The sequence below is a fragment of the Marmota monax genome, unplaced genomic scaffold (genome assembly GCF_021218885.2).
Source record: "Marmota monax isolate L192 unplaced genomic scaffold, Marmota_monax_Labrador192_F-V1.1 WCK01_AAM20220418_F8-fsc00014, whole genome shotgun sequence".
Classification (NCBI taxonomy): domain Eukaryota; kingdom Metazoa; phylum Chordata; class Mammalia; order Rodentia; family Sciuridae; genus Marmota; species Marmota monax.
The window spans coordinates 35,222,521-35,354,150 of NW_026695222.1; the positions used below are offsets into that span (position 1 = coordinate 35,222,521).

General features: G+C 43.5%; 3 protein-coding genes, 1 long non-coding RNA gene and 1 other non-coding gene across 6 annotated transcripts; 3 read left to right on the forward strand and 2 right to left on the reverse strand.

Annotated features, from left to right (window-relative positions):
* The first annotated feature begins 1,026 nt into the window (after nt 1-1,026).
* Tomm34 (translocase of outer mitochondrial membrane 34) lies at nt 1,027-18,743 on the forward strand. 2 transcript variants are annotated; one of them, XM_046434004.2, is made up of 7 exons: nt 1,027-1,270; nt 5,400-5,499; nt 6,592-6,744; nt 9,729-9,889; nt 12,939-13,086; nt 17,388-17,514; nt 18,405-18,743. In XM_046434004.2, the coding sequence occupies exons 1-7, from the start codon at nt 1,144-1,146 to the stop codon at nt 18,417-18,419; spliced, it is 831 nt and encodes a 276-aa protein (XP_046289960.1). In that variant the 5' UTR covers nt 1,027-1,143; the 3' UTR covers nt 18,420-18,743. The 2 variants fall into 2 exon arrangements, with proteins under 2 accessions (XP_046289960.1, XP_046289959.1); XM_046434003.2 differs by having other exon boundaries at nt 1,029-1,270; nt 17,750-18,743.
* A 2,730-nt stretch (nt 18,744-21,473) lies between these two features.
* On the reverse strand, nt 21,474-42,989 carry Pabpc1l (poly(A) binding protein cytoplasmic 1 like). The gene is made up of 14 exons (XM_058575676.1): nt 42,713-42,989; nt 40,515-40,708; nt 37,365-37,480; nt 35,384-35,523; nt 35,137-35,231; nt 32,693-32,830; nt 31,393-31,488; nt 28,028-28,294; nt 27,211-27,301; nt 26,360-26,488; nt 24,739-24,845; nt 23,896-23,989; nt 22,657-22,787; nt 21,474-22,065 (listed from the first exon to the last, which is right to left on the reverse strand). The coding sequence occupies exons 1-14, from the start codon at nt 42,903-42,905 to the stop codon at nt 21,997-21,999; spliced, it is 1,860 nt and encodes a 619-aa protein (XP_058431659.1). The 5' UTR covers nt 42,906-42,989; the 3' UTR covers nt 21,474-21,996.
* A 1,555-nt stretch (nt 42,990-44,544) lies between these two features.
* On the reverse strand, nt 44,545-65,899 carry Ywhab (tyrosine 3-monooxygenase/tryptophan 5-monooxygenase activation protein beta). The gene is made up of 6 exons (XM_046434006.2): nt 65,742-65,899; nt 52,097-52,399; nt 49,910-50,033; nt 48,335-48,498; nt 46,769-46,864; nt 44,545-46,455 (listed from the first exon to the last, which is right to left on the reverse strand). Exons 2-6 carry the CDS (start codon nt 52,394-52,396, stop codon nt 46,399-46,401), a joined length of 741 nt encoding a protein of 246 aa, XP_046289962.1. The 5' UTR covers nt 52,397-52,399; nt 65,742-65,899; the 3' UTR covers nt 44,545-46,398.
* A 15,665-nt stretch (nt 65,900-81,564) lies between these two features.
* Nucleotides 81,565-110,603, forward strand: LOC124085928 (uncharacterized). The gene is made up of 3 exons (XR_006849633.2): nt 81,565-82,010; nt 83,327-83,433; nt 108,721-110,603. It is a non-coding gene; the product is annotated as an uncharacterized LOC124085928 (long non-coding RNA).
* LOC124085986 (U6 spliceosomal RNA) lies at nt 85,726-85,831 on the forward strand. Its single transcript, XR_006849662.1, has one exon. It is a non-coding gene; the product is annotated as a U6 spliceosomal RNA (small nuclear RNA).
* Nucleotides 110,604-131,630: the final 21,027 nt, after the last annotated feature.

The window sequence follows — 131,630 nt, forward strand, 5'->3', positions numbered from 1 at the left end:
GTGGCTCGGAGGCCTCTAAGACACTGATTCTATTCATGATGGCTATGCCTCCACAATCTAATTACTTTCCAAAGGGCCTAATACCTCCTAATACCACCACCCTAGGGGTTAGAGAGGATTTAAATATGTGAATTTTGCCAAGAGACATTCATGCTATGTGCCAGATCCTATTAAATCTTAGACAAAAATGAAGAGGACCTATTCCTGCCTTCAAAGACCTCAGTGTTTGAGGAAAACTATACTGGCACTCAGGGACTGATAAATGATAAAATAAGGATAAACCTAAGGACCAATGGCTGAGGAGTGACATGGGGCAGGGGCAGGAATGGAAGATGATGTTTGAGCTGGAAATTCTAAATTGTTTCAGGATTAGGTAGAAGTGTTTGGAAAGGAATTCCAGAAGGGGATAACAAGGAAAGGCTAGCAGTAAGAGAAAGAACTTAGTGTTGCCGGTAGCAAAGAGATTTTTTTTTTTTTTTTTTTTACAAAAATCAAGTAGGACAGAGAGGGACATCAGATGAGGCTTGAAGTATAAACTTAGGCACTTTCAGTTCCAAGTCTTCACCCCTCAATCTGTGCATTTATTTACTAAATCAGTATCTACAGTGTATGAGGTGTGCGGTTCTTTCTAGCCTTAGGGCTGTTGCACTTGCTCCCCCTTTGGAACAGCATTCCCTTCTCAGGTCTCAACCTAATTATTACTCGCCTAGAGATGCCTTCCCTTGCCCCGCATCTAAAATAGCGCCCACGTGGTCACTTTGTATGGCATTATCCTAAAGAGCACTAATCGCATTATGAAATTAGCGTCTTCACTTGCTCATGATTTAATTGCTTGTCACGCCACTCCAGAACGTAAGTGCCCTGAGAGCAGACATCCTCCTTATTGGCCTCATCCAGAGCGCCCAATTCCCCAGCTGCCAGTTGGGGAATCTCCAGCCACCTCGCGAAGCAGACAGAGGTTCCAAACTGAGCACGCGCAGAGGGCGGGGCGCTACGGGTCTCGGGTTGGCGAAGGCCGCGCCCCCTCGTGGCCGGGTTTGCTACCGGACCTAAATAGTCGCAGCCGGTGCTTCCGCCCGGACGCCGTTTCGCATCACTCAGGGGGAAACCGAGGCGGCCCTCGTGTGCCCGCCCGGCTCCGGGATGGCCCCCAAACTCCCAGACTCTGTGGAGGGGCTCCGCGCCGCCGGCAACCAGAGCTTCCGCAACGGCCAGTACGCCGAGGCCTCCGCGCTCTACTGCCGCGCGCTGCGGTTGCTGCAGGTGCGAGGTATGAACCCGCCCCCCGGTTCCTCCTCCGGGCCCGCTTTCTCCAGTCCCCACCAGCACCCGGCCTCACTGTGTTCAGTGTTTCTGGGGCTGGCTCTCTCCGCGGCGGACCGACCCCCCGGGCCCTCCCGTTAGTTCCCGGTCCCTTCCCGACTTTGGCATTCGACGAGAAACTTCCTTGGCCCTTCCTTTCCACCTGCTCTTGAACTGCCTTCTTGGTTCTCATCTTAAGTTTTCCGGCCTCATTCTGATCCCTGAGGATATAACTGAATCCGCTTACCCCTCAGCTGTTGATTTTTCAGTGAATATTTGTTGAGCATTTGTTATATTAAAGACGGTTATTGAGGTAGGGGGTCTTAAGCTACTAAAGAAATAAACGAGACGTCTGAGATAATGAGGGCTATGAATGAAAGAGAATCTGCCTCCTCCATTGGAAATTGGGAATAGCCTTCACCTGATGAGAGTGGAGGCTGCGGACTCCCATCCAAAGCTGAAAGGCATTAAAGATGATGTCTAGGGGAGACTAACTAAATCTACAAACGTACAGTTCTTGTCTTTTGTCACTTCCCTGTCTTTTCTCCTTTAAAAATTCTGCCCACCTTCAGGATTTTCAGTTCAGTTTGCTCTGTCTTCCTTCGGAGCTGGCTTTGAATACAAACTATTTTCCCAACTGATTGACTCCAAATGTTTCTGAAGCAGTGAGCTTTATGGCCCAGCCTCTTTCCTCCCTGGTGATTTTAGAGCTGCCCAGGAACATAAAGAAGACATGAGGAAATGATGGATAGAGTTGACTGAAGCACTCCTTTGGTTGTCAAGGACAACTCTGAAGAAGAGATACTTGAGGAGATATCTGAATAAGAAGCCCAGTACACAAAGTTTAGGGTGCCGAACATTCCAGGGGGAGGAAAACGGCTATTAGAAAGGCCCGGAGAGAAAATAAGCAAGGTGTGTTCAGAGTTAAAGTATAGTGAGCCTCTGGAGGGAATAAGAAAGACAGGAGGTAGGTAGAACCTTGTTGTAAAGCTGTTTTAATCCTTAGGAGTTTGGGTTTTATTCCCTGCTGGAAAGCTATTGGAGAGTTTTAAACAGAGGAGTAGCATATTCCCTTCTCTCATAGCAACAGACCTTTGCACAAAGTAGCTTCTCCAGAGTATCTTATTCAGGAGTCCCCATTTGTTAAAGCTTTGATTTTTGAGGACAGCCCTGGATGGATTCTCTGTAAATCACTTTTTAGTACCTATTTCCTTTTGCCTGTCTTTTTCTTGTTTTCTCAGCCAGCATTTATTGAATTCTTTACTGTGTGCTAAACATAATAAACATTATCTTATTTATCTTTTTTATGACCCTATGGATAAGACACCCATAGATGAAGAATCCAGAAAAATTAAATTGCTTACCCTAGGGTTACACACTGAGGACATGTCAGAGCCAGGATTTGAATATGAATCTGTCTGATTGCTAAGTCCAAATGTTTAGTCATTTAGCTAGACTTCTTCCAAAATTCCACATTTTGTTGAAACTTTCAACAATTTCAAGTTATTTAACCCCCTTTTTTTTTCTGGAAGCCTTCTCTTTAGGCCCATTTCCTCATGTCAGCCTCACTTGAGGAAGTTGCTAAGGAATCTGAGATATTGATATTTCTGCCTCCCCCCCCCCCACTATAACACCCTAGCTAGCCTGGAGTTTAGACTTAGCGGGTACCAAAGTTTGGTTTTGATCCTGCTACTAATTTTCTAGGTAATTTGTGGATAATTGCCTTCATTTTTCTGATGTTTTCTTGATTCTGAAAGAAGCTCAGGGAGCACCCTAACACAATGAACCCTTGCTGCAAATCTGTAAAGTGATATCTTTATGTGGTAGGTGAGCACACAAGATCTGAGGGGTTGAATGACTTGCACAGGGTCACAGCTGGATTGTGGTTTCTTCTCAGCTGTATGTGTGGGGGAGAAGTGGGGGGAGAGGCTGGGGCCACACATGCTAAGTAAGCTCTCTATCACTCCTCCCAGTCCTGGATTTTAGGTTCTCATGCACTTTCCAGCACACCAAGCTATTTCTGAGTAACTTGAGATGGATTACAGGTTTTAAGTGTTTGTACTTGCTCCTTAAGTACAGGAGGTATTTTACTTATCCTTTGTTTTAGTCAACTTTTTTGCTGTTGTAACTAACAAATCTGACAAGAATAATCTTAGGTAGGAAAGTTTATGTGGGGGCTCATGATTCCAGAGGTTTCAGTCCATAGATGGCCAACTCCATTCCTCAGAGCCTGGGATGAGCTAGAACATCATGGCAGAAGTGTGAGGCAGAGAAAGGCAACTGGGAATATATTACCAGGAAGCAGAGAGAGTTCTATTCCCCATGGACAAAATACAGACCCCAAAGGCATGCCCCCAGGGACCTACCTCCTCCTGCTACACCCTATCTACCTACAGTTACCATCCAGTTAATCCCTACCAGGGGATTAATGCACTGATTGGGTTAGGATTCTCATTACCCACTCATTTCACCCTTAAACCACCTTGCATTGTCTCACCCCATGAGCTTTTAGGGGACATCACATATCTAAACCATAACATTCCTGTACTGTCTGTCTCAGGCCTGCCAAAGTAAAGAAGAAAAAAAATTGGCTATTAATTATGTTTGTTATTGTTGGTATTGAGTGAAAAATTCAGGTACTAACATAGTATCGTGATTCTTAGTGAAAGAAATAAGTTTCAGGAGGATAGGCTATAAAATACCACTTAGGGAATGCTTCAGTGGACACGAAACAATATTGTATCTTAACTATGAAAACATAATAAAAGTAAGTAATGCTTGAAATTTTAGATACCAGCTTCAGAATCGTGCCAGCCTCTGGGGGAGGGAGCACAGGGATGAGGATGAGGATGGGTAGAGCATTAGCCATCTCAAAAATAAAAAGGTTGGAACCATAATTTTGCTAAATAAAGCAGTGGATATGAGTATTTTAAATTATTTTCTGAATGTTTCAAAATTTTTAAAGGAGTCTGTTTTCTCTCCTTCTGGAGGCAACCATTATTTTCACTGTTTTTCTTGGATTTTTGGAGGGGATGAGGGGGACCAGGGATTGAACTCGACCATTGAGCCACATCCCCAGCCCTGTTTTTTGTATTTTATTTAGAGACAGGGTCTCACTGAGTTGCTTAGCACCTCACTTTTGCTGAGGCTGGCTTTGAACTAGAGATCCTCCTGCCTTAGCCTCCCAAGCTGCTGGGATTACAGGCATGCACCACCATGCCCAGCTTGTTTTCTGGGTTTTTGTTGTTGTCTGTTTGTTTAATTATGGCCCACGCTAGTGGGTATGAAGGGGTTGAAAATTATATTTAAATGTGGAAATCATTGTAGCCATGGGAAGGGACATGATCTTCTGTGTGCTTATGGGTAGGACTGCCATTAGAGAAATGACTAGTAATGCTCTCCCTGATGGGTAACTTGAGTCCTCCTGATTGAGTTCTCTGAAGTCCTGGCATTCCCAACTTAGTTTTCACGTACCAGGCAAAGTCCTCTCTGACTTGACCAGGTAAAACTGCTTTCATGTCCCTACAACTTTTTTTTTTTTTTCTTTCTGGATATATATGACAGTAGAGTGTATTTTGACATATTATACATACATAGAGTATAACTTATTCTAATTAGATCCCATTCTTGTGGTTGTACATAATGTGAAGTTTCACTGGTGATATATTCCTTACACTTCTTTGGTTAATCTACTTATCAGGCATTTCTCATATTGTTCTTTTCCTTTTTTCCCCCCTTCTATTGGGTTCACATGCTTTCTATAATAAGATACACATCCTCACGTAGTTACAGCTTTTTTAAAATTATTTTTTGAAGCAGGAACCAGCTGTTTCATATTTATCTTTCACCTAGTATCAAGTTCAGTACTAGAATGAATGAAGGAGGAGCTAGTTGGTTCCCTGTGTATGGCATAAAGCTCTGTGTCCCCACTGTTATGTCAGACATGCTGTTCCATCTGGCAGACAAGCCTGATCAGGTTATAGTCATCTCTGCTGCCTTTCCCAAAGCCTAGAGAGCCCAGGTATGAAATGAGTCCCAGTGTCCAGAGACATCCATTTCTGATGATATTCTTTCTGTTCCTGCCTCCACCTGGGTAGGTTCTTCAGACCCTGAAGAAGAGAGTGTTCTGTACTCCAACCGAGCAGCATGCCACTTAAAGGATGGAAACTGCACAGACTGCATCAAAGACTGTACTTCGTAAGTGGCCCAGGGTAACATTGGGATGCCTGAGGGTTTTGGAACAGGAGATCGGGTGTATCTGGCTTATTTTCTTCTTCAAAAGGATTCCACCAGTCACATCTGTGACAAGTTATTTGGAAGTGTCACTAAGTGACACCCGGCCACTGAGAATGAGAGGCTCCATCCTTGTGGCACCTGACTTGTGTCTTTGGAGTCAGCTCTTCTGCTCAAAAAGAAGTAGGGTGGGCAGCTGGACATAGGCTTTGCAGCCTTTATGAGACTTGATATCTGGGGAGAGGTAAGGTTGTAGACCTATGACTTGCTTGTCCAGGTGATTTTCTGGGATGGGTGTAGGTGAGAGGGAAGAAAAGAAAGAAAGATAGAATACAGGTTAACAGATTGTTTATAAAGAACCAAGGAGAGAGAAGGAAATGGGTCTTTATCAGTGAACAGTTGTAAAAGATATTGAACAATTTTTCGTACCTCTTCCTCTCCAGGCCAGTCTAATATTGCTTTATTTCATCATAGCTACAATAGCACATAGCTAAATGTGTTCTCAGATCTGATATCCTGTGACATTGCCTTAGATTTGTGCAGGGATGGTAGACAGGAGCAGAGACATGAGCATGCTCCTAGGGTCTGTGGTAGGTTTTCCTCCTTGAGTGCTCAGATCACTCTGGTGTTTATCATCCTTCTCAGTCCAGAACTGAGTTGCAGAGAGTTGGAGAAATAGTGATTTGCCTAGGATTACATAGTGGCAGAGGTGGAATCCAAATACCATCCCAGCTGACTGCAGAGCCTTTTGGTATTACCACTAGGCCACAGTCTAGAAACATGTTAGCATGAAAGCTGCAAATCTTGGGGGGAATTGAAGCTATGAAAATTGACATACATGCACACAAATTTCACAGTATTGATTTTTGCCCTCTTCCCCTCCTTACTTCAATCCAGCTTTAAAAGTCTTTATTTACGGTTAAGCATTCTTTGCAGTGTCTCTTGCCCTAGAATTACCTTCAGTATACTGAGTGCTGCAGATGACCCTGACTGAAAGATCTATTCGAGAGCCCTGGTAGTACATCAGGCAGATGATATTTTTGCCTCCTGTTCTAGAGCACTGGCCTTGGTTCCCTTCAGCATGAAGCCTCTGCTGCGGCGAGCATCTGCCTATGAGGCCCTAGAGAAGTATCCTCTGGCCTATGTCGACTACAAGACTGTACTGCAAATTGATAACAGTGTGGCGTCAGCCCTGGAAGGCATCAACAGGTGATTCACATTCATTGTAGGATTTCTCCATGGGAATTTCCTGTCCTCCTTGATTGGCTTTTGGCCATTGCTTCAGTTGTCTTCTGGGCAAGGTCTGTCTATACTTAGAAATTTCCTAAGGAGCATGTGGGTTAAATGAAATGTAGAAAGAGAATCTGCTGTTGTTTTAGCAGGTATTTAAGGAGTCAGAATCATTGAGATTGACTGATTTTTGTCTGGATGTGCAAGTTCATTCACACAGTAACGGTTATTGAACTCTTTAAGGTATTGTGCCAGATTCCATGAGGGGAAGTAAAAAAAGAGATTTGGATCCTATTTGTCCTCAGAGTGCTAACTCTAACTGGGAAAGTAATGCACAAGCATATGCAACCAGGACTCAGCCTGTAGGGATTTTGTTTGTGGATGTAGTTTACAGTATTATATTATGACCCCTCCATGAAGCTCCTCAGGTGAAATGTCTTCCTGGTCTCCTGAGCCATGTTTGGTTTTTATCTCATAAATACCCTCATTTGTATAACTGATTATGTTTCTCCTATGAGGGCTGCTAGAAAACCAAAAAAATAGCAAACCCTTGACCTCCTAGTACACGTTAAGTGTTTTATTTCTTGCTTGACTTTTGTCAGCATCCTGTGTTTTCTGTTTGCCTCCTTTTAATTTCTATCACTCAACAAAATATCAGACCTCACACTAGAACCTGGGCTGCTGACCAAGACTTAACTTTTCCTATCCTCCTAGGGCTGCTGGTCTCAAGAAGACATCAGTAATAGGCACCCTCAGTACATTGTGCTAAGTCACACAGTAGGAGGCAGCACAGAGGGTTCTTAGGACAGAAAGGAGGCCTCTCACCAACTAGGAGGAAGGAAGCCAGAGAAGGCTTTTCAGGGGAGGTGAGCAAAGACTGACAGAAGAGATCTGGAGTAGAGGGTCAGCAAGGCAGAAGGGCAGCATGTACAAGGGTGAGTGAGCCCAACATTTTACAGGAATTGTAAAACGTCCATTCCACATGGTGCGGTAGATGGGAAATTCATCTTGGGATGAATTAGTGAGGCCAGGTCACACAGGGCCTGGTGCATGGGGCTGGGACTTAATCCTGAGTGAGTGAGGCATCTTAAGAAGGTTTTTAGCCATGAAGCAACATGAACAGATTTGTGTTTTGTAGAAAAGCTTATTGTTGAGTGATGACATGAAGGAACAAAGTAGGAAGGGAGCATGCAGCAGTCCAGGAGAAGGGAGAGATAGTAGAGAGAAGAGTGGCACAACAGAGGACACTTAGGATCTTAATAGTCTTAGCAAGTGGGGGTGGTGAGAAGGGAAGAACAGCAGAGAACATCTAGGTTGTTGGCCTGTTGCCATGGAGGTAACTGTGATGTAAGGAAGGCTGTTGGTTTGGAGTAAAAGAGAAAAGTAGGCAAGACATAGAAATTTGAGGGTGATCAACACAGAGGTTGAAGATGTGGGAGGAAAAAAAAAATAACACCACAGCCAGTATGTAGTGGGAAGAAGATGGAACTTTGAAAAACTCCACCATTTGGGGACTTGCGAAGAGAAGTGGAAGAAAATGTGGGGCATTTAGTTGCCACAGTGAAGGAGTATTTTAAGAAGGGATGGAGATGTCATTAATGTCCGGTATTCCAAGAAGCTTAAGTCAGCTAAAGGTATAGTCACTAGTGATGCTGGTGGATGCCATTCAGTGGGGTCAGAAGCCAGATGGCAGAGAGTGCAGAAAATCTGACGTGAAAGAAAGCAGGGGGAGTATAGCTGGGATGGTAGATGGATAGGAGGATTTTATTTAGTGAACAAAGACTTAAAGGGACCTAAATGCAGACAGTTAGAATCAGTAGAGAGAAAGAATGCAGATAAAGGCAAGGGAGATGCTGCTTGAGAGGCAGGAGATGGGGTCCATCCCATCTGGAGGGATAGTCACTGTTGTCTCCGCTATTGTGACAGGAGAGAGAGGAAGGTTTGAGTCCCTGGCAGGTAGGTTTATATTTGGGGTATGAGAAAGTTTGCTTTGAAAAAAGAGAAAGGTTAGAAAACAGCTTAAGAGATTTGATATAGCTAAGTTAATCAGGAAAACAGCTTTGTGACCTCGTTGGAGATCATTAATTTGTAGTAAGATCAGTCTGTGTGATTTTTATCCTTGTAACCCAGGAACATGGCTGTAAGAGCAGAAGTATATGACTATTCATCACATACTTATTAGACCTTAGTGGGTGCCAGGTGATGTGCTAGGTGCTGGAGATCAGTTAACAAAATGGACATGGTCATAGAGTAGCATGTTAAGCTGAGAGCCTAATAAGTAGGACTTAGCTGGACCTAGAAGGTGGGAATGGAAAATGGGAGAAATTGTTCCAGGTAAAGAAAAAATAAACATAAGGATTAGGAGGGAATATGGTACATAATAAAAGTGGAAAAGGGGATGCATGTTAACTTAGGGAAATGGGAACCCTGAGAAGTTTTAAGGTTGGAGAATGACTTAAGATTTGCATTTTAGGGCTGGGGATATAGCTCAGTTGGTAGAGTGCTTGCCTCACATGCATAAATCCCTGGGTTCAATCCCCAGCACCATTAAAAAAAAAAAAAGCATTTTAGAGAAATCTCTGAGCATTATCAGGTGCTTGCATGCCTTTGTACTAGATTCTTTGAGAAAACATAAAACAGAATCTTTCCTTGGGGAGTGTATAATGTTTTGGGGACAGAGCTTAAGTATCCTCAACAAGCAACAGATCACCGCTTTAAAGTTAACATAGTGCGGCCAAGCGCAAGGGAAGGAGTGTCACAGTGGCTGATCTGATAAGGTGTCTGTAGATGGCAGACTCCTGTCCTCTTCGGTGGTGTGTCAGAGGATATAAACAAATGGTTCAGACCAGGAGAGGATCATAACTGGCTTTTCTGAAAGGGCCTACTTCCCTTGGGTGTGCAAAAGGAGGACTATCTTCTTGAACTGGCTGAAAACCTCTCTGCAATCCTGCCTTCCCTTCCAGAATGACCAGAGCTCTCATGGATTCACTTGGGCCTGAGTGGCGCCTGAAGCTACCCTCTATCCCTGTGGTGCCTGTCTCAGCCCAGAAGAGGTGGAATTCCTTGCCTTCAGAAAACAAAGAGTCAACCAAAAACAAATCCAAAGAAACTACAAAGAGCAGAGGTAAGCTGTGACCATCTCCTGTCCAGAGAGTCTTAGACCCTTTCTTTAGAGTAGTTGTATAAAAATTGGCCTTGTTTAGCTGGGTTATAAAAAATAATCTTGTAAACAAAGTTTAAAACAAAACAAAATGAAAAAGTCTTGACTTCTTAAATATCATCTCCTGAGTTGTGCTGTGAGGTGGCAATGCAGCTACCTCATAGCCTTAAGGATGAAACTGTGGGGCGGGCCAGGCTCCAGCCTGGTATATGAGCATATAGTATTGGCTCCCAGTCCTCTGGCAGCATTGAGATGTGTCACTGAGGATGTTTTTGATTACAAGACTATTAAAACAGTGAAATGAATTTATTGGCTCATATAGCTGAAAAGCTCAGGAGAGGTTTGCCACAGCAATTCACTACTTCCTCCACACCCAGTACTAGAGATTAAACCCAGGGGTGCTTTACCACTAGCTACATCCACAGCCCTTCTTATTTTTAATTTTGAGACAGGTTCTTACTGAGTATCTGAGGCTGGACTTAAACTTGCAGACCTTCTGCCTCAGCCTCCCAAGTCATTGGATTACAGGCACCATGCAAGGCCATTACCAGACTCTTTGACTTCAATTCTCAGTACTTCTCTTTGCTCTCTTCTATGTTGTTTTTCAGCTTTGACTTCAGACAGGCTCCCCTCCTAGTGATAAAGTAGCTGTACCAGTTCCTAGCTTTCAGCTATGCACCATGCCTCATGACCTAGAGGAAGAAAGAAAGTCCCTTGTGTCCATAATTCACTAGTAAAAGAACATTTTCCCCAAAATCTCTTGGTCAGGCATTGTCTGTCCGTGTCTGTCTGTGTGTGTTTGTCTCTCTCTCCCCGCCACCCCCTATTCTAATTGATCATAGGCCAGAGGATGAGATTTTTGTGACTAGTTCAGCCCCAAGCTATCTATGCTACTTCCATAACTAGAGGAGGATACACTGTATGAATCTTGGAGAAGGATGAGTAAAAAAACAGAAATCTAGGTAGCCACAAACAGGAGACTTTCCACAGGAAAGCTCTTACAGGAAACCAAAGGAATTAGCCCAGCAAGCTAGGTGCAAAAAGGAGCAAGGCACCTGCTCTATGGTTTTTTCCTCTTCTGAATTTGTATCTAGTGCCTTCTGCTGGGGATGTGACCTTTAGTTATTATGGGAGGGCAGAAATTATTTCTTTTTCCAGGCCATGGGTAGCATTCATTCTGGTTTGTGGGAGCCTGGTAAGTGTTCCCCCACTCTTCTCTGGAGTAAAAATGTAGGGTGCTAATAACTAGATGAATTCAGAGCACCTATGATTTATTTTGTGTTAAGCAATGTGATACAGAAGACAGAGGCAGCCGTGGCTCTCAGGAAGTTCTTGGTCTGTTGAGGACCTGAGACACTTAAGCAGAACATTTTAAAATACAAGTCTTTAGTGTTCAGAAAGTTTGTTTTAAGAGCTGGCTTACGAGTGCTTGCTGGAATCGGGGAAAGGCTCACAGAAGAGATGGTGATGGGGGCGATCGTTTCAGCTGGACCTGGAAAAATGAGGTGAGGTTAGAAGGGAGCAGAATTCTTGGCAGAGACAGTGGAAAGAGTTGGAAAGTAAAAGTGCACAAAGTGAACAGTAGGAATGAGTTATGATTGAAGTAAGGGGTGTGTTGCAGAGCCCAGGAATACCTGGAGCTGTGCGTGTATTGCAGCCCACTGGTTTACTTCTAGAGGAACTCGTGCACACGTAACAAGGACAGAAATGATCATAGCAGAATGAATGTAATAGTTAAAACAAAACTGGAAACATCTCACATCTCTACAGTTAAGAGAATGGACAGATCTGCGTGATATTACACCCATGAAAGTGAATGAACTACACCTTCATGAATCAACACAAATTATCTTAGGAATATAATGCTGAGAGGGGAAAAAGAAAACCAAATCATATACATAGATTTATGAAGTTCAGAGTCAAAGTAAACAACAAATGGTTTATTGTATATAGGTAAACTACACTTTAAAAACAAAACCAGAGAAAGCACAGAATGGGGATAATAGTTTCCTCCAGGAGTGGGTTGAGTTGGGGAAGGACCTACAGGACCTTAAAGATCCTAGTGTGTTCTGTTTCTTAAGCAGGGGCATGAGTTCCAGAATTTATTTGTTCCTATAATCTTGCCCTTGTTACAAATATTGTAGATGGGCACAATACCTTTATTTATTTATTTTTATGTGGTGCTGAGGATTGAACCCCGCACCTCACTCATACAAGGCAAGCACTTTACCACTGAGCTACAACTCCAGCCCATAAATATTGTTTTTTAAAGGCAGTTTTTAAAGATTAAAGAAGCAAGTGATGTAGAACAGATGCCAGAACAATTAACTAGAGCCAAGCAGTAAAGGGCTTGACCACACCAGCATGAGCAGCTTTGAGTTTTAACTTTGTTACCAGATAACAAGGTTGGAGCAGAGATGAACGTGTAAGGTGAGGGAGAATACTCACAGGTTAGATCAAAACAGGAAGTGCCTGGTCTTCACCACTTTTCTGAAAATCCAGAAACTACAGCCTTTTTGCAGTACTGGGGATTGAAGCTAGGGGCACTCTAACACTGAACTACATCACTAGCCCTTTTTTGAAATTTTTAAGACAGATTCTTGCTAAGTTGTTGAGGCTGGCCTTAAACTTTATAGGCTTTCTTCACTAGATGCTTGTTTATTAATACTTATTCTTCTACATGTGTTGGTGAGGAAATTGAAGTCCAAAAGTTCAGTGGTCACACAAGATGGATTCCAAGTACCAAGTGACAGTGCCAAGACTAGAACCTGGGTTGTTTTTTTATCATGTGTGTGTATTAATATGTTTATAACAGGAGGCTCCAACCTTTTCTGAATGAAAAGTGTTAAATTCTCAGAAACCATTAATCAGGAAGGAGGATCTGCAATGGTGTAGGCAGTCTCTGGGGGAGAGAGGATTATAGACAACTTTGAAGAGATGATACTGAAGAGATCTCATTGATCTCATTTGGCACCTGCTCTATGGTTTTTTCCTCTTCTGAATTTGTATCTAGTGCCTTCTGCTGGGGATGTGGAGAGAGCCAGAGTTCTGAAGGAAGAAGGCAATGAGCTTGTAAAGAAGGGCAACCATAAGAAAGCTATTGAGAAGTACAATGAAAGCCTCTTGTTTAGTAACCTGGAATCTACCACGTACAGCAACAGGTATCTTCTACACAGCTGCTGGCCTGGGGGATTTCAGAACATTGAATGATTTGTTCCATAGTCTTCTCTCCAACTGTGGTAGGTTCTTCAGTCCCTAGCGTTTAGTCATATGTTACAACTCAAAACATGTTCATACCAGTTACAGGCACTGTGAGCTAGGCATTGCCAGTGGCATTTGCCCTCTCATAGGGGTAGAAACTAAGGGATACCAAAGAGTAGCCTGGGCTTTGTTAGATCCACTCCCCAAAATTTTCATTAATTACCCCAAGTAAGCATACAGTAAAGTAAAAGCCATGTGCTTACTGAAAACAACTTCAAAATGAGTCTTTGCCTCTCCACCACCCTCCTCTTGTTCCCTTACCCCATGACTTCTCCAAGACCCAAAAATATTGGCAGTTTCTGTCAGAGAACTGGTCCAGAGCCCAGGGAGTAGAATAGTGATTGCCTGGCCTGGGAATAGGAGGGTCACAGTCCAGCCAGAGATATTAGATTTTGTGGGTGGAAGGTTCTTTGGGAGGAGCTGCTATCAGTGACCACTAGCAGTGAAGGCCTTGGAGCCAGAATATCATACCTTTATTATATGAGACTCACTGCTTTACAGTAGTGCTTGGAGGTACAGATACAGGTGATAGGAGGTCTTCCTGTTTTGGAGTTGAGAAAACCAAAGCTCAGAAGGAAGGGCTTTCCTTAGCTCAGGCAGCCCATAAACAGTGATGCCAGAATTGGAGTCTGGCTCCAGTGAGATCTGTTAATATTCTGTCAGAAACTTGACAGTCATCAAGGACTTTATCTCATCCAAATATTGATTATAAAATGTTACAAATCTGTTTCTCCTTTCCTACCAACATGTACTTATCACTCTTGTGTTCACTTATCTTTAATCTGATGCAGGTTTACTATTCCTTATTCAAAACTCTTGGAATAAAATGTGTTTTAGATTTTAGTAAGGTAATACAGTCCATATACTGAATTATGTAAAACCCAGGAGGGAATGGGGCAGCTTACTGAAATTATTAGTTTTTCTTCAGTGAAATATGAAAATTCCATATTCACATGGGATGGCAGAAACTAAGTAGTCTCATATCAGTTCCAGGTCTGGTGATTTTGTTGCCAAAAGAGTTGAAAAGACAAAGCTTGGACTGTGGGATTTTGAACCCTGTGATTTTACTCTCTGGACCAGGGGTGCCTCAATTTGCCAGGCTAACTTAAAAAGGAAGCCTGTAGCCCATTCACTTCACATTTGTGGAAATATCTGGGATAGTACTTTGTTTTGCTTACTGTTTTTTGTTTGTTTGTTATTGGTAATTGGACACCACTGAAGACATCCCCACCTCTTTTTTAATTTTTTGAGACTGGGTCTCACCTTGCTAAATTGCCTCAGCCTTGAACTTGTGGTCTTCCTTCCTAGTTCAGCCTCCCAAGTTACTGGGATTATAGGCATGCACTACTAAGTCTGTCTTAAATACCGTTCTCTAGGCAAATGTATCTGTGCCACATTGTTTTAATTGCTCTTGCTTTTCAATGTCTTGTAAAGCTGATCTTTGCCCCATCATTTTTTTTTTTTTTTTTTTTTTTTGGTAGCTGCAGATGGATAGCATGCCTTTATTTTGTTTATTTATATGTAGTGCCTCACACATGCCAGGCAAGCAATCTTTCACTGAGCTTCAGCCCCAGCCCCTTCCCCATTATTCTTGAGGTATCCCTGGCTGTTCTCCTACACCTGTTATTCCAGCTAAGCATTAGGATCATGTTGACAAATTCCAAAAACTGTTTTGTTGAACAGTTTTTGGTTGTGACTGCATTGAATTTATAAACTTAATTTAGAGGACCAATTACAAAACTGAATTTTCATCCATTGTGACTAAAAGCTTAGCACATCCTGGATGCAGTTGTAATGGCCCACTCATGCATATGCATCTGTGTGGAACAGTGCCTAGTCCTCCGCTTACTCTTTGTGCTAATAAGACTTGAATGCACACCGTCACTTGGTACCCAGCATCTATAACTTGCTATATGGAATGACCCTTCCCTATGAGAATTATTTAGTATTCAAAACAGTAGTTTGGTTTATGGCATAGTCTCATTTTACCCAGATTGGCTAAGAAAGATGAATTAATGAGTATACAGGTAAATAGCTTATACGTGGCAGCACAGGTCTTGTTTTTGGTTTGTTTTTTTGTGTTTTTTTTTTTTTTGCAGTGTTGGGGATAGAACCCAGGACTTTGTGCATATGCTAGCCACACCGCCAGCCGCAAGCCAGATCTTTGTGATCCCAAACTTATGTTCCTTTTTACTCACTCATGTTATATTCCAGACTCCTTTGTAATTTAACCCCTTTTAACTGGATACAAAATCATTCCACTTTCCAAAAATTAAAGGTCTTTGTTTTATAGGCCAAAGTCACTTTTATCATCTTAAATATAATTTTTAGATGTCATATATAATTACATTCATCTTAATATTTATATTCTGAAGTCACTATACAGTACATAATGTTTATATGCTTTGATTCTTCTACTTTCCCAAAACTTGGTTAATTCTTTAAATTGCCAGAGCCCATTGGGAGAAAACCTTAGTTTCCCTAGAATTGCTCTGTGTTCAAAGTTTAAATCAGGGACTACTATTCTAAAACTTAATAATTTATAACAACCCATTTCTTTAGTAGTATGGGGAATTCAGTTGTTCAGATTCACTTGGTTCTCATTTGGGGTCTTTCATTCAGGGTCAGCAAGATGGTAGTTGGGGCTTAGAGTCATTACATGTGTGCCACCCACTGGAATGACATGTGGCTAGGGGACAGAATTGCTACAGCAAGTGCTGGGCATGGTAGTCCATGCCTGTAGTCCCAGCAACTTGGGAGGCTGAGCCTCAGCAACTTAGCAGGGCCTAGCAACACTGACTAGCATGTATAAGGCTCTGAGTTCTATTCCAACATAGTGAGACTGTGTCTCAAAATCAAAAGAGGTAGGCGATACCTCAGTGGCTAAAAAAAAGGATTCCTAGAGCAAGCTGGCACCTTTTTGTCTCTCATGGCGGCTTTTCCCTATTCGCTGGCTTGGCCTACTCATAGCTTGGTGGCCTCAGAGTAGTTAGCTGCTGACATGGCAGCTCAAGTCTTCATGAGTACGTGTTCTCAGAGACCCAAGGCAGAACCAACAAGGCCTTTATGACCTGGCCTTGAAAGTTGCATCATATCCCTTTATCTTCCCTCCTCTTGGTCAGCGCAGTCACAGAACCTGCCTGAATTCAAGGGGAGAGAACAGAGTCACAAACACAGCCTCCTCTCAATAAGAAGAGTGCCAGTAAATTAGTACCTGTATTTATTTATTTTTTATTTTATTTGGTACCAGGAATTGAACCCAGGGGCACCACTGAGCCACATCCTCAGCCCATTTTTTATTTTGAGACAGGGTTTTGCAAAGTTGCTTAGGACCTTGCTAAGCTGCTGAGACTGGCTTTGAACTTGAGATCTGCATGCCTCAGCCTCCTAAGCCACTGGGATTACTAGCATGCACCACCATACCTGGCTTACACCTGTCTTTAAATTGCTACAGGAAGGTTTTTCTTTAATTTTATATATTCTATGAAATCACCAAAATACTAGATTTTTTCCTTTTTCGGGGGGTAGGGTAGGGTTTAGGTTTTTGTTTTTTTGCAATGCTAGGGGTAGACCCAGAGCCTTGTACATGCTAGTCAATCATCCTACTACTAAGCTGTATCCTCAGCCCAAGTTTTTCCTGTTTGGTTGTTCCTGCTTTTTTAATTCATGATGATTCTAGAGTTTGTCAGGGAAAAATACTGAACACCCATATACCTACCATCCATATCCTAAAGTATTTTGTTATATTTGCTTTATTAGCCATTTTGTATTCACCATCTCATTATATTCACCACTTACATGTCAGCTTATTATTGATTAGTATTTATGTGTTTTCTCAAACGGTAAATATTTTTAATCTGTAAAGGGGAAGGTTTCAGGATGACTTGACTTTTTCCTGATTGAGGAGAGTGGAGCAGACACAGTAACAGAACCAGATGGAGTCTGGAGTTGTTCAGATTCACTTGGTTTGAACTGGGTCTGGCCCTTAGTAGCTGTGGCACCTTGGGCAACGCTCTTCACCCCCTCTGAGCCAGCTGTAAAAGCTTTTTGGTTTTTTTTATCTGTAAAAAGGGAGTAGGATTGAAGAAGCTACAGTCAGCACAGAGTAGGTTCAACGATCCAGAGGTCACTCCTCACCTACCTCCTGGCTTGCAGGGACCCACAGAAGTGACTAAACCTCTGCGATGGTCTTTCCCCTCAGAGCACTCTGTCATCTGGTCCTGAATCAGGACAAGGAGGCAGTGAAGGACTGCACAGAAGCCCTCAAGCTGGATGGCAAGAACGTGAAAGCACTGTACAGACGGGCTCAAGCCTACAAGTCACTCAAGGTAACAGGGCCTGCCCAAGGTACCAACATAGCTGCAGGGGTTTATGCCATTATTCATTAAGGGTACAGGTGAGGTAAGCGGGTTCCTGCCAAGTTTCTTCTCCTCCAAGGCCCAGGGTCGCTCAGGGCAGTTAGAGGCTGGGTTTTAAGACACTGTTGCCTCAGCAGCTGTCCCCATCCATTTGAATTTCACCTCATCCAGGTCCCTTCCCCACACTTTTCTTCTTCCCCATTAGGACTATAAATCCAGCCTTGCAGACATCAGTAGCCTCCTACAAATTGAGCCCAGGAATGGCCCTGCACAGAAGTTACGGCAGGAAGTTAACCAGAAACTGAAATAAAACCTTAAAGGGCAGCAAGAACCTTTTGTCTGCCCTTCCCAGAGAAGCCAGGGGTGTCCTCCCCTGTAGCCACCCCCGAAACCTAGCATGCCCCACAGGGAGCTTTGAAATACCCTCCTCAGCCCCTCCGACAGCAGTGGCCTCCACCTTTGAGAGGCTTTGCTTGTTCAAGTTAAGCCAGCATAGTCAAGCACAGACATGGTTTCACCACAAAGGTCCTTGCTAGAGCTGAGTGTGAAGCTAGAGCCCTGTTCCCACCCTGCTGCCTCAGTTAGCATATCAGACAAGCAGTCCTCAACAGCAAAGCACTTGGCTTTGTCCCTGCCCCAAGTGTGCTGCAGATTGAATGCTGCCTTTGTAGCTGCATCAGACTTCACCTCTCTGCAGTTAATCTGAACTGAGCTCCTGGGTAGAGGTGGGGGAGAAGCTAAAATCCCTGGCCCACCTACACCCAGAGCGGCCTGTTGAGCTGGTTCTCCAGTGCTGCAGCTGCTGTCCCCACCTGTCTTGGGCACAGAATTCTGTGTCAGCCCCAGTGCCTTTTTTCCAGGCCCTGCTCTGGTGAGAAGGCAGAGCTGTGTTCCCTAGATGGCTCTGCCCTTGACTCTGTGCTGCTGCCTTCTGCATGGAGGTACCTAAGCTATTGCAAGAGCCCGATGGTTATGGCCACACCTCTTGGGATGGGGAGAGGGGCCTCCTTGAGGTCAGTATCCTTCCATTCTGGGCAGCAATTTGCCTCCCCACCCCCCCTCCCCAAAGTGGTGGCCCCTCCAGGCTTCTTAGTTCGTTGTAATATGTTGAAGTTAATTTGAACTGACTGAATTTGTTGAACTGTGTGTTAAGCTATTGCATTAAAAGGCTTTCTTCTGTACAGAAGTCATACTTTCAATTATGCCTTTTCAGCTTTGCGCCCATGATAGCAGTAACAATAGAAGCTGCTGCTTCTTGTGCTTTCATCTATTTGTTGAACAAATTTACTCAAATGTCTGCATGGGCCAGGTGCTGCATGCAGTGCTGGGGAGGCAACAAAGAATAGACTACCTGCTGTAGGGCTGACAGTCCGGTGGGAAGGCAAGAAGTCATCAGATAATCACCCCCAGTAAAGCCACAGCCTACAGAGCAGCATGGAGTAGTCACCAGCACCTTACCTGCCTCCACAGGGAGGTTCCCACAGTCGAGGGAAAAGGGCCCTTGAGGGGGTAAAGCTTGAACGTGTTTTAAAGTGAGAGGTTAACTGGTGAAGGGGGGAGGGCGTTGAAAGCAGTGTGCAGAGACCCAACAGCCTGTGTAAAAGTCCTAGTGGGGAGGACGTGGTGAGGAAGCACAGGGGCTAAAAAATACCACTCAGGTTCACACAACATGGCCTGGAGTAAGGCTGGAGAACTTTAGAATTTGACAGGAATTAAGGGCTGCCTCCCCTTCCTGGGCTGTGGTCCTAGTTAAATTAGTTTTACTTCAATGCAGAAGTTTTATGATTAAACAAAGGTTTGTTGGCTTATACTTCTCATCACAAAGGTGATAAGGAACATGAGCTGTGAAAAGAGGTCAGGAGCAGCGCTTAAGCACGAGTCTTTTGCTATCTGAATATTCACAGACCTCTAGACTCAAGTTCATGGTAGGAATCAGACACACCCAATAGGCCCCAGGTGTGGTAAGAGGACCTTGTCAGAGTGGGGAGCCACACCTCGTTATTTCTTTTGGGGCTTCACTGATTTGAGGCAGATTTAGTGGCAACACCCATCACAACCCACATAGAGCTATAGAAGGCACATCTAGACTCAATGGAAGCAGGCAGCCAGGCCTTGGCCTTCACAGGCGAAGGGGCCTTTTTTTTTTTTGGTACTTAAATTCCTGATAAACATATAGAATGTCATGGTAAGCTTTGTCATCACCTGTGTTTGAAAGTTATCACCGTCCATCTCCTGAGAGGCTATGAAGATTAAAATTTCTACATGTGATAGGTTAACATTTCTAGGAAAGGGACAGCTATCAATATTACTGTCTTAATAGCCATAAATGAATTCTACCCCCTATCCTAAGACAAGGTCATTACATGGGAATGACAGAGTCTTCTCCCAATTCCTATGTGGGAGCCAGAGGGAGCGAGGACAAAACCTGAGACCCTACACAAACAGTAGGAAGCTACTGAAGGTCTTTCGCAGGGTGAGAGGAAAGATGCGCATCCTGAGGCAAGCTTTCTGATTGAGTGGTAGAGGACATGGGAGAATGGTCATTGCAGATGTAGTGAAGCCACTGAGAGGCTATTGCCAGAGTCCATCTGAGTTTGGACTAGGGTGGGGATAGTGGATTTAGAAGTAGAAAGATGAGAGTGGGGGGGGGGGTAAAAACTAATAGATTTCATGTGGAAGTTGAGGCGGGAAAGTGAAGTGGCACAGGGGGTGGGGGAACCCTCAGATTGGGGCTTTTGCAACAGAATGAGGGTGGGGCCATCTATTAAAACACGGACCACTGGAAGGGAGAGCCACAGAATTGGGGGAGAGGCACATTGAATCATGAGCTTCATTTTAGACAAGTTGGAAGTGTTAATGGTAGATGGCTGGGGATGTGGCTTAGTAGTAGAGTGCTTGCTTAGCATGTAATAGGCCCTGGGTTTAATTCTCAGCACCCAAAAAAAAAAAAAAAAAAGTTGATGGCAGATAAAATGAGACCTGTAACCCAGGAGTCTCCAAGAGTCATCCTAGAGCAGGTGCAAATTGAAGATGCCATTATCAGATACCGAAGAGAAGAGGAGAGGGCCTGAAGAAATTCCAGCATTCAGCATTTGAAGAGAAGATAAAATCTGCACAGGGGATATGGGGCCAGAAGCTTGAGGAGTGGAGAAAGTTTGAAATAGCATTTGTGAGTCAGGTGTGGTGGCATATAGTTTGAGCTATGCAGGAGGCAGAAATGGAAGAATCACAAGTTTGAAGCCAGTATGGGCAAATTAGGTCTCATCTCCCAAAATAGAACATTTATAGAGAACAGAGAGAGGAATTAAGACAGAATATCAGTACAACCTTGAAGACTCAGTTGGATGTATTGCTGGTGAACTTATGGCAGTACTCATGTGCTGGGTTGTGATCCTTGCCCTTATCCTTTGGCTGCCCTGATACAGGGGAGGTCATAAAACTGGGGCCTACATCCCTGATGGGAGGTGAGGACTAATTATCCCAAAGAACCTTCTTCAGAGACTTTTCAGTTTCCTTCAGGGGAAGGAGACCACAATCTGGGAAGGCATCCTAACATTCCTACATTTAATTACACAACTCCTCCAGCAGCCCAGGGCCTGGAAGCAATTTCTTGCTTCTCAGGTGTTTGCCAGCTGTTTGCTCAAGCCAGGGGTCCAGAAATGCCACACATCACTGTAGCTTTTTCCCACTTTCTCAGTCCATTGTATGAGACCCATTTAACCATCCACTGCACTCCTGATGGGCCAGTCATTTCTAATTTGGAGCTATTACAAGTAGCCTAGCTCAGTTCCTGACAGTTCGGTTCTAGTGTATGCACCCTGTGTACATTAGTGCTTTGGGGGGTTCTATTTCTTATGTGAAAGCCCCAGTCAAGTCTGCTTTTTTCTTTGCCCCCAACTCCCTCAGGCTCAAGAAAGCCTCCTAAGAGGCCAGATTTTGCAGCACTTTTAATGCACAAAACAAAAGGGAAATGGCTGGCTTGGTGACAGCCTTCATTCCATGTAGAGGGCTCAAGTAAAGATTCAGTCCAGTTGGGAAATAAGTTATAGTTCACAGGGCCTCAGAGCTGAGAGCAGGAGATGCTGTTTCTCTTGACAGCCACAGGAGTAAGGAATCCATTTTCTGGGAATGAAAGGGAAAAAATTGTTGCTACAGGATAGCAGACATCCAGTATTCAGCTGATGGAGCCAGCCAGTGTCCAGGGGAAGCCCAGACCATTCTGCATGAGGCCAGTAGGGCAGCTGCTATAAGAGCACCTCCCTGACTCTTCACCATTCAGCCACATAGAGCATCATCTCATGTGATGATTTCTCAGCTTCCTCGATGCCTCAAAGCCAACAACATAACACGGCTCTCAGTTTCTGAGAGGCAGCCTGAGGCCCAGTTGTCCACAGCTGCTTCTGAGCTCAGCTGCTGTATCCCTGTCCTCCCAGCACAGCCACCCACCTGATTTCAATGCATGTATGCCTTTGGCTGCTCCATGGCCTGGTGTGCCTGCAGCACTGCCACGGCCTCTTCTATCTGCGAGACACAAGTAGGAGGGGCTTAACACAGCTTCTCAGAAGGATCCCAAAAGGGCCTTGGCCTCCCCCACCTCAGCATGATAAAGAGTCTGTGAACCCCTCATCCACTGCTGCTTGCAAGATCCCTTGCCCCATGGTCACCTTGTCAAGATAGAGGTACACTGCTGGACACTGGAAAAAACCCTTATACCGAGTCAGAATATAGTTCCTTATACCAAAACCTCAAGTAGCACACCCTCAATTAAGGCCCTCTCCCACAGGTGTGGTGATGCATGCCTGAAATCCCAACAGCTTGGGAGGCTGAGGCAGGAGGATTACAAGATCAAAGCCAGCCTTGACAACTTAGTGAGGCCCTAAGCAACTTAGCGAGACACCCTGTCTCTAAATAAAATATAAAGGGCCGGGGATGTGGCTTGGTGGGAAAGCACCCCTGGGTTCAATCCCCAGTACCAAAGTGGGGGGGAAGCACTCTCCCACACCAACATTCAGCAGGCCTTCAAGGAGTGTGAGCAAGAAGATCCACTTCATCTGGCCTCGTGGCTGGGACAGGCCTTGTCTTTGGCTGTCCTGCTGACCAGGCTCTACCAACCTTGGCGTGGAGGGACTCTGGAGACTCCAGCATGAGCAGCAGCTCCGAGTTGTCGATCTCCAGCAGCATGCCTGTGATCTTGCCGGCCAGCTGGTTGTGTACGTTATGGACAAGCGGGTAAAGACGCTCCCCTGTGTGGACAAGCTCTGATGGCTTATGCCACACCTGGCCCATACATAGCCCAGCACCCAAGAGTGGTATCAGGGGTGGAGCAGCGAGGACATCTGGGTTCTTAACCCAGTGCTCCTTCTAGGCTGTGTCACTTACTGGGAACTTCTTTTTTCAGCTGCATAGTGCCTATGGCAAACCCTGCCTTAAAGGACAGTTTGAAGAATCAAATTTGATAATGTATATGAGGTAATTACAGCACAGGGCCTAACACAAAGTCATTTGCTGTTTAAAGACCACTCGTTCATTTTGCAAGAAATAGTTCTAACTAGATACATCGAAATTCTGGACAGAATATGATAATGCTGAACTTCGGAGTTTCTTTGGAGGGTGGAAAACAAATCATAGGGCAAATTCATCTTCCACTATAAGGATTTCTAACAAGAAGTCTTAGTGTTGGCGCCAGGCACATGGAGGGTCCAGCCAGGATTGGGATCTTAAATGGTGGGATAAGGGTCTTCCCATAAGGGAATGTTTACAGAGACCGCCTAAGAAAAACTTCTGCCTTTGTTAAGCACATTCAAAAAAATTTTATAGCAGATGGGATGGGATATGGAATGGCAAAACCCTAATAAATAAACCGAGAGATGAGCGGTGTGGAAGTATCTAAGGCCTTCAGCCGGAAGATCTCGGTGACCATGCAGGGAAGATGCTGCCAATCAGGAACAAGCCTGCTCATTCAGTCACACAGTCTCATGTCATGGACAGAAGTGAACCAGGAATTCAAGAGTCCTTTGCACAGATTTTTTGCACCTCCCTGCAGTGGGCACCAGGACACAGATTAAATTTGGTAACAAACTGTAACACCCCTGGGCCATTTCTCAGCCTCAACTCAAGGTTGTCCGCTTTCTTATGGTGCCTCCTGATCCTGGCCCTCTCTACATCTGGGGTGTCTCTCACCAAGTCAGTCAGAACAGCAGAACTGGAAAAAGCTTGGGCTGACCAGAGTTTTAAGACTAGGGTAGAAGCAGATCGGGTGAGATCGCTGGGCAGCTCTGTGAGGCTCCCAGCAGTCTTATCAGCTCCCAGCCCTCCTTTTGCTGCCCCAATGTAGGGGTGTTAGCCACTCACCAATCATCTGCTTTTGCTCATGCAGGGGCGCTGCAGCCAGCATGGATGCGGTCAGGGGCTCCTGGCCAGGCACGTGCACAGCAGGCTCCTGGACCTATACAGTGCCGGGGACATGTCCCTTAACCACAGGGATGGGAAAGGCCTCCAAATACTATGTGAACACAGGCCTCCAGGAAGGTTCTGGAAGAGGGGAGCCGGGGATAAGGTCTGGACAATCAGGTGGGGCAGAGTCCCTAACAAGAGCACACGGGTTAGAAGACTTAGATGTGCTATGACCCCATATATGCCCCTAATCAGTGTTACCAAATAAAAGTCATGCATCACTAATCACTAAGTGCCAGATAAAGCACCGTATCAGGTAGCTTTATGGACACGTCCCCAGAACACCCTTTCACATGTTGGTAACTTTAAAAAGTGTTTTTGCTATTTAAAGACCACTCTTGTTCAAATGCAAAAGATAGTTCAACTAGGCACATTAGAATTCTAGACAGGATATGATAGTGTTGAATTTGAGGCCTCTTTTTGGTAGGAAAATAAATACACAGTCTTTCATTAAATCATAGTAGATATTTTTAGTCCTATTTTGATACTTAATCACATCCCTTCAATACTCAGTATATTCTTAGAATACCTTTCACTGATGTTCAACAGAAATCCAAATTAATTTTAGTAATAACCTATGCAAAGCAAATCATAATTAGCAAATAAAATATGACCCTGGCCCTCTTTCCCCTTCTGCTGCACACATTAGTTAATGGAACTTTATAAGCCAACACATTAGCCAAGGTTCTGAGCCAGGATTCCCATAGCCCAGAGTAGGGCGGGCAGCTGGGCCAGTCTTACCCCACGGGTACTGTGTACAGTTGAGGGACATTTGTATGGCTGTAGAGGCCGGCCTGGTGTAGAGCATCCTGCCCCACTGGGTCCTATCGTCTGGGTACCAATGTTGGCTGTAAAAAATAAACAGGGTTCAAACAGCTGCTATCCACAATACAAAACCCCAAACAGAAAATAATGTGTTGGTTAGCACAGAGAAATTGAAACACTCGTGCACTCTTGACAGGAGTGCAAAAAACAGCCACCGTGGAAACACATGTTACATGAGTGTTCCTCAAAAAATGAGAATCAGCAAATCACCCAACAGTTCCGCTGTGGGTATGTACCCAAAAGAATGGAAAGCAGGGTCTCGGAGGTTTGTGACTCATGTCCACAGCAGCAGCATGCACAGCGGCCAGCAGGTGGGAGCAGCTCAGGTGTCCCTCACAGATGAGCAACACGTGGCATATGTGTACAATGGAATATTATTTAGCCTTAAAAAGAATGGAGATTCTGGGCTGGGGTTGTAGCTCAGTGGTAGAGTGCTTGCCTTGCATGTGTGAGGCCCTGGGTTCAGTCCTCAGCAGTATATAAAAATAAATAAACAAATATTTTTTTTAAAAGACAGATTCTGACACATGCCACAGCATATGTGAATCCTGAAGATACTGTGCTAAGTGAAATAAGTCACAAAAGGACACATTTATATAATTCTATTTACATGAAATACTTGGTATAGTCAAATTCTCAGAGACAAAGTAGAATGGTGGTTTCCAGGGAATGGAGGGTGGGGGGAAGTGAGGAGTTAGGGTTTAATGGATATATAATTTGTTTTGCAAGGAAAAGTTCTGCAGGTGAATGGTGGCAATGGCTGCAACACTGTGAATGCACTAAATGCCACTGAATTGTACACTTCAAGATGAGTAAGGGAGCTGGGCGTGGTGGCACACGTCTGTAATCCCAGCAACTTGTGAGGCTGAGGCAGAAGGATCGCAAGTTTGAGGCCAGCCTCAGCAACTTAGTGAAACCTTGTTAAAGGACTGGGAGTGTAGCTCAGTGGTAGAATGCTCTGGGTTCAACCACCAGTACCAAAAAAAAAAAAAAAAAAAAAAAGTTAACTGGTAAACTGTTATGTATATTTTACCACAATAAAAAGAAAAAAGCAGGGTGCGAGGGCCTGGCAGTGACCTCAGGCCAAGGACTGAGTCTAGCTTGTTCATACAGAAGCCCCAGATGCCAAGCGCAGGACCAGCACACAGACTCGCATGAGGAGGTTTGCTGAGTGAAGCAATGGCTGTGCTTGCCTTGCAGCCAAAGCCCACACGTGTACACAGCCACTGCAGTCCTAAGATCCAGCTCCTGGCTGTGTGTTCTCAGTCCTCACAAAAGGGACGCGCTATTCTTACACCCATTTTAAAGAACAGGTGATCAGGCACAGTAGTTAGTGAGGACCACAGAGTGAGCAAGTCCCAGGAGCTGGAGGCCAAGCTAACTTCCACATACATGCATGGCCTCCAGAGTCAGCCTGGCTTACCAGGAGGCAAGGTCACCATGGAGACTGGTCTTACTCCCTCCAAGGCCAACCTCAGCACCAAGACTTGCCTACCTTCCTCACACCCACAGTCCTCTTGGCCCTGCGCACACTCACCCACTCTCTGGGCGTGGTGCACCGGGTGGAGCTCCTGAGTGGAGGCCTGACTGACACTGCCAGCGTGGGCCTGGGGGTGCCGAGACATGCCTGTTGGCCGGACCATTGCAGCAGCTGGAGGACAGACGGCTTGCAGCACAGAGAAATGGAGAGAGAAAGTTTATGGGCTATAATCACCATGCTCTGAAAGGTCCGGGGCTGGGAAGGGGAACTACAAATTGACAGCAGAGAGATGAGTGACTCCAACCCAAAACCAGGGAGTAGGAGTACGGAAATCTTCAGTGACAAAGCCAGCTCATGTCTGCCCAAAGCCCCAAGATGCCCAAGTGCTGGGGTCATGCACCTTAGTTCCCCTAAGACAGTTTTAAGTGAACGTGAACTTGGCTCTTAGGAAGGTCATCAGCAGTGTAGCCAGAGGAGTTTCATTTTCTCAGATTTGTTACAAGATTTTTTTTGTTGTTTTTGTTTTTGTACTGGGGATTAAACCCAGGGGCCTTAACCACTGAGCCACATCCCCAGTGCAGGGGGGAGGGGCGCGGGGGGGCCCACTCCACCCCTTTTTCTTTTTTAATTTAAAGACAGGGTCTTGCTGAGTTTGCTTAGGGCCTTAGCCTCCCGATTGTTCAGCTATAAATGAGAGAAGTCTTTGGAGATAAGGACAATGGCCACCCTGCATGTCCTCTACAGCCTTGCTACTGTTCTGGGGGCTTCATGCACACTCATTCAGGCCCACACTGAGAAGAGGAAACTGAGGCTCAAGAGAGGTGAAATGGCTTGACCCTGTGTTACACACTGCTTCTGGGGCCCATGCCCATAGGCTGGGCTGAGGGTATGGGGGCTGGGTCACTCACATGAAGGTCTATGTGGCTGGGCTGTCCACCTGGGGGCAGGCTGGATGGAGGCCATGGAGCCAGAGGCACAGTACGCAGCCTGGGCCGGAGGCTGTGGGGGAGAAGAGGACCTAGGATGAGGGGCTCAGCAATAGAGGGGCCAGGTGAGAAATCTCATCCTTTCAGGGACACTACTGCAGGAACTCTACTGTCCTCTCTAGGGAACAGGTTAGTAAAAGGCTCCTTCCTCTCTCATGAGACCCTTTAGGGAAAGATCTCAGATTTCAATCCCTGCTCCTTATCAGGCCTAGATGAAAAAGGCAATACCTCTTACTCAGATTTGTACCAGCTGAGAGGGCATGTCACCAACCCTGTGGCTTTCAATGGCTTATGTCTTCCTACTTTAAGTCCCATGAGGTCCTTTCCCAAACCAGGTTCCTCAGAACAGCAGCGCAGGGAGGTGTTAACAGGCACCCCACACAAACCACCATGAACTGAGGAATGCTTCCTGCTCTCCCCTCTGTGGGGGCCACCGTGGGGTCAGCGTGTTGGGGCAGGATAGTGGATGTGGTAAAGAAATGGAGGCTCCTTTTGTTTGATACAACATCTCCTCAACTTATCTGACCAAAGAAAGTCTTTCTGCACAAGCGATTCAAGACTCTCTCAGGCGGGGAGATGCTCCTAGGTACTCCACCTTTTACAGGTGAGGTGACAGCTTCAGGGGTTGGGACAGTGCCTAGTGAATTTTCAACAGAAGCTCTCCCTGGAAGCTCCCGCCTTCCTGCTCTACCTGGCTATCAGGGAAAGGGTGTGGCGGGAGCTGCGGGCAAACTGTCACCTGGGGCAGAGCGGGCAGGAAGTAGCTGGAGGGCTGCTGGAAGGAGCCCAAGAGGGGGCGGCCCAGGGCCCGCACCGTGGAGAGGCGCTGCATGTACTGGTTGGTCAAGATGGCCTTCCGCTCCTCTTTGCGCTGGGCCAATGCCACGTACAGAGGCTTGGTGCCCACGATGCGCCCATTCATCTCTGTCACAGCTTTGGTTGCCTCTTCTGGAGAGGAAAAACACACAAAGCCAAACCCCTTGCAGTGGCCACCCTCTGTCATCACCTAAAAGCAAGACAAGACAAGGGTTGCTGGGGATGGAGGAGGAAGACTCCTGAGCTGTGCTCCCCTCCTTCCCCAGGAAGCCCCATGAGAAACCTGTGCTCAGGGGACAAGCTGTGCACCCTGTGTTGACTGAGGCCACTGTGTGCCAGACACTGCGTGCCTTTACATGAGGCTCACGTGCACAGCCTCCCGGTGAGGGAGGTCCTGCAGCTCCCACTTTACGGGAAGAAAGGGACCCAGACACAGCCAGAGGCCTCTGCAAGGCCCTGGACCAAGTTTTTAGGAGTTTGGGGAAGATATTCTCAGCCTTATAAAATGGCCTCATTGTTTTGGAGTAACTTCAGACTTACAGAAAAGGTACAGGAACAGTACCGAGCCCTGGGTCCCTCGCAGCCTCCCTAAGCTAGCAAGGCACATTTGTCCAGACTCCAACCCTGATGCAATGTGATTAACCATGACACTCTCCCCGCCCACTCTACACTTCATTTGGATTTCACTTTTTTAACTAATATTTTTTCTCTTCCAGGATCTCCCCCTGTTTTGTGGGTAAGCTTTCCTGAGGTTGAGACACTGCCCGGGCTCCCACACTCTAAGGGCTAGAGCTCTTTCCAACACCTGCCCTTTCAGAGCCCGTGCTCTGACTTGGTGACTTTCAAACAGCCACCCCACAGTATAGCTGGGAACCCATAGATCCCCCCACCCAGGGAAGTCATTATAGAATTCAGAGGGGCTGTGAACTTAATGGGGAAAAGTGACAGCCTTATTTCTACACTAGCATGTCCTCCCATTATGAATATGGCCAACAAAAGAAAAATATCATGGCAATTTTAACCAGGCCTATGAATATTGCGAAGAAAAATCATGACATAATGTTGCTGATCTCAAACTGTCATTTACTCTGCTACCCTGATAGATCTTAGGTTGATGTGTTAATAAAGAAGTTCTTACTAGGCTGGGGATATAGCTCAGTTGGTAGACTGTTTGCCTTGCGTGCACAAGACCCTGGGTTTAATCCCAAGCACCGCAATAAAAAAACAAGTAGTACTTACTTCTGACATTTTAGTATTTTGATGTCATACTTCAATAAAACTGGTTTTTATAATCCTGTGAATTTTATCATTTAAAAATATTATTAGAAAGGATCCACAGGCTCACCAGACAGAGATGTTGACACAAAAATACTGTTAAGAACTGTTAGTAGGATGCCAGGCACACCTGGAGGCTGAGGCAGGAGAATCCCACAGCCAGCCTCAGCAACTTAGTGAGTCCCTAAAACTCAGTGAGACCCTGTCTCTAAATAAAATATAAAGAAGGACTGGGGATGTGGCTCAGTGGTTAAGCACCCCTGGGTTCGATCCCTGGTAAAAAATATACATATATAAATAAAAATAAAAGGGGCTGGGGATGTAGCTCACTGGTAGAATGCCCTGTGTTCAATCCCCAGTAGCAAAAAAAAAACAAAAAACTGATAGGTAAAAACAATAGTAATGATAATTAATAAACATGCAGAATTTATTATGAACTTGACTGTGGACTAAGTATTTATAGTAGTTAGTTTATACATCAACTCAATTCTCATAATCACTACTTTATATAAAATGGAAAATATATAAAATTATATAAAATCCTCATAACCTGATTGGCCTACTGAAAAGATGATCACCCCAGGTGTCCCTCAACTCCGAGCAATCCAGATTTATATATGTCCTTTGTTCAAGGACTCCTCAATGTCAGTGAATCTCCTTAAATTAAATACAATGTGTGCCCGATGGTCACAGCCACTCCGGCCTGCTGCACATGGACTGCACGTGCTCTGTATGCAGCTCCATGCGCAGCACTCGGGAGCCTCCCGAGGGATGATGTTGCTTCCGTTTCACAGGTGGGTAAACAGAGTCTGAAAGGCACTCACATGCCCAGGTTCTCCAGCTGGGAAATGGTAGGGCTGGGATTTAAGATGTAGGTCTAAGGAACTCGAAGAGCCCAGCTTTCCAGTACAATACCAAGGGTGCTGCACTTCCTAAAAGCAGGACCGGATCCCATAGCTTCCTGTCTCATTTTTCAAAAGGTCTCTACCTCTCCACCCTCCCAAATGAGAATCTTCCCCAGATACCAGGCTCCCTGAAGGGTTTAAGATTGGATTCAATGTCGAGAGAAATTCTAGATCCCTTTCTAAGACCCCAACCATCACATATGCGAAGGTCCCCAGCCCCATCACCCACACTGTTCCGAATTCCCACCCACAGAGCCTGACAAGTCAAACGCTGCTGCCACTGCTACTCCAGGAAGCCTCCCTCCGTCCCACCTAGCTTTGCCTCCAGCATCCCCCGTTCTTATGAGTTCACAGTATTTAAAGGCTGTTAACAGAACATACCAGTCTGTTCCAGAACACACCTGGTATGTTCCTAGATGCTTCCCACAGTGTGGGATGAATAGCCATGGGTCATCTTAAAACCATCTGGGGACTTTTCAAAAGGTGCCCAAGCCCTGCCTCCAGATATCTACATTCAATTTGTCTGATCCAGGTCTGTACTGAATAACTTTCCAGGCAATCCTCAAGAAGCCAGGGCTGAGCACCATGCAGTGAGCCCATGGCTCTAAAGAGATAAGGCTAAGAAGTTAAGACTCCTGGTCAGGGTCAGAGTTACTGAGTAGGAGGACCATTTTCACATCTCAGATGTCTCACAGGGGTGGGCACACAGGCTCAATAAATGGGGAAGAATGTGGAAAACCAATACAACCCAATTCTCTCATTTTTCAGATAGGAAAACGGAGGCCCAGAGGGGTTATGTCATTGGCCAAAGCCAGAAAACAAAGGTCCACAGAAATTTTAAGACATAAATTTCCAGAATCTGGCATACAGCAGGTGCTCAATAAATGTTGTTACAGTGCACCCCAACAAATCCAGTAGTAGTCTATACATCTACTGTCTTTCCCTCCAACCTAGACAAGGCTGCAGATGGATTATGAGCTCCAATATGGTCAGACGGAGCCCTAAAAAGCCCAGCACCAACTCCCCAAATGCCCAGTGAGAGGCTGGTGGGCGTGCGGGATGGGAGGGTGAAGGGGAGGCTGTGCCCTGGACGCGTCCCGGCCCTCACCTTCGCACTGGTAATCACTCCGTAGGGAGAGAACACTTTCCTCAGTCTCTCGTCATCAATGGAGTCATCCAGATTCTTCACATACAGGTTCACGCCCTATAGGAAAGGGCACTGCTTGATTCGCCCTCCCGCCTCAAGCCCCAGATTGCCTCAGGACAACATCGGCTGCCATGGCCACGAGAGTCACTGGGAGCCCTGCCAGCCCAGCCTCCTGTTCTCAGGCTCCCATGGCTCAGCATGCCCATTACCCAGAAGCTGCAGCCCCGGGCAGTTCTCATACACCTGCCTGGGTCCCCACCTCCCCATGGGCTTTACGCACTTTATAGATGGGAGACACAGGGGGACGCAGAGCTCCTCCCAGGCAGGGCCAGCTGCCACTCACGCCTGCTGGCTCAGAACCAAGTAAGTTGACTCTCCCCTGGTGCCAGGCACACCCCTAGGTCCTTCACACATTTTGACATTTAATCCTTAAGAGAAGGAGACTTTAATCCTCATTTCACACACATCAAAACTGAAGCAGAAACAGGTCAAGTGCATCGCTTCTGATCAGATAGCCTGGAAGTGGCAGACAGGACTGACCCCGGTGGTCTAACCTCAGACCCCTGGCTCCTTGGCACTGAATGTCGGCTGCCCCCAGGACCTCAATGTCCTCCTTCCAGACTGCCCAAGCACAAAAGTGTGTGAACACACAACAGAATTGAGACCCCACCATTGTACAGTTGAATATCCTGCTTGCCCATATTGTGTCCTTGGCCTGTACCCAGTAGCTCCCTGCCCCCAAAACACGACCACTGAAAATTCCACACATTGCCAAACGTCCCTAGCGTAGAGAGGAAAAACTGCTCCTCACTGTGCGCTACTGAGGATGGACTGCGCGCGTGGGTGTAGGTATATATGGAGTACACACACCCTTCTCCATGAGGGACCTAGAACTTCTATTAAAAACTTTTGAGGGATTCATTTCCCAAAGAAGGCTTAAATTGTACTGAGCTACAATTTTAATTACATGAATTAACTTAAAACGTTTTTAAAATATTTTTTTATGTTGATAGACCTTTATTTTTTATTTGTTTATACGTGGTGCTGAGAATTGAACCCAGTTCCTCCCACATGCCAGGCAAGCGCACTACCTCTGAGCCACAGCTCGAGCCCCTTACTTAATATAATTTTAATGATTGCACCACATTCCAACCTTTGAATGTGACACATTTGGCCTAATTATTCGTAGCCTGGAGTAGGATTTCCTCTAGGGGATTTGGAATATGTAGAGCCCTTTGTCCACATGAAGGCCTGGGCTCACCTGGTAGCGGTTCTGCCTGTCCTGCTTCATTTGTTCGAACCTGCGCTTCAGCTCATTTTGCCGCTCTGCCCGCTTCTGGGCTCGGCCCACATACAGCAGCAGCCCGCTCACCTCCTTCCCATTCATTTGGTCCACAGCCTGGGGTGGGTGGGGAGCAAACACCTGGTAACCACCCAGACCTGGCCATCTCCTTGGTCTCCAGCCCTGCCTTTGGGCCTAGAGGGAACTCCCTGCAAACCACTCTGGCCTTCCTTGCTCAGGATCATTAGTACCGGATAAAGGTCATTTGAAAAGTTTTGCAAAGTGAATTATAGATCTTTAAAATTTGAGTAGGGCTCTATTTAAAAAAAAAAAAATTGAAGTCTGCAAAGTTTCCCATATTTAAATTAAAAAATATATATATATAAATATATAAATTAGTTGTAGTTGGACACAATACTTGCACATGCTAGGTGAGTGCTCTACCACTGAGCCATATTTAAAATTTAATTATTTTAAATATATTCAAGTATTCCCATATTTTAAACACATATTACTCAGTGAAAGAAGCCAACCTGTAAAAGCTACATGCTATATGATTTCCACTATATGACATTCTGGAAAAGGCAGAACTGTGAGGTAAGTACAAACGGTCAGTGTTGGCCAGTGGCTGGTGGGTAGGGAAGGCTGAAAGAGCACAGTTTCTTAGGGCAGTGAAACGCTGATAGTGAGACAATGAGCACATGTCCTGTGATAACCATGCGCCAGTGCAGGTTCATCAGCTATGATGAGTATGTCACTCTGTTGGGGGATAATGACAATAGGGGAGGCCAGGTATGTGTAGGGATAAAGGGAGTATACCTATACCTGTGCCTTTCACTCAATTTTGCTGTGAACCTAAAACTGCTTTAAAAAGTAAAGTCTGCTAGAAAATATCTGAAATTCAAGTTCTTACTACAACTACATGTGGACAATTTGAACAGAGCAGCAAGCAAATGTCATGATTACTGCTGGGCATGAAGGCACAGCTGTAATCATGTCATGTAATCCCAGCTGCTACCTGGGAGGCTGAGGCAGGAGGATCGAAAGTTTGAGGCCAGTCTGGGCAACTTGGCAAGACCCTGTCTCAAATAAAAAAGGTCCAGGGATGTAGCTCAGAGGTAGAGCATTCCTGGATCAATCTTCAGTCTCTCACACACACACACACACACACACACACACACACACGCACACAAAAGGACAATTATAATCATCACTTCATATCGGAATTTCACAGTACGAAAGAATCCTTTCTGCTAACTGAGGACTGTAAGTTTTTTTTTTTTTTCATTTTTTAGGTGTAGATGTACATAACACAATATCTTTATTTTTTTTATGTGGTGCTGAGGATCGAACCCGGGCCCCGCCCTTGCTAGGCAAGCACTCTACCACTGAGCCACAAACCCAGCCCTGTAATTTTTTTTTTTTTTTAAATAAACATTTGTGTCTTAGCTGGGCATTGCAGCACACGCCTGTAATCCCAGAAACTAGGGAGGCTGAGGCAGGAGAATCAAAAATTCAAGATCAGCCTCAGCAACTTTAGCAAGGTCCTAAGCAACACAGTGAAACCCTGTCTCAAAATAAAAAAATAAAATGGGTTTCGGCTGGGGATGTGGCCCAAGTGGTAGCGCGCTCGCCTGGCATGCATGGGGCGCTGGGTTCGATCCTCAGCACCACATAAAAATAAAGATGTTGTGTCCACCGAAAACTAAAAAATTATATATATGTATATATATATACACACACACATTATGTATATTATATATATATATATATATATATATAAATAAAATTATCTCTCTAAAAAAATTTAAAAAATAAAAAATAAATAAAATGGGCTGGGGGTGTGGCTCAGCAGTGAGGTGCCCCTGGGTTCAATCCCAAGAAAAAAGAAAAAGAAAAGAAAATGTTTGTATCTTAAACTAAGGATTTAGCAGGCTTAGGCCAGTTAACTGCATAAAATTCCCCATCCTCTGCAAGAAGTGCAACTTATCTCTGTTATCTATGGACTTTGAACTTCATTTTCATTAGCTCAACCACAAGAATCAGAAGTCAATGCCAAGCATTTCTTGACTCAGTGGCTAGGATTTTTCATGGGTTTTTTATTTTTTACACTGTGTTAGGAGAAATGTTGCAGGGAACTGTCTTAAGTGGCTGGTACATTAGTAAAGATTTGTGTCTGATGAGGACTTTGGCTTCCCTGCCTCAGTATTCAGTTCTTTGAACTGCAAGGCTTAGAAGTGACCTTGGGGATGGAGCCTTTGCCCCCCAGCCTAGAAGGGCCAGACTCTCCCACCCTCTTGGCCCAAATAGAGGGGAACTTCTTCCCCTCCACAGCGGCTGGAGGCCCATACACCCGATCTCCCTTCCTCCTAGTCCTGGCTCTGCCCCTCCTCCCTGGAACAGAGCCACTGGGCGGCTCCTACCTTCTGGGCTTCCTCATGCTTTTCAAAGTTGACAAAGCCGAAGCCCCGGGAGTGGCCGCTGTTGTCCCTCATCACCTTCACACTCAGCATCTTTCCTGGGAAGGATCAACCTGGCTCAAAGGGGAGGTGGGGAGCCCCAGGATGCTCCCTCCCTGACCTCAGGAAGCCTCAGGAGGGCCCTCCTCATGGCAAACCTGGATGTGACAGAGAGCAATAGGGACCCTCCTCCCTCAGGGAACCCACACACCAAACTGGGAGAAGAGGTCCTGCAGGGCCTGCTCGTCCGTGTCCACGTGCAGGTTCTTCACATAGATGTTGGTGAACTCCAGGGCCCGGGCGCCCAGCTCGGCCTCCCGCTCCCTTCGAGACTTGAAGTGGCCAACAAAGCTGTGGACACACCACCAGGGCAGGCAGCGGCCAGACCTTAGCACCCCTCACCGCACCCCCAAGCCACCCAGCATCATTGGGCCACTTGTGCCAGTCACTGTGCTTCCCAGCCTCCACCTCCCTCACTGGGCAACTGCACAGGGCCATTCCATGTAGATGAACCTGTCCAAGACTCTCCAACAGCCAAGGGGCTATGTTTCAGAGCTTGTCCCTAGCATAAGATTCAGAAGACTTTATTTTGTGACAAACACACACCATATACCAGGCAGCTAAGAGCACAGGAGGCAAGAGCATGAATTTGGGATTTAGACAAGAACTTGAATCCTCAGTCTGCATCTGCCTGACTGTGTAACCCTGGGCAAGTTACTTCACCTCTCTGAGCCTCAGTGCTCATTCCTGTGAAACTGGGATCCAAATCACATCATCAGGCTTTGCTTATTCATTTAATACATACCGAGTGCACTAGAAAAGCAGGACTGAGTCAATCAGACAAGGTCAATGCCAATGTCACTCTGGGGGATGGGTTGAAATCCCTTAAATACAACATTAATTTTAAGTAATTTCCAAGTTCACATAAACACACCTCGGAGAGTACCTTTTTCGTCTTTCCATTTTATTTCTATTTTTAAAAAGAGACAGAGTCTCACTGTTGCTCAGGCTGGTATCAACGCCCAGACTCACACAGTGTGCCTGCCTTAACCTCCCAAGTAGCTGGGCCACCAGACAGCGCCATTATGCCGAGCTGGCATGTCTCCTTAAGGGGAAAAAAAAAAAGCATAGCTATGTGCCGTCACCACGCTTGTAATCTCAGGGACTTGGGAGGGTGAGGCGGGAGGACTGCAAGTTGGAGGACAGCCTTATCAATTTAGCAAGACGTCTCTCAAAACATAAAAGCATAGCTCTGTGGTAGGTGTGAATCTAGGGGCGCTCCAAGAAGAGAGCCAAGCACACGGAGTGCTGGTGCTGATGAAAAACAAACAGCAGAGGGAAATGTGAGTTAATACTTGCTAACAAAGATGATACTTTTTGGGGGGGGGTGTGCCAGGGATTGAACTCAGGGACACTTGACCACCGAGCCACATCCCCAGACCCACTTTGTATTTTATTTAGAGACAGGGTCTCCCTGAGTTGCTTAGCACCTTGCCTTTGCTGAGGCTGGCTTTGAACTCATGATCCTCCTGCCTCAGCCTCCCGAGACGCTGGGATGACAGGCGTGCGCCTCCACTCCAGGCAAGATGACACCTTTTTGAGAATTGGTAAAAGCCCACCTAGGTCAGTGTGACCTGTCAATAGGACCCCTGCCACCAGAGACCCTGACAAAATGCCCCCAGGTACTCTCCCAGCTCAAAGCCGCCTTCACTCCACAGCACTGAGGGCTGGGCCACCAGATGGGCAGAATCCACACTGGGGAGGGCGCAGCCAGAAGCAGGTCCCCCCCAGCATCCGTACCTTCCTATCTGTAAAGCAGGGTTGACCCCGGCCTGGACAGGCTAAGCATGTGCTGCTTTTCCTTCTGTCCCCAAATCCCATGAAACCAACAAGGTTTAAGGAAAATGCACAGCCAGACTGAGAAGACCGAGTCCACGGACCATGTGGCCTTTAGCCGAAATCCTCTCTCAAATTTCGAGATGGTCACTGCATTTCTGACTCGGGACAACCCTTTAACACCCGCATCAGCTCCAGTTTGACATCAGGAGAGGCCCTGAGAGGTCAAGCAACTTGCCTGAGGTCATGCGTCGGGGAGACTGCTGCCCCGCGTCTGGCACCCACCTTTCCTACTTGGTGGGAGCCACGGTCCTGTCCCTCCAGCCTCCGACCCTCCCCCGGGCACAGCCACTCACACTTTGCGGTCATTCAGCAGCATCCCGTTCATGGTGCTGATGGCCTGCTGCGCAGCCTCATGGGTCTCAAAATGCACAAAGCCGAAGCCCCGAGAGCCGTGCTCGTCACATACCACCTGGACCACAGGGAGGAAGGACAGACAGAACATCCAACCCCCAATCGGGGTTCCGGAGAAAAGGATGACAAAGATGATCATGAGTGCCCAGCCCCCGTGTGCTCACTCTGCGCGTGTCAAAGACGGTCCCATGAGGACCGGGGTAGCTCAGTGGGACAGTGCTTGCCTCCCTGGGTTCCATCCCTAGCACCAAAAATAGAAAATAATCCTATGTCACATAACAGCACCATTGTAGAGATGGGAAACTGAAGTTCAAAGAGACCGATCCACTTGCGTAAGATGATCGAGTACTCAGAATGAGCACACTGCGCCACACCACAGACCAGCTCTGCCTTCCTACGCCAGCAGGTCCTCAGACCCCCACTGTGTTTTCTTTTTCAGTAGCACTGGGGATTCAGCCCAGGGGCACTCTACCACTAAGCTGCATCCCCAGCCCTTTTATTTATTTTTTATTTTGAGACAGGGTCTCACTAAATTGCTAAGCCTGGTCTCAAACTTGCCATCCTCCTGCCTCAGCCTCCCAGGTAGCTGGGATTACAGGTGTGCACCACTGTGCCCAGCTTGGGATGCTCTTTCTAAAATGTGGTTCTGACCAGTCTGTCCGAGCTCCAGTGGCTCCTACGCACAAATTTCTCAGCGTCTGAGGCTCTCCAATAGATCTGCACAACTGATCCTGCATCCAAACTCATGCCCAGCACACACCCTCCACCTCCCAGCCCCAGACAGGGCTCTTCCACCCACACTCAGTAACATTGACTGGGACCCCACTGTGGGTCGCACACTTGCAAGAGCATCCTATACTTTTCTTGATATGTTTGCTAGGAGAAACCTCCCAGACAATTCTCAACCTGAGTCGGAGAGGGAAAATGGAAATAAATGACTTGTCCAAGGTCAGCCAGCAGGAAGAGCTTCTTAGTTATTTTACTTGCCATGTGTTGCTGACAGTACTTCAAGTGTCCTTCCATTGGCTCCACATAACTCAGTTTATCCTCATGACAACCTATGAGGTAGGTTCCTCCTACCAAAGTCACCTTTTTAGGCCTAAGGTCATGGAACCAGGAAGTGGAAGAGGCAGGGTTTAAACACAGGACATTTGGCCCCAGACCATGGTCTGACCTTATGTTGCTCCCGACTAAGCAACTGGGCTTGGCACTTAGGTGACCTGATTCAGGTTATGTGCTCTTCCCACAGTGACACAGAAACCTCTCTGACAGCTAAATGGCTCTCTCCTTCCTTATCACCATCACGATCACCATGCTTCTCCCTCAGAGCTGATTTCCAGCTATTCCATCTCCAACTGACCCAAGAGCTCCCAAGGTGAGGGACACACCGTAAGCCTTGTTTCTAAACTGGCCCACAACAGAGCCTCATTAAGTCTGCAAAGACCTGCCTGCATCACACGGAGCTTTCTGTCTACTCCTCAGAGTCCCAGAGGACCTCAAGGCCCGTAGCCGGCAAAGACACACTGATCCCTGTTCAATTTTCTTCAGTGGCAAATCCACTAATTCAAATTCTGATTCTGCCACTAAAAATCAACCCCCAGTGCAACATAACTGTGGACAAGGGACTCCAACTCTCTCAACTTCTCTGTCCTCAAGTGCAACTCAGTGATCCTTTGCATGATTTAAGGGGCTGTGGAGGGAAATTGGATGTGACCATATGTGCAGAAAACCTAGCACTAGAAGGTACTTAGCAAATCTGCCATTGTTACTGAAGAGTCTCTTCCACTGATCCTCAAAGATGGGGAGCAGCCCTGTCTCTCTGTCACAGGGAACTTTAGCATATTACTATACCTCAAGTCTCAGTCTGCTCCTCTGAACCACAGGGAGAGTCCCTCATCCAGAGAGAAGGCATGAAGCCTTAGAACTTAGGGATTGTGCCTGACACAAAGTAGCACTCAGAAAAGTTCCAAGACAGAGATGGCCATAAGCCCAGGAAGGTGGTTGCCCCAGAGGCTGCAGGGTAACTCACCAGCCATCCCCATACAACGCAGGGGCAGAACACCCAGGCTTAAGCCCTCTGGCCAGCACACACCAACCTGCTGTCTGGCCTCTGCTGCTCAACATCTTCATAGACAAAGTGAGAACAATCAGAGACCTTCTCAAATGATAATTCATCCCATCACTCAGCAAATATTTACTGAGCACCTATTATGTGCTCATGGCTAGTTGAGATACTGGGATGCAACAGTGACTAAGTACAGGATCACTACTCGGAGTGAACTTGCATGCCAATGGGAGAAAAATCCTTTTGTTTTGTTTTGGTGCTGGGGATCAAACCTAGGGCCTCATGTATGCTAGGCAAGTGCTTTACCCCTGAGCTCCATTTCCAGCCCCCAAAGAAACCTTAACAACAAGATGTGGCAGGGTCTGGGGGTGCAGCTCAGTGGTTCCACTTGTATTCAGCAGGCACAACAAAAACAAGATGTGGACACTGATGGCCATGATAGCCCCATTCATGGCTTTCCTGTAGCCTTTGTCCTGTAATCTCTAGCCCCCTCACTCTTCACCCTGCCTGTGGGCTGGTCTTGAGTCTTGTCTTGGCTAACAGCATGCAGAAATATTCGTATCCTAGTTCTGAGTTCAAGACTCAGAAGGCCCAGTGAGTTTCTACCTTCTGTCTACGGGGGCCCAAGCTAGGCCGCTGGAGGGTGGGAGGCCACAGGGAGGAAAGCCGAGCTCCCAGCTCCCAGCCAAGCACTGCTTCATACGCCCCAGAGGCCTCCCATCAGGCAGAAGGAGCACAGGAGGGAGGGCAGCCAAGGTCAAACCAAAGTGCCCCACTGGGTTCAGAACAAACCACCAACTGCAGAGCTATGATCTAGATAGACAGTGGTCGCTGATGGCCACCACTTGGGGCTGGTCACACAGAGGGCTGACAGGTAGATTCTGTTAGTTCTGTTGAGACAAACTGAGAAGAACAGCTGTAGTTCAAGTGCTTGCTATACCTGGGGCTGTGCTGAAAGGACCTTCTAAACTGTAAAGGGAAGTGCTGGTTGGCAGCCCTGCACCACACAGGTATTTGGCACACCCACCTTGCAAGAGAGGATGTTCCCAAAGGTGGAGAAGGTATCATATAAAGCCTTGTTGTCAATGGAGTCCTCCAGGTTCTTGATGAAGATGTTGCCCACACCTGATCTGCGGAGTCCTGGGTCTCTCTGTGACCACATGATGCGGATGGGTTGGCCTTTGATCAACTCAAAGTTCATTGTGTCCAGTGCCCGCTCGGCTGGACAGGAGGAAAGAAAGAAGCAGATTAAGGGAATTTCCTGACCTTGACCATCTATGACACTTAATTAGAGCTGGAAAACGGCCATTGTGTGGTTCTCACCTGAGACAGGAGCCTAAAAGCTCAGGAGGGATGGGCTGAGAAATTAATGTGCACAGTGCTACTCCCACCTCCCCAAACCCAGGTGAGCAAGGATTCCCATCTCCATTTTACAGAAGGGAAAACTGAGGCTTAGAAGGGTGAAATGTTAGTGGCAGAGCCAGGTCTATTTTGTCCTCTTAAGCACACTGAGTAGATGAGAATGTAACAGAGGGGTCCAAATGACAAGGGGTGGCAGCAGTTTAACGAAATTAAAGCTCAAAGGTGATGAACAGCAGAGCTGAGAGTCAGTCCCACCCAGGCAGTCCAGCTTTGAGGAAAGTGAACACCACCTGTCTGAGCCCGTTTCCTCACCTGTAAAGTGAGGACAATGACAATACCTCCTTTGCACACCTAGAAAAGAAGTAATGTCACCTACCCCCAACCTGTTGGACAGACTGAAAAGTCAGGCATACAATGTGACACGTTTGCACTTTGCACTGGATGTGCAATAGGAGTCTGGTAGATGGCAGTGTGTCTGAAAACAGCCACTCCTATTCACCCTCCTGCCGCTGCCACTGCCTGTCCCTCCAAGATAATAAATACACTGCCTTTGCTTTGGGGTTCTGCTAGTTTCAGAGACATGGAGGGAGCTGGGAAGTGCAGGGGAGCAAGCCTCAAGGAGTCCCTCATCCAGTCCCAGCATCGGCAGCCAGGGGCAAGACTCCTGCTCCCTGCAGCTCAGTGCCCCCGTTTATGAGCTGGGACCAAAAGGTCAGGTCCCTGGACACTGGCCATGCTTGCAGAGGGGCTGGGAAGCCAGGAACACCATATAGCAGGTGGGGCGGGACAGAGGAAGGGGGAAGCATTCAGTTCAGCCACACAAACCCCAGCTCAGGAGAACTTGCCCATCCTCCCAGGACCCCCGCAGTAAGCCACCTTCTTTCGGACTGAGGCTGGGGCAGGCTTTTTTCCGTCATGTTTCTGGAGGGTTACACCACAGCATTACAGCTATTATTCACTATTTTTCAATCCAGATCTCCTTTCTCTGTGTGGGTGTGGGGGGGTGTTCTGGGGATGGAATTCAGGGCCTCCCCCATGCTAGGCAAGATCTACCCTTGAGTCACATCCCCAGGCACACACAAACCACTTCTTTTTTTTTTTTAAAGACAGAGTCTCCAGCGTGCCCAGGCTGACCTCCACCTTGGCATCCTTCTTGCTCGGCCTTCCAAATTGGACTAGTTGGGATTATACAGTTCTCCATTCTTCCTCTCTTGGGGAGTAAGCCTTAGCCCCATGGATACTGGGGTCGTTTGCCCCAGCTCACCTCACAATGGCAGAGCTCCTATTCTTTTGTCCTCCATTCTCAAAAGAGGTGCAGACCTACTCGTCTAACGAAGTCTAATCAATCCTATCAGCCTTGGGACACGGGCTGGAAGAGAGGGCTTTTCGGGGAAAGTGGAGGCCACAGCGTAGACCTCATGTCAGGCTCCCTGGGAGGCTGGCGCCCAGGTTTCTGCACTCTCGAGCTGAGCTGTGCCGTCTTGGGCGCCTCCCTCCCCAGGTGCTTCCAATCTCATCCTCACAACCACTCCTGAAAGCAGACAGGAGCTGCATTTTGCGGAGAAGCAACTGGGCTCAGAATGGTTGAGTAACCACAACTGTCTATTTGGGGGTCAGGTCAGGTCTGCCCTACCCCAAAGGCTTTAGCTGTTTTCACGTGGTCTTAATCTCTCTTCTGTACAAACGGAGCAAGGCAGTCACTGCAATTCTCGCCTCAGCTACCGAGCCCCTTCCAAGACCCTGCATCTCTGCGCCTCAGTTTCCCTGGCTGCAAAATGGAACACTTAAGCGAGCGGCCAGTCCTGGGGGCGGTCTCTCTGGACTGGGGCTCGTCCCCTCTCGTCCGCCCTCCCGGGGGCTCACCGTCGGCCGGCTGCTGGAAGTTGATGTAGGCGTAGCCCAGCGAGCGCCTGGTGGCCACGTCGCGGCACACGCGGATGGACAGGATGGGGCCGGCGGGCGAGAACGTCTCATAGAGCATGGCCTCGTTCACGTCTGGGTGCAGGTCGCCCACGTAGAGCGAGGCCAGCGGGTAGCCCTGGCCGCCGGCGTTCATGGTGGACCCAGCCGGGTGCGGGGGAGACGAGAAGTGGGTCACCGCGAGGCCCGCGCTGCGCAGGCAGGGACCTACCCTGCGGCGGCCCAGGACTATCCCTCCTGCGCGCCTGGCCGCCCCTTCCCTTTACCGCCCCCACCCCCGGGCCAGCGAGCCAATCGCCGGGGCCCAGCCCCACCCCACCTGGGGGCCCTCAGCCATCTCAAGTCGCAGGTGCGAGACATCTCAGACCCCGCCGCCGAGGAGGGCCTCGGGCGGCCTAGGGTGCTGCGGACGCCGGTGGGCAGCTCAGGAAGGGCGGGCTACGGACGGAGTTCTAATCCAGTCACGCTGCGCCTTTCTGGACCCATTTTCCTTCTCTGTAAAATGAACGGGGTCTCCCTCTTGTCAAGGATTAGAAACTGCTTTTTGCGCTTTGCACTTGCAGAGGGGAAAATTCTGAGCCAGACACGCTGTTTCAACTTGGGTACAGATTGTTATCCTGCCTACGGAAATGTTTTTCTGAAGCAGCTCGACCCAGTCCCACCCTAATGTGCCGGAATGGTAAACCTCAGTGACTGGGGGCTAAAGGCTGCTTCAGAACTGGGGATCCCTGTCCTTCAGGCCTCCCTTGCAACTGGCTGTCCCACCGCCAAGACCTCTTGGTGAGACATCACCTGCCACCTGTGGAGGAGGTCTTCCACCTGCATCCATCCCATCAGGGGTTTACTTGCATGGGAACAATAGGGACCCAAGAGCAGAAAAGGGCCAAGGAAGTGGCCCTACAATAAGCAATGAGGCTGTTTGCAGCCCCAATGTAGGGCCATTTTGTTTAAATTCCTGTCCATTGTAGACAGATGCTTTATAGTGGTTCTTCCAGGGCCTCAGCTTCCCCTGACCTTGGATTGGGCATGGCTTCCACAGGTGTGACAGTTCCTGAACGGGGGCCGCAGCTGGTCTGCCTGTCTAGCCTCACACTACAGGTACCAGTTCTCATCTTAAAAAATACCCCTCTGTGGAGACTTCTCTCCTACAGGAGTGTGGATGGTTTTAGAAGGGGTGTAAACCCTATGAAGAAAGTGCTGCCAGTTATCATGAACAGCAGTACCAAGACTCAAGCAACCCTAAAGTTGGTTTCATCTCATTGACTAGGTTGTATGTTAGGATTTAAAAAAAAGTCAGGGTTTGGGAAGTGCTGCAAAATAACTGTGCATACCAAATCTTACAAGCCACAAAAAGGACCTTAACATCTGGTTTACTGTAGATGTTGGAGAGGTCTCAAGTAGAGAGTGTTTAATTAATGGTAATTTCTTTATCACACCTTTGATTTCGGTTCTGAAGGATGAAATAAAGCTATTTTCCTATTTTTCTTTTGTTATGGTACTGGGGATTAAACCCGAGCCTTGCACATACTAGGCAAGTGCTGTACCACTGAGCAACAAAGTTTTTTTTGAAACAGGTAGGGCTAGGTTGCCCATTTGGCCTTGAACTTGTGATCCTCCTGCAACAGCCTCCCAAGTAGCTGGGATTACAGGAGTGTACCCATCTCCCACCTGTTTTATCCATTTTTCAAGAAAACAGAAGTAAAAATAGGTGATCAGAGTACCTAGCTAGTTCTGCATCAATAGAGATAGTGGTGGCACATCAATTCACAAGCAACTAACTGATAAAATTTTTTATTTCACTTTTGAGTTTTTACACTTTTTCCTGATTATTCCGTGTAAGGTGAAACTAGAACTGTTTAAAAGACATACACAAATCTAGTACATCAATAACCGGGAATTTTTCTTTTTTGCTATACTATTTTCACAACCACAGGTGTGCTTGCTAGGCAATATAACCATCACAGAAGCAAACATTAGGCAGAATACTGGTAAGGAAAACTAAGCAGAGAGCTACCAGATATACAGACAGCTTGGTTCCACATTCACTACTGCATTTTCAAGCGCCAAGTATTAACTGCACATTTTTGTTCAGCTAGAAAGAAAAGGATTTTTTTTTTTTTAGTTTTTTTTTTTGTTTGTTTGTTTTAAATCAGTGCATGAATTTTTCTTTTCTCATTTCAGCAGATGGACAAACAAATGAACTCTATAGCTTTATGGAATGTTAAGGGTAAGGGGTGATACTGTGAGACTGACAGGCCTGGCTATTCTTGATTCTCTCCTTTGCAGTGCCCATGCAACTTCCCTGCATTATAGGGTCTTGTGTAGACATGTCTGAGAACTGAGCTGGATGAGTACACTTTGGAGATCTGGTGATAGGCACTAACAAGCATTATCAGGGTTGGTTGCAATAAAGGGAGAACTCATAGAGATTTAAAAATACTTTTTGATTCAGACTGTGGTATGACTGAAGAGCAACAATTGTGCTGAGAACTGGAGGAAGACTGGGATGTGGTGTGAGAAGCTCTTCTCAACTCTGAAGCAAGCCTTACTCACCAAAATGCTCACCACTGTCTTGCACCCTCTGCCCACACGGCATAAAAAGTAAACAAAAGATACAGATTTCCAAAGGAAGAAAATGTAAGGAAGCAGAAGGACATACATTTTTAAGAGGGAAGAGAAAAACAAAGTCAATAGTTCAAAAGAACATGGGGGAAGGAATGTTTGGATTTTAAAATTTAATGCCCCAAGTTAGGAATATCTTGAGTACTCCTCCAGTGAGAGGCAATTTGTACAGAACATTGTTCTTAAATGACTTACCCAGGAAACAGATAAGGTGGTTCATAAGATATATAGCTTGTTTTTCTTTAGCTAAGTAGTAACAAGGAAAACAGATCCGATTGTTTTGAAAAGTTGCAAATCAGTAACATATTGCTGTAGGAAAGGGGGCTTAGTCACTCTTGTTATAATGAGCACTGAACCTTTTTGCAGTGTCATAACCCAGCTATCTGCCACAAAGAATCTCAATTTCAGGATCCGAGTTTCCTCAGAGGAAGACACTGTAGACTTTTGTGGTCATGAACTTTTGAGTGGCAACAGCCCAAACTGGTCAAATGTCTACAAGCCCTGAACCACAGGCAGAATTACTGTGAATTACCATTAAACTTGGATGCCAAATGATGTGTCTCACTCCAGTCCCAGCACCACAATATAGTCTCTATAACTTTCTGTACAACTTTACAACAGAATTGTATTTCAGTGACTATTTTGATATCAGATTAAACTTTCCAAAAAGTTACACATAATTCAGGTCTATTTTTTCTACCAGTAAGAGTTCTGCTAAGTTACAAAACCCCATAATCACAGTGTTCAGTTTAAAAAAATTAAGCACACAGTAATTCTGTCAATATTAATGAAATCAAAACTTCAGAATGCCGTGGCATTTATGTGACCAATCCGAGTTTAGATACAAATACCAGCTGTTTATACCATGGACCATTTTTGCTAGGCTGAGGCTGTGAAAAATCGAAGTCAACGTACAAATTTTTGTTTGTTTGTTTGTTTTATCGCACAAAGGGATAAATGTGGAGGGTACAGAGTGACACTGAACAGATCACAAAGCATGATAGACATTAGTTCTCTCCCTCCCCAGCATCTCCTTCATCTCCCTGGTTTTCGGATGTCCACAGCTGCAAGAGAAAAAAAAAAAAAAGGTATTATCAAAGTAGGGCTACTCAAATTTATGTGGGAGTGGTTCAATCTATATCTTATTTCAATCAACTGTTTAAAATTCCTTCTGTATTATTGCATACACTGATGACTATACACATCACAATTTTAGCACAGACACTGATGACTATACACATCACAATTTTAGCAGTCATCTATAACTAACTGAATTATGTTTAATGGAGTATAAATCCTCTCTTGAATCTTGGATAACAGTGAATTATTTAGCAGGTGAATAGGAAAGGCCATAAACCATCCAAAAGTAGTACTTACAGTGAGATTGTCCCTAAGTAACTGCATGATCAGAGTGCTGTCTTTGTAAGACTCTTCATTCAGTGTATCCAATTCAGCAATCGCTTCATCAAATGCCTAAAACACAGAGCCTTCAGCAAAGAATCTACATGTTCTTAGAATTGTTAGTTGAGTTTTTTTTTTTTCCTTCTAATAAGTGACTATAATTTTTCTTCTTCTACAGTACTTTGGGGGAGCCTTGTGTTTATAAAACTTCATAATGTGATTATAAAGCACCAATCAGCAATGATAAAATTTCCTAGACAATATAAATTATGATTTTCTAATAAACTTGGCTTTATCTAATAAGTAACTAGTATTATTGTTAAGCCTAGCACATCTGTTCTAGGTAAATTCACACAAATTTTTATTTACCAAAAACTCTTCTAGAAAATCTCTTAAATTTTTTTTAAACTTAGATACAAAAAAATGTACAAGAGTGAAACTCACTTCACTAAACCTGATTTAATTAACCTGCTAAGTCCCAAATTTTCAATTCTGCAAATAGTTCAACAAAACTGACACAGGTATATTAAAATAGGCTGGAAATGATAACCTAGCACTTATATATCTTTATGAAAATACATATATCAGTGTCTACCATTCAATAAAACATTTGCTAAATGTTGTAATCATTCAGTTATTTTCTCAAAGAACAGAACTTTAAAAACACAATATTTATTTCCAGTTATCATAAGCGTCATAACTGTTTCTCCATTTAAGTCTTTACAGATGTCCCACATCTGGGACAATGAGACTCAATAGGTTAAGAGCAGCAATTTAAGGGGTTCATTTCAGGACCTTTTCCAAACTTTAAAAAAAAAAAAAAGAAAGAAAGAAAAGAAACAAACAACAACAACAAAAAAAAAACTGTGCGCATGTTTACAAATACATATAAAGAAAAGGCCAAAAAAAGACAGGAGGAAATATAGCACACAAAGAAAATGTGGTCCAGCTGGGAGTGGGGGTGCACACCTGTAATCCCAGCTACTCAGAAGGCTGAAGCAGAGGATCACAAGTTTGAGGACAACCTGGGCAACTTAGTGAGATTGTGTCTCAAAAATAAAATTAAAAGAGGGTAGGTATTGGGGATGTAGCTCAGTGGTAGAGCACTTGCCTAATATGCACAAGGACTGAAGGTTCCATTCCCAGTACAGAAAGGAAGGGAAGAAGAGAGGGAATGTGGTCTGATTTCTTTCATTTACACAGCCATAACCTACTATATTGGAAGGAGGATGATGATGTAAAACCAAGGCCCAAAGCTTGATGAAAAACAATAAACCACCTTTACCTGGAATGTTCTGCAACCACCCCTCAAAAATAGTAGTAGTAGTAGTAGTAGTAATAATAATAATAATAAATCAGCAGGAGTGTTGAGAAGGAATCACAAAATAATAGGCCTGTATTTCTTTCATAAAAGACATAATCCTACCCTTAAAAAAAAAAAAAATCTTCTAAAAAGTCCAAGACCATGAGGATGTCCCACAATAAAAGTTACTAGGAAGCTCAAAAGTCTATTAGGATTAGAAACCGGAGGATCCTTCTCACCGTTTTTGCCAGGCTGCAGGCCTTTTCAGGAGAGTTTAGAATCTCATAGTAAAAGACTGAGAAATTTAGAGCCAGGCCAAGTCGAATTGGGTGTGTAGGCTGCATTTCTTTCTTACTAATTTCAAATGCTTCCTGGTAAGCCTGCTGGGAGTTCGACACGGTGGCTGTAAGAAAGAGGAAAAGTATTAAAGGCTGCTTCTCCCACATGGTGCATCATAAACTGGATTCACAATCACAGTATTTTGACAAAGTGGGCTGATGTAAATGATCCATCAAAATGAGATGTCAGTGTCTCTACCATTCAATCAAACATTTGCTAAATGTTTATTCTAAGTCAAGTACTATATTAAGTGCTCCAGGGGAAACAATGACGAATATAACAAAGTCTATTAAACCAATCAAGAAACATAATCTTTAACAAGATGGAACATAGAAAAATAAGGGGTTTCGGAGTTGATAGACCCAAACTGAATTCCCAACTTTTAATTCACTAAGTACACAGCTGAGAATAACTCTCTATCCCTGGTTTCCTTTATTAGAAAAATGGGGCTGGGGATATAACTCAGTGGGTAGAGTGCATGCCTCACATGCACAAGGTCTGGGTTCAATCTCCAGCACAATAAAAACAAAAACAAAAAACGAATAGACTCCCATCTAAACTCAAAGTTGTGAGAGAATAAACAAGACTTTAAAGTACTTGGCACACAGCAGGGACACACAGCTGTTAACACTATCACAGCACCACTATCACAATATCCTTGTGACAAAAGAAATGCGTCACTATATGTCTCCCTTATCTGCAGAGTGTATGTTCCAAGATCCCCAGTGAATGTATAGTATTGAACCTAATTTAACTGTTTTCCTTGTATGTACATCTATAGTTTAATTTATAAATTAGGCACAGTAGGAGATTAACAACAATCATAAAATAGAACAATTATAATATACTGTAATAGGAGTTTGTGCTTTGTCATTAAGTACAATAAGGGTTATCTTAACACAAACATGGCCATACTATGACAGTCAATCTGATAAGTAAGATGACAATTAAAAGACCAATAGGCAGGGAACATATATACAAGGTGCATATGCCAAAGGGATGATTCACATCCCGAGGAGGATGATATAACACTTCATCCCATTACTCAGAACAGGGTGAAATCTAAAACTTATGAACTGTTTATTTCTGGAATTTTCCATTTAATGTTTTCAGGCCTTAGTTGGCCTTAAGAAACTGAAACTGGAGAAAACAAAACTGTACATAAAAGTAGACTACTATACTTTAAAGTTCTGTTTCTAAAAAGACAGCTATCAAATAATTTCCAAGAAAAAGAGCTCTTCAAATGCACTCACTACACATCAGACTTTTTAACGCCCTCCACATTTACTCTTTAGACACATTCTGATTTGTCAACCCCCACAACCTCATTCCTCACAGCACAATGGTCTTTTACATTTTGATTACTGTGACATCATCTAATGTCTATGATGCACAGACAAAAGCAAAAATTGTTGAAGTCCTTACAAAAGGAGACTAGCTCCACTATTGGTCAAATTTGTTTAAATGTTACTTACTTTGTTTATTATCTCCAGATGCCACCTCAGAAAGATACCTAAAATAATCTCCTTTCATTTTCAAGTAGAACACCTTACTTTCTGGTTGGGTAGCATTGGGAATTAGATATTTGTCCAACAGCTCCTAAAAAATGATTCACATTATTAAGAACTTTGAATTATTTACATGATTCTAAAATTATATTTGAGATTCAAGATACAAACTACCACTACCAATTTTTTTGAAAATTAAAAATAACTTTTTTTTTAAAAAAATCCAAGACTAAATGTTGTTTAGGTCATAACAGCAGATGCCCATATTCTTCAGTTAAAAGTCACTTTGACCATCCATAAGGGGTTCATTAAAACACAGCTATTACAATGCAATGCTATGCAAAAATGATGTAGAACTACACTGATAACATGGAAATGCTCTCAAAAGAAATCTGAGTGAAAAAGCAGAATAAAAACACAAAAGCCATATTTGATATTAAAATATCTATGTGTACAGGCACACAAATACATAGGGGAAAAACCTGGAAGGATTATGTTCACAATGGTCCTCTAGGTGATAAGATCAGAGTGATTTTACTTTGCCCTAACTTAGGGGAAAAATATTTTTCCATTCTGGGAGAAAAAAAGTGATAATAGAACAAAACTGCCAAGAACTAAGTTCAGAATCAATCTGACCTGGGAAGAAACCCCTTTTCTGCCTGCTGTCTCTATCACCCTGGACCGACTGCCTTCTCACCCAAGCCTCAGTTTGCTTGGCTGTACAATGGGGGATCACAATGGCCACCTTCTAGGGTAAACTTGAGGACAAGTGAGCTAATGTACATAAAGTGCTTAACACGATGGCTGGCACGCAGTAAGCACTCAAAAGAGTCTAATACTATTATTAATAATAAATTCCTTTAAACATTTATGCTTACAACAAAAGTAGTTCTGAAGGAGTCCAAGCTTCGTATACAGAGCAATATTTTCGAAGAGTTGTTTTAGAATGTGGCATCCTGAAAAACTGGTTAAGAGGCAGTAAGTACCATGCTCTTCTTCACATTCTTTCAGATGCTCTTAAAAGCTGGTCTACATTTCAGGAATTATGGAACTTTCTTGCCCTTGGAATGCATGCCATACTTCATCTGAATACCAGATGTACCTAACATTCAGGAATTAGTGCACCATTAACAAACCCCCAAATGACCAACAGGCAACAAGTTTAGCCATGATACTGTTTATCTTACACCATGAATCTAATAAAAAGAGAAGCTCAATGCAAAGCTTAATTATAAGGGGATTTAAGAAGACGCAGGGGCAGTAGTCATTTTAATATTCTTTGCAGACAGAGTGTAACTCCTTATGGGTTAGGGATGAGAAGTACTGCCTGATGACTGACAAGCTTTGTACTGGTTTTTCAAAAGAAAGGTGTCATGGGCAGTAATTCGGAGAGGCAGCCAGCAGGGGAGGAGGTAGGTCAACAAGTGTGAATTCCTTTTCCCTTCAAAGCATCCCTCACCGTTCATTTTTACCTGATTTCACCTGGAAGAAAAAAAAAGTTCCCAGTGGGCTCAGGATGTGAGGGAAAGACAATATGATCATGATTTGCTCTAGGATATGCACCCCTCCCATCCAACCCCAAACTGTGGTCACAGAGAGTCAACAATCTCCCTCTAGCTTATATAAAACACCGGAGAGGAGAATCCCCAAACCACCTTCGATTTGGCTTTGGAACGCATACTGAACTTGAGGAATATGTGCCTAATTTTCAGACAAAATCAGGACTCTCCACTGTGAAGGCAAGGCTGGGGAGAGGATGAAAGGCAGCTCAGCTTTTTAATCCTGCCTCCCCTACAGGAGATGACATCACTACTCAGATGACTATAGAGAATAGCCTATCTGTGGCTGCATCTAAAATCCTGTCTATCTGGCCTCAATTTCTAAAGAAAAGATGTTGACTAAATCCTCCTGTTTTTCACAAGCTTTTCTGATAAGGGAGGAAAATAGCCCAGAAGTGATGAACAACCTCTGATCAAGCAAAAAAGGGGGGAGGGAGGGGAATCATATCATGTGCATAAAAGTGGGTTGTAAATGGTTTTTCAGCTTTCCAGTATACTCAGACACTCTTTCTCATAAGCTGTTTGAGAGTTTGCATTTGGACAGTGTTAATACTATTTAGAAGTCACTCTTTAAAGAGAAGCACTGGCCCCTTACCAGAACATCATTGCAGATATCCTGCAGCTCCGCCTCTATCTTCTCACGGTACTCTTTGCCCATCTGCTGCTTCTTCTCATTCCTCTCTGTTTTCTGTTCAATGCTGGAGATGACGCGCCAGGAAGAACGGCGAGCACCTACCACATTCTTGTAGGCGACAGAGAGCAGATTTCTCTCTTCATTGGAGAGTTCGTGCCCCTGTTCAGTGACTGCCTTCATGGCTGCAGCCATGTCATCATAGCGCTCGGCCTGCTCAGCGAGTTTGGCTTTCTGTACCAGCTCACTTTTGTCCATGGTCATTCCCTAGAACAAGAGCAAGAGAAAAAGAAAAGCAGATGTCAGGCTTCAGGGCCCAGGAAATACATGTGTGAATCTTCTTACAACCCCTCTGGAAAGCCTACCCAAAAGTGAAACATCTAGCTCCAAATGCCATCGACATTACAGATCACGCACTAAGCATCTATACTGTCAGGTACTTTGCTAAGGCCTTTATTTGGGTCAATTAATTTTCCAACACACACCAAAGAGAAGAATCATGAATCAAGGTGGATGGACTTGGGCTCTACTGATCACTAGCTCTCCTACTCAGAGGGCAATGATCTTGGTTAGATCACTTAACCTGAGAGCTCTAGTTTCCTTATTGGAAAGCAAGAACACTACCAACTCTCTCAAAGAGGCTCTTACAAGGACAAGTGACCTAATATACATGAAGTACTATGAAAAGTTTAAAGCATTATATACAAATACCAGGTACTAATTTTGTTTAGGTATAGGTTGCAAAAAATAAAAAGTATACAGGATGTATAGAAACAGAAGTTAAATAAATTTATTTGAACCACAGAAGTTCATTTAGATTTTCTCAAAACAAAAATCTCAGTGTTTTCAGTTTATTATTTTATCGAACCCTTTATACAGACCAATCAGTGAACGCCTCTTAATCACCTCACCTTAAGTTAGTTCTCCACTACAATAATCTTAGAAAGTGCAATGATTTTTTTTGAAAAAAGCAATTAAAAATGATTTACTATTAAAAGTTAGTTTACATACTGTTAGCTTAAATTTACATATATCCCTCTATGCCATAGAGTAAAAATATGCTTATCCATTTATTGATTTTTGTGGTATTAAGGACTGAATCCAGGGGTGCTTTACCACTGAACTACATCTTCAGCCCCTCTTACTTTTTATTTTGGGACAGGTTATTAAACTGCTCAGGCTGACCTCAAACCTGTGGTCCTCCTGCCTCAACCTTGAATCTCTGGAATCAGAAATGTTCACCACCTCACCCAGCATACCCATCCTCTTTCAGGCACCAGGGACTGAACCTAGGGACGCTTAACCACTGGGCCACATCCCCTGCCCTTTTTATATTTTATTTAGAGAAGGGTCTCACTAAGTTGCTTGGGGCCTCACTAAGTTTCTGAGGCTGGCTTTGAACTTGTGATTCTCTTGTCTCAGCCTCCTGAGCTTTTGAGAATACAGGCACATACCACCATGCCTGGCTCCAGCTCATTTTTTAATTTTAAAGAGAGAAATTCTAAACATGAGGCCCAAGCACACAAAAATGCATTATCAAATGAAGCACAAAGATATCCAGGCAATTTAGAAAGAGTTGATTCTCTAGTTCAGAACTATGAATTTTCTTCCTACTGCTTATTATCTAAATCATATTCAGAGTTACCTCCTATATACAACTTGCTAATTGTAAGGTTACATTTAGTGAAGTAAGTCTTGCCTAGATCTATGACATCTTCACTCACAACACTAGAATGTAACTACAGCAGATAGTAATCCTCAGGAAAGACTCCATTTGCTGCTTCCCTACACATCCCAGCACATCCCCAGCAGTTAGGAGTCAGCAGCTCTGTCCAATCAACACAGGCAGAAATGATGCTGCTTCCAGGCTCAAACTGTGAAAATCCTGCATGTAGTTCCCCAAGCTTTCTTCTCTTACAGCATCCACCTAAAATGTGTTCTAGATGATGCACTCATAAAAGCACGGACTGTCAGCCCAAGTCCCTGGGTAACTATCCAGTATAGAGTGTTACTAAGAGATAACCTAGTCTACTTTAATACAAGAAAGAAATATCCTATCATCCCAAAATTACATGTTTTCAGTATACCTAATTTTCTTGACCATAAAGTTTTTGGGATCAGGATAATTCCTATATATTATTAAATAATCGTACAATTGTTATTCCTGAAAGTACCAAGCACAGCAGGAGGAAACCAACTTTCAATGACTCAATTTACAGTCTGCAGTTATAAGTCACTAGAGGTCCATCTCAAAGTTCATACAACAGTACTGATGCAATTCGACCGATGAAAGATTCCAAATAATAAATTTCTGGGCAAAAGCCAACTCAAAGCTAAGCTATCCCATACCGTATAATAATAGAAATATGAGGGACGGACCTTGCTGAAGGATGCCACAAAGCTCTTTGACCTAACTAAGCCCAAATTAAGTACCCCCTTCAACCCCCTTTTCTCTCCTTCTTCAAGCATTTAAAATTTAACTCACACTTTGAAGAATTTTGAGTACTCTTTGAGACCTCCCAAATGTCCTCACCCTATTTCCTAAAATAAAACATGGCCTTTCTGATTTGAGGCCAACTATTTCAAGCTTCTCTGGGATCATCATAAGAGTTCCTAGAGATTGAAAATCATCATGTTACCGTGCGACTAAATGCATATTAAAAAACAAAAAACAACAAAAAAAAAACTATTCATGTATCTACCCATTTCAAAAAATTTTAATTCTACATATACACAGAAACAATTTAAAACAAACAAAATCCATAGCCAAATGTCCTGATGTCTACTGCTTACATAACTTTTGACTTATATAACATGGATTTTTGAAGCAGCTAGACCAATTTCAACAGGAAATGGGTTACACAACACCCAGCAGTTTGGAGCAAGGCAGTAGACAAGGGAGAAATGAAACCATTCCTCTTTCTACATCTCCAATAAATCTCCCATCCATCATCTTTCCCTATACCCACTGGTTTCAGTCTCTATCTCCAGCCCCCTTCACATCTTCGCTACGAGACCATCTTTTTTGTGGTACTAGGGATTGAACCCAGGGCCTCACATGCTACACAAATGTTCTACCACTGAGTAACTTCCCTACCAGCCCCATCTTCTTAAAAGCCCAGATCAAGTCACTTTCTGCTCAAAATTATTATTTTCTGCTGGAGAACAGAATCAGATCTCAATGCCCACCCTATCAGTGAATGCTTGCCAACCTATCTTCTCAGATTTTTCCCATAAAATGCCTGCCACACAATATGTGTTTCACACTTACATACAAAGTGTGATTTTCTATCTTGACTCACTAAAGTCAATCCCTCTATCTGGAATGGCCTTCCCCACTCACTTGGAATATAAAGTTCTTCAGAGCATGGCTCAAAGGCCACCTCCTCCAAGAAACCTTTCTTAAGCCCAAGCTGTGTAATACCAGAACCACATGTGGCTATTCACTTGAAATGTGACTAGTGTCACCCACTGAAATCATAATATTTTGGTTATTGTACAGAAATTAATAAAATTTTTAATTTCACTTGGGTTTTTGTTTTTGTAATACTAGGTACTAAACCCAGAGCCTTGCACAGGTTAGGCAAGGGCTCTACTACTGAGCTATACCCTCAGTCCTCTTTAAAGAAAAATTCAGATTACATATAGTTCACATTCTGTTTCTACTGAATGATACTGCTCTAAGATAAAATGACTCTCACAAACCACTTGATCTATACCTGTCATGTCTTATCACATTTCTTCAGTATTAAAATTATTTGTATATACCTCAAGTCCCTTCCTATACAAGCTCCTTTTGGGAATATCTCCCACAACATCCTGCACATAATCAGTAAGAACAAATAGCTATCCAATGAATGGATAAACCCTAAAAAGAATAAAACTACAAATTTGGTAGCCTTCTCTTTTCTAAAGAAATTCAAAGCTTCTATTCCTCAAGCATATTGAAAACTCGTATTTGCACCTCACTTTGTGTTTCCGGCCCTACTTCAAAATCACTCTTCCTAAACTACTTCTTTAGCTCTGCCTGTACTTTCACTCAATAACTTTCAGCACTTTTGGTCACTCCACCAAGTCCACATTCCACCTGGCTTTCAGGGTCCTCATAACTTGGCTCTTCCTGGTCAACCAGGCTTTCTCACCCACTGTTCTCCATGTACCCTTCTCTCAGGCTGGACATCACCACATGACCTATAAAATGCCATGCTCAAACATACTAAAAAACTGCTTTTGTTGTTCTCTTCATGTAGAATGCTCTTCTATACTCTTTAATTCCTGCCTATGCAAACCCTGGCCAACCATCCAGGGCCAGAAAGCACACATTGGTCTACCATGCCTATACCTCAAATACATATGGAGAGTTTCTTTATGATAGTCTATGGTACAGATGATGAAAACCAAACCATTTACAGTTTCACATGTTTCCTCCAAGGAAAACTGCATATTTATTTCACACTTAGTGTCAAAAACTGTGCTCAGTACAAGACTCATACTCAAATATGTATCCGGTAAATTTTTCAACACTCATTACTGGGATAGCAAAGAACACAGCCTGCCTATGAATGCTGGTACAGCAGAAAGGCAACAGGGCTGTATCACAGCACAATCTGCCACTACACAGCCTTAAGACCTTGTTACATCCTAGTCTTCCAGTCTAAAAAACAAAGACAAGAGCATCTCCCTTAAGAGAGTTGCTGTGAATATGACAGATAGGGAATTAAAGAACATTAGATGTGCAAACTCTTCTTAAGTAATACACAGTGCATGGGAATGGGGTTGTGGCTCAGTGGTAGAGTGCTTTGTCTAGCAAGTGTGAGGCACTGGGTTCAATCTTCAGTACCACCACATAAAAATAAACAAATAAAGGTTCATCCACAACTCAAAAAAAAAAAAAAAAAAAAAAAAAAATAAAAATATATATATATATATATATATATGAATGAAAAGCATAGTGTACAAATGTTTTGAGGTATTATTATTATGGTAACATCACTGCTTAAACCCACAAAATGCTGTGAGGTTGGATTTTTTTTTTAAATCTGTTTATCCATCTATCCATCCATCCATTCTGGAGACTGAACCCAGGATCACTCTACCACTGAGCAAGCAAGTGGGTGAACTATCAATCAGTACTGCGAATCAAACCCAGGGACATTCTATCACAGAGCTACATCCTCAACCCATTTTATTTTTTATTTTGAGACAGGGTCTCACTACATTACCAAAGCTGGCCTTGAACTTGCAATCCTCCTGTCTCAACCTCTGGAGTAGCTGAGATTACTGGTGTGCACCACCATGCCCAGCTGGATTTGTTTTTAAATATACAAGCCCATGAGTAGAAAAAGCAAGTCTAAATTATTCTTGCACAGGAAACAACCCCTCAATGAAATAAAAATGGGAATACATGTTAACTGACCCTTATATTTATAAGTTCCTAATCAAATTTTCTAGAGATGACAACTAGTGATGGTTTATCATCAGGATATAATTTTTCTTCTGAGCTTTATAAAGGACTATAGACTGGTCATCAAGCCCAGTACCACTCTCAGAGAGTCAAAGATACCACAGTAGACAAACTCATTGCAGGACAAAGTTGGGGGTGGGGTGGGGGGTTGCAGGGAGAGTGTCCTAGCTCTGCAGTGAGCTAAGAGAGTTTTCCTGTGCCTGGCATATTTCAAGAAGATAACGACATGCTTGAGAATAAAGTTACCAAGCACTCTCATATGGTAGTGACAGGTGTCAATCTGTCCGAAGTAACCTGATGCAGCAAGTCAGAGGACTAGGAAGCATTTGCTAATAAATATAGCAATTGCATAGTGAAAAACATTTAAATATACAACAATAGGGAAATGATTTTAAAAAAGAGAAAGTAAGATGGCACAAGACTACATGACCATCTATGAGTCATAAAAGAACACAGCCTGTGATAAGCACCAGGAGTACAAAATAATTTGTTTTATAAGAAAAACTTTTTAAAAAACAGAAGTTAGAGGTTTAGAGAAACAGAAAGCTATGAAAAATAATTCTAAAGGTGTCAACAAAATAACTATTTCCTTCAAAGAAACGAAACCCTAGCCCAGATAACAAATGCTGGAACAAGAGTATCTAATAACCAACATAGCCCCACCATCTCAATTCTTTGCCTAAGTTTTTCTAATCAGGGTCAAAATTCTGAGAAGTTATTTCCCAGTGTCCAAAGGCGATACCCAAGGATAAGGACAAAAAAAATGACTATAATCAATCTTTCTCACTATATATATGCTTGTGCGTGCTATGTGTGTATACATATATTTTAAAGGGCACTGCAAAGGAAGAAAGAATTTGAAAATGAGCCGGACTCAATGGCGCAAGCCTACAATCCCAGCGGCTTGGGAGGCTAAGGCAGGAGGTTTGCAAATTCAAAGCCAGCCTCAAAAACTTGGCAAGGTCCCAGGCAACTCAGTGAGACCCTGTCTCTAAATAAAATACAAAAATGGGCTGGGGATGTGAGTTAGTGCTTGAGTTTATCCCCAGTATCCTCCACCCCAAAAAAACAGATTGAAAATGATGGCCGTGGCCATCATTAACTTTCAACTATATTTTATTTTTGAGGAAAACAAAGCACTCAATTCTAAAATAACATTGAGTTAGAAATTTAAAATGAGGATTCGATCATCTCTTATATATCTGGAATTACCCAAGTTTTATATAAAACATACTGGTGGAATCTGTTTCAGGAAAGCCCTACATACAACAAATCCGGGCTTCTATAGAGAAATTAAGCGACCCCCCCCCCATATTTCCATATTATAACGTCTCTGCATCTCAGTTTCCTCACTGTTAAAAGTAGATATTAACAGCTACCAAATAAAATAATGCACATAAAATGCCTATCTGGTGCTAGTCAAAATAAAAGCTTAGTCATAAACTACTTCACAAAAATGTAGTGCATATAATCAATGTGTGTTGAAAGAACTGCAAAAGGAAAAAAAAAAATAGATTATTTCCAAGAACTCTGGATTAGTCACTGAGAGTAGTTCAAAAGAAATGAAAGCTGTATGACCTTCCCTTCCAGAACATAAACTTGAATAGTTGGAACATAAGAAAATGTCATACCTTTGTGGGTTACAATGCTTCTCCTCAGAAAAGCTACCTGCTAGAATTAGAGGAAAGTGGTTTACTTCAAAAGTATATAGGTCCCAAATTCCTTTTATGGGATGAAGAGCTGTGGTTAAGAGAGAGAAAGGAAACTCCAGGTGGTGACAGGAAAACAGATGTATGCATAAAGTACAGTATGTTTTTCTAAATGACAGAAAGCAAAGGCCAAAGTGGAAAAAGGAATGAGAACAATTATTAATCCAGAGAGGAAACTGACAGGTGCCATGGATGCAGACACTTTTAGGTCCTGATGCCCCAGGGCACTGACCAATTATTGCCTTCAGTCTGGCATGACTGCCAGGTGGCAGTAACTTGGGCGTTACCCCAGCTCAGATAACAAGGCGTGGCTCCAGGTGCAGGCCTCACCTGCAGGGGTTGAGCTACACTCCCGTTCCTTTGTAATCCTACCCCTTTGCCCTTTTTGGGATAGAATGTTCCATGGAACCACCCCTTGTATGTTCCCTATATAAGAATAAAAAATTCCAGCGGCTCTCTCTCTTTCCATGGACCCTTAAGGTTGCAGAGTCGTCTCCAGAATATTGAAAAGGTAATTCTGTGTGGTTGCGTGCTTTCTTTGTCATTTTCTTGAGTTATTGGAATAGTCAGACTTTGTGAACCCAGCATTAGGTCGCCAGCTAGCATAGATGGCAATAGACAGGAGCATCTTGAAAACCTAGGCTCAAAGTCTCAGTGGGGTAAAGAACTGACTGCAAATTCTGAACAGCAGTTGGATGTATCATTCCAGATAGAGCAACCACAGAACCATGAAGTAGAAGTTACAGCTCTGGAGTCACTCTGCTGAAGGGAAAACCTGCCAAGCTCCAGCAGGAGGGACTGAGAAAGTCAGCAGGACCAGCTGGCTAGTGGGTGTTATCCAGAAAAAGTCAAGTACTCCTGGCTCTCAAAGAAAACTACTCACTGAAAAACACCTACTCTAAAAATGTCTGTGTGCCTTTCTACACACAAAGTAGAGTCCTGTAATAAATTTCATTTCATTCAAACATTTGCAGGTTCTTCGTTAGAAACATGTTATCTGAAATACAAAATCATTAACTTTATGTCTGGTGAACACTGAATGGTGAGAGGAAACTGTACCTGTATTTCAGAATTCCTTCTTTCACATCAATTTTGAATACCATTGTTAATTATGTCCAATTAGCCATGATTAAATTTAAGCACCCAAATAAATGGCAGCCAAAGTATACCCTACACAAAGGTTAAAAAATAAATGGTCAATGAGTGAAGGGGCATTTACTATGTATCTTATTTCTTTCAATTCTAAATTGCTTTCTTTGAAGATTTTTTTTTTTTAAAAAGAAAGACACATGTTAATTAACCTACGCCTATTTCTAAAATGGGTACACATTGATTTATTGTAAATGTCTTTGTTGACTCCACAGTGGATTATCAGCTTAAGCTAGGAATCCAGACTCTTGTATTTGGATACTCAACATAGAGCTCAATGCCTACCACACTGAACAGCAAATCACTTAATCAAATGACACATTTTTGTAACGAAGTGAACAAGTTATTATTGCCCATGTGGACAGGGGCAGGTAGATGACATCTAATCTATAAAATACACTGAACATATAGTCTATCTTAGACTACTGTTTGAAGAGTCAGCTCTAATCAGGAGACAACAATATGCCTTTTGACTAATATTTTTCGGTACCTATCACCATATTTATAGATTCAAATGGAGTTTCAACAAATCTTTGAAATACCATCTATCTTTTCCATTCAGAAATCCAATCAGTTAGCTATTGGGCTTAATAAAAATATCCATTGTTTATGGTCTGTTCAAATGGACAAAGCACTTAGGGATTTATAGCAACTCATTTAATCCTAAGTATTCTTATGAAGTAGGTGACACTGTTCCCTTTTATAAAGAGTAACTCACTTAGAGTCACACAGCTATAGCTAAACCAACATTAATTTTAAAACTAATGTTCTTTGCTCAATGTCTTCTAAAGATCAATTATTATTCCCAGGAAAAAACAGACATCAGTTTTTTGAAGAATCATGCAAAGTTGGTATATATTTTAAAAACTCATCAAACAAGCTTTAAGGTGAAGTTCTCAATGAAGGGCAAAAAATAATAATGGATAGGGTTCACATCTAATTTATTTTGCCCTTTAATAAGTTTGTCCTGGTCAAGGCCATTCAGAAATAACTCTTCTTGGGTTGCCTACAGAAAACAATGAAATAAACAACTAGGACAGGAAAAAAAATATCACAAAATAAAGAACTGCTGGAATAACTTGTCTCTGCACAGCCATCATTCATTTTCATCTCATTACAAGTATTTGAAACATGTGACCATGCCTCTTTTAGAAGATCTTTGGTAGAGAAAGCATTATCATGATTCACTTTGAGCACACATATCATGAAATAAAGCACTGTATTCTATTCATCCTTTTTAAGCATTCCCCTTAGAAAACTCCCCTCAGTACCTAGCTCCAGCTGTTAGTTTCTCCATCCTGATGTGCAGAAGACTATGAGGATCCTATATTCTTGCAGCAATTAAAATGCTTCTAAAACTTAAAAGTTGCTATTACATAAGTGTGATTTCCTGCCCCCTAATGTGTGAACTGTCATCTCTCCCTAGAGGAGTGTAGAAACCAAGCAACTTAAAAGTCCCTCTACAATGAAATTTTAGTTCATTCTCTAAGGTATCCTCATTTACGGGAAAAGTACTTTGTTACCACATGAGCAGGCAGCATAACAAGATGTAATAATTTAAAATTTTCTCTCTACTTATGTAGATCTTTCCCTCATTTACTCTACCCCGACAATATATAGAAAACCTAAAAATCAACCAAAAAAAAAAAAAAAAGTAGTATGATGAACAGTATATAACGATGACCATGATCAAATTCTATTAGATAAAGAACCTGGAACTGTGTGCGACAAAGGTAGCTGATGAACCTTCTCCCTGGTCTGAAGCAAGTACCAGAAAAACTGGATTTTGCAGAAGTTTGTTTCCTGATGCACACCAAAAGTATCATTCCCACAGGCCAGAAAAGGTATACCCCCCAATAAATCACAGTATACCTGTCTTTAAAATTAGCTATAGCTTCAGTTTAAATACATTTACTTTAATAGGATATATGTAAAGAAAAATGAAGGACTAAATGGTATTCACCATAAAATATAGACGTTATTCCATAAGTAGAAATCTATCATTCCCTAGAGCCAAACCACCTGGGTTTGATTCCCAATTCCAGTACTTACCTTGTGTTGGTATCCTTAGGAAAAATTACTCTTCTGTGCCTCAGTTTCCTCATCTACAAAATGAGGCTAACAGTACTTACTTCTTATTGGCTGTTACAAAGACTGAGTTAATATATATGTGCTTAATGCACAGTTTATGCTACAAATGCTAGCTATTATAATTATACCTAATGCTACTTCATCAGTTGGTGAACATTACAAATAAGTGGATTCTATGTTATATAGCACATATGCTATAACTAAATACGTGTACGTTCATGCATATGGTCAAAAACTATTAAAAATATATACTACAGAAAGGTTGATCAATGGGTATTTTTTTTTTGAGAATTTTAATATTTATTTTTTGGTTATCAGCGGACACAACATCTTTGTTTGTATGTGGTGCTGAGGATCGAACCCGGGCTGCACGCATGCCAGGCGAGCGCACTACCGCTTGAGCCACATCCCCAGCCCTGATCAATGGGTATTAAGTTACAAGTTTGATAGGAGTAAGAAGTTCTGTTCAGTAGGGTGGGTGACTATAGATAACAATTATATACTATATATCTCAAAAACCTGGAAGAACTTTGTTTAATCTGATTTAAATATTATAGGATACATACATGTACTGAAATATCACATAGAACATCATTTATATGTAGAGTTTTTATGTTACCAATTTAAAAGGGGCTGGGGATGAAGTTCAGTGATACTGCTTGTCCGTTAGCTTGTGTGTGACCCTGTGTTCAACTGCCAACATGGCAAAAAAAATGAATAAACAAATTTAACCTAATATTTTTAAAAATTTATATTCCAGGTGCTTATTTTGAGTATGTCATAATGTATCAAAGACTGCATTACCATTTGCACTGTACAGATGAGAAAATGATTCAGAAAGGCTGGATTTGTACATGTAAAAGAAGTTCTATAATGATATATCATTTTTTTCAAAGCAACATGTACAAAAGCAGGGTTGGGTCTTCACAGAATGTAACTAGAGAAAAAAAGAAAAGTGAACTCTGTGATTAAAAAACAACAAAATTAAGAGCTTATATTTAACAACTTAGTTTGTAAAAAGGCCTCATGAAAACTCCAAAGTTAGGAAAGCTAAAAACCAGAATGATTAACATGCTTAAGATTACACAGCTAGAAAATACTGCAGGCAAGAACTATATCAAATTTATTTAACTTCAACTTCAGCACTCTTTCTGTTTCTGTATCAACAGTCAAGTGGGGAAAATGCACTTTTTGCCACAGCCCAGATCTCTTAGAGACTCTGCCTGGGGAACTAGCATCAAGGGAATTTGTTCAGCCTGGTTTACAGAGGCTGCCTCCCAGATCTATAGAGCTCCAATTCTAAAATGGCTTCAACATAACACAAGCACTGCATGATGGGAAATGTTCAGAAGATTATAGGGTAGAAGCCATAGGAGCCATACTCCAGAGGCTGATGGTCCATAAATATTTGCTACTGACAAAAGAGAATATTCAATTTGCAAATAGATATGTGGTTTAGGCCAAATCACCTCATTTTTGGTAAAGTCTTCATCTGTAAGATGGGTGAATGGTTTCTTATCTCACTGAAGGCAGAGGCCAGGAAAATAATTCTGCAGTTGCTACCATTTAGAAAGCCATGCTTAAGATTTTAAATTAGGGGATGGGGTTGTGCTCAGTGGTAGAGGGCTTGCCTAGCATGTGTTAGGCCCTGGGTTCGATCCTCAGCACCATATAAAAAGACATTGTGTCCATCTACAACTAAATATATATATATATATATATATATATATATATATATATATATATATTATTATTTTTTTTTTTTCCATTAAAAAAAAAAAAAGATTTTAACTTAGACCCAACAAAATTGACAGGTTTCACACTCACCATTCTGTGTGCAGCTAAGGACAAGGATCCTAGAAAAACAGGTTCAGACAACTGAGACAGCCCTAAGAAATTCGGTGCACTGGAGGCAGTCAAGAAGAAATTCACCACCAAGAACAAATAATACTTATAAATTTTCAATAGGAAAATGCGAAAAGCTGAGTAACCATGTGTTCAGTTCTATAAACTGCATATGTATGTGGTTTCATATGAACAACCGAGACAATGAGAAGTGCAGACAACTCTCATATTTTTGTAAATGCTTCTTCACCTTTCTGTTTTGGCTCCTGTGACCGGCTGATTTTATATATTCATAACATCACCTTGCCAAATTCCATCTCCCACACAGGGCAAGTAAAATCAGAGCCTGATGCTATCTAGCCTTACCAAAGAGAAATGCAGTGAAGGTAAGGACAAGAGACATGCATTTTTAAAGAAAGGTTGGCAAATTGTCTTACTAATGCTGCCACCTTTGAAACCCCATTACATGCAAGTTCTCCATTTGCAATAGACAAAGATGTACTCATCTGATGAAAAAGAATCCACATCACGCCCACCCATTCCCCACCCGGGAGGCCATCAGGCAAATTTCAGACAGAAAAATGGATGGGGGAATTTGGAGCAAGGACACAAAAGATTCTGGCATTAAATGTCACTAAATAACATGGGGCGGTATTCCACTACTCAGCCTGTGGTATTTTTTTCTTCCTGGGGATCCCGCCTGACTCAGTACCCGGTTCCAGTGAATCCATTTTTGATTCAAACCTCAACCCTGCTTTTCCCAGGGAATCTCCGTCCTACCAAGCTCCCAAACCATTGAAAGATGATGAAACGGCTTTACTGCAAAGTGGGAGGGGGTTTTCCCCTGCAGTCGGCCAAGGTTAAACCCTTTACTCCTCCGGGGGAGTCCAGCAGGGGTGCTGGGGCTCGGAAACTCGCCCGCGTGGTGAGATTTCAATTTCTGGAAGCAGAATGCACGGAGCAGTCGTGACAGGGATGAAGGAGACGGTTCGCGCCCACCGAATCCCAGGGAGAGAGGGGGGCTCGGTAGGGTGTGCAAGGGGGGCGTTTCCGGGGCCCACGCCCGACCGTCCCTTTCAGCGCAGTACGGAGCCGCACCCGCCCGCCGGGCAGGGCTGCGGGCGGCGAGGGAGGCCCGGGCTTCTCCCAGAGGCGGAGGGCCCGGCCCCGGAAACAGGGAGGGGCCGCGGCAAGGCCGAGCCCGCGCCGCAAGCGGCCGCGCGGGGCCGAGGGGGCTGCCCGCCGCTACCCGCGCAGGTCCCCCGCGGGGCCGCGGTGGCTGTCGCGCAGCCCGAGAGGGGCTTCTAGCTTGGGCCCCTGGGGGCCCCGGGGGGGGCCCGGCTGCACTCACCGTGGCAGCGCTGCAGGGGCCTAAAGTGCTTCCGACGAAGCTCTAAGAATGGCAACCGCTTCCTTCCCAAGCCCACTCCTGAGGCGGCGGCAGCGGTGGCTGCAGTGGCTGCAGTTGCGGCGGCGACGGCGGCAGCTACCCCGGCTCCGGAATCGGCGGCGGCGGTGGCGGCAGCTCCACTTCCGCTCCGGCCACCACTTCCGCTCCCGCCCAAGTCCCGCCCCACCTTATGCTGTCTCCTCATTGGGCAAACGAGGCACGGGGTTGCCCTGGCCTCCCAAGAGGGGCGCTGACGGAAGGGAGGAGGAAGAAGAGCGGAGGGCAGGGATGTAGCGGACCGGGGAGGGTGTCGGTCTCTGGGTGGGAGAGAGGAGGGGGCGGGCGAAGGGGAAGGAAATGGGGCGGGGGAGCAGGAAGAGGAGGTGGGAGGAGAGAGGGCGGAGCTGGGGGTGGTGGTCAAGTAATCGGATGTGTGGGAACGAGGAGGACTGGGAGAGAGGTTTGGAGAGGGGCTGCCCTTTTTGCTTTGGGTAGGAACTCACAGGGCCCCGAGAATTCGAGGGTCATCGGCCCCCACCCCATGAAAGTGATCCTCTCGGGATCGGAGGCCGAGGGCAATCCCGTTTTCTTTGTGCATTGGGAATACTGGTCCTAGAGCAGAGAAATGTGCATTCCTATATTTTTTAGTTAATCCAGCTTTTAGTCCTTTAAGCTAATTCTTCCCTTTGTGGACTGAAAAGGCCACAGGAAGTGCCAGGAACCAAACACACCAAGGACTTTTAAAAAACAAACAAAAAAACCCCCAAAACCTGTGTACATTATTTATTCATTGAGAATACCCCCTCCCCAAGGCTCCTAAGGGAAGCTTCAGCAGGGGAAAGAGGTCTCCTTGTCTCCCCACTCTCTTGGCTGCTGTCATCATTATCAACATTTACAAGGTAGTTGACTCTTAAACCCAGTCCTTCAAAATGCCTCCGCCTTCATTCCCTTTCCTCCATTCTTTCAACAAACATTAAGCAAGCTTTCTGCTTAGTCCGGGAGACACAGAACAAGACAGACTGGCGCCCTGCTGGCTTAGAGTTTACAGACTGGTAGGAGAAAGAACAAAGTAAATAGGCCTTTGTCATCTCTCCTTTACCCTTACTTAGCTTAATGATAGACTTCTAATTCACCACCCTCCTCTCATCCCTGCCCCCATCAACTGCCAAATGATCTTTTTAAAAATGCAGTTGTAATCGTGTCCCCTTTCTTGCCTAAATCCTTTGATGATCACTTAGACCCAAAAGTGAGACAATCAAGGTTCTCAAGAAGCTGCCCTTACCCTTCAGCCATCACCTGCTATTTTTCTCCCTTTCTAAACACCCCAATCGTTTGCATGACATGACTCCTTATCCTTCTAATAGGGCGTTCCAGCATTGCTAAACAGGTTGAGTAAGTTGCCAACATTTTAAAAAAACAGATTGCTGTGTGGACAAAAACCTGCATTCCTCCCTTGTCTGGCAACAGTGTGCCCATTTTCTGTATGGTAACAGTTGGTTGAGGCAGAGAAATGGCTGCCCATTTCTCTGGACATGGACTTTCCAAAGGCCAGGGAGTGGTCACAACCTGAGTTTCCCTTTCTCATTATGTTATCTGACCTATAGCCCATCACCACTGGACCACACCACATGGCCTTAACCTAATACTACATTACCTTTTAACTTGAACAAGATTAAGAGAGTGTTGTGTAATGTAAAAAGCATGGATTTTAAGCAGAATCACTGGATTTGAATCCTGGAGAGATTTCCTAGTACAAACTTCCCCATGGGAATCTGCCTTTGGCTGACCAAAGGCCAGTAATCTAGAGACTGCTCAGACTGCAGTAAACTTTAATGTGACATGACTGTGTCTTATGCCCCTATCCAGAAAATAGCCTATTGGGTCAGAAGACTCATAATGATTACACCACAAATTACATCATGAGTGTGCTGAGTGAACAGCACTGCCCTTTGTCAGGCCTTTCTGAGTGCCTACTAACAAGTTGCATGGATTCTCCTTTCGCCATCTCTGCATTCTAGGTCAGGGGTCAGCAAACCACAGCTGTTAACTGACAGACACAAAGATATTAAAATATATTGTGGTAGATGCAACCATAGGACTATCAATACGTGTGGGGTATTATGGGGGGTATTATGGTATTATGGAGAGAAGGGCATCTAGCCCATCTTGGGAGTAGTTGGAGAGCAGGAAAGACTGCCTAGAAAAGATGGTACTTGATCCTTAGATACTACAATAGATTTTTTTAAAAATAAAGAATAGGGGCTGGGGATGTGGCTCAAGCGGTAGCGCGCTCGCCTGGCATGCGTGCGGCCAGGGTTCGATCCTCAGCACCACATACAAACAAAGATGTTGTGTCCGCCAATAACCGAAAAATAAATGTTAAAGTTCTCTCTCTCTCCCTAAAAAAAATAATAATAAAAATAAAAATAAAGAATAGTTTTAGATTTATAGAAAAATTGACCAGATAGCGCACAGAGTTCCAATATTCCCCTTTCCCTCAATATACAGTTCCCCTGTTACTAACATATTGTATTCATTTTGGTACATGTGTTATGATTGATGAGCCAATATTGATACATCGTCATTAACTGATGTTCATCGTTTGTATTAGAGTTCAATCTTTATGTTGTTCAGTCCTAGAGGTTTTAATAAACATAGGATTTGATGCACCCGTCATCCTTAAGAAGAATTTCATTGCCCTAAAAATCCTGTTTCAATCATTCACACCTCCCTCCCTCCCCTACTTTCAACCTTTGGCAATCACTAACCTTTTACACTCTTTAGAGTTGTGCCTTTTCCAGAATGCCTTAGAGTTGAATTATATAATATGTAGCCTTTTCCATTTGAATTCTTTCATGAAGCAATAGGATTTAATGTTACTTTATATCTTTTTATGGCTTGATAGCTCCTTCTTTTTATCACTGAATAATATTCCACTGTATGAACAGTTTGTTTATTCTTTAACCTATATTTAGATTGGCCTGTATCTTCCAAAAAAGATATATTGAAGTCCTAAATCTTGATATCTGTGAACATGATCTTAGTTGGAAAAGGGTCTTTGCAGATTTAGTCAAATTAAGATAAGATCACTAGAGTGGGCCCTGATCTGACATGACCAGTGTCCTTAAGAAGGAAAAAAAGAGACACATGGAGAATGAGAGAGGCAGAGACTGGAGCAATGCAGCTGCAAGCCAGGGAGCACCAAGGATCAATAGCCACCACCAGAAACCAGAAAGAAGCTTGGAAAGATTCTACCCAGAGGCTCCGAGGAAACATGCTCTTAGACACATTGATTGCAGACTTCCAGCCTCTAGAACTGTGAGCGAATTCACCTCTGTGACTTTAAGCCACAGGCTTCAGTACTTTGGTATTTTATTATGCCAGTCCCAGGAAACTACTAGACTCATTGAGGTATCTCTTGATTCAGTTTTTGATGATTATGAATAAAACCACTACTATGAATAAAACATCTGCATGCAGGTTTTTGTGGTGACATGAGTAAACACGGACAAGGATGACTGCTAGATCATACATTAAAACTATGTCTAACTTTGTAAGAAACTATCAAGTTGTCTTCCAAAGTGGCCGTACCATTTCTCATTCCTTTCAGTAACACAAGAAAGTTCCCATTGCACCACACGCCTGATGACATCTGGTTAGTCCATTTTATTTGTTCTTCATGCCTATTTGTTTTCTGTTATTCTGGATTTTAGCCATTCGAATTGGTAGCACGTAATGGTAACTCATTATTGTTTTCATTTCCAATCCCCTGACGACATATTAAACATCTTTCCATATGCTTATTTGCCATCTGTGTATCTTCCTTGATGAGATGTCTGTTCTAATTTTTTGCCCATTTTTAAACTGGGTTGTTTGTTTTCTTATTATTGGATTTTAAAATTTCTTCATATGTTTTGCATATCAGTCCTTTATCAGATATGTGCTTGGAAAGTATTTTCCTCCAACCCATATCCTATCTTTCACTCTCTTTAACAGTGACTTTCCAGACCAGAAATTTTTAATTTTCTTATTTTTTCTTTCTTTTTTTTTTTTTTGCAGTTCTAAGGATTGAACCCCAAACCTCACACATGCTTGGCAAGCACTCTGCATCCCCAAGAGGACTTTTTAATTTCAGTGAAGTCTAACCTGCTGATTTTTCCTTCCTGGATCACATTTTTTGGTATCTAAAAACTTGTTGCCAAACACAGGATCACCTAGATTTTTATTTCTTATGTTATCTTTTAGAAGTTTCATAGTTTTGTATTTTACATTTAGGTCTGTGATCTGTTTGGGGTTAATTTTTGGTGAAAAGTTAAAGGTCTGTGTCTAGATTCAGTTTTTCTTTGTGTGTGGATGTTCGATTGTACCTGCACTCTTAAAAAGACTTTCCTTTCTCCATTGAATTTCCTTTGTTCCTTGGCATAAATCAATTGACTATATTTAGTGGGTCTCTTTTCAGTTTCTCTATTGGGTTCCATTAACCTGTCATTTTTTTTTTTTTTTTTTTTTGCAGTGGATGGGGGGATGATATCAGGGTTTGAACCCAGAGGCTCTTTACCATTGAGCTAGGTCCCCAGCCCTTTTATTGTTTTGTTTTAAGGCAGGGTCTCACTAAGTTGCTGAAGCTGGCTTCAAACTTGTGACCCTCCTGCTTCTACCTCTATTTGTCTGTTCTTTTGCCAATACCACCTTGTCTTGATCACTGTAGTCTTTTTTGGTTTTGTTTTTATTTTTTTTAAAAAATTTGTTTTTTGTTGTTTATTTGTTTTTGTTTATGTTTCTAAATTTTTTTCTTTGCTTTCTGAGGTCTTCCAGTAAGTCTTGAAGTCAAGTAGTATCATGGATCACATCACACTACCAACTTTGTTTTTCAGCTCTGTGTCTGCTGCTCTGATTGTTTTGCCTTTCCATATAAATTTCACAATCAATTTGTTGACATCCTAAAATAACTTTAAATTTTGGTTGAGATCATGTTGAATCTATAGACGAAATGGAGAAGAACAATATCTTAACAATATTGAATCTTTCTAATGTGAAAGTGCAATATCCATGTATTTAAATTTCTTTTAACTTCTTTCATCAGAGTTTTATGGTTGTCCTTACATGTACATATTTTATTGCATTTAAAACCCATTTTGTGCTAATATAAATGATACTGTCTTTTAATTTTAAAAGTTCACGAGTTCATTGCTATATAGAATAGCAACTGACTTTGTATATTACTAACCTTATATTCTGCAACCTTCTTTTTTAAAAATTTTTATTAGTTATTGATGGACCTTTATTTATGTATTTGTTTATATGCGGTGCTGAGAATCGAACCCAGTGCCTCACACATGCTAGGCAAGTGGTCTACCACTGAGCCACAACCCCAGCCCCTCCTATTTTTGATTATTAGTTACAGGAGTTTTTTTGTTTGTTTGATTGGTTGGTTTTGTTAACCAGTTCTTTAGAATTTTTCACATTGATAATCTTGTCTTTTGTGAACAGAGACAGTTTTCTTTTTTCTTTTCTTTTTCTATTAAATTAGCCAGGACTTCCTATAATATGTTGAATACGAGTGTTGAGAGGGGTCATCCTTGCCTTGTTCCAGATCTTAGGGAGAAAACATTTAGTTTCTCATCATTAACTATGTTGCACATCACAGAGTTCTTGGAGATATTCCTATCAAGTTTCAGAAATTCTTTTTCTATTCTTAGTTTTCTGAGAGTTTTTATAGTGAATTTGTATTGGGTTTTGTCAAATGCTTTTTCTGCAATTGTTGATAAGATCACATGATTTTCCCCCCCTTTAGCCCGCTGTTGTAATAGATTAGATTCATTAGTTTTTAAATTTTGAACCAGACCTGTATGCCTGGAATAAATTCTACTTGGCATGGTGTATGACTCATTTTATATATTGTCAGATTTGATTTGTTAACAAATTGTCGAAGTTTTTGCATGTATTTTAATAAAAGAAATTGGTCTGTAGGTTTCCCTTATACAATGTCTTTGTAGTGTTAGGGTAATTCTGGCCTCATAGTATGAGTTAGAGAGTATTTACTATGCTTTTACCTTAGGGATGAGATTGTAGAGACATAGTATCATTCATTCCTTAAATATTTGGTAGAATTGACCAATGTAATTATCTTGGTCTGACATTTTCTTTTTTGGAAGTATATTAATTTTTGGTTCAATTTCTTTAATAAATATAGGCCTATTCAGATTGTTCTTTTCTCATTTTGTGAGTTTTGGTACTTGTGTCTTTCATGGAATTGAACCAGATTATCTGTTACATTAAATTTATAATCATAATAATATACTTTTTAAAAAAAATATATTTTTAGTTGTAGTTGGACACAATACCTTTATTTTATTTATTTTTATGTGGTGCTGAAGATAGAACCCAGCGTCTCGCACATGCTAGGCAAGTGCTGTATGGCTGAGCCACAACCCCAGCCCCTCATAATATGCTTTTTGTTTTAAAAAAAAAAATGTATTTTTTTAGTTGTTGATGGACCTTTATTTAATTTATTTATATGTGGTGCTGAGAATCAAACCCAGTACCTCACACATGCTAGACAAGTGCTCTACCACTGAGCTACAACCCCAGCCCCATAATAGGCTTTTATTATCCCTTTAATGTCCATGAGATCAATAGTTATAGCCCTAATTTCATTTATGATTTTAATTTCTATCTTTGTTCATCTGCCCTGAGGCTTATCAATTTCACTGATCTTTTTGAAGAAACAGTTTGTGCTCTCATCAATTTTCTCAGCTGTTTTCTTGCTTCTAATTTCATTGATTTCTGCTCTAATTTTTATTATTCTGTTTTTACTCCTATTTGCTTCAGGTTTATATTACTCTTTTTTCTTGAATTACCTCAGGTGTAAGCTTAGATTAATGATGTTAACATGCATTCAATGCTACAAACTTCACTCTAAAAACTATATTTCCTGCACCTCTCAAATTTTGATTTTCATTTAATTAAAGATATTTTAAATTTTCTCTTGAGACTTCTTCTGTGACCTATGAGTTACTTACAAGTGTTCATTTCTAAAATGGGGAGATTTTCCAATCATCTTTCTGTACCTAATGTCTAGTTCAATTCCATTATGTTATATTTTAAAGGAATTCTCATCTTTTAAACGTTTTAAGGTATGTCTTATGGCCCAGAATATAATCTATCTTGTTAATGTTCCATGTGGGCTCGAGAATAATGTGTTTGCTGCTGTTTGGAGATTATATATTCTTTTGGATTCAGTTGGGTCCAGTTGGTTGATGGTGCTGTTTAATTCACCTCTGTTTTTACTGATTTTTCTGCCTGCTGGGTCTGTCCATGGGTGACAGAGCTGTGATGAAGGGTTCAACTGTAACAGTACATTCACCTATTTCTCTCTGCAGTCTTTGCCTCACTTTTTTGGTGGTCTTTTGACAAAAGATGTGTACACATTAAGGACTGCTGTGTCTTTTTGGAGAACTTATCCCTTTATCATTATGTAATGTCCATCTTTATCCCGCACATTTTCCTTATTCTGAAGTCTGCTTTGGCCCAAATTAATATGGTCACTCCCGCTTTCTTTTGATTAGCGCTAGCATTGGGGATATATCTTTCTTCCTCCCTTTACCTTTAATCTGTCTTTATATTTAAAGTGGGTGGTTTGTTTGTTTGTTTATGTACCAGGGATTGAACCCTGGGGTGCTCTAACCACTTAGCCACATCCTCAGCCCTTTTTATTTTTTATTTGAACATTAAGTTGCTGAGGCTGGCCTTCAACTTGTGATCCTTCTGCCTCAGCCTCCAAGATCACTGTGATTACAGATGTGTACCATGCCTGACTTTAAAGTGGATATTTTATAGAAAACATATAATTGAGTCTTGTTTTTGTGTTTTTATTCTCTTAGTCCCCTTTAACTGATGTATCTAGGCCATTCCATTTATTGTGATTACTGATAGAATTATATTAATATCTGCTATATTTGTAACTGTTTCTATTCCTTGTACTTTCTTTGCTCCTTTTAAACATTCCCTTCTTTTTCTATCTTCTCTGGTTTAAGTTGAGCCATTTATATGATTCCATTTTCTCTTTTTTTTTAACTTTTTTTTTTTAGAGAGAGAGAGAGAGAGAGATAATTTTTTAATATATATTTTTTTCTTTTTAGTTTTCGGCGGACACAACATCTTTGTTTGTATGTGGTACTGAGGATCGAACCCGGGCCGCACACATGCCAGGGGAGCGCTCTACCGCTTGAGCCACATCCCCAGCCCTCCATTTTCTCTTTTAATGTATCAAATGTGCTTTTTTTTTCCCACACAATATCTTTATTTTATTTATTTATTTTTATGTGGTACTAGGGATCCAACCGAGGGCCTCACATGTGCTAGGCGAGCTCTCTACCATTGAGCCACAACCCCAGCCCCTCAAATGTGCTTTTTTTTTTAAAAAAAATTATTTTAATGATTGTCTTACAGTTTATAATAGACACTTACAAGTAACCTAAGTCAACTTTCAAATAACATAAACACACAACTTTCAAATAACTATACAGTTTACAGGTAGTAGAGGTAACTTACAACAAAATAAGTTCTTATAATATTGCTGTCATCCATTTCACTTATCCATAAGCTCTAATCACTCGATATTTACTGTGTAATTATTATTTCTTTTAAATATTGTTTTAGTTGTAGATGGACCTAATATCTTTATTTTATTAATTTTTTTATGTGGTGCTGAGGATCAAACCCAGAGCCTCACGCATGAGAGGCAAGCACTCTACCACTTCGCTACAAACCCAGTCTTGCTGTATTATTATTATTTTGAACAGAAGTCCATTAGGTAAAATAAGAATAAGAAAAAAAAAAGGTTTTATTTTCCTTAATTTATTCCTAACACTTTTGGCGTGGGTGGGAGTTAGTATCATGGATTGGAAGCAGGGGCACTTGACCACTGAACCACACCCCCAGTCCTATTTTGTATTTTTATTTAGAGACAGGGTCTCACTGAGTTGCTTAGCACCTCTCTTTTGCTGAGGCTGGCTTTGAACTCATGATCCTCCTGCCTCAGCCTCCTGAGCCACTGGGATTACAGGCATGCACCACCGTGCCCAGCCTGACACTTTTTATGTAGATCTAAGTTTCTGGTTTTTATCATTTTCTCTTTCTGAAAAACTTCTTTTAACATTTCTTACAAGACAGGTCTGCTAGAGACAAATCTCGGTTTCTGTTTGTCTGAAAAATCTTTATTTTTTCTCTTTAGAAAGATAATTTCACTGGATACAGAATACTAGATTGGTAGGGTTTGTTTATTTGCATGTTTTTTTTTTCTCTTTCAACACTTTAATTATTTTGCTTCTTGCTTGCATGGTTTTTGAACAGAGTTTCAATGTGATACTTATCCTTGTTCCCTTACGCAAGATGTTTTTTTCCCCCCAAGACTCCTTTCAAGATTGTCTCTTTGTCTTTGGTTTTCTACAGTTTGAATATATTCCTAGATGTTAGTGTTTTAGTATTTATTTTTCTTGGAGGTCTCTGAGCTTCCGGAATCTGTGATTGGTGGTGTCTGCACTTTTTCTTTTCTTTTCTAGTACTATCGATGGAGCCCAGAGGTGCTCCACCACCGAGCCGCTTCCCCAGCCCTTTTTAGTTTTCATTTTCCTTGCTACGCTGCCCAGACTATCTATCCTCGAACTTGAACTTGCTTCGGCTTCCCAGCTAGCTGGGTGGTACCTACATTCTTGCATGCTGCCATTTTTTCCACTGCAGTCCTTAGCACACTAATCTCAATAATTTAAAGTTCCTGGTTTAGTAATTCCAAATCTCTGTCATATTTGAATCTGGTTCTGATTCTTGCTTTGTTTCTGCAGACTGTGGTTTCTCTGGCTTTTGGCATCCCTTATAATTGTCTGATAGTCAGACATGGTGTAGGTGTGATAGGAACTGAGGTGAATAGGCCTGCCGTGGTCCTGTTTATCTGGCCGCGTTAGGCTGTACCTGCTGTTTGCTGAAGCTGTGTCAAAGGCTTCAGTTTTCTCTAGCATCCTTGTTTTTGTCTCTCCTGTTGTCTTTGAGTTTCCTTGGAAACTCCTTCTGAATTAAAGTCTGTATCTTGCAGCATTCTCAGTTGTAATTCAATGTTTTTATTCTGGAGCCAGGTTGGTGTGATGGTGAGATACTGAGGAGGGGAGTCTTCTATAATCTTAGGATTGAATATTTGGGGGAGCAGGGGGATAGTGGAGCAGAGCTGTAACCTTCAGTATAATTTCCTAGCCTTTTCCTTCCTCCCCTATGTGAGACCAGAGAGCTAAGGGCAGCTGTAGGTGTCTAATTACCCTCACTCTAGGCATGATAAGGGTCTGGTAAAGTAGTTTCCTTTGAGGACAAACTCTTGTTACAGAGCAGAGTGCTCTGGGCTCATTTCCAGATAGGTTCTTTTCTCCTCCTCTTGTCAAAAATTTGAGAGGATTTTCTTTAGATCTTTACAGTGAAGAACTGGAGGGACCCTGTGTGGGGTACCCCAAGAATGGGCCTCTGGACTTTTTGAACTATCAGGGTAGTCTACCCTCGGCCTGCGGTAATTCATAAATACTGTTTAAAATGTTCTATAAATTCCTATGACCAACAGTTTTTGCCCCTGGTAAGCTGGGATTCTGTGTATTCTCCCGTCTCTCTGGTTTTTAGAGCAGCAATTTGCCCTATAACCTCAGTCCTCTAAGGGATGTTAGAAGAATTGTTGGTTTTCAGTGTGTTCAGTGATGACTTCCAAGCTCTTTATAGTTCTTTACCCAAGGACAGAATAAGGACAATATTTTGCATAAAGGTGAAGATTGTTTTTCTTTAAACGTTTATTTTTTAGTTGTAGTTGGACACAATACCTTTATTTTATTTATTTACTTTTATGTGGTGCTGAGGGTCAAACCCAGGTCCTCACCTGTGCTAGGTGAGCACTCTACTGCTGAGCCACAACCCCAGCATGTGCGTGCGTGTGTGCGTGTGTGCGTGTGTGTGTGTGTGTGTGTGTTTTGCTGGGGATCCAACCCAAGGTCTTGCACATACTAGACAAGTGCTGTGCTCCTGATCTACACCCCCAGCTTCAGTTCCCATCTCTCTTTTTTTTTAATTTTTAATTTTTTAGACGTTGATGGACCTTTATTTTCATTTATTTATACGTGGTGTGAGAATGAAACCCAGTGCCTCTCACATGCTAGGCAAGTGCTCTGCCACTGAGCCGCAGCCCCGCTCCCCTTTCTTAGGCCGCAGTTCCATGTGAGTCAAGAGTGGGTCACTGGATCCTCTGCTTAGAGTCTCACCAGGCTGAAGTCCAGGTGTCCACTGGCCAGCGTTCCTTTCTGGAGGTTCGAGAGTTGAATCCACTTCCAGGTTCCTGGAGGTTGTTGACTGAATTCCAGTCTCACAGCAGCTTTCCTTCTGTCAATCACCAGGGCACTTACCTTCTCCCCTGGGCGGCCTGGGACCCGGCTCATGCTTTCTCTGTGTTCTTTCCCGCTTTAGCCGTGCAGCCAGGAATCGCCTTCCCCTTCTACATCTTCTGTCCTGCTGCTTCTTCCATCACGTCTTTCCACCCCAGAAAGTTCTGTTTTCAAGGGGTCGTGTGATCAGTTTATTCATGGGATTAGGTTGAGTTTACCCAGATCATCCAGAATATTCCCCCTGTTTTAAGATCTGCAAAGTCCCTTTTGACATGTCAATGACATCTGCAAAGTCCCTTTTGACATGAAACATAGCATCTTCATAGGTTCCAGGAGTGGGACATGAACATCTTTGGGGGCTGTTCTGCATACCACATATTGTCTCCCTGTCACATGTTAACTCATTAATTGATTCCACAAATATTTGTTTACAAGCCCCTTCTATGTGTGGTGCTGTTCTAGAACTTGGGGTTACAGAACTTGACAAGACAGACAAAAATCCTTATCTCAAGTACTTACAGGCTAGCAAAATGCTCTCTAAGTCTCTTCTCCATGTGCTCAAATTCATTAGATTTTCTGTCAGTTTCAATTTGTTGAAGAAATCTTTCTGGGGTTGTCTGACCTGCTCCAGTTCCACCTGATTGCCCTCTAAGCCTTGGCTGTCACTTTGGAGTCCTTCATTATCATCCTGTGGTGGATCATCCTTCTTCTCTTAGTTTGGATGACTTGTTTACTGGGTCCTGTATGTTTGATTATTGATTTATTTCATTATTTTTGGAGGCATTCTGAGGAAAAAAAGTTGAGATAAACTTTTTTTTTTTTTTTTGGATACTGGGAATTGAGCTCAGGGACACTCGACCACTGAGCCACATCCCCAGCCCTATTTTTTTAATTATTATTATTAGTTGTTCAAAACATTACATAGCTCTTGACATATCATATTTCATACATTTGATTCAAGTGGGTATTTTATAATTTATTTAGAGACAGGTCTCACTGAGTTGCTTAGTGCCTTGCTTTTGCTGAGGCTGGCTTTGAACTCCCCATCCTCCTGCCTCAGCCTCCTGAGCTGCTGGGATTGCAGGTGTGCGCCACCAAGCCCGGCTTGATAAATGTTCTTGAAACCTTACCAATCTCAAGGCATTTTTATTCCACCCTCACGTATCATCGATACTTAGCCTAGACACAAGGTTCTAGGCTGCAGGTCACTTTTTCATAATTGTGCAGACTGTTCTCATGCTCCTCTAGCATCTGCATTGCTATCACAAAACCCGATACCTTTCTGATTCTCGATCTTTTGTAAAGCTCTGTTTTGTCCCTCCTCCAGCTGCCTTTTGTTCTGATATTCTGAAATCTCAGCTTTAATGACTTTGGGACACTCACTGCTGTCCCTCCTTCCTTCCTGGGCCTCCTTCCCTCCCTCCTTTATTGCTTTCTTCTTTCACTTTTTGTTATGATAATTTAAAAACAATCAGAAAGTATAATACAATAAACCACTTTGTATCCATCACCTAGTTTTTATTTCACTATTCTATCCCTTTTGCAGCATTTTACAGCAAATTCCAGATATCATATCACATTGTAAATATGTTGGTATGGAGCTCTAAGCTTTTAAAAAATGTAACTATAATTCCATCATCTCACTAAAGGAAATTAGCAATAATTTCTTACTTAGTCCAGGTTCAATTTTATCTGATTATCTCAAAAATAAATTTTTATTGACTTATTTATATCAGTATCTGAAGGCCATGTGTGGTGGCGCACACAGGTAATCCCAACCACTCAGGAGCTGAGGCAGGAGGATTGCAAATTCGAGGCCAGCCTCAGCCTCTTAATGAGGCTCTAAACAACTTAGTAAGACACTGTCTCAAAATAAAAAATTAAAAAGAAAATAAATAAATCAGGATCTGAACAAGTTCTCTGCACTACATTTATATTTACTTATGTCTTTTGATCTGTACCAGCCCCTGCTATTCCTTTCCTTATGCAATTTATTGGTTAAAGTTTCATGGCCTCATGATGTTGTTTAGAATGTTACACTATCTCTGAAATGTTCTATGAACTGGTAGTTACATCTGGAGACCCGATTAGAGGACAATTCAGTCCTCAGCAAGAGTATCACATAGGTGGGAGCCTATATTTGCTATCACATCATCTCAGGAGGTACCTGAGGTCTAATTGTTCCGTAGTGATCCCTCCCAATCTGAAAAGTCCATTTTCTTCAGTTCCAGGTTATTTTTGTGAATTGTTTCTTTGAATATTTCCTTCCTTCCTCTCCTTATTTTCTATATCTCCACTTTCTAGAACTCAAACTATTCACATATTTGACCTTGTGGGATGGTTTTCTAATTTTACCGGGTTTTTCTTTCTATCTCCTATTTTCATCCATGAGTGCACTGTCTGAATATTACCTTCCTACCTGTTCTCAGCTGGGGTCATGTGTAGAGGCCAGAAAAAGAAACCACTCTAGGCGTTCTAGGCAGAAAGGTATTGAATATAGGGAATTAGGTACTGGCAAACTCATGACAAGAGCTGGTCTTGAAGATATCAGGGGGCGGGGGCAGTTTTGTTTCAAAGTCACCGTAACAGTGATTGAAAGTCAGGGCTTCTATTGCTACTTCTGAAGCTGTCACCATAACTGCCTGACACACAGGAAGCTGAATACTGAGCAATGGATCAGGGAGTCTGGCTCCTTTGATTTTGCCCAAAAGTAAAGTTCAGAGACAAGAAGGCTGTTATTTGGCTTGAATGAGAAATTGAAATTGCAAGGCTGTCTATGACATATCAACTTGCATGAGGCCTTTGATATCCATCCAACCAATATTGGCTTTTTAGTTTAATGCAATAAAGTCTGACTCAGAGAGGTCTATGGGTGTAATCAGAAACAGAGCTCCGATATCTCTTACTAACTTTTCTAGGTAAGGGTTGGCTGTGTCAAGGAGAATAGAGTTTTCCTAGAATATCTGAATTGAATTTTGGTCATATAATTACTCTTGTTCTCATATAAATGAGGTCACTGGAAAGGTAGACGTTATTCATATTTTTTTAAAAAAAGGGTTTCCGAAGCTGTGTTTCAATTTTATGATATCTGGACTAGAAATAAATTTCACAGTGTGTCTAGGCTCTGCAGATTTCTACCTGCAGAGAAGGTGGCAAGACATTGTCACGCTCCAGTACTTCCTCTTGCTTTGGAAAGTTCACAGAGCTCTCCGCCTCCAGTCTCCTTCAGAGTGCCAGCTGGGCAGAAAGAACCATTATTTTATTGGGTGTTTATGTGTTTATTTTAAGAATGATTTTTTTTTAGCATTTAATTTTAAGTAAGGAAACACCTGCTGTATTCATTTTAAATACTGTATTTTTATTGCACAGTGATGCATGAATATATTTTTGTTGTAAGAAAATTAAAATATTAAATATAAAGTCTCCTGGGATCATCACTCCCAGCATCATTTCTCTTCCCTAGAAGTAACTGGATCAATTATACAGCAGTATATATTAGTCATGGTAGGTTAGGTTGTGCTGCAATAACAAACATCTTGAAAATTTCAGCTATTTATAACAATAAAGATTTATATCTTGATCCTTCACTTGTTTGTTATAGGTTGACTTCAGCTGTATCTCTGGACACAGTTTAAAGGGGCAGCAGAGACCTGCTGACCTCGTGGCAGAAGAAAAAGAAAGAATAGTGGAGCCTCTTAAAGCTTCTGGCTAGAAGTCACATGTCACTTTCACTTACAGGCCCTTGGCTGAAGCAAATCATATGGCCATGCCTATCTTCAGTGGGGTGGGATGGTATAATCCCTCTACAGGGAGAGGCAGTGAAAAGTTCCCCACATTTTTTTTTTATACCAGGGATTGAACCCAGGGGTTTTCTAACACTGAGCCACATCCTCAGCATTTTTTATTCTTTATTTTGAGACAGGAACTCAATAAGTTAGTAGGATCTTGCTAAATTGCTGAAACTGGCCTTGAACTTGCAATCCTCCTATCTCAACCTCATAAGCCTCTGGGATTACAAGTGTACTCAGTTTCCTACACTTTTATGAAATACATAATACTATGGAAATAGGTATCATTTTTATGCTATTTATTATGGCTCTGATCTTCCTTCAAGCAAAAATATATTTTAGATGTTTATGCTACAAATAGATGCCTCCTTTAAAAATAACTACATACCACACCATACAATGGATGTACTATAGTTGATTCAACTATTTCCCTAGTTGAAGGCAATTAAATTATTTCTAACTTTTTATTATGGCAAACAAGGGTGTTGCAAGTACCCATGTGCTTGCCCTTTGTACATGTATGCAAGTGAGTCTCTGGGGTAGATACAGAGAAGTGAAATTGCTGATGAGTACTTCTCCAAAGGAGTGTGCCCATTTTCTCTCGTATCCTCATGTGGCACACTCTCTAGGAGAGTTTCAAGGTGAATTTAATGGGGGACTGTATGCAAAAAGTAGTGCAGTACTTGGGACTAGTAAGAGGGGCTATTACTACCCCTGAAGGTTGGAAGGATGTGGGAGAGAGGGCTCTTAGTGGAAGGAAGAGTCCCGTGGAGAGGGACTGTGGGAGTGGCTCCACAAGGAAGGAGCCAGGGAATGAAGGCCTTGAAACACCCTGTCCCCTCTGTCTCCTACTGGGCTGACCTCCACCTTCACCAGATGGCAGAAGGAATCTGTTGATGCAGCCTGACTCCTGGGGCACAGAGGAGGTAGAAAAGGGCAGAGAGCAAAACTGAAGAGACAAATAGGAGATATCCACCCGCTCTCCCACCCACACTGAAAGAAATGACTTTGTCATTTGGCAATAATGGCAAAACATGGTAAGGGTTTGTGTGTGTGTGTGTGTGTGTGTGGTACTGAGGATTGAGCCCAGGAATACTGTATCTCTGAGCTACATCCTAAGCTCTTTTAAAATTGATTTTTGAGACAGGGTCTCACTAAGTTACTCAGGCTGGCCTTAAGCTTATGAACCCCCTGCCTCAGATTCCCAAGTAGCTGGAATTATTGGCATGTGTGTCACCATGCTTGGTATTTTTAATTGGCATTTCCTTCATTTTTAGTGAAACTAAGCATTTTTACATATTTTATTGGCAATTTATATTTTCCATTTTTACAAACTTCCTTTAAAAAACTAATTTGTCTTGCCAGGCACAGTGGCACATGCCTCTAGTACCAGCAACTCGGGAGGATGAGGCAGGAGGATCCCTTGAGCCCAGGAGTTAAAGGATGGCTTGGGCAACATAGTAAGACCCTGTCTCAAACAAACAAACAAACAACAACAAAAAAAAACCCCAACAAATTCTGTCTCTTATTTTTCAGTACTGGGGATTGTACCCAGGGGTGTTCTACCATTGAGCTATATCCCCTGTCCTATATTTTGATCCTTTTTAATTTTGGATGGGGACTGGCCTTCTGCTTGCAATCCTCCTGCCTCAGCTTCCTGAGTTGCTGGGATTACAGATGTGCACCACCACACCTGGTTTAGGATTTTTAATGTTATATTTGGTTCTGAGATTTATATTTGAAAATGGGATGAGGTATAATCAAATCAATTTGTTTTCCCAAATGGATATCCAGTTGTCATAGTGACATTTATCGAATGTCCCACTATTTTCCCATTATCTGGAATAACATTTTCATATATAATAAATCCCTATAAGTTCATTTCTGGATTCTTGTTTTGTACATGTATTTGTAAATTCCAGTACTGTTTTAGTTACTGAAGATGTTGTGTCCTTTGTTACTCTTCTATTTCTTTCCAAAGTTCCCTTTGTCATACTGCACAATTATTCTTCCAAATAAGTCTTAGAGTCAGCTTATCGACCCTTATGAAAAATTCTTGTAGTATTTTATGGGCATGGAGCTGTGTTTATATATTCACTTTGAGCTCCTTGATTTGTTTTTGGTATTATGTCTTTCACATCCAGGAAGGTAATATATACAGTATTTCCATTGTGTCTCATTGTAAAAGTTTATAGTTTTCTTAGTAGACATCTGGCACATTTTTAATAGACTAGTCCATAGATATTTTACCATTTTCGTTTGGTATATTTTTTTCTATTATTAGTTCAATAATAGATTGGTTGTTGGAGATTTCAAGAATTTTTATTGTGTTCACTCACTCATCCCTACACAGCAAGAAGGTGGCTGGTAGAAGACAGGAAGAGAGCCCTCGTTGGAGCTGCCTGTGCCAGCCCCCACCCGAGCCAGCACCCTGGTCTTTGACTTCCAGCTTCCAGAACCGTGAGACAATGATTTCTATTGTTCAGTACCAAAAATATTTTAGTAACAGTTTTAACCTTTCCTTTCTGTGTTTCTTAATCTTTTACCTTCCCAAGATAATTTTGAAAAGCAAAGCGTTTGCCAGACTCTTTCAGTTAAGGTTCAAGATGTATCTGTATCTGATATATTCACTCAAGACACGGATGGAGAAGTGAGCAATGTCAGGAAGAAGCAATCTGTGTGAGAAGGATTTTTTCTGACAACCACAGTGGTGGAAGAGTACTTTAGGAGCAGAAGTGCTGTCATCCTGTCCTGTCATTATCCACTGCAGGAGTGGAGGGGAGCCACGGTGTTTTTCCTTGGTCTGCTCGGATCATGGAGCTGCTCCTGACTGTGAGGTTCTTTTTCTACTAAAAGCAACAACAACATCAAAGAAAGACCTCTTCTCTTCTAATAAACATGGGGACTATGGATTGTCAACAGTTGGAAGCGTTCATCTGTGAATAACAGAGATGCTAAAATATCAAGGACTTTAGCCACTTAGAAGTTGTTTCCCTTCTCTTGCAAAAATTGGAGGTAGGAAGTTTGGTGGTTTGTGCCATGAAATCTTGTACCATGAGAACTTTAATCTTTTTTACTTCGTTCTGCATAAACTACCATTTCCAAGCTCACATCATGGTCCAAAGGGCTGTCCCAACTCCTGACATCCTGCATCCAAGTCAGAAAGAAGGAAGAAGCCACCAGGGGAACAAGTGGAAGGTACTGGGCGAAATCCTCCTGTCTCTTAAGAAGGGTCCTAGACTCTGCTATGTGGTTATTTGGCATCTTATTGGACAGAACCCAATTTCATGGCCAGACATGACTGTAAGGGAGGTTGGGACCACTGGCATTTTTTGGGGGGGTGGGGATAGGGGGCGGACCGTGTACCTAGGTACAAGGGAGATGACCTCGGAATCTTATTTGACACCCTTCTCTGGCAGTTGAGTCTCTGGCTTTCTAGGGGGAGTGCTTCTGCTCTGTGAGTTCCAGGACACCTGGCTCTCAGGGAGGCTCATCTCTGCCCAGTATCCTGATGACAGACATTAGAGTTTCACCCTTTAAAGGGGCTTCACAGGTTTTATATAGTCCTGTGTCTGGGGTTTGGGGACCCTGAATGTCTCATGGCTTTGTAAAAGTAAGGGAGGCATTTATTAGGAGACACTTTGTGGTATCTATCATATAAAAGTACATGAGTCAACATCTTATGAGAGATTAAGGTCTAAAGACAGCTCTTAAGGAAAAGTCATAGTCAAAATTACTCTTTACACAGTCGTACATCATCCTCTACAACCTTGTAAATGTGTATCAGTTGGCTATTATCACATAACTGGCCACCCCAAAATTCAGTGGCATAAAATAACAATCATTTATTCTCACACTTCTGCAAGTTGGCTGATTGCGGCTGACTCAGCGAGGCTTGTGGGGCTTGGCTGTAAGCTGCAGGCTGGTCAAGTCCTGCTCTGCGTGTCACTCATCTTCTTTAGATTAGTGAGCTAGCCAGGACATGTTCTGTCGGATGGCAGAAGAACCACAGTGCGAAGTCAGCCGGGCAAGCACATTTCAAGCCTCAGCTTGTGTTACAACTGCTCAGATCCCATTGAGCAAAGCAAGTCACAGCCAAGCCTAATGTCAGGGGATGAGGAAGTCACACTGTTCTGCACTGGGCTAAGAAGACATGAGACCAAGCCCGATGTCCCTCAAAATTCACCCCCCCCCCTTGAGGGGAAATACAGTAAGGACTTAGCCTCTTCACTTTTGTCTGCAAATGTTTGATAGGTGACTAAATGCAGGCTTCAAGACTTGGCATTTCTGCCTCCATTTTGCATCTGTCTCCTTTGCTCTGAGTCACCTTAAATTCCAGGAACCACCGGGTTGAATAATAAACATCTTGAGATGAGTGGAAGCTACCTCCAGACAACAGCAACTTCCTTATCCTGGGCAAAGCCCTGCCTGAACAATCCTGAGTTAATGATGGACCAGGCCAAGCCAACCCAAGATTACCTGTTTTGCAGCTATGAAAGACTTCTGGCTTTGGAAGCCCCAAACCCTCACACTCGTTCCCCTGTCTATCAAACCTCAAAGTCATTGTCAATTCCTGGAAGGAAGGGTTGAGGACTTGGGCCCCCTTGTCTTCCTAGTGTAGCCACACTGATTAAAGTTCCTTTCATATTTTTTTTCACCATTAAACTCTTATGGAAGTAGCATGAGATGAGTAAAATATTTTTATTAAACAATTTAATTTGCCACAGAATTATGTTTTTAAAATGAGTTCTCGGGCTCACTTTGGCAGCACATATACTAAAGTTGGAACCATACAGAGAATATTAGCAGGTCCCTATGCAAGGATGATACACAAATTGGAGAAGCGATCCGTATTTTTTCAGAGAGAACTATAATAAAAACCTAAAAGGTTAAAAAAAATCAGTTTTCACGTATTAATCAATTGTGACCCTCAATTCTTTCATTTTTAATTTGAATATGTCGAGCAATTCATCACCATGCATTTGCCTGGTCAGCTGATGATTTTGCATTTTACTTCTTTATTAAGGGTTTGGAACTCATAAAATAATTCATATTTCTGTATGAATAGACCAAAGTTCATTGGTTATTGCAGCAGGATGGCAGGCATGGCCTGGGTCAGAGGTTCTCCGGGTAGATGGCAGGCAGAACCATTCTTATTCTTTAAATCCTTCCTTCCACAATTCATAACACTGACTTTGTCTACCTACCAAGCCTCCCCATTGCACTGAGGAATGCGCTGAGCAGTCAGGTGTGCTGGACGGGCACAGGGGCTCTTAGGGGATACTGTGGTATGCAGCCCAGACCCCGCCTCCCCCATCCAACTTCACGGCTGAAGCATTTATTCCCCCAGTGACTGGGAACTTTGGTTGCCAACAGCTTTCAGCTGAGTCTCTCTTGGGGCCTTGCCTTTGGCTGAAGAGAGCAGCCTGGTTCAAGTTCATACCCCTTTCCTGGGACAGACTGCATCCAATGACTGTGAGGGACGGGGCGCCTCCTTGCCATTCTGGGTCCATGTGCCCCTGGCATCAACTGAGGCCTCTGTTGAGGCTGCACTTTCAACCTTTCCCTCCCACAGACGACCTGGACAGCACTCTGCAATACACTTCCCACAGCAAATCTCCACCCTGGAGTCTGATTTCTGGGGAGCTCCACCCGCAACAGTCTCCGAAGTCGGGCAGAACAGTTTGAGTCTTATTTAGTCACTGACTAGCTGAGTTCCTTAGATATAATAAGTCTACTATAAGCCTTTGAGAGCCTCAGGTATTTAATATCTAAAGATGCAACAATAATGGTAATCCGTCTCTTGCAGTTACTATGAGAATGAAGATACATCTAAAGCATTTAGCACATTTAGGTTCACTTGAAACCAGCACTAATATGTCATAGTCATGTTTTATTAAAAATAATAATGTTAGTACAATAACTTGGAGGTCCAGTGCAGAGGAGACTGGGGTAGGGGATTTTGTTGAAATTGATTCTCTTCTTTTCTCTTTTTAGGGGCTTGGTGAAGAGGGGTACCAGAGATTGAACCCAGGTGTGCTTAACCACTGAGCCACATCCCAACCCTTTTTAAATTTTTTATTTTAAGATAGGGTCTCTCTATGTTGCTGAGGCTGGCTTTGAGCTTGGGATCCTCCTGCCTCAGCCTTCTACTTGCTGGGATCTCTTCCTTTTGACTCAGTTCCTGGTCTGCATTTTCAGAAGCCCTTAGGCTGGAGCTGCAGAAACGGACCTGTTATTCTAACTTGTTTCCAGAAGGTGGCGCCAGTGGACAACACTGCAGTTCTGCCTCTGCTCAGTAACAATTTTTGGTCAGTTTCAGGCGCATTAACCATTCGCCAAGCGCTGACTATTCCATCATTTTACTCTTCTATCCCTTCCTCAACAAATACTTTACTAAGCACTTAACTCCAGCCACAGAGCAGCTTCAAATCCCTTCTAAAATGTGATGGTGACCAAGGAACAAAAGTAGGGAGCAAACAAACAAACAAAAAATTCCAAGTTCCTGCTGGGGAGCTGGACTTTTGAGAGATGAATAAGAGGTTTTAGCCACCGATTTATTCTGGTTCTGGATTGGTGCCAGCTCACGCTCTCAAAAGCGAAAGGGGCTTAATTTGAGTGAAACTGAGTCAGGAAGAAAATGGTCTGTCTGCAGGAGCCGCTGAAGTGCATCCCAGAGGCCACCCGCAGCCCTCTCCAGGGCTATTGATCTGAGAGCAGGCAACTGGTTCCTAGACTGGTTAAAATTCCCGAGCAGGAGGAAGAAGAAGAAAAAAATCCATAAAAGGAAATGGGAGAAGGTGTTGAAGGGCTGGGGGGGAGGGGTGAGCTGGCCTGAATTAGGAGCTCCAGTCAGAGGTGACTTTGCAGGCCCTTGGGCATCACACACAGGCCAGCAAGCAAACCTGGACATCAGGAGACCAGGGCCTGGCAGTCTATATCTATTACTAGGATAGAGTGTCCCCCCTCAGCCTTCTTACACCCGCCCCAGAACTGTGGGGGATGAGCCCACCTGAAGGTGACCTCAGCAAAGCAATTTTAGGGGTGTCAAGAAGGGCTCCTTAGGCTGGAGATAGAGCTCAGTGGGTAGAGTGCTTGCCTTGCATGCACAAGGCCCTGGGTTCAATCCTCAGCAGCACACACACAAAAAAAAAAGGCGGGGGGGGGGCTCCTTCTATGAATAAGATCTCTTGACAATCACTCTTTGGGACCCCAAATTAGTGTCCTTTAAAATACTTATTATGAAGCTGGGCAAGGTGGTGCATGCCTGCAATACTAGGAGCTTGCGAGGCTGAGGCAGGAGGATTGCAAGTTCAAAGTCAGCCTCAGCCACTTAGTGAGGCCTTATGCAACTTAGTGAGGCCTTGTCTCAAAATAAAAAATAAAAAGGGCTGGGGGGTGGCTCAGTGGTTGAAAGCCCTGGGTTCAATCCTGGTATTAAAAACAACGATGCATATTACATCAGTGAACGGAAAATGACATCAGAGTTAAAGGAGATTTAAAAAAAATTGTAAGAAGTAAGAGCAGAATTTCTCTATGGTGTGTGTGTGTGTGTGTGTGTGTGTGTGTGTGTGTGTGTGTGTGTGTGATTGTATTGGCTTGGAGAAAAGTCTTCAAAAACACACTCAGTTGTTAACTGGATTATTTGAGCCAGAAGGTGAGGAGTATGTGAGGGAGGTTCGTGGAGGGTGGCAAAGGATAATGAAAGGGCCAAGGGGAAAAAATCACATTAGGAAAGGGCATCTGTGATTGAAAGATGTTACTGTGTGTTTTGATTTATGTAAATGTTGCTTCTGTTGCCCATGTGCATAGACATGCATGAAAGATGCCCACGAAATGTTAACCAACAGCACTCGTCATATGGTGATGAGATTTCAAAGGATTTTTCTTTTTCCTTATAACTCTATAAATTTTAAATTCTTTCATAGCATTTAAATCAGGGAAGTAGGGGAAGAAAATAAAATCTAGAAAAATTTTGCAAACCAAATGGGAAAAGCAATAAGAAAGCTGAGCTATCCGCGTCTGAGGGCCTTCAAATTCTAACTTCTCATTCCCTAACTGTGTGACCCTGAGCAGATTACCCAGCCTCTCTGAGCCTGATTTGCCTCCTCTTTAGAAGTAGGATGTAGGAGATACCTTTTGTTTTTGCCTGCCCGGTATTTCCTTCTGATTTCCTGTGGAGAACTGCTCCATCCCTTTGCACGAGACCCCACCTTGAGTACCATGTGGATCTGTGACTGAGGCCTAGCCAATTCATTGAGTCCACTGCACAGATGTCCATAATTTGACCTGGGTCAGCAGGAGTTAAGTCTAAGACTTTTCCTGAAACTATATGGTAAGAGCAGTGTCTTTCTCTGTGAGGGTTCAGAGCTGCTGCATATATAAGCCTGGAGCTTCTGGTGGTCATCTTGCCTATATGAGCAAGGAGTGTGGCTAAAAGTGGAGCCAGTACACAGGAGAGGAGAGATGAGGAAAATGGAGCAGCCCACTGACGTCACTTAAGGACCTAGATCCAACTGTGCCTGAAGCTGGAGAACACTTCCAGGGGGAACATAGCATACTGGTTGAAATGTAAATGCTAGGAGACAGACTGGTCAGGTTGAAATCCCAAGTTTGCCACAGCAATCAATAAACACAGAAACACAACTGAAAGAGTAGGGCAGAAAGGAATTTGTTTAAAGGATGTGGAATAGACAGGCTGAGCAGTCAGAAATGGTGTCCAGAGCTGGGCGTGGTGGTGCACACCTGTCTTCAGCAACTTAGTGAGGCCCTAAGCAACTTAGCAAGACTCTGTCTCAAAAATAAAAAAATAAAAAGGGGATGTGTCTCAGTGGTTAGGTGCCCCTGGATTCAACCCCTGGTACCAAAACAAACACACACACAAAAACAAAACAAAACAAAATCCCAAAAAACTTAGAAAAAAAAGAATGAAATGGTCCACATTTCCATGAACGCAGCTGAATCGGCTTGGGAACATTGCTGACCCCAATTCCAGATACGCAGTGCTGCCTGTCACCCCACTGCCACTGTTGTCACCGGAAGTTGGCCGTGCTGGCCCACCAAGCCTGCCAGAGAACATTCCCCCGTTAGTTTTCAATCCCAGCCCGAGGCAGATGCGCCCAGTGGGCAGAGCTGAGTCACATGCTCACGTCCTGGCTGCGGGAGGCTGGGGGCGAACCTGTGGGGCATTGTCCTCCTCCCCTGTGGGCATGGCTCTCCAGGAAGTCTCAGGAAGGAGATCATTCCCTTCAACGCAGGGAGTGGGTGCAGAAGCTGGGAAGTAAGAGAGAGAGATGGCTTCGCTGATGATCACAGTAAAATGGTGGAAATCTCAGGACTCGAATGTCCCCAGCAGCAAAATGGAAATTATTAGTTCTTTCCTCAAAATATCATCTAGAGGACTGAAGGAGTTCATACAGGTAAAATTCTTAGAACTACGTGGCTACCGAATGGTTTAATGAATGCTAGATCTGACTTTTCAGTTAGCGAATTTTGCCTGGAGTCACTTAAAAATCAGCTGCTGTGCTGTTTTGGTTTATCCTGTATGCCTTCGGATGGACAGTCCTGCCTTCAGTGAGGACTGCCAATACTCCATGGGGTGGCTGTAAAGCTTGAACACATAAATAACATAAAGTTCCTGGCACGGGGACACCCTTGATCAATGATAACTACTTATTTCTAATATTAATACCAATACCACCAATAAACAGGTCTTCACTATCTTTTGTAAACGCTAAGAGCAAGGTTTGGTCAGAACTTGAAATCACATCCAGGGAGTGGTTTGATGGAGGGCTACACTGAGGATGAAAAATGGGTACAAAGTTGGTAAAAATAAAAAAAAAAAAGTTTTGAGCTGCTGGAGATCAAACCCCAGGCTTCACATAGGCTGGGCAAGTGCTATATCTCTGAGCTAAGCCCAGTAGCACTTGTTGAGTGGACATTTCTTCTCCTTTATCTATAGGAGATGAAAGATTTGTAAAGAGCTCATTTTGCAGTAAGAAGAGTTGCGCTCATTCTCCCAACAGGCCTGGTGCTGGCTGTGGAGCCACAGAGGTGAACAAGGTGCTCCATACCTGTCTTCAGGTGTTCCCGGCCTGGGGGAGGGTGAAAGCTCAGGTGGAGTCTGGGAATGTAAAGGAGGGAAATACACAGGTGTGAGGGAGGAGCATGGGTAGAAGAAATATTCCACCTTCTTCTTTGATCCACTCGAAGAAAAATGATACTGCAAGGGCGCTGGCAAATGGCTCCCTCTGGCCTTCAAAAAGCACCGGAGGACTATGGATAAATGGAGACGGAATCCTCTATCGGAAGGGGACTGCGGCTCTGAGGGAGGAGAAGTGGATCCAGGTTACCTGGTTTCCGGTGTGTCAAGAGAAGCCAGAAATCATGATTTCTTGATTTTTAGTTGACAGTGATGAATGCAAATATTTCAAAAGACCGCATGCGCCTAAATGGTACAGGCCAAGAAAAGCACTATTTGGTCCGAATTCCAGACCTGAGGCTGAGGGTCCAGGACATGACCTCCAGTCCACTAGGAGAGACAGGTAGGCAGGGGCGATTTTGACACCTTGATAAGTGCAGAGGCGGAAAGACGTGGTGGCTGCAGGGCAGGAGTCCTAGGGGAGGACTGAAGCAGGTCAGCAAGGGAGCAGCGGGTGGGGGGACCAGCCGGCAAAGCTCAGGTGGGTGAGAGGAAGGAGGAGCTGAGGCTGGAGAGAGGACAGGGCTGGACAGACAGTGGCCTGGGCCACATTGTCAGTCTGTTCAATGACTTCTTAATTTTCCTGATTATAATTTCCGCTGGTTTTGATAGAAAAACAGAGTTGGTTTCTGTGCCCCCCCCCAAACAACCACTTCCTGTAATAAAAAGGAGCCCTTTCAGATATCAAAGTCGGCCAAGCTCCTTCCGGCTCCCTCTCCCTCACCTGCACCCTCAGCTGGGTCACATTCTCTCCCCCAGGATATCACAGAAAGCACATGCTCCTGACCTCTGTCTGAACACCCTGGACTTGCCAGCACAGAGAGAAACCATTTGCACAGGAGGGAACGTTTCAGTTCTTCCCGGCCCACTCTCTTTTCACTCTGTCCCGAGCCAAAAGCAGTTGATGATTCAGAGAGCGCAGGGGTGGCCAGCAGGGCCCTGGGCGGCAACCAGGAGCCAGTTCCAGTCCTGGTCTTGCAGATGGATTCCTCCTGTAGCCCAGGACCAGACTGGGCCACACAGGCTCAGCTGTGGCATAAGCACTAGGTCAGATGGTCTCTGAGAATCTAAGGTCGCTGCCTCTCCATCAGGACTCTCAGGGCCCAAATCTGTCGCACACAGAGTGGACCTGACATCGGCTTGGGTGTCGTCCATCTAGCCAGCGTGTGCCTTGTGCCAGGCGCTCTGCCAGGCTCCCGCCATATGGGAGGGAGGTGGACAGTTCACCCACTTGGTGGACGAGGAAACTGAAGCTCAGGTAATTGAAGTGATGACCACTTGCCCAGAGTGGCCAGGCTTGCAGGTGGGACCTCAAAGGATACATTAGTTGAAACAATGGTTAAACATTTCACTAAAGTAGCACACAAACATCATAACATATAAAACAGCACAGAGGGGTTTACCAGGAAAAACCAACTCCCCAGATTCCTCAAGTCACCTCCCTTAATAATTTTGATTATTTTTTTCTTTGATAGGAACAATAGTGCCAATAGTGTGAAAGTCTGTGCCCCTCACGTTCATATGTTGAAATCCCCCAAGGCCATGGTGTTTAGGGGACGGGCCCTTTGGGAAGTGATTGGGCCATGAAAGTGGAGCCCTTGTTGTAGCAGGAAATGAGGGTGAGGACACCCAGATCTGGAAGCAACACTTTATTGGAGGTGCCACAACCCAGAGGGATAATTCCCAAAATCTGAGCCCCGAACACAGCAGAGCTTTTGCTTTTATACATAAGTGAGTTTTGGGCACATCGAGGCAAGGGAGTTGGTGCAATTCTATTAAGGGGGTACATTCTACATCCCTTACGTGGGTGCAAGCTTGTCAAGAGCCTAGGGACTCTTAGCTCATACAGCTTAGGGGCTAAGCCTAAAGGGGATTGTTCTGTCCCTGGCTTTGTCTCCTTCTTCTGCTACTGTGGTCATCTCCTATGGTACCTGTGAGTCGCCGTAAGCCTCTAGGGTTAAATGTCAACCAGCAGAGCTGCTGTGTGTCGGCATGCAAAAACACAGCCTGTCAGCTCTTAAACCGCTAAAGTTCCCATTTTGCGCTAACCCATTGTGAGTGGGATCAGGCCCTTCAGGGCCTTCAGAGATCAGGGGCTCTTGCCCTTGATCGCCTTGCCCTTCCACCACGTGAGGATACAGGCAAAGGTGGCATCTATGTACTAGAAAGTGGGCCTTCACCAGACACCAGCTCTGCTGGCACCCTGATCTGGGACTTTCCGTCTCCAGAACTGTAAGAAACACATTTCTGTTGTTTATACCCAGCTTGTGGTATTTTGTTACAGCAGCCTGAACAGACTAAGACAAACAGCTGGGCACTCTGACTACCTGCTGTGACATTTACTTACACTCTTTGCTTCCTCCATCTCCAACTGTTTAGTATTTACATACTTATTTGTTGTTCCCTTGATCTCATAAATTCAGTAAACATAAACTCTAATTTCTTATGCTACTGCATGGGCAATGTCTGCGGACATCTCATTTTCTAAGATGTGGGTATGCATAGTGTTACTTTTCTCTCCATCTTTTCTACCCTCTTCTATTCTCTACCTTTCAACAGCCTCACTTATATATTTTTTAATTGTCATTTTTTTTAAGAATGTGGTAAATATTTCAATGCTTCCCTCCTGTTTAATTTTCCTCTCCTTTTGGATGAATGGAGGATTGCATTTCCCTACCTTTTTAAACTGAGGATAGCCATGTGTCTAATTCTGGCCAATGGACATGGAGGAAGGGATCTGTGTGACTTCTGGGCTGTAGCATTTAATGGCAGGTGTGAGCCCCATACACTCATACAGTACCTGCAAGCATCGCATATGGTGGCACCTCTGTCAGCCTGGGTCCCAGAACAGCAGAGCCCCCACCAATGTTCCTCAACATGTAGTAAGTGGGAGACGTACATCTTTGTGGTCTGAAGACTCTGAGAGTTTGAGTTACTTATCACGGCAGCCAATTATATTCTGATGGATGCATTTCCCATTATACGCTGTCCTGCAACTACAACTAATACTTTCATGTGTTGTCCTTACTTTAAAATAAAATCAACAGATTATTTTAAAAGACATCCTTCCTCTGTCCTGGGAACTCTGCAAATGTCTTTATTTTACCTTCACCCTTATATTTGTCTGGGAATAGAATTGTAGGATAAAAATCTCTTTCAGAGCTTTCAAAATAGTGCACTAATGGTGTCTGACTTTTGTCTTCTGATGAGAAACCTGATGCTGATCTGATTCTTTTTCCTTTATAAATGAATCTTTTTTAAATCTATGGAAAATGACATCAAAGTCTCCTAACTCGTTTTCTTTTGTTTTATCTCTTTGTTTTTTTCCACTTTCTTTTTGTTCTGTATTGGGAGGACTTTTTTCAACTTTTCAGCCATTTCTTAAAGTTTGCATTTTATCAGTATCTCTTATTTGGAGAATTTTAATGCATATTCTATGTAAAGTATAGTAGAGAGAAATGCATGAGTCACAAGCACACAAAGGGGTGAATTATCGCAAAGTGAACACACACAGATCACCTCCCGCCAAGTGAAGAAGTCCTTTACTATCAGGATCCAGTCGCCCTGGGCTCCCTTCTGTTCACTTCCCATCCTTTCTCCCAAAGGTTACTCTTATTCTGTTCGAACACTGCCAATTAGCTCCACGTTTCTTTAAAACTTGGCATAAATGGAATCCTAGAGCAAGTCATGTATGCTCTTGAGGGCCCAGTTTCTTCAGCTGACGATTGGCAGTAAAAATATAACAGAGTTCATGGCAGATTGTAGGTGCTCAGTGCATGTTTGTTAAATCTGTTCAGCTCATAGTACCTTCAAACAGCTTTCATCATTTTTCTTAACCTTTGGTGGATTGATGGCATAAAAACGGGCACTAGAGTACTTAACCAGAGAACCTATAATTGTAGGAACTGATGTGGGGCAGACTGGAAGGTGGAAAGTCGTGAAGTAGGAGGGGACACATTCGTTGTCTTAGTTCAAGTGGCAGTGACAAAATTCTGTGTTTTTTTGTGGCTTAACAGCTTTTCACAGTTCTGAAGGCTGAAGTCTAAGATTAGGGGCCAGGATGGTTGCTTCTTGCCATCTTTTGTCTGCTTCCTCACAGAGCAAGGAGAGAAAAAGAATCTGTCGTCTGCCTCTTCCTACAAGGGCATCAATCCCATCACGAGGGCTCCATTCTTGTAATTTAATTACCTCTAGAGGTCCCATCTCCATCACACTGGGACTTGGGGCTTCCAGAGATGAATTTGGAGGGGGGCAGAATTCAACCCGTAGCACCAGACACTGTGTAAGTTTTGTGCTGTGGGGTGCTGGATTCTGTTGTGTTCTTTTACACAGCATTGGCTTGGTTGGGTACATAGTTAAATTACTTGGGATCATCTGGGCCTGCTTCAGGATTTCTTTTAAGTTTTTTAAAGGCAGATTCAGAATAGCCTTTAATCTAAGCCTAATTTAGCTTCATTACTAAGGCAAGACCCCTTACGGGGACGTTCCTTGATGCCTACTGTACTAAGAAGGGTTTCCATTTTGCCCTGATGGAATCGTAGACTTTCCTTGATCCTGAATGAGCTCTAGAATTTTCTAGCCTATTCCTTCCCAGAAGTCTCCCCCTTGGCCTTGAGTGGTTTGTTTGTTTGTTTTTCTCAGGTTGTGCAGATCATGACTCAGCCACAGACTCCCCAGGACCCCTAGGAGGTCTTTGAAGTTGAGAACTCCCAACCCTCCCCTCCAGTACTCCTTTGGTAAATTTCAGCCACCCTGGCTTCCCTGGGCTCTGTTTGGGTTTCCCTTTCCTGAGCTACATCCTGAAAATCGTCTCCATGCACTAAGGGGTCATCATAAGGCTTATATTGCTGTTTCCTTTCTCTCAAGGACCATAATTCTGCATTGCCTATTGTCCAATACAGTCCCGTGAGGCTTAATGACAGGAACAGGTTCTGAGGATGTATCATTTGGCAATTTTGTTGTGACAACATCATAGAATACACTTAAGCACAACTAAGATGGCTACAACGTCACTAGGTGACATAATCTCATGGGACCGCTGTTGTATATGTGGCCCATTGTTAGCTGAAACCTTCTGCAGCCTATGATTGCACTTGAAAATCCTTATTTTATATAATTTCGCCTATTTTCCTAATTGTCTAAGAAAGGTTAAATCCAGCCTCTATTAGTCTGACGTGACTGGAAGAAAAAGTCTTTGCCCAACACTTTGAAAAAAGAATTACCCATATGGAAAATCTGAAAGCCTGGAAACCACCGTTCTGGACGTAACTTTCTTTAAAACGGCACCAAAACCAATTTATAATGGGTGATCTGACCAATCCAGATCAAAACTGTCGAATTTATCCTCAAAACTGGAGTAAAGATGGGGCCGGGGCCGGGAGGAGAAAGAGGAGAAATGAGATACAAGAGACTTTGTTCTTGCTGTGGTTAGAGTGGATGTGTCCCCTCAAAGTCCATGTTGGGACCTAGGACCCAACATGGCAGAACTAAGAGGCTGGCCCTTTTAGGAGGGTTAAGCACAGCCCCTGGGAATGGGATTAGTACATTGAAAAAAGGGCCTGAGGAAACTTCCATTTCTTATGCTAAATGGGGACACAGTGTTTATCCTTTTGGTCACCTCACCACCAGCCTCAGCAAGAAGGTGCCATCTGGAAACAGAGCAGCCCTCACCAGACACCAAATCTGTTAGCACCTTGATCTTGAACTCCTCATCTCCAGAACTGTGAGAAAATAAATATTTCTGTTCTTTAAAAATTGCCTTGTCTTGGGCATTTTGTTATAGCAGTGCAAAGGAACTAAGACATTCCCCAACAAGAAATGCATCCACCCTGACTTGGAGGCAGCACACTGTTGAGGGCACAGGTTCAGGAGCTGACTGCCTGGGTTTGAGTCCCAGCCCTGCCACTTACAAGCTCACCTTGAGCTGGCTGCTTAATTGCTCTGTGCCTCAGTTTCCTCATCTGTAGGCTGAGTTAGTGACAATATTCTCATCTACCTTATAGAGTTGGTTGTTAATGAAGGTGAAATAAATTAATGTTCCTAAAATACTAAGGATGGTCAATGATACATTGTATTTTGTAAGTGTCTGAACTCGTTTTTCTTATTAAAGAAGTAATGCACAGGGCTGGGGTTGTGGGCTCAGCAGCAGAGCACTCACTTAGCATGTGCGAGGCCCTGGGTTCAATCCTCAGCACCACATAAAATAAATAAATAAAATAAAGGTAATGTGTCCAACTACAACTAAAAGATATATATATATATACCGCAGTCTGGCTGGGCACAAATGCCGCAGTCTGGCTGGGCACACAATCACGAGCCACCACACAGCTTGTAGATTCAAACAGCAACTCTTTATTCCCGAACTCACACCAGCCGTCTACAAACACGTTCTGGGGAAATCCACGTTCTCTTCCCAAATCCACGTTCTCTGCCCAAATCCACCTCCACTGGGCTTCTATCTCCAAAATATATTGTCTGAATCCCGTGAGAACTCAAGGGGAACTCAGGCAGCAGGATACGCCCTATTCCCAGCAGGAATAATCTTAAACCTTAAACCTGGAACCTAAACTGGGAACGCCCTAAACAGGATTATCTTAAAACCGGGAACACCCTAATCTGCCTTGGTCCTTGAGCAAGGTCACGTACATTCAATGTCACTGCAACATGGGGTACGCTGGCAAGGAAATTGTCATACCTACTTGGCTAATGGCTCCCAGTATATATATATATTTTTTTTTTTTTTTTTTAAAGAAGTAATGCACATTTACTGTAGATAGAGACGTTCACCAGGGTAGAGGGGTGAGGCCTGCTAGGGCCGCCTGATTGTTTCCCACCCTTCAGGTTGGACTTCCTTACTACAGTGTACTTCCTCACTACAGTGTACTTCCTCAAGCCCCGCTCTAGTCCTGCAGGCATGGGAGAAACAAAGCTTGCAGATCTGGTTGGGTCAGATCTACCAAAGACAGCTTACACCTTGAAGTACCAACCACTGTGAGGTCCCCTCATGACTGTGTATTCAGAAATGCTCTCAGCCCAGAGGAAAATTTGCACATTATTGGACAAAAATAACAACACAAAACTGGTTAGTCTCTGCTTTTTTACAACTTAAATGAAAAATTTTCTTTAACAAACATATTTTATAATTTAAACTGTTACAAGTCTTATGCTTTAAAGATGACATATACATATGTATAAAACCTGTGTAGTCTCATAGTTATATCTCTTAGAAAGCCAAATGTCTTCTCATTACATGTTATTAAACATGGGGAAGGCATCACTAGTTATAATAATCAGGAAAAAAATATGCATTTTTTTGTTTCTTATTTTTGAAAAGTTATCATCAAATACACATAGATTTTAACCGTCTTCGCTGATCTTATTTTTTTATTTCTTAGATTCATTTATTTATTTTGGTATTGGGGATTAAACCCAGGAGCACTTGACCACTGAGCCTCATCCCCAGCTCTTTTTAATATTTTATTTAGAGACAGAGTCTCACTGAGTTGCTTAAGGCCTGTTAAGTTGCTGAGGCTGGCTCTGAACTCTCTATCCTCCTCCTCAGCCTCGTGAGCTGCTGGGATTACAGGCCTGCGCCACAGCGCCTGGCCATCTTTGTTTTTAAATGAAAAGTTCAATGGTGTTGAGTACTTTCAAACTGTTGTCCTACCATCATCACCATTCACTCAAAGACCTGTTTTCTTGTGAAACTGAAATCCTCTTCCTATTAGATAATCCCTGCCTGTCGCCCCTCTTCCCATGTGACTCTTCTATGTACCCCACATACATGGAGTCTTGAGGCCTTGGTCTGCTTGCGAGCAGCTTATCTCACTCAGCGTGGTGTCCTCGGGCTCACTCCTGCTGTGCCACTGTAAAGTTTCTGCCCTTCTAAAGGCTGAGTGGGGTTCCACAGTGGGTACAGGTCTCTCTCTTCATTCATTCACCCCTCCACGGACACTTGGGCTGCTTCCACTTTGGGCTATTGTGACTAATGCTGCTGGGAACTCAGATACACACATCTCTCTTCAAAACTCTGTTTGTAATTCTTTTGAGAAACAGACCCAGAAGTGGAATGGCTGGATTACATGGTAATTCTACCTTTAAATTTTCGAGGAGCTGCCACTCTGTTTTCCACAGGGGCTGGATCATTTTACATTTCCAACACAGTGCCCCAGGGCTCCAACTTTTCTGTATTCTCGGCCACACGTTATTTATTTATTTAGGTTTTTGTAATGGTTATCCTAATAAGTGTGAGTTGAGAGCTCATTGTGCTTTTGATTTGCATTTCTTTAATAAACTGGCCTCTTTTTCTGAGTTAAGAAATAGCTTTACATGGCAAAGTGCCATATCTTGTAACTACATCTAAATGAAACTGTTCACATGTGTGTACCTGTGATTCTACGGCCAGATCAGGCTAAGAAGTATTCCCAGTACCCCAAGAGCTTTCTCATACCCCTTCCAAGTCAGTGACACCCCCCCCCCCAGGTAACCACTCCTCAGGACATGGATAGTTTTAATCTCCTCTCTGGCTTTTGCTCCATCAGACCAGTCCTCAACAATGCTCTTGTCGTATTGTCCTTTGACGGTCATGGCAATGTTGACATTCTGCATAACCTTCTCCTCCTTATCTTGCTGAGGGTGATTTCAACACAGCATTCAAAATTCTCCAAGTATTGATATCCTTTGCATCACTTCCCCTCTCTTCACAAGAATTCTTATCAAATTCAGTTGTGACTTACACTTCTGTCACCAAGATTTGTTTGATTCTACACAGACTTAGAAGCTGATGTCTTCTCTCAGAGGTGGGATCACATTTATCAAAATGTGATCCTGGGACAAAAATGGAAAGTCAGAATGTCAATGTGTTCGATGATAACAAAATATATATATGATTGTTAAGTAAACTGGAATAGCCTCATCTGCATGAGCTGCACATTCTTTCCTGAAAGCAGATCTAAACGAAAAGTCGATTTTACATTGAAGGTGGCTTGGTGAGCACTTGCTCTCCCAGCGCTGTCCGCTAAGTCTAGTAGTTGTCAAGGATTGTGCTGGGTGCTCAGTGGAGAAGGGTGAAGAGGAAAGATGGGACTCTATGCCCATAGATTCTAAAGTGCAGAGGGGAAGCCAGGCCCTGAACAGATGATCAGACTTCCAGCTTAGAAAAAAACATCTAAAATGCACATCTTAGCCTCTGCTTTCTTTCTGCACTTACTAAAATAACATACAGAAAATACAGCTACTTTTTTTTTGAGGGGGTACCAGGGACTGAACCCAGGGGCACTCTACCACTCTACACACCCCCAGCCCTATTTTGTATTTTATTTAGAGACAGGGTCTCAGTGAGTTGCTTATCACCTCGCCACTGCTGAGGCTGGCTTTGAAATTGCGGTCCTCCTGTTTCGGACTCCTGAGCCGCTGGGATTACAGGTGTGTAACACCGCGCCTGGCTCAGGGATTCCTTAAAATGGCAATTCACCAAGACAGGGGTCAGCAAACTACGGTCTATAGACTCGATTAAGTCTATTGCCTATTTACATGCAGTCTATAAGCTAAGGACAGTCTTATACTCTTAAATGGCTGTAAAAAAATTCAAAAGGAGAATATTTTATGATGTGAAAATTTCTATGTACATAAATAAACTTTTATTGGAACATGGCCACATATTCCAACTTGTGTTCCTGAATTCCATGCTACAGTGACAGAGTTGAGTAGATGTGGTGCAGACCATCTAGCATGAAAAGCCCCCCAAAATTGACTCTGTCCCTTCACGGAAAATAATTTGCCAATCCCTGCTCTAGAAAGTCCAATAGGACTTTCTGCAATGATGAAAATACAGCAGCCAGCCTCAGCTGACGGGTGGCCATTGAGCACTGGAAATGTGACTAGTGCAACTGAGGAGCCCAAAGCTTATTCTATTTAAATTTCAGCAGCTACATGTAGGTGGAGGCTGCCATATTGATAGCCTACAGAGCAACTGACAGAAGGGGCGTAAAGGCAGCGCATGCTGCAGAAGGAGGGGGGAAGGCTCACAGGTGGAGGCTGAGAGGTCCCCGCAGCCTCATCCTCTCAGGCTCTTTTCCAGCCTACATTCCAAACGCTGGCCCTGGAAGGTCCCTGAATGTTAGAGTCTGTAAACAAGTCTGGATGGCGCCTGGCAAAATGCCAGAGGGAGTGGTTTGTGAAGTAATGCCAGCGAGCCATTAAGTGTGGAGATTCCTTATTGGTTGACTGATGTATCTAGTTTATGCTAATTAGATAATCTGTGTGGAATGTATAAATACTGCTCCTGTCCTGCAATAAACGGCTCCTACTCCTGCTGTATCAACGTACACAAGTCGTTCGTCACCCCCCGGTTATTTTGCTGCAGCCGGACTGCGGCACCTGAACAGATACTGAGACTTCTGGGGAGGGAGAGAGCGACTGCATAGGGTTATACTTTCCCAGGGAGGATTATGCTCTCCTAAAAAGGGTACAGAGAGAGCTGGGCTTGTGGCTCAGTGATAGAACATTTGCCTAGCACATGTGAGGCCCTGGATTTGATCCTCAGCAACACATAAAAATAATAAAATAATAAAGGAATTGTGTCCATCTTCAACTAAAAAAAAATGTCCAGAGAGTCTTCTGGAGAATTTAACCAGATCAGAAGGAAGACTTAAAGATCCTGGTACTGGGAGTTCCTAATGCATAGGCACCCAAAGTTCATGATCAATAAGCCCTCCGCATATGCTCCAAGAGCATTGGTCTACATGCCGTCCTTCAGTATGAACAGGTAAACAAGATTCATCATACACCTGGGGAAATCCTGGAATAAGTGAGGAAAAAAACCAAACAGATAAATAGACTTAGGCAAAGATCCATGGAAACACATATTAAATTAAGAGGTTCATGAAGCTGGGTGGGAAATACAGTCTTTATTTTCAGAAAGTAGCATTTCCTTTGTAGCATTTCCTTTGATCATGAGTAATAGAAGTAATTAAGTACCTGCAACTTCATCACCAATAGAAATCACGTGTTTTTCTATCACATTGCTTTTGTGGAATTTATTTCAAGATATGACATTTATGCTCTTTATGACTCTGAAATTATGATTCTTAACAAAAATGCTGCTAAATCTTATAATATAGAAGCATTGGGGCTGGAATATGTTACTCTATGACAGATTTCTTAAATATTTTGATAACTGCATTTCAGTATACACAGATTCCTCAACTTACAATGGGGTTCTATCAAAGTAGACCAATTGTAAGTTGAAATTATCGTAAGTCAAAAATTCATAGTAGAGTGCTTACCTAGCATATGTGAGGTACTGGGTTCAACTCTCAGCACCACATAAAAATGAATAAATAAAATAAAAGGTATTGTGTCCATCTACAACTAAATTTTTTTTTAAAAAATGCATTTAATGCACCTAACCTATTGAACATCATAGCTTAGCGACGCAGTACACTGCAGAAGGACAGATGCTTTCCCTTCTGATCGGCTGGCTGCCTAAGAGCTGCAGTTTGTTGCTCTTGCCTAGCATAGAGCGAGAATATCATGCCACATAACACTAACCTGGGAAAAGATTATAATTCCAATTATGGCTTTTATTGAATGCTTATTGTTTTCATACCATCATAAAGTTAAAAAATTTACATAATTTGGGGAATATCTATAAATTTTTATAACCCTATATATGGAGCTTTCTTCATTTAAAAATATCATGGTGGTGCATACCTATGATACCAGTGACTTGGGAGGCTGAGGCAGGAGAGATCACAAGTTCAAGGCCAGCCTCAGCAATTTAGCGAGGCCCTAAGTAACACAGTGAGATCCTGTCTCAAAATAAAAAATCAAAAGGGCTGGGGACTTAGCTCAGTGGTAAAGTACTTTTGGGTTCAATCCCAAGAATCATTCAATCAATCATCAATAAACAATATTCTGAGAGCTGAGGGTGTGGCTCAATGGTAGAGGGCTTGCTTAGCATGTGCAAGGCCCTGGGTTCAATCCCCAGCACCACACACAAAAGAAGTGCTGAAAAAGGAGTTCTTAGGCTCTACAAGATTGCAAAGGAGTCCATGGCTCAAGACAAGTTAAAAACATCTGTAATAATACTCTTTTTTGGAGTTAGAAGTGGGTAGGGAATGCAGACAATAATAAGCACTATGTGCCAGATTTCAAACCTCATGATTCTAAGAGGTAGCTATTATTTTGATAGCTTTAATTAGATTTTTGAAATGCTTGTTTTGTCCTGTCAGTAGGATATTTGGAAAGGGAAAAGATGAATAGATGCACTTGATAAGCCCTCTTGACCCCAAAGTCCAGCTTTCTTTTGCAGAAATGGTACATGGACATTAGAAACCAGTTAGGAAGATGCAAAAGGGACAATAAAAATGGCCCTCAAACTTGTTACCTCTCTGGTCAACATCATTCTGGCCGCTCTCTACGCACACCTCCAGAAATTGACACACATAAACTCAGACATAGATAAATCGATGTATAAAGATATGTAGATAATTTTAAACAAAACAGGATCAAATCACACATTTGTTAAGATTTTTAAGACTTTGTCATTAAACAATTCATTGTGTTTATCTTCCATATCAAAAATGGGAATCAAGGGCAGTTATCATTCTCACGTACAAGTGAGGAAACCGAGAATCAAATAATTAAAACCTGTTTATGATCATACATGGTGAGAGGAGAAGAAACCTCTTGGTCATCCCAGAGCTACTTACTCTTCCAGTTCATGGTCTCTGTGAGGGGCAAACCCGGGAGTTTAGTTGTACCAGATATTTACCTGCAAGCTTGTAGCCTTGAAGGGTTGAAGACTTCAGGGGATTTTAGCTCAAGTGGGGGGAAGACTCTATGCCAGGTGCCAACAGAGATTTACAGCTAAAAATCTTCCACTGAACTGTTAAACTCAGGGGCAGGAATCTGGTGCCTCCTGGATTCCTTGCTTTATTTCTGTTTTGATTCCTTTGTAAAGCAAAGGGGAGCCATAAACTCATTCCTCTGGTTAACCTCAAATAAAACAACTCCACACCTGTAATCTCAGCCACTTGGGAGGCTGAGGCAGGAGGATCACAAGTTCAAAGCCAGCCTCAGCAATTTAGTGAGTCCCTAAGCTACTTAGTGAGACCCTGTCTTAAAATAAAAAATAAAAAACTAATTTTAAAAGTGGTGGTGGTGGGGGGCGGGCTGGGGAAATGGCTCAGTGGTTAAGCACCCCTGGGTTTAATCTTTGGTACTTAAAACAAAAACACCACTAGGTGTCTCCATGGAACCCATCACAGAGATGCAGAGCCATTCACTCGAGGTTGACCTTCCTCATCCAGCTCAGCTCCCAGGAGCTGGAGGAAGTTGAGAGAGAGAATTCAAACGCAAGTCCAGGGAAGGTGGACTCAGTGTGGTCAGACCCCGGGTTTGGTCAATCTGCAGTTTCTCAAAATCAGATTGGCTACAGCAGAATCACTTGAGGCTCTTGTTGAAAGGAGTGATGCCAAGGTTTCACTCCAGAGCAGCAGGTGTCAACCTTTGCTTCACGTGAGAGTCCAGGGAAACTCGGCGCGGGGCTGGGGGTGTAGCTGAGCAGCAGAGCGCTGGCCTAGCATGTGTGAGGCACTAGGTTGGATCCTCAGAACCACATAAAAATAAGTAAATAAATAAAATAAAGGTATTATGTTCATCTACAACTAAGAACTATTTTTTTTTTTAAAGTTCAATGACTCCAGGAACAAAATGACAAGTAGGCTTTTCAGGTTCCTCCACAAGAAACATTAGAAACTGTCAGAACAAACTGTGTCAGAACTCTGGAAAACCATCAAAGGTTTTAGCAACCAAGTGGATTCTGAATCAAGAAAAAGCAGGGCTGGGGTTATATCCAGTTGGTAGAGTACCTTCCTAGCATGCACAAGAGGCCCTGGGTTCAATCCCCAGCACCAAAAAAATAAAATAAAATAAAAAAGCAACTTAAAAGCAGCTCTGTGGGAAATGAAGGCTAAGGTAGAGCTGTAAATCAGCCCGGCCTCGTGTTGAAAGAGGACCTCAGCACAGAGCCAGTCTGCAAAGACTGAGGGAGGTGTGTTTGATTTTGTCATCTTTCATTTGTTTTCAAGGAAATCCCTATCAAAATACTAATCAAACATAAACTAAAGGAACAGAGATTCAGTGACCACATTTGACAAGGAATACAGTCTTTTCCTAAAATAGTTTATAAGAGTCATTAAGAAACAGAGGACTCGCTGGGCATGGTGGTGCATACCTGTAATCCCAGTGGCTTGGAAGACCGAGGCGGTGGATCACAGGTTTGAAGACAGTCTCAGCAACTTAGTGAAGCTATAAGCAATGTAGTGAGATCCTGCCTCAAAATACAAAATTTAAAAAGGGCTGGGGATATAGCTTAGTGGTTAAGTGCTCTTGGGTCAATCCCTGGTACCAAAAACTAAAACTAAAACAGATCATTACAACCTTCAATAATCAAATTCAACAAACCCTGGAGAAGGGAGAGACTCTGATCTTCAAAATTATCACATTATAATATACAAATGTTCAATTTTCAGGTCTGGGAGTATAAGATTACCAACTATACAAACAAACAAACCAACCAACCACACACACACACACACACACACACACACAAAGAGAAAAGTGTGTTCCATGCATGCCTGTAATCCCAGTGATAGACCCAACCTGATCTTTTCTTAAAATTGGGCATCTCCCCACAAAACCATGAAAAGATAATTTCGGCTTTACTATAAATTACTGCAAATTCTGAACCTGCTTGGAATGCCTGCCCGTGCCTTGAACTCACCCATGCCTGGCTCTCTGACCAGGTAGCAGCCCTCTCTGAAAGTTAGTGACACCTCATAAATATTGGCCTTCCCTGGCCAGACAACAACCCTTTCTGAGGCTCTAATGGTCCTCATAAATTCTGATGTTGGGGCCAGCAAAAAATGTAAACTACCATTAGTATGATGCTTGTCAGAGTTCTGTTATCTGTAACCCCCCTTTGTGTAACTTTCTGGGCTATAAAGCTGGGCTTCAGGAAAGCTGGGGTGCTGTCTTGTTCCCACCGTTTTGGGAGGGAGAGGCAGCCCGGCCGGTTGAAATAATAAGCTTGCTTTAATTTGACTTTAATTGGAGTCAGTGGTCTTTTCTTGTGTCCTGGTCTAACACCAGCGGCTTGGGAGGCCGAGGCAAGAGGATCGAGAGTTCAAAGCTAGCCTCAGCACCTTAGCGAGACCCTTTCTCAAAATAAAAAATAAAATGGGCTGGGGATGTGGCTCAGTGGTTAAGCACCCCTGGGATCAATCCCTAGTACCAAAAAAAGAAAAGTGTGTTTCTGAAGCTGAGAGGTATAATAACTGAAATGAAAATCTAACGTCCAGCCTTGTCCTAGTCTAATCACATTAAAATGTCTGGAGTGGGGGCTCCAGCATTAGTTTCTCAAAACTCTGTGAACATGGAGAACCTCTGTCCCAGAAGTTTTGATTTAGCCTGCAGAAGCTGTGAGTCTACAGAAGAGGCACATTATCATCACGTGAAGAACTCTAGAAATACTGACTTCTGGATTCCTCCCCAAATCATTTGAAAAGGAAGCTTTGGGGGTAAACACTGGGAATTGGCCTTTTGAACACATTTCCTTAATAATTCTGATGACCACACAATTCCATGAATTCCATCTTCCATATCGGAAAGACTTTTCTTCATCAGGATACCAACAGCCCCACTATCTAGTGCACATGTGTTAATAGCATTTGTTAATAGTCCCTTGATGAGGCTGAGTTCGCTGAATGATTCACTGACTCATTTCAGACTAACCTCGTGTCTTGAGGGCCCTGGGAATGCAGCAGTGCACTGAGGAGACGTATCCCTGCCCTCATGAAGCATTCTTTCCAGCACAGGAGCCAAATAGATCACATGATTATGACTGTTGACGAGGAAATTAAAGTGAGACAAGGGGTTAGAGAGGGAGGGGAGTGGGCAGGGTGTCACCGGTAGCTGACATTGAAGAAGGGACAGTGAAGGGGGAGCCTACTGTTGAGGGACATCTAGGAAGAGAGCCTGCTGATTGAATAAAAACACCTGAAATCTCGGCTTAAAAGGAAGACAACTTGCACCTTCCAGTGTCTCCCTTTTGTTTTGGATCATCTCTCATCTGGGGCCAAATGGCCTTGCTCTGGGGCCTTCGACCAGTATGGGTGTGAATTTTGAGCTGGCCACACCATCCCAAAGAGTCACAATGTCTTCAACTGTAAAATGCCTTAATAGTCACCAGGATTCCTCTCTGACGGTAGGATTGCCATCGCGGGTACCTGGCATAGGGAGGTAGAGTGCAAGGGTTAAGTCATGAGTGCTGCAGCCAATGGCTTCCATCCAGAGCCTGGCTCTGCCATTTTCTTACCATAAAACTCCAAGCAAATCATTTCGCCTTTCTGAGTCTTTGGCTTACGTGCTAGAAACAAAAATGTCATGTCCTACTTCTGATCCTGGGACCATGTTAGGTTACTTGATCAGAGGGAATCAAGGTTGCAGATGAGATTAAGACTGCTAGTCAGCTGACTTCTTCTTTTTTAGTCGTAGACAGACACAATGCCTTTTAAAAGAATTTTTAGATGTTGATGGACCTTTATTTTATTCATTTATTTATGTGTGGTGCTGAGAATCGAGCCCAGGGCCTTATACATGCCAGGCAAGTGCTCTACCACTGAGCCCCAGCCCTAGCCCAACACAATGCCTTTTTTATTTTATTTTATTTATTTTTATATAGTGCTAAGGATCCACCCAGTGCCTCACACTTGCTAGCCAAGCACTGTACCACTGAGCTACAACTCCAGCCCCTCGTCAGCTGACTTTAAGACCAGGAGATCATCCTGTGCTATCCAGCTGGGGTCCTTACCCGTGGAGCAGGGGGCAGAAGAATGGTCACAGTGACGTGATGTCAGGATGGGGCCCAGGGTTGCTGGTTTGTACACGAAGGAGACTCTAGTCAAGGAATGCCAGTGGTCCCTGGGGAAAAATTCAGGCTACTCTGCTGGTACTGAACTTTGGCCCACAGAGGCCTGTGTAGGACTTGCAACCTACAGAACTGGAGATGGTGAGTTTGTATTGCTGAAGCCACCCACCATGCTAGTGGCAATTAGCAGCAATAAGAAACGAATAAAATCTATCATTTGAAAATGGACAACATCATAGTATCCGCCTCACTGGCTGTTCTGGAGGGTTCTCTGAGCCCCCCTCAGTGCTAGGTCCCCAGTAAGTGCTCTGGCAGATAAAACAAAGATGTCCATACCGTAGTCTCCAGGACCTGGGAGTGTTACCCTACTTGCCAAAAGGGACTTCCCAGATGTGATTAAAGATTTTGAGTCAGATTATCCTGGTGGGCTCAATGTGGTCAGAGATCCTTACAAGCAAAGGGAGGGAGGCAGGAAGGCCAGAATCCTGGAAGGAGACGTGAGGACAGAAGCCAGATGAAGGTAGGGAGAATAAGGGAAGGGAGAGAGAGGGGAGGGAGGCCCGGAGTCGGGGAGAGAGAGTGCTAATGATTTTTTTTTCTTTTTCTTTTCCAGTGCTGGGGATAGAACCTAGGGCCTTGCACATGCTGGACCAATGCTCTTCCACCGATCTGCACTCCCAGCTGGACACACAGGGAGAGATTTGAAGATGCCATGCTGTGGGTTTTGAAGATAGAGAAAGGGATCGGGATCCAAGGAATGTGCAAGATCTCTGGAAGCTGGAAAAGTAAGAAACACCTTTGTAGAAGATCGTAGAGGATCTCGGACCTGCTGACACCTAGTTCTGGGACTCCTGGCTTCCAGCACCGTAAAAGAACACATTTGTGCAGTCTCAGGGAGGAGGCAATCAGTTCCAGCAGCCACGGGAAACAACACAGTGCTCAATAAACGCTGAGTATTGCCATTAGGTGGACCTCCAGCCTTAGGTCAGGTACAGGGTGCTCAGAAGTACTAATCACAATAGCAGTGATGGTGCCTGGAATCCACCAGGGGCACACCAAGATGCCACCTCCAGTTTTTTCTGCTTAATTTTTGGCCTCCAAAGCATCTAAAAGCATTTTGCTCACAATTTTTTGTTTGTTTTTAAAAATTAAATTCAAAACCAGGAACTTCCTCCCACCAGGCAGGTCTCTGCCATGTGCTAGCGAAAGCTAATAGCTTTGTCTTAGAAGAGGCAGTGGGGATAGGCAATACACCCAGGGTAGAAAAGGGTGCCCAGCCCCGGTCCTGGCACTGCTTGGCCGGTGACTTGGGTCATCTTGCTTCTCTTCTCTGAGCTTCATTTTCACCCATTAGAAAACAAAGGGATTAAAGCGTCGACAATTCCCATTGGTTAGGCACCTTTGATGTATGTCACAGTTTGGATCTGAAATGTCCCCTGAAGGTTCAAGTGTTAAAAATGGGGTCCCCAATGCAGCAGTGTTCAGAGTGGGGCTTTGGGAAGTGACTGGATCATGAGAACTCTGAATTAATCCTTCCATTGGTTCATGATAGAATGGGCTTTGGGGACGGGGTGGGAACTGCAGAAGGTGGGGCCTAGTTGGAAGAAGTAGGTCACCGGGGGTGTGCCTCAGAAGGGTGTGTCTTGGCCTTGGCCGCTTCTTCTCTTTCTGCTCCACCTTTAAGGAAGGTGGCTTTGTTCCACCATGTGCTCCCCACCAGGATGTTCAGCCTCGCCTCAGGCCCAAGGGGATGGGGCCTAGCAATGGATTGAACCCTCTAAACTGTGAGCCAAGACCAATCTTTCATCTCTTGTTTTCCTCAGGCATTTTGTCACAGTAATGGAAAGCTGACACAATGTCCAAGGTGTGTGTATACTCTTATTTGAGCCCAGTGAAGCCAATGCAAGGAATCATTTCCATTTTATAACCCAGAACACTGAGAGGCCCACAGAGGTTAAGTGACTTACTCAAGTCACAGAGTTGGCAGAGCTGGGATTTAAGCCAGGACCACTTGACTCCTTTATGACGTGCCCCTCCACCTTTAACATGTTATTGCCCTCTCTGAGGACAATGACATGTTTAAAGGACATATTTACATATCTGCTCTGGTGTTATTGTTTGGACATGAGGTCTCCCCCCATGCCCAAACGTTCCTGTGTTAATTCAGAAATATTCAGAGGTAAAATCCTCAGATTATGCGAGCCCGTCAGTCCGTCCTATTTTGAAGGGACTCACTAACTGGGTGTAACTACCTGTAGGCTGGGGTGTGTGGCTGGGGAGGTGGGTCACTGGGAGGTGCCCTGGGAGGGTTCAGCTCCCTGCGGCCCTGCCTTTCTCCTCCTTCTCTCTGCTTCCTGGCAACCATAAACAGAGCAGCCTTCCTCCCCCAGGCCCCTCCGCCATGGTGTTCTGCCTCTCCTGGGCCCAGAGCTACGGAGTCGGCCCACAGGGTCTAATCTCTTAAACTGTGAGCCAAAATAAACTTTTCCTCCTCTACATTGTTCCCACCATGTATTTTGGTCACAGATGAAAAGCTGGCGAACCCATCTGGTGTCTCTGGGAGTCACAGAGAGGACAGGGAGGAGCTATGAGCAGCCCCACAGTGGGTCACCTTCTAACTTACACACGCGCATCCTGGAAGTGGTCGCTCCCTCAGAGCCTCTGACCCAGCTCCTCAGAGGCTTTCCTCAGGAAGACCCATCCCACCTCACCTGTTGTGACAGACACCACAGTTGCAAAACCAGTGTATATTCTCCCCTTCTGACTTAGTAACAGAATCCCCGTTTTCTTTGAATGACAATGGGCCCAGTTAAAAATACCTCCTTGCATTCCCTCCCCTGGAGCTAATGTGATCAATCCTCAGACTCAGTTTTTTATTTATTTTTAGTTGGACCCGATACCTTCATTTTATTTATTTTTATGTGGTGCTGAGGATCGAACCCAGGGCCTTGCATGTGCTAGGCGAGCGCTCTACCCCTGAGCCACAACCCCAACCCTCTGGTCCAGTTTTGATCAATGAGATATAAATAGAAATTTGGATGGGGCTCCCTGGGAATTTCTTGTCTTCCTCATACAAAAAGGCTGAGGAACTCAACAGGCGCATGCCTTTTTCTCTTTGCCTTTGCCATTATTCCTGCCTGGAATGTAGGTGAGATTACTGGAAGTAGGGCAATCATCTTATGACTATGAGGAAAGAACCCCTTGCTAAAGATAGCCGAGGAGGAAGGCAGAAGGAGCTTCTGTCCTTAAGGATTTCTTTGAGACTCTTTACTAAGCTGGACTGCCTACCTCTGGACATCTTCCTGAGGAGATAAAAATGAAAGCTTTATTAAGTCAGATTTCTGTTTCATACAACTCAGTGTAATCCTGACTGATAAGTTCTCCAAGAAAGGTCTATTTCTGGCCCCAAGCCCTGATGTGCTGCATTAATAAGCACGTGTGATGACCTGAAAATAGACCTCGGAGGAAGAGGCATGGCTGTGGCTATGACTGTGAGCTTGCTGAGCTATCCCCTGTCCTGTCCGTTCTCTAGATAAAGTGAGGTTCATTCCCACTGTCTTCAGTCAGAGCACAGCGGCCTAATGCACGTGTTTCAGGAAAGCTCAAATATAGCTCCAAGTCTGCTGCTTTTGCTGAGTGAGCAGCACCTGCGTGTCTTGCAGTCCCGGTGCAGGAGTTGGGGGTGTCTCTAGGAAGGTGGGGTCTCAGAAGGGTCTAGAAACCAGGGGTGCGGGCAAAGCCTGGTTCAAGCAGACAAGCTCTCCTTCTTTTGGTTTCCTGTGACATGGGTTAGCATATGACAAAACTTGCTTGAGGTGCAAACTGGGACTCAGAGGGTGAAGTGACAGTGTCAACCCAGTTGCTTGGTTGCGTGCAATAGAAGTGGGCTCCGTAGAACTGGAGGGGAAAATTGTTTGCCAGACGAATACAGGATGGCTCCCAGAATCAGTGGCAGGTTTGGACACACTGACCTGGGGCTTTAGTTGCAGGAAGTCTAGGTAGCAGAGACCAGCGTCCGAACGACAGCGTGGTCATGAGCTCGGTCCTCAGCTGAAGGAAGGCAGGTGCTGGGAGGAGCCCTTCCACACGGTCTGGGGAAGAGGTTTGCTGGAAGCAACCAAGGAACTTAGCACCAAAAAAAAAAAAAAAAAAAAAGGTAGTAAAAGCCAAAAAAGAGAAAGAAACCATATTAGTATAGAATTAGCCCAGGGCTTGTGTTTTGGGATCAGCTGACTTCAGTTACAGTCTTAGCTCTGCCCGCTCCTGTCTGTCTTTGATGATGAAGTCAATGAACTTCATTAGGCCTCAGTTTCCTCAACTGATAAGAAAGAGCCAGGATGGGGCTGGGCTGTGGCTCCGTGGCAGAGCACATGCCTAGTATGTGTGAGGCCCTGGGTTCGATGCTCAGCCCTGCATAGAAATAAATAAAATAAAGATCCATTGACAACTAAAAAATATTTTTAAAAAAGATTGAGCCATGAACATAAGCTCCAGGAGGGCAGGGATTTTGTCTTTCCCCACCATGTGCTTGTCCCAGCGCCTAGAGCCTAGATTAGTGCCTGGAAATCATGGATGCTCAGTATCTACTCAGAGAATGAATGAATGCGCCTCTTGTTGGTCCCAGCAACCTCTTAGGTAGAGAGTTATTGTGTTGCAAATGCACTGTGTAAGGTACCTGGCCTGGTGGGGAGGGTTCCTGCCTCACCACCTACCCTGGGGACGGGGAGGAGAGACCCCCCCCACCCCAGACACTCGGGGAGAGAAGCAGCTGCCTGGGCGCTGGGCCTGACTCGCCCTGGGGGGGGAGGACCTGTTGACCCACGTGCACAAGCCACCAAGCCTCACGCTCAGGAGCAGAGCCCTGTAGCTGGCAGCAGCAACCCCACGTTGTGCGTTGTGCGTGGGACAGAGCCACTCTGGCAGCCTCTGGGACTTCCTGGCACAAGGAGTGGGTGTGTTAAACCCTGCTCCCACCTTTGACGTGTTAAGGAGTCGGAAGTCACCACACCCCTACGCTTCACAGAGGACCTTGACATATTGTGGTGAATGGAATCAGGTACAGCCCCCGGGGGAATGTGCACAGCGTTTAAAAAATAAAAATAAAAAGATACACACAGCAGGCCTTCACTGGAGGAGGGAATGCAGTTCTACTCAGTCGTGGTTTCATTCTCTGGTCTTGACAAGAGGAAATTCTAAACCGTTTCAATCCCCAAGGCCACTGCAGAAACACAAAACATAACAGGAAGAGACAAACCTGGACAAAGTAAGGATTTTGGCATTTGTCATCTTCCTCCCACCAATAACCAGCATCTATGCTGGATTCACCGTCACCCTTATCAGCACCGCCACCCCCGTGCCACCCATTGCTTCACGGCCACCTCCACCCACCCAGTCAACCCTCGGTGGCCAGCAGCACCACCTTCGCCACGTTTGTCCCTATCAAATGATCGCCAGGATGTTGACACCAGAGAACCAACCCTACCGGGTCCCAGCCAGGTGCCCTTTCCCAGGCTGGCCCTCGTTCCCCAGCAGTTGGTTGCCCACAGGTCACAGCTGCTCCCTTCTCCTGAGAATTCCCTTTAGCCAACAGGAAATGCCTGAGAAGTCACCCCTGCTCTCTAAGTGGGGTGTACAAACGCCCAGTCTCCTGGCTCGCGCTGGGACACTCTGGGGTAGTGGATCCATGCTACAGCGCCCTCTGTGGGACTGGAACTGAGTCTGGCTTTCCCTGAACCCATACTTCAGCCCGACTTTCTCTCCTGTCCTCTTCTGCTTCCCTCACCCCCTAACAGGTTTCCCCTGCGAAGTCTCTCAATAGAGCACTGTAAGAATCGTACTTCAGGTTGGATACGGTGGCACACCCCTACGATCCCAGCAGCTCGGGAGGCTGAGGCAGGAGGATCGTGAGTTCAAAGCCAGCCTCAGCAATGGGGAGGTGGTAAGCAACTCAGTGAGACCCTGTCTCTAAATAAAGTACAAAATAGGGCTGGGGATGTGGCTCAGTGGTTCAGTGTCCCTGAGTTCAATCCTCAGTACCAAAAAGAGTCCTACTTAAGTCTCTGCTTCCAGAGAACCCGACTCAGACGTGCCCACCACTCATGGCTGTGCTAGTGGATGCATTTTGGAATGCTTCCCTGCCCTTCTCACCTTCTTGGGGGATTTTGCCTGGACTGGCGGTGGCCTGATGGAGCTGACCAGCTCCATCTGTGAGAGTCAGTTGAGCATGTTCTTCCCAACTCTGAGTTCGGCATGAGATCAGCTATGGTGGGAACATTTACACCATGGAAATTGGCAAAAACAAACAAACAAAAAATCCAAACAAAAACTGCTATAAATAAATAAATAAATCCTGGCGATCTAGTTGTTAAATACTTACCAGCATGCCACAGGGCACAGGCCTAACCGTTTTAATCCTTTGATTTCCAGTAAAGTGACTGACATAGACTCCTTCCTTTGGGAAGACTTATTCATGGATTGCTAGAGGCATATGAATTATGTGGCCTGGCAAGAAAAGAAATGGTTCGGGCCGGAAGCTGTCTCATGGAATTGGGAAGCCAATAAATTGTAGCCATTTGGCGAGGAAAGTTGAATAATAATAATCTTAGCTACCATATATTGAATGCTAAGCCAGATTTGTGCCTTGCTAAGCACTTTGCATGTATTATTGTGTCTAATTCTTTTTTTGTGTGGGGGTACTGGGGCACTTGACCACTGAGCCGCATCCCCAGCCCTATTTTTGTATTGTATTTAGAGACAGGGTCTCACTGAGTTGCTTACGCCTTGCCATTGCTGAGGTTGGCTTTGAACTCGCCATCCTCCTGTCTCAGCCTCCTGAGCTGCTGGGATTACAGGTGTGTGCCACGGCTCCTGGCCCTGTCTAATTCTTATAACACCTTTTGCAGTCGTATTATCATCCCCCTTTATTGGATTGAACAACCTTAAGGAGAGAAAGTCCTTTGCCCAAGACCACATGGCTTGTTGGTGGAGAAAAAGGGATTCAATCCCTGGTCTTTCTGACTCCTGAGCTTACGTTCAGAACCTTTCATGAAAGAGGCCTAGGGGTCCAGACTGGCACAACCCGCAGGTATGGTGACATTATGGGGAAACTAGGGTAAGTGCAAAGTGTGCAGGATACATTGGTTTTAAGTTATGGGAACCAAATTTGAACTAGCTTCAATAGAAAAGCCTTCTTTGGGCCACATCCATCCCTAAGGGGCCAAACAGGAGCCAGGCTGAGGGGTAACTGGAAGCAAGAATCCCAAACCTAGCAGTTATCTTTCCCCATTCTTTTGCCCTCTTCCTACTTTTTTTTTTTTTATTTTATTTCTCCCTGCCATTCCAAGATGGTGCCAGGGAAGGTTTATCTACCCCAGCTACCTGCACTCTTGGCCCATCTAATTGGAGAAGGTAGTGGCTTAAGTCATGTAGAGGATAGCGGGGTCCTGACCTGAGGATTCATGCCAGGTGGTTCTTGATCCACCAGGAGACTACAGAATATGGAAAACCTAAATGCTGGGGGACAGATGCCCGAACTCATGATCTTTGTCCAGGACTGGGATTCCTGCACTTGCTCACAGAAAGCACAAGGTTGAGGTGGAAGGGAAACAGCATGGGTTTGAAGTCACAGAGCTCTAGAGGGACCGGTAACCTTCCTGTCCTACATGACCTGGGAGGTGTCTGATGGCCAGCAAGCAGTTACTTCTCTGGATCTCAGTTTCCTCACACAATGGAGAGATGATCCCCACGGTTGGCTAGCAGAACTGTGAGGAGTCAGTGGATGAGACAAAGCACCTGGAATATGGAGGACCCTTCGTCCACGTTGGTTCCAGACCCACTGCTTTCCCAGCTCAATCAGTTCTTGATTCCACTGCTTCTGACTAGGTGGGTGGGGTGGCCAGGGCCGCAGGCTAAAAGGAAATATATTATATTAAAAATATCTGGACGAGGCCCTAATCCTCTGCTCTGCTGGCGGTTACATAAATCTCAAAGTCATCTTGGTCTTTCTGTGGCACCCTGGCCAGCCTCCAGACCAATTAAACATTGATATTGCCGCTATACTTACCTTCTCATCCCCTTTCTGCCAAGCCCTGGACATTAATTCTCTCTTTCAGATAAAAAATTTAAACTCTCACATTTGTGGAGTTCTTCAGTTTATGAAACATTTCCAAACTTACTATTTTCAGACACTCATTATGAGGAATTAAAGCAATATGGAAAAGTACAAAAACCAAAGGGATTAAGGTCGGATCACCAGGGAGAGGTCAGGTAGGCGTCATTCCCTCCAGTATAGTGGGGTGAGGTACGTCCATTACTTCTCTCCCAGCCTCCATTGAATCATGGGAAAATCATCAGACAAGCCAAATTATAGACATTCTACAAAATGACCACTACTCTTCAAAAGGATCAAGGCGGAGAAAGACAAGATGAGACTGAGAAACTGTCATCAGTCAGAGGAGACTAAGGACACCCCACATTTGTGTGCAAAGAGGTATTCCGGTGTGGAAACCAGATCAGGAAAAGAACATGGGTGGAAAGTCTGCACGAAACATGGAGAGTAGTTGGTAATATCACACCAATCACTAAGTTCACTGCTAAGTGTTCACAAAGGTACCATGGGTCAGTGGGAACTTTTGGTCCTGTCTTTGCAATTTTTCTTGTAAATCTACAATCATTTCCAAATTCAAGGCTTAAAAGCAAAAGCAGACAGAAAAGCCTGAGGTGAGTGGAATTCAAATGACATGGACATCATCCAAACACCTGCCAGTATATAGATAGGTAATTAGAAATGATTTCATTAAAAATGTTTCATATTAGGCTATTCTTTATTTTCCCAAGGATTTTAAATTTGTTCTTAGTTATACATGACAGTAGACTGTATTCTGACATATTATACACACATGGCCATAGTAGGGTATTTTTCTTAAGTATTGAAGGATATTTTTAGGGGGATTTAATGGAACTACAAGAGTGAAAGCAAAGAAAAAAACGTGTGGACTTTATTTACATTGCTATTTTTCCATTGAAAAAGATGTGAGTTCCCCTGGGAGACTGTAGCTGTCATTTTAACCAGTTATTTCCACTTAAGGTGGTACCTACCTTCAAGAAGCACTGCCGTTTACACATGCTGCCATTGCTTCTGCTCAAACTTTGCATTTTGTATCGGTGACATTATGATTTTTACATTGTTGGGTGAACCAGTGGAGGATGGCTTTGACCACGAGTTATAGACAACCTGAGCAGCCACTGATTTAAATAACAATTAAGGAAGAGTCAGGCAGTCACCACCACTGCTACAGTGCACTGGAGGTCAAGGTTAGGTTCTCTGCTGTTCCGGAGGGGGGCTGTTCTCATAATTTCAAAGTAGCTGCAGTAGCTGTGGCCATTGCATTCTTGTCCTCTCAGAGACAAGAAAATTACTACATCAGAAAGGGAAAGTTTTTCATAAACTGCTTGTCTGTGACTCACTGGCCATAACTGTTTTATGCTATCTCAGCTGCAACAGAAGCTAGGAAATCTGGGAATTTTTTTTTTTTTTTTACTATTTATCTTTTAGTTTCAGGTGGACACAATATCTTTATTTTACATTTATGTGTTGCTGAGGATTGAGCCCAGTGCCTCGTGCATGCTAAGTGAGTGCTCTACCACTGAGCCACAGCCCAGCCCCAAGATCTGGGATTTTTATTGTTGTTGTTAGACACAGTCAATGGCTTTGATAAAATTGTTATTTTTTAGTAAGAAGATGGAAAGAACTGCTGCTAATTCTCACAGTTATTTTTGCTCATTTTATATTTAAATGTAGTTTATATTTACCAGAAACCTCATGTACCAAAGATTTTTTTTTAATACTGAAATTATTTTTATCTACCTCTTAGTTGGCAAATTTTAGTGTCATGAGCAAGCTGAGGCTGGGATCACAGGAATCACCCACAGAAATCTGCCTTTTACCTTCCTTATTCCTCCATTGCCCTAGAACTGCTCTCGAAATGCATAGAAAGTGTCAAAGTGGCCCAAACCCAGCTCTCTTACCCGAGCTGACACTGTCTCTTTAAAAGAGAGAGGAGGCAGAAATGGCTGACTGCCTTGAAAAGGCTCTTGACTGACAGCCAACATGCTCCCTGGAGGCCTGATGTCATCACCAGTGAACAACAAGGCGGCCAACTGGCAGCTGAACAATGAGTTGTCACTGTGACCAGGAGGGCTCTGTGCATCACCTGCCCAGCAGGATTTTAAAGTTGGAGGAATCTGAGGGCGCTGTAGTCCATCCAAGGCTCCTTAGGGCCTGGCGGTCAGTTTGCCTTCCAAGTGGGTTGGGGCTGGGCTTCTCCCTCTGTTCTGTCCTTGGACCATGGTATCCTGTTTGCAAACCAGGCCCAGGTGGGTGCCCAGCATTAAAGACTAAACAGGTCTCCCACCTCCAGGGGTCTAGGACTGGACTTGAACCTGGCTCTCATGTGCATATCCCCCTCCCCCATGACCTTGGCGTTATTTTTTTTTCTTCTAATTCTAAAGGTAATACAAGCTCTTTGTTAAAAAAAAAGGAAACTCAGAATAGTATAAAAAATTAAAATTATACAGTACGTAGCAACAATCACTACTAACATTTTTGTTCTTTTTCTCCAGGATTTTTCTATGCATCTATTCATTTATTTTAGTGACATATAAATTATATAGACCTATATAAAGCACACACATTTTAACTATACAACTGGATTAATTTTTATGTGTGAATATGCCCATGTGACCATAAGCCAGCTCAAGATTCAGGGCTTTTTAAGCACCTGGCGGACTTCCCGATGGACAGCCCCTCCTCCCCCAACCTTGGCTACCAGACTGGCTTCCCTATTTTTGAACTTGATGAAAATGGCATATATGCACTTTTAAAATTAAAACGGGACATAAGTGTTTCACATGGCTTTTTCATTGAATGTGTCATGAATATTTCCTCGTCCTTATTCTTTCAAAACTTTGTGTGTATGCAAATCAAAACTACACTAAGATCTCATCTCTCTCCAGGCAGAATGGCGATGATCAGGAATATGAACAACAATAAATACTGCTGAGGTTGGGGGAGAAAGGATCACTTGTGCATTGTTGGTGGGACTGCAGACAAGTAAAACCCCTCAGAAAAGTGGGATGGAGATTGCTCCAGAAACTAGAGATGGACAATATGACCCAGCTATCCCACTCCTTGGTATTTTCTCAAAAGATCTAAAATCAGCACACGACACAATGTTTATAGCAGCACAATTCACAAGAGCAAAATCAGGGAATCCACCCAGATGCCCATCAATTGATGAATGGATTAAGAAATCATGGTATATATACACAACGGAGCTCTGCTTAACCATAAAAAAGAATGAAATTATGGGATTTGTGGGTGAATGGATGGAACTGGAGAATCTCAAGTGAAATAAGTCAAAATCTTAAGTGAAATAAGTCAAAATCAGAAACGCAAAGGTTGGATGTTTTTTCTTATATCTAGAAGCTAGAGGAAAATAAAGGGAAGGGGAGGAAGGACAGGATGACATCAAGACAAAAGGAAAGTCGGTAATGTAGAAGGAGATTAAGGGAGGGGTAAGGGGAGGCAATCAGAATAAATTCTTAAAAAGTCATGTTCTGTGCATGCGTAAATCCACCCCAGGACCTTCACTTTAATGCATAAATAGAAAGAACCAACCAAATAGAAATAAATAGATGAACAAAAGGAAGGACAATGGGAGTGTGTGTGTGTGTGTGTGTGCGGGGGGGGGACAGGAGGGAAAGGGGGAAGGGAAAGGGGGGATCATGAACTGAAATCGAGTTCCATGCATGTATGAGTTTGTCGGTTGTGTGTTTGCTGTTTGTGCCAGGGGATAACTATACAGCTCTAAAGCAACAACAAAACTCTCTCTGTGTGTGACATAAAAGTGTGTGTGTGTGTGTGTGTGTGTGTGTGTGGTGCCAGAGATGGAACCTAGGGCCTCACACATGCTAGGCCAGTGCTCTACCACCAAGAAATACTCCCAGCCCCTCTAAAGTTATTTTCCAGGAGTATGTATTTTATCATACGATTCTACATGATTTATTTAATCATTCTTCAGTTTTTGCACATTTATCATATTTCTGAATTTTTGCTACTTTAAACAATACCATGTAGACCCCTCCCCCTCTGCCCACCCCAGTACTGGAGATCAAACCCAGGGCCTCATGCACACCAGGTGACTACTCTACCACTGAGCCACATCCCCAGCATAGCGTTCCAAGGAGAGAAGTTAACAAGCTGGTTCCTTGCATGAAGATCTTGGTTTGGGAGTTTAAGAGACTGGTGTTTGAGCCCCAGCCTGTCACCAGCTACTTGGACTTAGCAACTTACAACACCTCTTGGAGTCTCCATTTCCCCACCAGAAATGAAGCCAATAATCGTCTCACGATACCCTGCTGTAAGGCGAAATGCGTTAATAGTAAAGTGCTCAGAGTATCGCCTGGCATGGAATGAACACCCAGTAAATGTTAAGCTGCTATTATTCATCTTTGTGTTCACTTCTAATTATTTCCTTAGGAAAAATTCCTAGAAGTAGGATTGCTGGATCAAAAAAAGTGTTTGTCCTCAGGGTTTTTTTTTTTTTTTAAATAAAATCAGCCAAATTGCCCTCTGGAGAAGCTGTGCCAATTCACAGAACTAATATGTGTGTGTGTGTGTGTTTAAAGAAGAAAAGAAATTACCTAGAAATTAACAAACTTAAGCATGTTAGAGAAAGCCTTTCAAATAAGACAGAAGGACGGGGCAAAGGAGAATATATAATAGGTTCGCAGATGGAATGGCATTGTGATGGTGTCACTCATGAAATTCTCCCCAGTATTATGGGGTGAGGAATTAGATAAGCTGGTTCTAAATTTTATCTGGAAGAACAAAATTCCATGAGTAGCTAAGACAGCTATCCTGAAAAATAAGAGCAAGAGTGAGGATATTATAAACTGAGATAAATTTTTCAAAGTACGCTATTAATGGGATGGGAGAGATGAACCAACCCAGAAGCAGACCATGGATACTTGGTATATGATAAAAGCGGTGACAGGAATCAGAAGGAGAAATGGATTATGTTAATGGTGTTGGGGAAACTGACTTACTGTGTGGAAAAACAATTTAAGATGATATAAAAATTTAAAGGCAAATCTTTGTAATATGGGATTTGGAAAACACCCCTCAAATAAGATGCAAAAATCCAAACCATAAAGAAAATGATTGATGGTTTTCTGTTCAACAAATGATACCACAAAGTTAATAAACGTTAACAGACTGGGAAAAGATCACAGTATCCTTTAGGGATCAAAAGATTAAGATATAAGAAACTCAGCAGTAAAACATCAATAAAAAAGTCTGACTGCTTAATAAGGAAAGAAACAGTCAGTCTCTGAAAAACTCAAGTAGTAAATGAACAAATGAAGAGAAACCAACTTATAGGTAACCAAGAAAGACAAATTAAAGCAAAAATGGCATACTGCTTTTCCCTTAGACCAGAAAAAGAAAAAGGATAAAATCAGGTGCTGTTCTCGTGACAGAGGCAAATGAGAACCTAATGTCAGAAATGAGCATATTCACCCTGATAATCAGTAATTTCAAAGTAGTGAGTGAAACTAGGTATATTTTAATCCATAGTTTTTCCAATTGTGGAACATGATCTATTAATGTATTGTAAAATCAATTTAGTGATTTGTGATTAACATTTGAAAAATAAAGTTGAATTAAATGGAATAAAAACACATCAGGATATCTTCTTGTAATAAGAATAGAGGTTATTTCATGGGAATTTGTTTTATGTGTGTGTGAAGGGAGCCTTACCAGATGATGTAAAATGTATTTCTTTTCTTTCTTTTTTTTTTGTTTTTTTACCAGAGATTGAATCCAGGGGCATTATCAGACCACTGAGCCACATCTCCAGCCCTTTTTATTTGTTAGGGTCTTGCTAAGTTGCTTAGGGCCTCACCAAGTTGCTGAGGCTGGCCTTGAACTTAAAATCCTCCCGCTTCAGCCTGCCAAACTGCTGGGGTTACAGGTGTGAACAACATGCCTGGCTTTGCAAAATGTGTTTCTTGCTTTCTTTCTTTTTTTTAAAGAGAGAGAATTTTTTAATATTTATTTTTTAGTTTTTGGCGGACACAACATCTTTGTTTGTATGTGGTGCTGAGGATCGAACCCGGGCCGCACGCATGCGAGCGTGCCACCACTTGAGCCACATCCCCAGCCCCTAAAATGTGTTTCTTAATGTGGATCACAGTAAAAAAGAAAGTGAAAACTGCTGCTAACCTTACTATCCACAATCCCACGTCTGCAAGGAAACACCAGAAAAGTTAAAGACATGAAGATGTCCATCAGAGCATTTTTTATAGTAGTAAAGTGAAAGCATTAATCTACATCAGTTTGAAAATGAATTTTGAAAATGGAGACAAAAATTAAATTGTGGTTAAAATGAATAAAGTAGAGTTACACAAATTAATACAGTTCTCAAAAGCAATATTCTTTTTTGAGAATTTTAATATTTATTTTTTAGTTTTCGGCGGACACAACATCTTTGTTTGTATGTGGTGCTGAGGATCGAACCCGGGCCGCACGCATGCCAGGGGAGCGCGCTACCGCTTGAGCCACATCCCCAGCCCAAAAACAATATTTTTAATAATTTATTTATTTTACAGTAGAATGCATTTTGACATGCTGTACACAGATGGAGCACAACTTCTCGTTCCTCTGATTGTACATGGTGCAGTCACTCCAGTAGTGTGATCATACGTATATATAGGGTAATAATGATTGTCTCATTCTACTGTCCTTCCCATCCCCACAGCCCCACCACTCCCTTCATTCCCCTCTACACAAACCAAAGTTTCTTCATTCCTCCCTACCCCCAACTCCGCTCCCCTGTGGATCAACAGCCACTTATCAGAGAAAACGTTTGGCTTTTGGTTTTTTGGGATTGGCTTATTTTACTTAGCATGATATTCTCTAGTTCTATCCATTTACCTGCAGATGCCATAATTTCATTATTCTTAAAGGCTGAGCAATATTCCATTGTGTATAGGTACCATATTTTCTTTATCCATTCATCTGTTGAAGGGCATCTAGGTTTAGCTATTGTGAATTGAGCTGCTATAATCATTGATGTGGCTGCATCACTAGTATGCTAATTTTAAGTCCTTTGGGTATAAACCAAGGAGTGGGCTAGCTGGGTCAAATGGTGGATCCATTCCAAGTTTTCTGAGGACTCTCCATACTGCTTTCCATAGTGGTTACACCAATTTGCAGGCTCACCAGCAATCTATGAGTGCACCTTTTTCCTCACATCCTCACCAACACTTATTATTGCTTGTATTCTTGATAATTGACATTCTGACTGGAGTGAGATGAAATCTTAGAATTGTTTTGATTTGCATTTCTCTAATTGTCAAAAGCAGTATTGATTGAATAAAAAGGGACAGTAGAATAAAATATTTGGGCTGGGGATGTGGCTCAAGCGGTAGCGCGCTCGCCTGGCATGCGTGCGGCCCGGGTTCGATCCTCAGCACCACATACAAACAAAGATGTTGTGTCTGCCGAGAACTAAAAAATAAATATTAAAAAATTCTCTCTCTCTCTCTCTCTCTCTCTCTATATATATATATATATATATATATATATATATATATATATATATATATATCTTGATAGCATTTACGTTTTTTCCCAATACTGGGAGTTGAACCCATGGGTGCTATGCTACTGAGCCAAATCCCCAGCCCTAGTTTTTATTTTGAGACAGGGTCTCACTAAATTGCCCAGACCAGCCTTGAGCTTGTGATCCTCCTGCCTCTGCCTCCTGAGTTGTTGGGATTACAGGAGTGCGTCTCTGTGCCCAACTTACATGGAGTTTTTTAAATGCTTGATCCCAAACAACATTATATTATTGTTTGTGGATACCCATAGATGTAAATAAAGATTTTGGAGGTAGACTGTCTAAGTTCACAGATTTGATAGATCAGAATGGATGTCTTTGGTGGTAGGGAGCAGGAGATGGGAAATTCTGAGATCACCAATGGCAAAGAAAAAAAAAATCACAAAGAAAATATCTGGCTCTAGAGAATGGGGCTGGGGTTTAACGACGTTTGCTCTTGGAGAGTGACAGCTGGTTCACAGTGTTAGGGGAAGTTTAGCGTCACTTAATAAGAGCCTTGAAAACACGCATCCTCTTGACACTGCAGTTGCTCTGCTAGTGCAGCTATCATGGATGTGTTCAGCCATCTAATCGCTACGAGAATATTTCTTTAAATGTTAATAACGTGAGACCCCAAAACTGGAAATAACCTCTATGTCCAGTAAAAGAGATTAGTTAAATCATACAGAATGTTATTCAATAATTTAAAATAGTGACATGGAGTTATACTTATTGCCATGGGAAAATGTTTACGAGGACAGTAAGTGAAAAAATTACCCCCACAAGCCCTGAAACCATGTACAGCACAATACCATTGAAAAAGCACTTAGATGATATATGGTCAAAGAGGACCAAAAAAAAAAAAAACCAGAGAAAACGCATCAAGTTTAGAAGTGACTTTCTGGGTGGGGTGGGTGGGTGCTGGTGATGGAATCGGTTTTCGGTTTTCTTCAGCACAGATGCTGCTTCAGCCAAGCGAGCAGGTGAGAAGGCGATGGAGTGTGGGAATGTGGACGTCACCGTCTCATGCAGAATCCATTCATAGATGCCATAGTCTGCCTATTTTGCCATATTTTTTTGGTTAGAAGTAAGTGGTGGGTGCTTCCCACCCTTGGGGGGAGGGGATTACACAAGGGCACCGACACCAAGAGCAAAGGGTCTTCTGAGTGGGCCCTCCACCTGGGCAGCCCAGGGATTGGCAAGACGGAGCCTGGAGTCTTAGGCTACAGCGTGGCGGGGACTGCTGGGGGGAAGGATGACCAGCTGACCCAGTTTGTCCAGGGCTGTCCCAATTATGTCATTGAAAGTCTATCCTGCGAAACCCTGGGAAACAGGAACAGTAAGTCACGCTGCCTAGCGGGATGCAAGGTGACTTTGGTAATATGACACTACATAGCATCACGGGGCAAGTCTTCATTTGGTGCAAGTATGTCTTGTCACTTCTCTATGGCTATCAGGAGTGGCAAGCCCCCTGCAGGCCTCAGTGTTACTCGGCACCTACACATTGTTCCGAGGTGCTCATTAATTCCGATATCTTTTATTCGTGGAAGTGATGTTGGCTCTTCATTCATGATGGTGATGTAAAATTTTCATTTCAAATGTATCTAAACAAAAGCAAGCCAATTTAGGGAACAGTAACAAAACAATTACCCTCATAGCATATGGAATTGTGCAAATCAAGGACTGCACCACGGCCTCCCCCTTCCACCATTACCTCCGGATGTCACGCGTTGCCACGTCCCCTCGTCCATCTCTGCCCACTGCTCTGGCCTCCTTTCCGTTTCCCCAACGCGCCAGGCCTGCACGTCTCAGAGCCCTTGCTCCTGCCACTCGGTCTGCCTGGAACACTCTTCCTCCAGGTGTCTGCATGAGTCATCCCTTTCAGGTCTTTACTTAAATGTCACCTCCTCACGGTGCCTTCCCTGGCCCTGCTGTGTCACATTATGATCCCCTCTGCAGATCCTCCCCCTCCTCCCTACCCGCATTAGGGAATTTCTCCAGCAGAACTGACTCTAAAAGGCTGTTGTTTTTACGCATTTCTCTACTTTATTATGTAGAATGTTAGCTTCCTGAGGGCAGAGATTTCTGTCTGTTTGAGCATAGTCTTCTGCAGTCCCCAGATGCTCAGTAAAAACTTCCTACTCTCCAGGTTCTGGGGCGCCCTTGAGTGATGCACCCTGTTAGAGGCACTAGGCAGGGGAAGTGCTACCACTGCTCACCCCCCCGCTGCACCTGCTTCCACATTGCTGGCCCAGGCCTGTACCACGCTTCTTCTTCCAGCTCCCTGAATCAGAAACGGAGACACCAACCATTGAAAGCTATTCTTGGTGGTGACTTGAAGAAGCTCTGTTTGAACCTGGAGTTACTTGGTTTTAAGTAACAAAATAAGGAGGGGGATTTATTGAAGGGATGAAGAGAATGTCAGAGTGTAAGGGTCCTGCGAACGTCGGAGGAAGAGACCACCAAGAGACCGTGGCTCATGCAATAGCAAAAGGGGTTTATTGAGGATCCAATCCAGCGCGCTGGGGCTCCGTGCTCACTCAAGAAGGGAGAGCAGCCCAGAGCCCAGAGCAGGGGTTGAGCAATGCTTAAGTACACTTTTTGGGGAGGGCGGGACTTTACATACATCACAGTCTCCTTTAACAAATCATCATACACCGCGGGAAAATCAAACAACAATTCTTAGACATGATTAGTTCATTCATTGGCAGGAACAGGTTGGGCGGGAGTGATAGGTGAGTTCTAAGGGGGGAGGTACATTCAAACTGATTGGTTTAGGCCCTGCGATGCCTGCGTGCAAGGCCACACAGGGTCCTAGGTTATTTATCTACTGGACAGTCCCGGGAATTGTTTTAACAGCTACAGGAATCTCAGGTTTTGTGGTGTAGCATAGGAACTTAACAATACCTGGTCCTTTACTTTTTAACTCAGGCCTTGCAGCTTAGAAACTTTACAATGCCCGGTCTTTTATACTTTAACGTTTACACTTTAACTTCAATTTCTTTTACCCTTACAAGAGAAGTCATTGGCAGGGAATGAAGTCACATGGGTATTTCCTTTAGGATGCTTTGATGACCCCAAAAACATAAAGCAAAAAACCCAAACACAACGTATTACACAGTGATGAAATCATAAGCTAACAACGACACCAAGCTACTAAGGTCCGATAATGCCGTGGCTCAGTGACATCACATAAGGATTCTGGGTCTTTTTTGATCTGCCTTGCCAACCAGGGCTGTGACTGTGTCACTTAGCTGCCCTCTTGATTGTCATGGGAAGGGAAATGTCTCCCTCCGTGTGTCAATGGTGAGGGAATCTTGCCAGCTCCCCCCTTGTCCCCACACACTTTACTCACATGGCATAGTCAAACCGAGTCATATGCATAAACAAATGCTGCCAGAGGAGCATAAAACCCAGGGCAGGAAGATGGAGCCGGGCAGGCAACCCACCCCCTGTGCTTAGGTGACCTCGTGAAGGAACAGAACTGGGATCTGAAATCACACACCACGGTTGCCCCCCACCACGTCTCCAGCTTATTTTCTCTGTTTCTCTCTGTCGAGTTCTTCATTCTCCTGCCTTTCCTGGCCACTGGGCTCAGACAAAGCTCCTTTGGCCCTTGTGTCATTTTTCCTCCAGTTCAAGTACCTGGTAGTGAACATTTCGGCTGGGGGAGGCTAACAACAGCTGTCAATCACGACTTTTAATGAAGTTTCACTTCCTGTTCACATCACCATTTAATTTGGGTCAGTGTGTGTGTGTGTGTGTGTGTGTGTGTCTGTGTATGTGCACGTGCACAGACACACACACACATGCATGGACACAAAGGCTCTGCTCCATGTAGTCATTTAGCCACACCCTCAACTTCTATTTTGTGGCTCTGGTCTTCCTCAAGGTCACGGGGCCTTCTCCATTCAGCTGAGAGGTGAAGAAAGGTCCCCACGTGAGCACACGGCTATGGATCTCAAGGCAGACGGTCATAGAAGTGTGGAAGAAGAAAACCAAACCAAATCAGACTCCATAAGCTGTCAGAGCCGGGGGCCTTCGGCAATCATCCTCCCCACCCACTTTACATGTGGGGAAGCTGAGGAAGAGGAGGGAGAGAAGGGCTTCCCCAGGCTCCCACCACAAGCTCATGGGTCCCTGGGCTTCTTGGGATGACCCTAGCCATCTCTCTCTTTTGGTCTGGGTGCTCTAAGGGCCAGGTTCAGAAGTCAGGGGTGCCTGTGGGATGAGGAATATAGGGGAAAAGTTCCCGCTGCTGAAAAGAATGGTCCGGTTTCTCCAGCAGCCAGGGCCTCTCTTGGCTCAGGAGGGGAAGTGCTGACCTGGGCAATAGCAGGTGAGCATTTTTGGCCACCGAACCTGCTTGAACATTTCCAGGATATGAGGCAGCAAAGTGGGTTCCTGTCCTGAGGGTGGTCCCAAGGAGTGGTGTCTACTGCATCGGTCTGTCACCAACTCCTATGACTCTGAACTTAATCCATGCTGCTGAAGTCACAGGTCACAGGAACTTAGTGTGTACCCTGGTCCAAGCAATGCATCACATGGATGCCTTAGTTGTTGTTGTTTTTTTTAGTTTTATTTTTTAGTTTTGGGTGAAAACAATATCTTTATTTTACTTTTATGTGGTGTTGAGGATCGAACCCAGTGCCCCGCGCATGCCAGGCGAGTGCGCCACCACTTGAGCCACATCCCCAGCTTGATGCCTTAGTTTTGATCACCAAACATTGATTCTGACCCCTTTTTAGGTAAAGAATTTACTTAAGATTATTTAATTCAAAACAGCACATGCTCATGATTAAAATTTAAAAAATCCTAGAGAAGGGCATGAAGCCAAAGATAGACTCCCACCCAAAAATTTTCAGTCTTATTTTCCTGAGAAAATCACCATTAATAGCTTGCTATGTGTCACTTCTGAAATTTGTGTGCCTATTCAAAGATACTTACTTAAATACATATATATCTTTTGGGGACACAGATGGGATCATACTATACATGCTGCTCAACCTTGCTTTTTATTTAGTCATATATCTAGGACATCAACATATCTGGATCTACTTTTAATCTCTTTAATGACTACAGAATTCTCCAGCGTGAATACATCATGGTTTATCTGATGGACATTTAGCTTGTTTACAATCTCTTTCTATTACAATTTTATTTAAAAAAATCCTTGTATATACTATCTTTGTGCATGTGCAAATATATCTTAGAATGTAGAATAAATTCCTGGAAGTGGAATTGTGTTAACTGGTGAGTTGCTGAGCTAAATGGTTTGTGGGTTTGAATATTTTGAAAGATACTAACAAATTAATCTCCAAAGTTTCCATCAATCAGTCCATATCCCCACCAGCACTGTGTGACTCTATGCCCCACTCCCTTCTCCTTTACAGTTGGCTTTTAAGCAGTTTCTTCTTAGTTAGGCTGACAGGTTGAAAATAATCCTCACTTTTGTTTTAACTGACATTCCATTGTGAGAAGTGCTGCGTGACTTTTTATTACTTACAAGTCACTTGTATGTCTTTTTCCTATGAATTGCCTATTAATGTCTTCTATTTTCTATAGTAGTTGGGCCTTTTTTTTTAATAATTCAAATAGTTTAATAGTGAACTCCATGAGACCACCTACATTCTTTACTCCAGTGGAATTGTGCGATATTAACTTATATTTACAATAAGTCAACCAATTTTAGAAAGTATTTTCAACGATGGTGTTTGTCATAATGGCATTGTATCTGGAGCCATGTCTGGTTCTTAGTCAAATCATGAACTTGGTAAAGTTTGAATCTCTTTTCTTCATTTTCTTTCTTCTTTAAGTTTTCTCTACTGCTCCAAAGCTCTTGCCATCATTTTAATAAATTCCCAGTGTTGGACAAACTCCCTCTTTAACAATGTAAAAAAAAAACAAACCAACCAACCAAACAAACAAAAACCCCTGATCTTCAAAAAGATTCTAAAAGGATGCATTTTGGTCTAATTAATCAATAACTAATAAGAAGCAGTCATAGGAACCTCTAACTTTGTCCCTGGACTGATTTCATCTGACAAGAGGAAGTTTTCCTAGTTTCGGCAGGACTTGGAGCCCCGTGATCTGGGTCTCGGTTCTGGCTCAGTTACATTCCCAGCATTCCATCTTTTTTTTTTATTAGTTGTTCAAAACATTACAAAGCTCTTGACATATCATATTTCATACATTTGATTCAAGTGAATTATGAACTCAGTTGGGCCTTTCTACATTGTTTTATAAGAGCTTTTTAAATTTTTTTTTAAGATATCGATGGATTTTACTTTATTCGTTTATTTAAACGCAATGCTGAGAATCGAACCCAGGGCCTCACACATGCTAGGCAAGTGCTCTACCACTGAGCCACAACCCCAGCCCCAAGAGTTTTTTATATATTAAGTAATTTATCTATTCTAACCTTTGAAGAACCTTCCTGTGGTTTTAGAATGTTTTACTATCTGATGGGGTCATTAATCTGTTCTTCTCTACCTTCCCCAGCCCCGCATTTTCCTCACCATTTTTACATGCTTATTTTTTTCCTTATGAATTATAAAGTCATCTTGTCTAGTACCCAAGGTTATTTTCCAAAATTTCCCATTATTCTTACAATTCTTTTGTACCCATTATCCCATTTAACCTTTTTTTTTTAATTTTTTATTGTGGGTTGTTCAAAACATTACAAATTTCTTGACATATCATATTCCACACTTTGATTTTTTTTTTTTCCATTTAACCTTGAAACCACTGAACGAGGTCTAGGGGCTTATCCTCCAAAGGAGGAAACTGGTCCAAAGGTAATGTGGTTTAAGCATTGCCTAAGGTCAGGCAGGAGGGTCCCGGGCCTTTTTCTCCTGTCCATGAGGGTGTGTGTGTGTGTGAGTGTGTATCAGCGTAGTATGAGTGTGTGTGTTTGTGGAGGACGACCTGAGAAGAGTGACAATCCTTGCCCCAAGGCTGCTGCAGGTGGAGTCTTGCTTCTGGGCAGACAAAGCCCGGCCTGAGGGAAGCTTGCCTTCATTCCTGGGCCTTCCCACCTCCGGCCGTCTCGCTCTTCCTCCCGTCTCAGCCTCTGCCTCTTTGGGTGTCTGTTAGGGGGTCCCATGTTTGTCTTCTAATCTGTCTCTACTCATTGTCTCCTCCTTTCTCTGTTCTGTTTCTTTCTCTTTTTAGATTAACCATAAACCCCTTCACCAGATAGTGAGATACCCCTGGAGGAGAAGTAAGTGAGGAGGGTGTGTCCCCACCCTGGGCTTCCCAGTGGGTGCTCTCCAGGGAGAAGAGAGCCTGGAAATGGCAGGGAGGGGGCAGCAGAGGCAGTGGACTGAGTCCTGCAGCGCTAACGGGTCTGCTTTTGTCCTGCTCTGCCTGACCCTCTAAATGAGCCAGCTTGGTCCTTGCCATTCTGAGGGTTTGGAGTGTCCCCTGGCCCACTACGTAACTGTGTAGAACTGTGCCGTCTTTGAAGCTCAGGTGCATCTAGACTCTCCATAAGGAGGTAGGGAAAGGGTGGGTTGCCCATATGATGTGTCCAGAGAGGGCACAGTTATCCAAGGTCATATAAAAGGTGGTGGCAGAGGCACTTACTGGCCTCACCAGCTTCTAGCTCAGGGATGGACTTCAGAGAATTGCTGAGAATTTGCTGAACTAGACTGACCACAATGATGTGATAATAATGGTTAGGACAGTGAGTTCTTACTGTGTGCTATGCAACCTGTTAAATAACATTTGCATTCTGTCACTTACATCCCTACCCCATGCCCCCTGCCGTATCACATGGCTACCTTTAATATCCCTATTTTGTAAATGAGAAAACTGAGACACTGAGAAATTTAATAATTTGCCAAAGAGAGAATACTAT

Coding starts and splice junctions, on each gene's coding strand:
- Pabpc1l (XM_058575676.1), bottom strand. CDS start 42,905: ATGAACGCCGGCGGCCAGGGCTACCCGCTGGCCTCGCTCTACGTGGGC. Junction 26,489..27,210: donor CCAGCCACATAGACCTTCAT/GTGAGTGACCCA, acceptor CTGTGCTGCAAG/CCGTCTGTCCTCCAGCTGCT. Junction 23,990..24,738: donor CTGTACACAGTACCCGTGGG/GTAAGACTGGCC, acceptor GGCACTGTATAG/GTCCAGGAGCCTGCTGTGCA.
- Ywhab (XM_046434006.2), bottom strand. CDS start 52,396: ATGACCATGGACAAAAGTGAGCTGGTACAGAAAGCCAAACTCGCTGAG. Junction 50,034..52,096: donor ATATCTGCAATGATGTTCTG/GTAAGGGGCCAG, acceptor ATCATTTTTTAG/GAGCTGTTGGACAAATATCT. Junction 48,499..49,909: donor ATCTGGAGATAATAAACAAA/GTAAGTAACATT, acceptor TCTTTCTTACAG/CCACCGTGTCGAACTCCCAG.
- Tomm34 (XM_046434003.2), top strand. CDS start 1,144: ATGGCCCCCAAACTCCCAGACTCTGTGGAGGGGCTCCGCGCCGCCGGC. Junction 1,271..5,399: donor GCGGTTGCTGCAGGTGCGAG/GTATGAACCCGC, acceptor CCACCTGGGTAG/GTTCTTCAGACCCTGAAGAA. Junction 13,087..17,387: donor TCTACCACGTACAGCAACAG/GTATCTTCTACA, acceptor CTTTCCCCTCAG/AGCACTCTGTCATCTGGTCC.